The sequence below is a fragment of the Hyalella azteca genome, unplaced genomic scaffold (assembly GCF_000764305.2).
Source record: "Hyalella azteca isolate HAZT.00-mixed unplaced genomic scaffold, Hazt_2.0.2 contig7452, whole genome shotgun sequence".
In the NCBI taxonomy this organism is placed as follows: domain Eukaryota; kingdom Metazoa; phylum Arthropoda; class Malacostraca; order Amphipoda; family Hyalellidae; genus Hyalella; species Hyalella azteca.
In genome coordinates, this window is record NW_025937577.1 from 52,080 (window position 1) to 196,258 (window position 144,179).

Consider the following 144,179-nt stretch of genomic DNA (forward strand, 5'->3'; position numbering starts at 1 on the left):
TTGTTTATGCGTCTATTTATTAATTTAAAAAACGTAATCAAAGCAGGTTGATCAGAATATTCATTTAGACAGAAATTTGAGTTGTATATTGTATTAAAAATTTATTTATAGACATTTTTACTCATGATTTTAGCACAGCTCGCGCATTTTGCGATCGGATATCGTCATTTTTTATGGACTCTGCCGCGTTCGCTGACGCTAACCTCGGCGGACATCACAAGGAAAACGTACGACCTGAAAAATAACTAGAAAATATCGCCAGAATATATTATATTCCTTTTATAAACAATTTTTGAACACCTTAAGAGAATGCAAACATTTTATAAAAACGCTCGGGGTTTTGCTGAACTATTAAGCTTGAACTGCCCATACATACAGTCTCTTCATTCAGCAGAAGACCTTTTTAGGAATCATTTTAACGCTCAGTATGTCAATGAATTTATCCAGAATGATTACTAATTGATGAGAGTTTTGAACATTTTGCACAAGATCTTGAACAAAATTAATTCGTGGATGAAATAAGTACATCTGATGGAAATTTCACACTTAAGTTCATGAAAAATCAATTGATCACGATAAATTTTATGCATGAATAAGGTAACGGAAATGATACCTAATTTGACTAGTTGTTTCGAAGTTATTTATAATCATAGTATCATTTTTTATGAATAAAGATTCACAAGATTATTCTCAAATCCATATGGATGTTGATCAAACTTTGACAATTCGTAAGGTTTTCCGTTCAAACAATTTTGTATATAAAGTAATCAGGACGGCATCATTTTATCTTCCGACATTTAGTAGCCTCAGTTGTGCGTTCAGATACAACCGCGCAAAAAATGTAAAACGAAGTCAACCAAGTGTTAATTTCGAATTAAAATTCAAAAGTTCGCTCTGCCGAAATGTTCATATATAATACAATTAATAATTTCATCACTCTAATTCGAGTGCTGCACGTGAACAAACCCTACCCTAGAGAAAACCAAATAATTATGCAATAGCCTGACGACCCCCTAACTCAAAGTCATGATGAACTGTAATTTCTTGGCCAATTGCACATATTTCTCTCATAAAGTAATCACCAAATGTCCTAAGCAGACATTCATGCTACAAAACAGGCTGTACACCAGTACTTTCCTCATTTATTATCCTTATTTTTACAGAAAAAATACCAAGCCTGGACAAATGAAAGCGATGTTGCGAACGCCCCTCTGTCTTATTAGGAAGAACTCGTCCCTATGGAGCCCTAACTGACCTAAACATGGAGTTGTGAACGGCGGCGGCGAGGGCGCAATGCCGACGTGAGCTTCGGCCCTGGCGGGGACTCTTGGTCTATGGCACAATTTAAATCAGACAAACTGGACACCAACTTCAGCCACAAGGAAGTAAATGGCCTTTTTGGCCGTGTTGTAATAAAAGCCGTGATGGATATTTGGGGTGAAGTTTCTAAAAAAGGGGAATATTCGCATCGTGGTCAGAATAGTACAGACTCTATGTTACGAGAAGCTGCAGAATTTTGTAAGTAAAAATTACTTTTTCTACGTTCATGCTAGAAATTATTTAGTTTCGAAATTCTAGCACAATTTCAAGGGTAAAATTACGGGAGAATAATTGTCCCGGTTATTGGATACATAATATTAACTGTTTTGATTTCCCTATTTGGGACAGGTTTTAAATAATTTCAAGTATTACAGATGACTAGCATCACATTCGCTCTATCGAACCTCAAGGCACATGGAATTAAAAATGATAGAAAATTAGTTTGTCTGAAATATAATTCTTATTTGAAATTAATTTCCTCAGATAAATAAAGTGTTTACTAAATACACAAATAAACAGTGATAATATACATTAAGATCGTTAGGATCGTTATACGTTGAAAGTTCAATTGCAAAGTCGACTCCTTTTATTAAGCAAACTTAGCAACAATGTTTGCAAAGTTTAATCAGAAATTAAATTTAAATTACAGGTTAATTCTGAAGTGGAAAAAACTCGTAAAATTAGTGATTCCAGGCGTTAACAAGCAGCGTGGTCATGATCAGGCAGGTACTACTGAAGAGCATTTAGCTTTAGTGGCAGCAATCAAGTCGTTTATTGTGCGCACTGTGGAGCCTGCACTTGAGTTGGGAGCAGCGTTTACGATCGACCTAAAAGGTGCCGGCTATTGTTTGGTCAACTCGCTCGAGTTTCAAATGACCTCATCTGATTAAAATGGGAGGTAAAATGTTAAGCGCGGAGCACTTGTGGGTTCTTGCTGGCTTTACAAGGCAAATAGTATCATGCTGATTACACGAGAGATCCAAAACTTATATATGAGAGTTAAAAAAAGCAGACGAAATGCTTGAATATTAGGAAACTCTTTTCGAATAATCTATTGACAATAATTGTCATTCTATAATCTATCTGACCAATTAATAATATGCGTTTAAAAAGTAATTTTTAAAGACCACACTTCTAAAGAGGCCGCTGTTTCCGATGTTACGCGCGTACAATGAATTTCTTATTTTATTTTTAAATATTTAAGAATTTTTTTACATATGTTAATGTTATTTTTTTTATTTGTAAAATTATATATTCTGTCAATAGCTTTATGCATAGTCTCCGACTTTACGCAAGTGTGCAAAATTCCAGATCGATTGGAGAGGTACAAGTGTGTTGAATATCGATTGTAAGATTTTAAGCAGACAGACACACGCGCAAGAAGTGAAGTTAAAGAGAAGTGTGGTAATAAAAACTGCACACGTTTATTCAGAGCCGAGGAAGTTTGTGTTAAAATATTTTCCGGAGGGTAAAAATAAGCGCATAGAATACTTATTTTCTCAAATAAGCTGCATCAAATCAACGAATCAACCAATAATATATTTTAACAAATGATGCCACTGTGAAAAACCGTGTATAGTTATAAAAATTTGTACAACAGATGTTAAGATTCTCATAGATTTGAGGTTGTGAGGCACACGTCTCGCTCGTCATCGTGGAGGCCTTGTCTACATTAACTCGGACTCGGTGGGTCGCCAACTGTTCTTTGATAAGAGGATACACGAACTTCCAAGGAAAGTTTGTTTTGCAACTTCTGCTATGAGCTTTCAATGATAAATCGCATTAGCTGGCAGCTCTTCAGCAAGGGACGTCGAGCGTCGCAACCAAAATAAGACGGCGCACGAGTCTTATTTTGGCGTGCGGTCGGCACCGAGATCGATGGAAGGAAGCGTGAACGACAAAACTTTGATCGTTTCGGAACACAAACTTTGAATCATTCCTCGATAAATTTGCTGGTACGAAGAAACAACACGACAGATACCCAGTAAAGGGTGGAGTAATCGAGGTGTTCTTATTCCGACTCGAATTAATCGCTACTAGGAACTTAATTAATTAAGTGTCCTGTCATTGTTTGATGCTTAATTAATGAAGCAGGTGCGGTTTAGGAATGTTTATCTTACAATTTTGATTATTTAGACGATTTTAAGAATTTTTTTAGATTAATATGATCTTTTATCCACCATTGATTTCCTAAATGAGTAAAATAATCATTGATCATCGTTCCATTAAATTCTTTTTAATGATAAACGTGAAAAGTGACCAATTATTATATTATTAAGTTTGAATGAAAAAAGATAAACTGTTTGCATGGGGGTTTTGTTAGATAAATTTTATCTCCTAGCTTATATGCTTGGGAATTTTTCTTACCAGCCTATATGAACGTTGTCCTTAATTTTTATACTTGCACGGCGAGGCCGCCGGACTTGAGGGCAATGAGGCGTCGACAGCCGCCGGCCAGCCATGCAAAGCTGAGGCAAGAAGAGGGCTACAGCGCCACGCCTGCCCTCGTATCAGTCAAGGATGTCCCCACGGCACCAGTCGTAAAACCTTAACAAGCCTGCTCAGCCTAGCCTCAGCATTATTCCTGGCCCTTTTCGCAGCTAACGTCCAACTTCATCCAGAGTTTTAGGCGCTATGTCCTTCTCTGGCGGACGGTATCTAACCCCTCCATGCTGTTACGGATGAAGAAGCGCTTTATTGCTCTGCTGCACCCTTCTTCCGCAGCCCGAGGCGCTCTTCGGCCGTTGTTGAATAACTTTCCAACTCATACAAACATTATTTTTGGTTTAGAAACGACATAGTTAAATCAATAAATTCTGTACTTTTGAACAGTTGAGTCGGAAAGCTTAATAGCACGAATGAAAGTGGAGAGGTTGAAAAATTCGAGAAAAATTTATCATGCGTTGAAAAATTGTTGACGTTGACGGCAAAATTTTGAAGTTTTGTTCTGTCAATGTTAAAACTATTAGACTGATGCTCTCAAAGACCGATTAAACACTCATCTACTAGAAGTTATTTTTTTTATAGTCGCTTCTACGTTCTTATTTCAATGACTTCGATTATTTGCCTCGATTATTTGATAAATTTAGTTTACTGTAAACTTTTAATATTGTTCCACATTTTTTAAAGCAGTTTGCAGTTTTTCTAGGTCAAGGTCAAAGTACGAAGTCAAGCTCAGAATTTGAGGAAAAATGTGGATAGGTTTTTATTAATATATTCGACATTTGCCATACCTTAGCGCCTCGGAATACAGATCAGTGCCAAGTGGCAGCCGTCTGCATGAAGCAATTTCAGCCTGATTTTCCGCTACCAAAGTTAGAAGTTTCAAGTATTTTATAGATATAAAGTATTTGAAGACCAAGTTCATGTGCATTTAGATTCATAACTAAACGTTGGAATTTGAGTCAGTTATTAGTAACTCATCATTATTACCAACAATCAAATTAAGTTAGATTAATTAATTAATTCTTTATTCATTTTAATAATTATATCCTGATTATCTTCCGATTAAAACTCTGAATATTAAACAAAATTATTGAAATTCGAATTTTACAACGTTACCCACATGAGTATTCTAAGTTGGTGTCAAGTTGACACACAAGTTGACAGTCAATGAAGTTTGTATCATCACTGTATTACCATATAAACTCATGGTGATTTCCAAAGATGTTTGTGTCATCACTGTATTACCATACATGCTCATGGTGATGTTCAAAGATGTGTATGACGTCATCGCATTATTATACACATTCATGGTGATGTACAAAGATATTTGTGTCATCACCAAAGGCTTGGGCTGACAATTTCTCCTATGGCGAATCGTGTTCCGGAAGTATTCGGTAATAATTCACTCTAGCTGTGGCATCATTAAACGAAATTGTCATAATACTTCGCTATCTTCGCCCATACATTAACATCAACAACAATAAAATTCCTATAACAATTTACATACCGTATTCTCGTGTCACGATCAGCGCAATGCAGGTCCCATAATAATCACTCATTCACTTGACTCATAACCCGACGCTCGGCCTATACTTATGGGACATGAGCTGCGTCTCTAACGCTCTCATTAAAAAACCCTATGAATAATAGCAGCAGCAAATGCCAACACGGAGGAGCACATGCGACCTACAGGCCAAATATTTGCGCTGCCTCGAATATGAGACTTCTTGTGATGGCAAGCGAGAGATGTTGCCTCGCGTCACGGTGCACCAACTCGAAGAGTGACGGATATTAGAATTCAGGATACAGGAGGACATGCAGCTTTACAAGTGCCGATTCTAGTGATTTAAATTTCAAAAGAAATTGAATTTATGTTAATTGTAACATTTTCTCACGAATTAAGTCGGTGATGATTAATAAAAATAAGAATTAAATTTTTATTGATTAAGGTAATATGTTTATTTTATTTTTTCATTGTTTTTTTTTTTCTGTGGATTACTAATGCTTATTTAGTACTTTTTAGCTTAAACGGTAATTCATTAAATGATAATTTCGATGGCCGAGTTACTACGTCAATGTACTTTGCAGCTATAATAAAATGCCCGATACGATGCAGTACCTTTAGTGAGAAAATGGCCTTAACAAGCCAAGGACTGAAACCGCCTAGTGTCTAGTAAGAATCTTTTCCTAAATAGAGCCTCCAAGGGTCACCTAAATAAACGAGCAAGATATTTTTCAAAAGCTAAATACTACCCAGAGAATCATCCCGCGTATACAACTGGTGCTCATATTTACATTTTAATGGAGAACGCATTAGAATATTCAGTTTAGAATGAACGTCGGGCCATTGTCTCAGGATCTTCCAGCATCTTCCATGAAAAGAAATGTTAATCTCTTCTGTGTTTGTTGAAACCGAGGTTATAAAGCGCATAATTTAGGTCGTGGCAAGGGAGCTCAGGGCGAAGAAGGGCGTGTTGTTTTTATTGAGCGTCTAGATGACATTAATACTTTTGTGGGAAAAAAGTGTAAGCTCAAAAAATAATATTCAAATTTCTTTGCAGAGGAAGTGTTATGAAAAAGGTAATTTCATTCCCGCAACGGAATATTCATTAACAGTATAAAGCTATATCAATATACTTTAGATATCTCGTTTGTCTCAAGCGAAAACCTATTACGAGGCTAATATTTTTTGGCTAAGTATAATCCACGCACACATATACCGTATCTCATCCCTGTCAAAAATAACTATCTATAACATATAATTACAGTTTATGTTTTTAATGGAGCCTTGTTCCGGGCGTTGCACCCTAAAACAATTCCCTAATGTTTGGCTGGAGCTTGTCATGACGCTAATATATATAAGACGGGAGAGCGAGGCCGTGTCATCGCAGCTGGGCGCTCACAGTAGGCCGTATATAAGCTATGCACAGGCCTAAAAATACGGGAGCAGCTGGGCTCCTGCAGGCAATTATGAGGTTGCCTTATAGTGAGGCATGGGTCACACGCGTCACACGCACTTCTTTCGTCCCGTGCGTTACTCATGCATGGGTCACACGCGTCGCACGCANTCATGCATAGTTTCCATGCGTCATGCGTTCTCACATCGTCCCATGCGTTACTCATGCATAGTTTCCATGCGTCATACGTTCTCACATCGTCTCATGCGTTGTGCATACTTGCATCGTCTCATGCGTCGCACGTACTCACATCGTCCATGCGTCTCACGCACCTTTTTTCGTCTCACACTGCTTCCATGCACCATTAAAACTCACATCGTCCCATGCGTAATGCACACTCATATCGACTCGTCACGCATACTCGTTTCGTATGTTATCCCACACGTCACGCATTCCCGTTTCATTTTTTATTTCTCAAGCCACGCGTACCCGTTCCGTATTTTACCCCCACGCGTTACGCATATCCATTCCGTATTTTATCCCAAACGTCACGCATACTCGTCTCGTATTTATCCCACACGTCACGCATAGCCGTTGCGTATTTATCCCACACGTTACGTATACCCGTTTCGTATAATGTGGCACACGTCACGCATGCACACTTGTCGCATGCATCAGCACCCCGAACCATTCATTTGAACCATCCGGTACCATTGACATTGTTCGTGAGGTCATAATTGTTGAGTATGTATTTAATTACTGACATCATTTTGGCTTCACTATAAATTTATTACGCAGCTTGCTGAGTATGGCAAGATTGAAAATTTTTTTATCATCGTCATCATAATACTGGCATTGAAATAATCGTCTTGCTATGTAACAATGACAACGTAAACAAATAGTACGTACGTAGAGAATGAACACAGCTAAGAAGAAAAACAGGGAAAAAAGATGCAATATACGGTATGTATTTTATACGGTATGTATAAAATGTATGGTATTTATCATGAGCTTTTCTTACCTCTGTTGCATGATCTATAAAGTCTGGTCTGCTATAAAATAAAAGTTTGACTGGGTTGAGATTGAAGGTTAAATTCACAACTTCTCGTCTTTCAAATAAAACTCAAATATTGATAAATAAATTCAAGTATTAAAAATAAATAAATTTTCAAATTAGATTAAAGTCACTGGGTATTGGATTGAAATAAATGGGGCTTTGTCGAGCAAGTATTAACACCCGATCGTGGCAACTACAAATATAAGAATACAAGATATCGATCGACATGTGTGCTCACAAATAAGAATTTCTTAATTACCCGAAATGAATAGATTTAAAATAGTTACTTCATATAATGTGTTCCATTGGAAATTTTTGGCATGTCGATAATTTTTTTGTGATATCTTCTGGAACATAAGTTATTGAATCACAAAGCGCTTAACTTTTACAAATTATGAGCGAAATACGAAAGAAAAGCCTGAAAAACGTAGTTAAATTTCCTTGAAATTTGAAAATATGTTGAATTTTGTCAATTTATACATTTTAATGATTTAAATTTCATCACTGCATCTGCAGACTAATATGAAAAGTTGACACGAAATAGGATTTGCGAATGAGGCTCTGGTATGGCAATTTTATTGAGATATGCATTTAACCTCGCAACAGGTAAGATAACCTACAACACATAATAATCATCAATGTAATTTTTTGCATCGTAAATCATGAGTTCGAGAGCCGTATATACTGTCAAAACTCGCTTCGAGCACACGTTTCGGCCTCTGTACACATTGCTGCTGATTTCTCATCTGTGATTGGCGGGTTTAGCGTTCATATCAACCAGTGATAGTCAGATAAAGTTTCAAACTCGTAACTATTCGTGATAGTGGCGCCCTAGGACGCGTGGCACTCCGCGTGTAATGGGCAGCATGAGGCAGGCGATGGCTGGGAAAGCGGATGGCATACGGCGTACGGGAGGGAGGAGCGGAATCCGGACGTGGACCTGGGCTGCCCATCCCGTTCTCTGTAGTTGGTGTCGAGACGTGGTCGTGTTGGGTGTGCGTACTGCGCTGTCCTGCTCACCAACTGACAGGAACTTGTTCCGCTGCAGCAATTCCCTCCACATGTAAAACACTTTGGTGTTCGCGAACCACATCGTCAGACGATTCTTATACGTGAAATTTACAAACTCGTGACGGTGAAGTGTACAAGCGTGGGTTCATGCGCATTTAATAAGAGTTTATATCCAGAAAATAGATTAAAAACATCGTTCACCAATAAAAAGAACATGAGGATCTCCGGCTGCATTCTCACATTTCTGTTAATTACAGGTCAGTTGTTCCTACGCGTACAATTCGCGTCCTATGGCATGTTCCTCTAGCACGCGATTGCTTTATTGCCTGATTCTCTTCGTAAAAAGTAAATCTGGGTAGCACTTCTGTATTTTTATTTCATTACCTACCGCCGAATTTGTTATCGTGCCCAGCATGCAGGGCCAGCGGAAATTATACAGGAAGTGACCTGCCTTGACGTGTATCATTAAGAGTCATGACATGTCATGCTCACATGTGGGTAGGAATAAATACATTAGCACAAATTCATATGAATTTTCCCTTCCAACATAATTGTTTTAGTTTTAATAATTCAGAAAGCATTTAATATAAATTCTTGTAAGCGGATTTCATATCTCTCAATTAATGGTGAGTAAAACTTATATTCTTGAACATCTCACACGATCTAAAGTATTAAAAAAATTTGTAGTTGAAAAATTGAATTGAACAATTCAATTGAATTGAAATTGAAAATGAATTGAATTGAATGAGTTGAATTGAAATTGAAAATGGCATATTTGAACAATTCGAACAACGATCAAACTAAACAACCAATCTAAAACCCCATTCTATTTTCGTTAATAAATGTATAACATATATATTTTTGTTGAATCCAGATTGTAACTGATTGCTTTTCGACGTATGAATGTATGTACTTTTTTGCTGAATAGCATGTTCTGTCATTTCAATTTCTCGAAATTCGGTATTTCAGACCGCATTGTGAAAAGAAACGCATTTCAGGCTAGTCAAAATTATTAGAGCACCTCTTTAGTGTCACATTTATAATTAGACGTTTATTTCACTCCGTGTGAAATATTTTTGAAACATGCTTGCGATTTAATTGCCCCTAACATGAACGAAATGTATTATAATTAGGCAGCATTCTAGAAAATCGGGCAGAAGCCACCTATGGATGACATGAAAACGCCCGTGCGTGCAGGAAATTTCACCAATTTTTATGGACCTCGCCAAATTTAAAAATACGAAAAACGGCACATTTCCCCCGGCATTTGCCAATAAAACAACAATTTTTTCTCACGATTTGCGGAAAATGTTGCCCGATATTCCACGTCGTTTTAGCCAGAAAAGGCACACGACACGATTGATGCGGATTAAATAGCTTCTATCATTTCAGTGACATTTCCTCATTTCTCCTGAAGTTTATTTATACATATACGGTTATTTTTATAGAAGCATCAGAGTTTTCTATAAATATGTTCAGTTTAATATGCCGTTGAGTTCATTGTATTTTCCTATTGCTGCACGTCTAGTACTGTATTAACATTTTTTATGTGTTTTAGGTTTATGATCTAGTGGTATCCTCTTGTACAATACTGTCTTCTTCATATAATTGCGTGTTTTTTTTAGCCAAGAGAGCTTGTTAATATTTTTGGATGTTTATGCCTAACTCATATACGTTCGTTCAGTGCACGATGTTCATTAGGAAAATTCGCAATTTTTGTCACTGATTTTTGTTGTAAACGAGATATGGACAATAATTGGAAGTTAGGTCATTCACCCTAGAATGGTAACAATAAATTAAGTGAAGATGAACGGCTGAGAAATAATAATAATGAATGATCAAAGAGCTTTGGCTTGGGCAATAATAGCAATAAAAAATGTTATATTTTCCGTCAGAGATCCTTTCGGTAAAACAAGCAACGTTCTTTCTTAGCGGAACAAAGTTTTCTTTGGAAGATATTTTTTAATTTAAGCGATTAAAAGTTGCATCATTAAAAAATAATTCCTCCCGTGTAATTTTCAAATTTACTTTTGTGCTGAAGATGTTTGTCCTGCTTCATTTTTTCTCCTAGATTGAATTTTTGGTAAATTTTCTCATATCGTTGAAAAAACATTGTGTTCAGAATTGTTTGATTTTTCTTTTCGAAAATTTTTTGTCGAGCATGTTCCTTCAATTGACCAGACAATTTTTCTATAAACCAAAACACCAGTTACACCTAGCTATAAAATTGTCGTAACGTAAACGCATTGGCATTGAATATCCGATACGGCCACTGACATCGCAGGCTTTCTCCGAAAAGCCCAAAATCCTAGAAGGCGACCTCGCAAGCAAAATAGTTTTTTTTTACATTTCGTTGGGGAGTGACCGACGCGTCATGTCCATGCTCTTGGCCTCGTGACTTGGCATCATAGGCGAGTGTCACGCAACTCCACGCAAGCCTTCATTAGCCCCAAATGATTTTCTGGACCACAAAGAAACAACCCTGGCGCTTATTCCTTTCGAGTGCCGAGAACGGGTCTCGGCGTGCCAATATATTCAAGGTGAACCAAATTTTTGCAGACAAAATTGAAAATTTTTTGAACGGCACGGGTGAGTCCACTTCTTGTTATGTTTTCGGAAAGCAATCGTAAAATGTGATTTATGAGCAGGATAAAAAAACTCTATGGTGCACATGCCCTTGCAGCAATTAGATTATAATCTCAAACAATTTTGTTAGTGATGAAAATTCATATAATATTTTCCTTTCGAAATAAGTCTATTAACAACCGACACATAACGTCATCCTTTATGACCATAATTGTTCTGTTAAATGTAAACGTTGTTTCTTAAAAACCTTCGACCACATTCAGAAGACACAGTTCGTTGCGGGCAGTTTTTCTGCGGGCTTCAAGCCCCGCAATCAAAGGCTTCGCAGTGACACGCGTAAACATACACTGTCACCATCACGGCCACGGCCCGGGGATTCATGAATCTTGTCTGTTATTATTTAGGATTAGAGGACGCCAGAGTTCGTGGTGGTCGATACTGTGCAACTCATCACAAGGGTTTTGGTCACTGCAAAGCGAGCTTGAATACTCATGCTTCTCGCGTCGTATGTGTTCTGTTACACCTATGGCAGTTTCAACCTTGTGTGTACAGTAGTAATTTTTCCTTCACTCTACTGTGAAAATGAAAATCGTGATGGTCCTTAAATAGGGTAAATAGCTCATCGATATTTAGATAAAGGTACAAAGCCGCTATTTATTCTATGAATTCTTATGAATTAAGTATATAATTTGGACAAAAAATGACTACCAGGAAGTAACTGTACAAGGCGTCGCAAATTAGATTATTTGCAAGGGGCTCCCGGCAGCTCTCTAGCGCAAGGATAACAATGAAGTTTGCACAGGCACAACAATTCTTTGATTTCTGCTGGACGAGCGATGCCACTCTCAGAACCCGGCGCCATCATATGATCTAATGACGGCCGCTGCCCTACAAATTACACGGTCACGATGCGCGGACTGGAGGACTCAGCATCAGGAACACGAAGCTCACATTCAATAAAAACTTCCTATGTCATGTTGCATCCGAAAAACTTCCAATGTCATGTTGTATCCAGAAATCTTCCTATGTCATGTTGTATCAAAAAAAAAACTTCCTATGTCATGTTGTATCATAAAAACTTCCTATGTCATGTTGTATCAGAAAAATAAAACTTCCAGCGGTGTCTTGAACGTTGTTGTCCGGATATTGTTTGATATCATCTTTGTTGACATTGATAGATATATCATCCTCATTTGTATACAACATCGCGTTGTATACAAAATCTTCTGAAAACGCCTTGACTACGCAACGTGTTGTCAAAAATTCTTATCATATCTTGAGTGCACGTCGTGTTGTATTCTAAAAACTTTTTATCATGCCATGAATGCCCATCGTTTTATTATTACAACACTTCTCCTTAAGGGGATCGACCTAGCATTTTGAAAACTTCTACAGTTATTATCCGATTGTCATGAAACTTCACATACATACGTAAAATGTAAAAAGAAAAACATTTTGCTCCTATGTATTTTTCGAAAAAATTAATAGAAAACGTGAAATTCATAGAAAACGGCTAAAAAGGGGTACTTCAGAAAATCTATCTCCTCCCACAAATATCATCCTACAACATCGAGACACGTATCATTCGATTCGTAAAGACCATATCTATCGAGTAACTCATCCCTTTTTTTCATTTTCCACCTAGTTTTTTTTATGACGTTTTTTTCCCATTTTTTACATTTTTCACCCCTCCCCCCCCTTCTTCCCCATATAAAAAACGAACCAGACCGAAATTCAAAAAAAGGGATGAGTTACTCGATAGGACTGGTCTTTACGAATCGAACGGTATATGTCTCATTGCTGTAGCTTGAAAACTGTAGGAGGAGATAGGTTTGCCGTGCGACCAATCGGAGGTTTTCAGGACGCCCAAAAAACTGCCGCGCGGCACGTAAAATGACGTAAAAGAGTCGTAACGTAGCCAACATACCGAAACTAAGCCTTAATCCACTCAAGGATGCTAGCAGCAACTTGTAGAGCACCTCTCCGTACGAAGTTAGGAGGGTGACTGAGCCCAGATGCCAGATACACCAAGATATGTGGTCTTGGCGAGTGAATTAGCTCCTATTTAAATAGTGAAGGAACTCCACCCCCCGCCCCCAAATAAAGGCGGGCCATCTGCGTCAATATTGCCGTACATAGATGGCAGTAGTATCGTTGGAAAGCTCAGAATGTCAGCTTTAAGATGAGACTAAGCATGTAACTGCAGCACAACTCAAGTAGAAACTATATTCAAAGATTTCAGCAGCTAATTACTTTATATCCAATTAGTTAAAGAACTCTCTCACCCGCTTCCCTTTAAAGAGACGTCATGAACGTAAATATTCACGTAGAGAGATGGCAGTGGTACCATTGGAAAGAGCAGAATTCCAGCTTTCAGATGAGCCCAAAAACCGAAAAACGCCATAATTGAAAATTTTAGCTAGGTCGATCCCCTATTCTTCACTTCTTGTTTGCTTGTTTGTTTGTCAGTCTGCTACAAATCTTCTGATCGACATTAAACACATTACTACCTCTCCAATCGTTCTGAAATTTTGCACACTCGCGTTAATTCGGAGACAATGCATGAATCAATTGACAGAATAAATAAGTTAGAAAAAATAAAAAAGAAAATAAATTTTTAAAAAGAAAATTTAAAAATTATTTTTTTTTAATATTTGATAACAAAATTAGAAATACATTGTACACGTGCAACATCGGAGACACTGGATTCTTTAGAAGTGTTGTCTTTAAAAAGTAATTTTTAAACGCATGTTATATCCTAGGAACTTCCTTATGGGCCTTGACTACACATTTCATTGAATCCGAAAATCTTCCTTGTGTGCTGTGAATATACATCGTGGTGCATTCCTAAAATCTGAAACTGTAAAATAAATAACTTGAACTCACCATTAATCACGGCTGTAATAAGTCCTGAATGAATAATAATAGGCCTATATGACAATCGAGCATTAAATTTTTGCACCATCTTGACTGAATTTCCTCAATTCTAACATTAAAATTACTTCAGCACATCATGTGTTGGATCTGTATCATAATGCATGTCCAAATTTATTCTTTCTACATTTTCCTTAACCTGAACGATTTGCCTTCAGTTTTATTTTAATGCAGCGTGTTTGATTGCATTATTTTTAAATTGAATATTAACATCATTCCATAATATCGCCCCTGCATTGTATCAACTATAAATATAAATATTTCACACGTACATTTTTTGATGAGTTTGACTATTAAGTCAATTCAGGCCGAAGGACATATTATGCAATATTCATTTATGTAATTGAATGTTGAGTTCAGCGTTCCTTCATGCTTGAACTGAATTCTTTGCCCATGTTGGTTCTTCACCACCAACATCATGCGTTCATTCACAGGAATGTTTTGAAATTTTTTGTATTCAATTGATGTTATTTCGTCGATACTAGAGAGCGTTTGTGCACGTTGTTTCCATTTGCGTGATATTTTTTTGTCTGAGACTCGCCAAAATGGTATCGCGGAATTTCAAAACGCTCCTCATATTAGAGTAAATTACAAAGGTTTGCTTTTACAACCTAAATTTATACGATGATATTTAAGCAATAACAATAAGAATACAACAAAAATGATCACATTCTATGTATTAAGTTTTATGAAACATTTATTAGCACATTTTCTCATTTATGGAAAAAATGCACTATTGTGCTCGCCATGTCCGTCTGTCGGTCTGTCTGTCTGTCTGTCCGTCCGTCTGTCCGTCCGTCCGTGACCTCTATTTTTCGTCGACGAGAAAATGCGCTCTCTGTCACTCACTGCAGTGAGTACTGAGTTATGTTTTATGTAAGTTTGGGTCGTCAATTTTACGTATAAAGTTGACATAACAATAAAATATATGCACAGTTTATTTTTACTTGATGGTGACATTTAGGTAACAAATTAAAGTAATACGTTTGACGGACTGCTAAGCAGTACTCTGCATGGCTTTGCATGCTCTTAAAATCATTTGATAAAACTTCGTTCACGTTTTATGGACCGTAAATTTCTGTAGCTTGGAGCTACACGCAGTCGTCAAGTGAGGTAAATAGTCGATTAAGCGACCCACGAAGCCGTTCTCTCTTTCTCTCGACCATGCAACCTTTTTATTAAATTTCGGGAGCATATTTTTGCTACTCTATTAGGCTTGCGTAATTCGCGTCCTTTCGAAATATCCTCGCGTAAAAAATACCCTTGTTTTTCCTTGTTTACGGTTAGGCAAGCTCCGTGTGTTGGAATATATGGGCAGAACCGGGCATGCGTTTTAGAATTAAAATATGTAGTTGAAATGTACCGTAACATTGCATAGTCCAAAAATACTCAATTCGTAGATACCATGTATAATCCTATTAAGGAAACTCGATCTTGACTACACAACAATTAGGACTAAACTCAAAATGCAAAAATTACATTTTGCCGAGTTATTTTAAGTTTAGCCTTTCGAAATGTCTCAATTCCTTTTAAACGAAAACTGCTACTTTTTTATTTAAGATATTTCTCTTCACTTTATATACCAGCCAGTTGTCATCTCATAACACTGAATTAAAATATATTTTGTTCGCATCGGCAATGTTTATGAATTCACGTGTAAACAAAAGCTGTATAATTTCACGCTCGCCACAATTCACCTCACATCTCGGCATCTCTGGCAACAGGCAAGGTCGCAATTGGGACAGAGAAATGGCCTATTCGGAAATGTCAACAAGGATGATATCTATCAATATCCGGACGACAACGTTCAATAAAGAGAGGTTATGAGGCCAGCCCTCACAAAGCGTTCCATTTATCGTTGCCAAATCATTACCCCTAATTAGAAAATGATGGTGAGCTCGCTCGAAAACAGCTTCAGGCTAAGGACTGCCCTCGGAAAGGAAAGAAATTTTACTTTATTGACAAAAAACAAGCAAGAGATTCCAGAAATGATAGAATTTCAGAACTGTTCATTATTGATTGTAAAAAATTTTGTAAAATCCTCAGTGCAGTTACTAATGAATGATTGAGATAATGGATGTTGTGGAATTGTAGATACTTGCCAGTAACTGCACACTGGCAAGTAATCAAGATTTAATTGAGCTTACAAATTAAGTGTGCGAATATTTTAGTTGTTTTAAATACAAATTTTGCAGAAGAAATAAAATAGGATCTGATTTCTTGCGTACATTACGGAACAGGTAAATGTTATTATCATCAAGTACTTAACATCCAGCACCCTGAGTTGTTATGGTGAAATCTCATTTCACACAAATTAGAATCAACTATTCACCATAACTGATCCACACCAATGGAATATATCAAGATATTCTGTAAGTTTCATGTGGAAAATTTTTTAATCATTCCAGAAGTCTATTGCTGTTCTGGTATTATTCAAACGTTTGATTTAACAATTTCAAACTTGTGAAACGTCGCACAAAAAATAGTATAAAACTAGTTAAACTACACCTGGCGTACCTGTAAAATTCAAACTTTTTCCGGCCGCTGTGTCTGTGCAAAGTAGTGAGGAATGTATTAGCTGAATAATGCTACAGTGCAACGGAAGTTCCGGCGAATTTTTGAATGATACCGTCGAATGGAAGGCTCAATTCATGAATAATATCTTCCTCCAACTGAGCTAAGCGATTAATCCACCAAAAGCCTTCAGTCGTCAGAGTAAATAGAGTTGTTGCGAGCGTCGCTCATGCTCATGAATACTCAATTGATCGGCACGCGCGATGCTGCTTTCTTCCACTTCGAAATTAGCGCCATTATCGGAATACTGCGAGCCGAAGCGTCGTTCGTCAAGGAGGACTGAAGAGAAAAATTATTAAAGTTCTGTCGTGCGACCCACGATGAGGGTTTGGATGGCTGAATAATTACGCGATCGTAGCGTGGCAAAGTTGGATAGAAAATATTCAAATAGAGTGGTTACACATATGGCCATTTGTGACATTTGATATTGTTGGAACCTAGTAACCTAATTATTATTATTCAATTTGAATATCTTAGAGGATCGGATATACATTATTATTTGTTATGTAATTTGTAATTCGAAATAACTAACAGCCATCAAAAGAGCATTATAAATTTATCCATTCAGTTATTTTTTGTTTATGCATCAATTTTTTATAAATCAATCACATCTGCTCAAATTTAAATACATTATGGAAAATTTTATTTTCTTTTCTAGACTAAAAGTTTCTGTAACAAAAACTTTCTGTAACAAAAAGTGCAAATCATCAGTAAAAATAAAAAATACCTTGAAGATTCCATGGTCTACTAATAGAAGACCAGATGGTCAAAAAAACCCACCCATTTTTCCTCGTTTGAAAAATCTGGGCTCGATGTAATCTGCTCGGTCGGTTCCTTTAAAACATATAAACACGGCTATTGTCCTACCGTATACGAAAGGAATTGAAAAATGATCTATTGAGCCTCCGGCCTGTGCATGGGCAGCTTCCTCTGAATGAATGCCTAGCAGCTGCCATGCTCTCGATGTCTCAAGAAGCGTACCGATGATTGGCAGTTTTGCTTCGTTTGCAGACGTGGCGCATCAGAAGAGATCGGACGAACATCTCCTTTGTACTCGATCAGGGTGGAGAAAAGTGCGAGACTCAAATTCCTGAGAAAATCCAACAAAATGCAGCGATTTAATGGATTTGCAGTGCAATTCATTGTATAAAATGACGAGAGCAAACGAAAAATTGTTATTGAAACTGTGTTACTTTGAGAATATTTAACCACCAGCAACAATTGGAAATGTGTACATTTATCTTTACGCGGTATATATTACTTATCTATACGTAAAATTTCGTGAATTTTTTTCGGCCAATCGCTTTATCGATTAACCGCTATATATGAATTGTCCCTTTAGCTCGTAAATGAACGAACTCTTTACGCAATGTAATTAAAGAGTTTGCAGAAAACTAGCTCTAGCAGAGCGTCCTTCATAGTTCACGGAGTAGGAACAGACCTCTCCCTCCATCCTCTTCCGTTTCATGAGCACATTAAAAATTGAGTGTGTGGTTATAATCCTGCTCACTACAAAGGTCCAATTTAAAGGGAGTGTAATTTTATACCTCCTTTTATATAAGTTTGATCCTATTTGCGAGTCAAATCGCCATGAGAGCCGTAAAATGGTCCAATGTATCGGCCTTTTGTCGAGACGAATGGCGCTCCTGAGCCGCAGCCGATTTTGAGGCACTCGTTGTTTGTTTTGGTGGGACCCTCGCCGGGGTTTGTTTGACCGCGAGACGCAAGTCAACAAGAGGTGTATTGTACTATTCATAACCGTCCGGCGTCCATCAAACCCATGTTTGTCAGCATAAATTGCCTGTATTCGATAGAATTCCTTCCCATGGGCGAATGTTCAGTATAATCTTCCATGCCACTCCGCATTCTTGGCTCATCGGAACGGTTTCAGTTTCGGCACGAAAAAATCATGGTTTCTTTGTCTCAATATTTGGAGATGGTTGATGCTTGAACGGGATATCTGAATGACTTAATTTTTTTGCCTGTTTGCAGCTCCGGGAAATATTTCTTAGAACTTAACTTTCATCACAAATGTGACGCTGGTAATTTGACTGCTCTACATCAATTAGTGTTGAATACTAATATATTTCGTCGAAATAACGTTTAATCAATGGTATTTCAACGCTGGATGCCTAGCGGGTGGCAATGTTCTAGCAACCTCGCTAAAATCAAGAACACGATGCAAAGGCGACTACAATTTAAAAACTCGTCAATTGCCTCGCGAAGTTTCACCGCGGTGCATTTTTGCGGTGGGACTAATTTTGCCGCACAAAGCAGGCATGAAAATAACATCCATGTCGTAACTCAGGGCCTGTGAAGACGGAAATTAACTTATGTCTCTTATGTCAACTTGACTCTCGCTGTTTACACTTCAACTCAAAGCCAGCCACGAATAGAAAAAGGAAGCGCCTTCTTTACCGCCTGCCTTTGTGAAGACGACTGAGATGGAGAAGATAGAGCCATTTTTCTGACAAGTCCCAGGGACGCAATTGACGTTTGGATCCTCTTCTTGGCTGACTCTTTTGTTCCACTAACTGGGAGCCCGCTGAGCCAAAGCCTTGGAAAACTGAGGTGCTCTTATAAGGCACGAATATATCTTTTTCTTATCTTCCCAGGCTACTCTCGCTGCTATTGAATCGTCTCGTTTAATCAGGCCTTCATGAACGGAGGTATAACGAATCGCTCCGATTCGTGGAATTTGATTCTGTATTAATAAAAGAATGGTTGAAGAACAGCAATTGAACGTGACGAAATGCTTTTTTTAAATGCTGCTAAACAGACGGAAACATAACATAATTTTCCAAAAATTGTTGATTTTAGATCGGAACTAATCGTCAATAGTTTCTTACTGTTCCTTCTTCTTGCAAATCACATCTTCGAATATAATTGCACAATAATTTTATATTCCATTTCCGCTTCAAGAAAGATTAGTCAACTTTGCTTTTGTTCTGAAATCCTTGAACGCAAAAATGCACTGGGATTCGCTGACACGACTCTGGGGATAAAAAATTAGGGATTAACACGCATTAGTCTCCCATCTTTATTGCAATTTTAATGAATTTATGAACACTGTAAACACGGTCGAAATTCGCGGGTTGACACCAAATAGAGAATAAAATATTGTAGATTCTGGTTTTATAAGTAACAAATGATGACCATGAAGTGCGTTGTTCCGCCTGCAAAATGAGAAGAGAAAACTGTAAGAGATTATGAGTCTATTTGATCGGATTGATATTTTCGGTAAATTTTTTTTACAAGATTACCCCTTAAACGATCTGAATGAATAAGTTCTAAGAATGAACAAGATAATGACTTGTTGAATGTATAATTTATACCCATTTCTAGTTATTGAAAAATCGGCAGGTGTTCCTTCGATCTGTAATAAACGCAAGGCATTTAATAACCATAAAGATTTTGTGTTATAAAGAAAGAAATATATACATCATTAAATCAAATATAATTAGATATTGTAAAATAATATATTACTTCGTTCCTCAATTGGAATTCTCTACTAATTTTTTGCATCCATTGCGAGAATTTTACCCGTCACAACAATAGGGAAACAAATCTTATTTTCTTCCCTTGTTTTATATAAGACGGACTCTAGAGGGCCTTATTATATACTCCGGGTATTTTTGTGTCTAATGTCAGTTCTTGGGAAGGATTTAGCCGAGTGCAGGAATGGGTTTGGATATTGTCCAGTCCCGCTGGCGTGACAGTAAGCGCTGAGCCCGTCAGACGCTGTGGCTTTGCATGCGCTTCTTAACAATGGACTTTCTCGTGGGGAGCTTGGAGGCAAGCGCAAAGCTGCTCAACGAAAAAGAACCAGCTTGGAAATTCTTTCCAGATTTTTTACAATGGCTGCTTCAGAATTCTGAGGTTAGGAATACCTGGAAAGATTGCCTGAAGTATTCTTGGAGACATGCTGGTCGGATGACAGCTGTTTCTTGCATGCCCGTCCAAAACACAAAGGCATTTATATGCAAAACATAAAAAACTAAAAAATTGGTTGGTGCTTTGAGTTCTTTATTGCAACCGTTTTTTATTTGCATACCTGTTGCAAGATCACATCGGCACCCACAGCACCGGCCGAGTTCTTGTCTGAAATTCCATTCTTTTTGCATTATTCGTTCGGTTAATTTTTACACCACGAAAAAAGGTTTGAAGTGCGCACTCACTAGAACCATATAATTATTATTTCAATTACTTAAGGCTACTGTTTTTCCTTCCTTCATGTAAAAACGTTAAATTCAGTGCAAATTTAAGCTCATAAGTGGCCAAGTTTACAAGACGAGCATATTGTTGTGTTGGCCGAATACAGGGCAGCGCGGGAAAGAGAGCGCCTACATTTTATTTTTCGCAGCATTAAAGTCACTTTAAGTGGTTGCTTATCATTTAGGCCGCGTTAACAAGGCCCTTGAGTCTCAGCGCAAGATCTGGCGATCTTTCAAGTCCGGACACCGCAAGTCTCCTCTTGCGCGGAAAATAAATCTCGAGCTCTGAGTTTATACCGTCCAAAATTCTGTGCTGAAATACCGCGCGTTTTGGATGCTGCCCAATAAATTTAGCTAAAGTGTATAAATTGTGAGCCTTGGTCAACATTTGCTTTCTTATCATTTATTTTTAAATAAATTTTTGATGAAGTTTGGGCTAAATTCCTGTGGAAATTTTGTACGTACACTAGTGCAGCGATAAAATATATACATATTTTTCCGATTTTTTGCAAAATCTGCGTATTAAAATCTTTAGTGCAGCAGGGATCGCAATCGGAGTGCATCTAGTTAAGAAAAATATGGGCATCTTGATAATAATCACTCATTATTTTCCGAAAAGTCTGAAACAAAATTAAAATTAATTACTTGTTTAATTAAAAAGTCATTTCGAAATGTCGCTGCAAAACAACTCCCGAATTCTTTATTGTTCACAACACGTACAAATTAAAGCTTGGCCTGAGCGATACCCACTAGAAGTCCTTTAAGCTGTTACCCTCGCGCGGCATGGCGGCTTTTGTCTCGTGCCCACCCGAGGTTTCTTTCAGCAATGTTATTTCTTTCAGCAATGTTATCAATGGGGCGATCAACTGAAGTGGCCCGCAGATGGTTTCGAACAACCATTATCCCATTGGGAGTCAATGCGATGTAAACGCAGCTGCGACACTCCATCTCATTCCACTTGGTCTCGGTTACACCTTGGCAGCCGAACTTTTGGTTTGCTCCAAATTCCCGTTAGTGTTTAGATCAATTCGAGGCTTCGGAAATACAGTCGCGTGTTTTTTATGAGGTGTGTTTTCTTCATTCAAGGGTTTATTATGCATTTGTTACTGTGAATTTTACTATCACGATTTTCGACCACAATTTGTATTGCATATTCCTCCAGAAAGTGATCGACTTCCGGGTATAATTATAATGGGCGATCGAGCAGTGGCGACGGCCTGACGCGTTGCATCTCCTCTAATATTAAAGCGAGTGAATTACCCATGAGTTGCTAAATTATTTGTGAAAACATACCTAACATCTATCTAATACAAGGCTGATCGAAATAATTGCCATTATTGATATTTTAAAAGTAGCTTATAATTATCTTGCGTTTGATGTTTCTCTCTGACTGCAGGATGAGAGAAATTTGTACAATATGGACTCAACTGTAAAAAAATAATTGGGCTCTGTTGCCAAGGATCTGCATAACTATAGTGTTATTGAAGAAACTTTAACTTGTATCGTATATAAAGTTAAAATATTATACGACTCTATTCGAGAATCGTTTTGAAAGATACGAATTGATAAGTTTTCAGTTTGCTTGCCTCAATCGTGACTAAATTTTAAATTAAATTACTTAAGCGTGAATCAGGGCTTAAAATAACAAAACTTTCAGGTGGGTTTAACTTTTATTTGCATATATCATGCATCATCACTCACGGAGCTTGCACAAACCGTGAGTCATCATTGCAACTGAAAATTTGCTGCTAATCACTTGAATATTTCAATATCCTTGTTAATGCAATCCAACTACATCGTTTTCGTCACCACTGCGTTAGACTTTAACGTGTACTGTGAATCATTCATGTTAATTCCTCACGCGTGTTGGCATGACGCAGTGCTAAGTTTTATGACGGCTCTTTGTAGCTACAGTTGGATATTCAGAGCAGCTCTAAATGACGGATAGCCGTGACAGCCGCGGGGTATAAATGTAAGCGCAGTGTACGAACGGCGAACTGACACGCGTTCATCAAACTTAACTACTGCCTGCTGAAATGCGTCTTCATGTGATACGCATAACTAATAGGTACATGCATGCATATATAGAGATATACAACGCGGTCGCTAGGTAATTCTGTACATCAGTGCGTCGAACGCTAATTAATGCAAAGTAGTGGAGAAAATGTTTATTTCTGATTTGTATTAATTTTCGAAAGGTTTTTAACGCTCATTGTGCGATTTTTCATACTTAGTGTAACTGGTTACTCATTATGCTGAACCTTTGGCGTATATATAAACACAGGAAAATTCTTCGAGATGCCAATTTTTTTTCCAACGTTGAGGTTTCTCGAGTTCTCGGTGAAAAAATCGTTTGTTCAAACTTTATGAGCTAGAGTGATTCACTAAATCAACTTTGCAAATCAAATAAGGAATACCAGAAGTTCTTTGTGAATAGAAATTAAAAAAACACTCATACGCCGCATATTTTATGGAAAACTCCGTGAGAATTTCACAAATAATGTTCAACGCATTTTCTATATACTGTATTTCAAATAAATTTCTTCGTCAAACGCATTATATCAGAATAAAACTCCAGGCAATACATGGCGCTGCTGCAGTTTGCTATACGGTATGAATACGTTGTGTTCATCATATAAAAAATTCTCTATTTACAGAAGGCAAACACGAGAAAATTTTATTCCCAGCCGTAGGAATTATTTACATTACATCCATCGACGTGGGCGATCCCACCTGGGAAATTTCTCGAGCTATTCTTGAATTCTCTTGGTAGATTTTTTTCTGATTCTATTGCCTTGCATGCCACGCGCGATTTAACTCATTAATTTTAAAATTCAATTCATCTTTCAATTGTTGGTATATGAGTATACAATGATTAGGTAAAAAATAATTGGAAAATTGTCAAATAGTATAAATTATAATATAATACTCATCGATTATCAAATTATTTTATTACATTCTCTTTTCCCATTATATACGGAATCCGGAAATAATCGATGTGCTCAGCTTATCGCATGTTAATCTGTTCACTCTGTGGTTTTATGAGTAATAATAACATTAAAACTTTCAGTAATCATTTCATAAAGCCCAGCCCTACAATTTTAATAAAGTTCAGTTTTTTGGCGACAAAATTAGTCGCTAAAAATAACAGAGAACTTATTTCTCATTGAGCGTGGCAATGAGTGAGCCATAATTGGATGTCTTTTTAAAATGTGAGTCAATTAGGCCTGTGTTGCGGCTAATAGGATCGTAATCATGCATGCAGTTAGGCTGGCGAATATACACGTTAGTGTCTGAATATTGCACATCGTTTCCTGTGTGTTGTGTATGAAATGGAATAGACTTTAAGGTGGTGAATGAGCGAGCTCAGCATTACAGTGAAATGAATGGTCGGCGTGTTTTCTCACTATGTTTATTAATATAACGTTAATAATATTATCTAATTTCCCCAAAAAAAAAACATTTATTCAACGAATTTTGTTTTACCTTGTTTACAACGCAGTGCGTTGCAACAATAAAAAAATTTTCACTCGTAAAATTGTACAGGGACAATATAACATGAAAGTTCTTTACGGGTGTTATATTGTACAGAGGTCTGATAAAATGAAAATTGTTATGCCTATGGTTAAATTAAATGAGGCTTGTTTAAAAAACCATTGAATCGTTCGTAAAACCTCAATATTTTCATCATTGCTTACTTGAAATTTCTCATTCACTTGCCGACTTATTTACATAAAGTTATTCCAAAATGCTTCACGATAACAATTCTTTTAATAAGCAAATTCAAGATTTATGTTTTCATTTGATTGATAATATCTTTATTTTAGCAATATTTTATGTATGAAGCCCTGCAGCAGTTGCTCGGCCCTCCATCAGTTATACGAGGCAGAGTCTGGCAGTTACCACAAAAGAACATTGATTTACTAACGTCAAGTCTGAGTAGCTGGAAAATCTGAGCTACGCGCCGCCCTAGGCTGCGTGCTCGCTCTATGCACCTCGCGTGGGTTGATATGTTCTGTGCACATCGCGTGGGTTGATGATGTTCTATGCACCTGTCTCTTATACACATCTAGATGTGTATAAGAGACAGGGTGTGTGATGTGATGAGGTGTGTGATGTGATGAGGTGTGTGATGTGATGAGATGTGTGATGTGATAAGGTGTGTGATGTGATGAAGTGCGTGATGTGATGAGGTGTGTGATGTGATGAGGTGTGTGATGTGATGAGATGTGCGATGTGATGATTTGTGTGATGTGATGATGTGCTTCAACTGGGGCATAATAATAGCTTTTTATTCAATCCATTAATTAGAAGGAATCAATTCATCTGCAATTCTTTACGTTTTTCATCTGTTCGCATATAATATGCTATAGCGCTGAATTTATGAACGTTGTTTTTTACATTTTATTTACCTTCCTACTAATTTGCCTACAAAAATTGCTCTGCTAACAATTTTGTAACGTAATAATTTTAAAGCATACCATATTAGCTGTGAGGTCATCATGTTGAATAGATAATTTCAGTGAATCATTGCTGCACAAAACAATTTCGACCCACCGCACCCGATATCAAGTAAATATATTTACTGAAAATCATGAGCGTGTTATTTCACTCATTTTGTGCTAGCTTGGAGCATGTAATTGTGTAAAATCTCGAACACGTGAAACCAATTGAATTTTTTATTGCAAAAATGTAATCTCAACACAAACAAGGAGAGATTTAAAAAAGATTTATCCCATATTTTATCCCTCCGTTGAAAGACAATTAGGTTATTCCTCGTTATAATAATTAGTTAGTGACCTTCTAAGACTTTATTCATCTCTCTTTATCGTCGCCATACGAACGTTTTGGAGTTATTCCTCGTTATAACCATTAGTTAGTGACCTTCTAAGACTTTATTCATCTCTCTTTATCGTCGCCATACGAACACTTCAGAGTTCCGTCGATTATTTGAGCTACGTCAATGAGCAAAGTTTTAGTGAGTTTCCGAATTCTTTGGTCCATTAAAAGTAACGGGCGAGAATCGCACTCAATTATGCTGGCAAAGCTCCTCCCATTTTCAGAACGAGCTGTTGTAATCCGTCATCAATTAAATGATTATTTCTCTAGTTTCAAATAAGGATATTCCGGCAGCGTCAATTAAGTCAACGAAATTCATGATCTAAGATCTTTTACGGAATTTTTTCTTACATTATAATGTTTGTCTATAAATTCAAGTGCTTTGCTAAATATTTCAACCACTTAAAAGATTGGAGTGTCATTGTTGTGTATAAATAACAGTCACTTTAAATTCTCAATGCAGTTGATATCTACCCTCCAGTTTCCAAGTATAGCATTAAGTCGGTAACAAGACAAATCTGAGAGTGACTGAGAAATGAAGCAGCTCTTAGAAATACTTGGTCATTGTCTGGCGCTCTACTGCAGCCTAATTCTGTAAGTCTGCATGCGCTGCTGGCAGCGGTATAAATTCATTATCTTGAGTGCTTTGCCGTACGTAGAGCGCACTCCAAGGCCAGATGCTCTTTAATGCCCTTTGTAATTGAAAAACTTTTCCGCCCGGAGGTAAGATTTTATGGACTTTGCTATAGTAATAACTCCATATTTAGGCCTAGAATTGCCCGAATTAGCATTTGCTAATTGAAGAGTAAAGAGAGTAGCCCGCACGGTACTCATTTTTCTGTATGGCTTGCCATCGTGGTGAATATCTGAGAACTTCTATAACTGAGTTAATGGGAATATAGTGACACTATAATGCTGCCAATGTGTAAAATATAAATTAATCAAACATAACAGTAATATCCTCTCTTATGTCTGCTCATCAAAAAAATTTCCATTAATGTCAAGTGCGTAATTCATTATGAAAGGATAACAGTAAAATTAAGAACTAAGCTATCAAGCACCATAAGTGGGGTGTAAGAAATACGGCTTATTAATTACCTTTGATCTTATATTTTTCGCAATGAAGACATACAAAGAGGCAGTCTACCGGACCAATATAATCTCCCGCTTTTGCTGAGGCTCTCGTCAGGCGCAGCTATAAATACATTCGATAAGCTTTTCGGTTAACTGATGTTTTCCCTCTCGAAGCTCACCAATTTCCTGTGGCCATTTGCTTTCAGCGCAGAGCATTTAATTAGATGTCTCCCCTTACTCTAACCATTAGGGCCGCTCCCTCACGCTTCAACGCACCCTTGACTTACTGGTCTCTTGCGACGCGAGCAACCGGGAATGATTCTCTACGTGTTTTTTCTTATTATTAAAATCGGACTCGACCTCTAAATATTTTTGGAACGGTTGCTAAAATGTTGGAAATATTTTCTTCAATATGCACCACACTTCACCTTTTCCATTTACCAATAGTTATCTTTTAAATAATCATTGTGTCCTAATTCACTTTGAAGGATTCCATTGATCGACTTGATTGCACGAAAACTATTGACTGTTGTTTAGCAAGCGATCGATTCATTTTTTTTTTCAAAATATAAGTGCTCAAAATATGCAAATCTACAATTGGAAAACTGCACATTGTTTATTTTTTTGCATTGAGAATGTGCCATATTTGTAATAAGATCCTATAGTTATAATTTGGATTAAGATCTTATAGTTATAACTGAGATTTTATAGTTATAACTTGACCTGAATCGAAAAGTATTGCGATTGTGTTCATAGATTCAACTACTCGATTACTTTTAACCTGCTTGAGGATCTCGAACAAGAGCTCACGTCCAGTCTACACACCTTAATATTAATTACATATTGTAATCAGAGCGGATTATTTCCGGCAGCAATTTTGCTATCTTGCTGAGGTCATGCCGCCCGTCTAGCGCTGGTCACGCGCTATACTTCTTACCGACGGCTGTTTTTAACCGTATGTTCGTTTCAAACCGGTCGTTGTTTTTAGGCGGCTGTTCATTCTAATCAGCGGTTTGTTTCAAATCGCCACTTCTTTCCAACAGGCCTTTCATTTAGAACCGGTCGCTTTAATTTTTAACTGATGGTTCTATTTAACCGGACTTTCGTTGTTTTTAACGGGCGATTCTTTTTCAAGCACTTAAGAGGTTGCAAGCCTGGCAGCTCTGCTCGATGGAGCGCGCATTACAGCCAAGTTATCACATAATGAGCTTCCTGATGCAACTACGACCATCATAACTCTTATGCAATGCATGTCACGGTCATTTAAACACGCCTCTTAAATACGTCCCTTCACGCAGAACTGCCACGCATGTATTCAGTCTTCTAAAAGATAAGCAGTCTTCTAGTAATTTACGTCAGTTTAAGCTGCATTTCGGCGCCATGCAGTTGTTTTGTTCAGAGTTTGCAAAGTTTGTCGTAGAATTCACGCACACCGTTCAATGAATATTGTTTTATTTAATCCTGAATTTTTGAAAGAAAAATAATGCTGAATTTTTTATAGAGAAATGAAAACCTTCATTATTTTTAATTCCGACAACGGCGGCGCGTGCTCCTATTTGGAAGCCGCAATTATTATCGAATTAAGTGACAACAAATAGGATGTTTGTTCATTGATCGAAGACCGAAAGAACACTTCTGTGTGTTGCATCTTGAAACTCAACACTAAAATAAAATAATTCAAACAAAACTATCAGGTGTTATTGATATAATGATATGAATTTTCGAAATTAGTTGAAAATAAGGTAAAATCCGAGAATAATTTTCTGCAACAGAATTGAATGTTTTGATAATATTCCCCACAATTGTGGTATCGACATAATCAACCGAGAAAATGCAAAAAAAGACGTTTATGTTTATGTCTCGTGTGCAGTACCAGGAACCATTTGATTTTCTGACAATGTCGGCGGCAACTAAATAATTTTCGTAATGAAACATTCAAAGCACTGACATGTACCTTTGTTAAGAATCATGGAGGGTTAAGGATATTTGATTTGATCATGAATTAGCAAAAAAATAAATGCATTTCTGGATTTGTATCTCAATCGCTAATAAGGAGGCATTTCATTTTAAAAATGTCTCCGATATTAAGATTAAATTTGAATATCTCACAACCACCGACAGCAGAGTTTAATTGCCTTCTGCTCACAACCTCACGGAGTGAAGAAAATGAAATTGTCTTCCTCATTTACCGATTAATGGATTTGACTTAAATTCAGAGCTGAAAGTTCTTGTCAGTTCTTGGACCCACTACAAGAAATAAATTCATGGAAAACTCATCCCAGTTCTTGGGCCATGTACTCGATTTAAATTCAGGAAAAATCATTGCCAGTTCTTGGGCTGGGTACTGGAATTAAATTCAGAAAAACTCTTACCATTTCTTGGGCCGGGTACTCGAATTAAATTCAGGAAAAACTCTTGTCTGTTCTTGGGCCGGGTTCTGGAATTAAATTCAGGAAAAAATCTTACCAATTCTTGGGCCGGGTACGAATTAAATTTAGGAAAAACTCTTGCCAGTTCTTGGGCCGGGTACTCGAATTAAATCCAGGAAAAACTCTTGCCAGTTCTTGGGCCGGTTTCTCGAATTAAATTTAGGAAAAACTCTTGCCAGTTCTTGGGCCGGGTACTAGAATTAAATTCAGGAATAACTCTTACAAATTCTTGGGCCAGGTACTCAAATCAAATTAAGGGAAAAATCTTGCCAGTTCTTGAGCCTGGTACTAGAATTAAACTTAAGAAAACTCCTGCTAGTTCTTGGACCGAGTCCGTGCGTGCGCAAGTCTCATCAGCGGCTCACAAATAATTACTTTAATCGGTAGCGATGCAATTACGCGCCCTCACGCCAGGAATAACCGCTCCTCAGGAGTGTTATTCTCTGATTTTTGTTGGTACTTGAATGCCATTGCGGACCTCGACGCTGTTAATTCCTGGGATATGAACTGCGTTTGAATTGAATTCTTGTGGAGTCGGAATCGAGTGCGTGATAATTCGAGACAAAATTGTATTATTGAATGGAAAAAGAAGTTCAATGAAAAGAGAAATTCAAGAAAAAGAAAGATTCAATGAGAAGAGAAATTCAATGAAAAGATAAATTCAATGAAAAAAGAAATGGTAATTGAAGTTGATTCAAATAATTTAGATGGGAATTACTTGCAATGAGTTAATAGGAGTAACAATTTGTTTATTTTTATCCTAGAAATGATTTTTTTCTTGCCGTTGACGAAAATAGCTGCACGTGTCTTGGTAAAGTTGAATATAATATTATAGGAATGATATTATATAATTATATAGGGGAATTATAAGACATTGGCACTTCATTTTGACCGAGTAAATCGATAGCTGAAATCTGGCAGGCTCGGGGCAATTATCGAAACAGTTATGTGGCTGTAGGTAGAATGCGACGTAATGGTTTAATGAGAACAAGAGTCAACGAGTTCTTCAGGAACAGAAGTCAACGAGGTCAACAGGAACAGAAGTCAACGAGGTCAACAGGAACAGAAGTCAACGAGGTCATCACGAAAAGGTATCAACGAAGTCAACACAAATGCGCATGTCCTTGGCCATCTTCCCGAATTAGTCTCGAAATAAATGAACAGACGCTCTAATATTTTCAACAACTGGTACACATCATCGAATGGTGAACATTATTTCCCATAAAAATAACGATTATTATAATTATTATTCCCCATCTTTTTTGAAATTCATGCAGGTATTTTATCGGTTTTCCTAAGTTATTGTTGCTATAATTTCTGCTGCATAAGCATTCCAATCCCTGGACGTTGATTGTAGTAAGCGTAGCGCAATTAATCATCAGAGGTCGCTGGATCACCGCATGCAAGTTCTTTGGCCGAGCCCCAATCTCCTGCACTAAAACACCCCAAACTAGGTCCCAAATTAAATCACCATAGTAAAGTTTGTGAAATATGTCCCTAGAGGGACTCAAAAACTTTCATTAATTCTTTGAAAGGGTCATAGGGAAAAGGACTGACGTTGCTCTTCATCATTTCCACGTCACTTAAAAAGTTTGTGATCGCCGTAAAAAGGCAGGGAATCTCCGTATTTAAAATGAATTCAAAGAAACCTTGGCTTGTGGCACCTCCCCTAAGGATTCATTGAGCGAAATTGTTAAAGGTACGCAGACCGTAAAGATTCTAATCTGGAAAAAATCTTTGTCTTGCGTCAATTCGTGCTGATTGTTGGCAATTGATTTCAGCTATTTTTCTTTGTTGACAACGCAACTCACAATGAAAAATACTAGTATTGCATGATGCGATTTTCATCATACTTTATTTTACAGATCCACGCTCGATTCTAAGATACTATTTGATTATTTTCCATTAGTAAGAAAGTGTTCTCTGTGGTTTTTACCGCACTGTATGAGAGTTGCATCTCAATTCTTGCTAAAAGACGAATAAAATTTTCAGTCGCATACATGTTTATTCCATAAATATCTCAAGAGAATACGTCCTCTTGAGTCCTGCTATAACAGTAGCCGTCCGTACCAGTGATCGATAGCTATCAACTTTTCAACGACGTAAATGCCACTCGAGGTTGCTCAAGGCTTACGTATCCATCCATATGCTCGCATGAATTGCATTGCCGGAGACTCTTCTCGAGTTCACAAGTCAATGGAGTCGAGAAATTCGTAGGATATCTACTAGGACTGTCTTTCTGAACCTGATCCGCCCCTCAAGTATCGAGTTGGGAAGCTCTCAAGCCCGAATATAGAATGCAAAGCAGGAGGATGGTACAAAGTTAGCATCGGTAATGCGGCCCTAATGTGTAACATTAAGCTAGTGTCCAGACAATGTGCCATACCGACGTGGATATTGGATTAGGATGTTAGGTTCCAAACGCGAACTTCTTTCAAGAAACACACCGCGCAAAGACTTCTTCATACACCGGCCAAAGTCTTGCGTGTTTTCTCAGGAATTTTCATGGTGACCAGGCGACAAGGCACTCAAGCCTCTTAAGGGACTCTATTTGAATTTTTTATAGCGAGCCTTTTTGTTATAGACACTCTCCCTTTGATGTATCCTTAGAGATGATCTCACAGTGCCTTACCTCAAATGCAAAATTTTACAAAACTCCTTCCTAAGGCTTCAGAGTCGCTTGCATTTCCGGAAAACTTTTCCTTTTTCAAATCAAAGTTGAAAATATTTTTTAGGTTGTGTAGGAAAGTATTTGAATAATAATAAAGTTACCTGTAAAGCTCAGGTAATGAGAAGCATTAAAATGAACTTAAAGAACTTAAAAATGATTAAGAAGCATTAAAATGAACTTAGAGAACTTATAAATGATCAAACAGATTGGAAGAGTCCTTAATTGTTCAAATATTGAACTCCATAACATTAGTATACAATATTGTGTTGTTTAAATTTATAAATGAAATTAGAATTTTTTTGACACAGTGTATGCTGAATTCAGTTAGTGTACCAAATTAATAATAGGCGTTGTATTTATGTTAATTTACATTATGTTTTATTAATGTTAAAATAGCAATATTTCTACATTTGAAAAATGATTGCTGAAATTTTAAATCCATTCCTCGTCCCACGAAGGAATGAACAGAAAAGTCTTCGCTTAAGATTAGTGAAGACAGCACCACGTCTGAAAGCCAGAGCGGCAAGCCACCCATTAAAGAAATAGGCTACAATTTGTCGAGCCTAGAACACACTAGAGGGCGTGGCTCATCTAGTGTGTTATATTTGCTTTGTTTTGTGCTAGTGCGTGAGATACCTACTTGAATTTAGGGACTAAATTTCGCTGAAATTTTGTATTCGTTGGTGAGTGCTTTTTAAGTCGCAGCCTGAAAAAATGAGATCGGTACTCACTGCAGTGAGTGACAGAGAGCGCATTTTCTCGAACGAAAACGTGAAATGACGAAAACGTGAAGTCACGGACGGACGGACGGACATGACGAGCACAATAACGCCTTTTTTCCATAAATGAGAAAATACGCTAAAAACGACATTTATTTAATTTCCTTAGCAGTGACTTATAGGATTTTTTTTAGTTGTGTTGCTCTTCAGTTGTTGCTAGAATGACGAGTCGACTTGTGCAGAAACATACAAAGAATTTTAACACAAATGACCAAATTATTTTTTCTTGAATGTTATTTCGAATTTAAACCAAAATTATGACAACAAATATTTTCTCGTAGATTTAAATTTACACGAAAAACGAGAACGACACCTGCTCGCTCAAAAACACGTGTTACAAGCAAGATGTTTATTATATTATTGCTCAATCAATACATGTATTCTTAAAAACGCTCCGTGCCATATGCATTTTTTCACAAATGTTTGTTTGTCCTGAGCCATACGTGGAGAAAACAATCAGTTTTACACTAACAATTCTAATTACAGGCCTCAAAGACAGGATAGGTCGAGCTGCAACAACAACTTTGATCTGAAAGGCAGGCGTGAGCTCGGAATTCTTTGATGGGATGCAGTTTGCTGGAAGGAATTTCAGGAAAAAGCTTCTCAGTTTTTCCTTTCCAAGTTCCTGTACGGGAGTTAAGAGAATTCTGTTGTCACCTGAACTTTCAAAATAATATTGTAAGAAAAAAGAGGATAATAGTTCAAAATTCTTGCAAAAACAAGCAATGAGCGCGGCATTCATTTTACATTTATTTGAAGCGTAAACTGTTTACGAGAGTGAATACTTATTTCGTCTCTGACATTAAACGATATTTTTTCCATTATACTTAAAATGAGAAAAAATTTTTTAATTCAGGCATATTATGTTAATATTTATCGAGAATCTTTTCAAAAATCGCTACATTATGCTGCCATGTTCTATTTTGGCTGGGTCCTTAGTTATGTATTCCTTGACAACTCATATCTTGGTTGTCATTCTGCAAGATAAATTGTTACACTCAATCAAAGCACAAATGCATACCTTACAATCAGACTCTACAGAACACAAATTTTAACAAACAAACAAGAACAAAAGTTCTAGCAAGCTAGACTATTTTATTCTAAAACTTGCGTCAGATAGTGTGGTTCTGGCTTGTGATATTATTCCATTGCGAGACTTTTTTGCTGAACTCTCGACGTTTTGAAGCCGCTGGAGCGCAGTTATCGAGAAAAGTTTCCGTAAAAAATATTTCACGCACACGTACGTCTTGATATGTAGTACAGAGCCACAACATGTTGTTACAAATGGTTTAATGAATGTGTAGCTTCAACGCTCATCTCCGATTTTGTCAATGTCATGCAAAACGAAAAATGAAGTTTAGTTTTGGTAGGCTTCTATTGGGCAACACCTAAAAAAAATGGTGGAAATTTAAATAAATTTGGTGCTCACTTGCCACTCATTCATACTTGTCATGCATTTTTAACCCATGGAATTTTTACAATTTAAACCGCCATGCCAGTAATAATTCAATTGTTAAATGGAATACTAGAATCACGCAGATATTTTTTTTCAATATAGAGGCACGTGTGAAAATTGTGTTTTAATTTCCCATATTTGCAAGTAAAGAGCCGCAAAGCCATGGGTATGACTCATTCAGTGCTTCATTACTGCTAGTTTATTGCGCTTCCGGAGTTAAAATGACACAGGAAAACAATCTAAAGCGACGCATCAACACATAAAAAGTTTTTATTTCTAGATTAATCGTTTACTTACCTTTGATGTGTTGACCCTTCAGGGTGTGACTGCCGCCACTGATGGAAAACATAAAAAATTAGTTTTTTCTTACGTGATTAGGTCTGCATGGTGCAAAATAATTTCGTGTTTGGTATGGGTCGAGTTGAAAAGTTTCGTGGAGGTTCCACTTGCAAGGTCATCGGCCTAAGGATATTTAAGACAATTCTTTAGAACTGCACTCATGGTCCTGTTAATGGCAGTCCAGGGGCAAGCTATTCACGCCGCAGGAATTCTTCGCTTGAAGTTGAGGTGAAAAAATTTTTCTTTGAAGCCTTTGCCCATAGCTATGCTAATGCTCGCAATTTCCCCTGAAAAGTTCTGCTACGGCAATATATATTGCCCCTGGTGCCACTGGGATTTTATGTTTGGCTCATATGTTATTTTAAAATAAAATAAAATATGTTATTTCATGTTATTTGTTTTGGCAGCTGCTTATAATGACACGAGCTGCACTCTTGAAATGACGAATCCATGACCAAGTGGAAGTCATTTGCTATTTGAAGTACGATGGATATTTTGTCGTTGTAATTTTATGTATTTTTACACCAATTAGCAATTTTTAAGCAACATGTTAAATCATCGGAACTTGATATACGTTACAAGAATATCATGGTACGTCCCAGTAATGTGGTCTATTTATTCTGCATCGTGTTCGCCTGACCTATCGGTAAATTTGTTCTCTTCCGATGTTTCGCTCGTCTACTATAAGTATTAAAAGTCCTATTACTCGTCTAATGTACGTATTGCAAGGCATACTGTACGTCTACTGGACTTATTACAGGGCATGTTGCACTTCTATATATTGGACATATTACAAGATATATTGCGCGTATACTGGACATATTGCAAGGCATATTTCACGTCTACTGGACATATTACAAGGCATATTGCTCGTTTACTGGACATATTACAAGGCATATTGCACGTCTACTGGACATATTACAAGACATATTGCACGTCTACTGGACATATTACAAGACATATTGCACGTCTACTGGACATATTACAAGACATATTGCTCGTCTACTGGACATATTAGGCCAGGGCATCAGCAAGCTACGTTATGGAGGCTGCGGCCAATCAGACTTCGGCAGGAATGTGATTTACGTTTGATTGCTGAAGGATATGGAGATGCATGTGCGTTGAATTTGGTCGTAGTGCAATTCCATCATGAATATTTATTATTGAAATGTGCCTAATCGATTTATATTCGGCTCCAATCTGCAATGCGAGCTGAAAAATTAAAATTGAAAAGCTTTTTTAAATCAAATAAAATAAAAAGGAGTCGTAACCGCCCCTGCACAAATGCATTTCAATTTACAAAAAATTATTTTGGGGTGTGAAGAAAAATTAGATTTAATAACAATAAATTCTGCAGACACACAGGATGTTTTCAAAGTAACGACACAATGATAATTGACTACCTGAACGAAAGTATATATTACCCCACATAATGAAATTTCGCGATGAAATTTCTATTGCTAATAAATTTTACCTGAATTTACGTTTTTTAATTTTTACTATAGACCATGGATTTTCTATGCTTAAACTCTTATTGTTTTAGTATAGTTTTACAGAAAAACACTTGTAAGTCAGAGTGTAAGATGAAGGTCTCAAAAACTGTTTTCTGAATCCAGTCAATCGATATACTGAAATGCAACGCCACAAAAAAAATAAATAATGAAAAAAGTGGTCCTCTATCGTCGAATATTATTAATTACAATGACTTGTCAATACACCACAGCACGATCTGGTACAACGACCATCTATGCCACCAAAGCTACCAAACATCAACTTATGTATGCCCAAGTAATGCGTCAACTTTACCATAAAGGTAATTCAAACGCCACAAAGTCCGGTCGTGCAACACTCGCCTCTACATTTTAACGACGTGCAGGTTCTTTTCCCCGGTCTCAAGTCTTTGTTTATCCGGTCTTTTGTCCGCAAATTTGTTCTCCGCGGATCACTCATTAATATTTTTAGGACAAACAGCGAGTCATTCCTAAAATAAAGGCTCGCCTTCTGTTGACGGAGCACAATTCTGTCTTGAAAAATGACGCGAGGGTAAACTGACGCTTACCATTAGCGACATCATTCACCCGGCCGCTGAACACACCATAATTTAGCTTTACATTTTCTGTGGCCACGTTTTATCCCATGAAATTTTTGGTATGAACAGAAGGTTTTTATTGGATCTGTTCTTTATTGAAATGACTTCTATTGAAATTAGAGGTGGGCAATTCCTGCCTATATTACTTACCTACATAACAACGTTTTGTATTATATAAACTATGCTCGCTAGGGCATTAGAAGTTGCAGTTCGATCGGTCGATATTCGAGGCTTTGGATTTTTGCAACCGATTTTTAACGTTGTTAGCTTTTTTAGATACCGTCATCGAGATTTCAATACCATTGAATAAAACATAAAATCTAATTTTATTATATAATGTTTTGGAAAATAATTTTTCTCAGAGTTCATTTTTTCAGTGAAAGTTAAAATTCATTCGCTTAAGTAAAACTCACTACACACCCTTTTGTAGTTTTTATTCAGAAAGTGTAAATTTCTCTTATTTTCTCAACTGAAGTGCAAATTTTTTCTGTATTCTTGTACACTTGTCCCCTCAGTGTATTCACTCTATTGAGTGGCATTGTTTACAACTATAATCAAACCAAAGCAACTTCTGAGGCTTCGGAGTGGAAATGAATTATTGTATCAATTAAGTGCCCTGAGGTTCATCTAACTTCCGCAGTTCTAAAAAAAAGGACAAAAAATTCCCTATAAAAGTCTTTCCGCTTCAATGCCTGATCACAGTTCCTGGTCTGGCTTCTGGCCATCTCTGTCGCTTGATTAGGCAAAGCAAGTTTAAAAACTAAACATATTTTGCTGCTCCATTTCAATTTCGCGCTCTCCCTTAACCCAATTACGATGAACAATGCTGGACCGAGCGACGCGGACTGTCCAGTGTAGCGCTGTTCGTATGCATTATCGTCTTGTTTTGTTCACTAATTCGTCAAGTCATGTGCGTCTAGTTCACTAATTCGTCAGGTATTGTCTTGTTCACTAATTCGCCAAGTCATGTCATGTGCACTAATACGTTGTCTTGTCACACGCGCTAATTCGTGTAGCTAGAGGAACCAGCATTGTGAGCTGTAGCTGTTAAGAACAGATGAGAATCCACGTTCTATATTACCGCATTTACTCTGACATGCCAGGGATAATGATGATCGTCCGTCAAGCTGAAATTAAATCTTTGAAATACAATCATATTAGCTAATCATTGAGATAATCCCTAAAAGCATTCATATGATTTCAATAAATTCATGGTATGCAATTTAACTTATTTAGATTGAGTGTTGCTGATGTTTACTTTGAAAGGAATAATTTTTACTCTTGGCTAAGAGCTCCAAAAAAGTTAATAAAAGGTTTCTAAATTGAAAAATGCCAGCGAAAGGTAAAGAATAAGTGTTTCCCCCCTCGAAGCTCACACAATTAATGAGTTCCTGTATAGTCTCGTCTGTGTGGATGTTATCTTGGTCATGCGGCAGTGCGCTCTGCGACTGCACATTCGTCATATGCAAAAAAAAATATGCGCAACATTTGACAGAGTCTGCCATTCACTTGCTGACGATGTGCTCTGGCATTCACTGGCTGACGATGTGCTCTGTCATTCACTTGCTGACGATGTGCCCTGTCATTCACTGGCTGACGATGTGCTCTGTCATTCACTTGCTGACGATGTAATTTGTTGTATTGCAGCTGCCGCTATACGCAGCGTCTCATTATCTGGGTTGTGATGAATGCTTGTGTCACTGAAAATTAAATGCCACATCTCACGGGAACGAATAGTGATGACAAAATGTGTCAACGGTAACGAGAAATGTCTTGTGTTTTGTTGATGATATGCGTTGTGCCGTACATTTAGTTTTATGTTATCAATAAAGGTACTGCGAAAGATCTTCATATTGATTAACATTGGTCGAAAATACCCATGAGTAAAATCTTATATGTTACGTTTTTGCATATAGTTAAGACAAAGTTTACCGCTCTCGGGCCATATTCCATCTTATGATCAATAAAAAAAATGTTTGGAAATTTTGCAACGAATAGTGAACATTGTATAGTAATAGGTAGCGAATATTGTATAATAATATAATTAAGGCAGTTTGCAACTAATGACGTTTGCAGCTCAGTAATCATAAAAAAATTATTATAATTTCAGGTCCACAAAGCCGTGAAAAGTCGAGGCCGTAGCAACTATATACGGCCTATCCCAGTTAAAATTTTGAGCCGAGACCGGCGCCGGGTTTAGCCGGGCTGGTCGCGCTTTAGCAGGATGGAGCCGTGAAACTATAACCGGCCATCTATCCCTAAAACTGCGCTGCGCCATGGCTGATACAGAGACAAAATTCTAGCAGCGCGGCAGAGACGGAACTCTGCGCTGAGCCCCACGATCGCCCCAAGCTCGACGAGTAATTTCACAAGATTCCATTTCGGCGCTTATTTCGCTACGGCAACCGGAACCTAATGCGGACATAGAGCTTCTAATTTACCCGGCCATAAGAACTTGGGGCGTCCGTGTGCCAGCGGCTGACAGGTCTTCGAATTTCGATAGGGGTACTCACAAGTGAATAAAAAAAATCTTCAGAGGTTTTAATGTTTATATTCCTTTACGCAGGATCGTCGTTCGTTACTAATTATAATATACTGAAAATTTCAAGCCATACCACAAATACAAGTAACGCTCACGTTTTTACTTTTTAATTGTACTTTTAATATAAAACAGGCAAATCATCTTGCACCGAAGCAACCAAATTAAAAAAGAGATTAAAAATTTTTAATTAAAACTAAGAATCATCACAGTGTAAGAAATTATCTTTCTGCTAGATTTGCTTTGCACCTCAATCATTCAAATTTGGCACCGCCTGACGCTCAACATGAACATTTTCCGGTTTGAATTATTCTCCTGGCAATCGCTAATGATTGAAGAAATAATGCGACTCAATTATGTTGATACCTAACATCGCGAAATATTGAAATGAGATGCTCTTCTTGTTTCTATTAATTCATATTTTCTCCTTGCATATGGGATCGAATTTTAAAGATTAAGCCGCACCTGGCAAATGCCGGAGCACTTGCAGCGTCCGCAGATCAATGATATCTAACTGAGAAGATTAGAGCGCAGTTGCAATGGGCACTATTCTCTGCAACACCAATGACTTCTCTGGCAAATTAGTAAGCAAATTGCCTCTTTAGTGACCCTCATTTGGGATAATGGCTACGATCATGGCTGATCGGAAGTGCTTCTTGGTATCAGTTTTCGTAAAGACGAACTGAAGCCCTCAAAGTTTGAGCACTTGCCTTCCCTCAGCTCACGGCACTCTCGGGAACCATTGACTGCACTTGATAAATTGCCCCCAAACAACCAACGCTTCAGCCTGAATTCAAATGTTAGCACGCCGAGGGCGTTGGCTAGGACTTATGACTCGTGTTATTGTTCGCCTGCGCGGAAGGAACGGAAAAATATTTTTGATTAAACTCGATTATATGAGGGGGTTTCATATATATTGAGTTTATTGAAGTAAAATGAATATTTTTGACACTCTTTCTGTGTGTATTCGAACTAACGTTAAAAAACAATTGCAAAATATTTTTTTCAATAGAATATTTTATTTCTGGTACGACCAAGCATTAATCTTATATTTTTACATCAGGTGGCCGCATTACAATTATATTCATAATAAAACTTATAGGAATTTTTGGCCCAGATTATTAATTTAACCACTTAATTTTAATTAAAACATATAATTGTAGCTCCTGCAGCTTACATTATGTAGCAGCTTCAAGTAAATACCTCGCAAGTCATCTCGAAGAAGTAAACTTCTGTGCTGCAAGTTAGAATCAAACGTGGTGCCGTGTAAATGTAATGTTGTTTCCAAGTTCAGAACTTAAACCATCAGGCTTCTCGCTTCCAAAGTTCTATGAGAAAATATGTTACTGCGATTGCTGTCGGCGAGGCATTCTGAGCCGTCACAATTAAGGAAGAAAACTTGCTCAGCTCGTCTTCATTGCTGCGCTGGGCTCTCGCACTCAATGAAGTCACTGTGATGAGCTTATGAATTGGTCTGGTCGACCTAAAGACATTACTGCGTGTAAGTAGGGTACAACTCCGTGTAAGTAGGGCACTACTGCGTGTAAGGACTAGTGTAAGTAGGACACCACTGCGTGTAAGGACTAGTGTAAGTAGGACGTCCAACGTTACATCCGACGACGACTCGGAGACGGAGGACGACGAAGGCGGCGCATCAGCGTGACCTTGGACTACGACGTCCTAAACTCATCATAAGGTCATAAGGTAAGGACACCACTGCGTGTAAGGACCAGTGTAAGTAGGACACCACTGCGTGTAAGGACCAGTGTAAGTAGGACACCACTGCGTGTAAGGACCAGTGTAAGTAGGACACCACTGCGTGTAAGGACTCGTTTATGAGTTTGTTTGATCGACGTGTATGAGCGGATGAGATGGCGTGCTACGCTGGAGCGGCAGAGTTTATAACATTTTCATATAATATTTTTATTTAGCGTTTAAAATAATGAAGTATGGTCCTACTGGGCGATATAAAATAAATAATAAAAGTTGTAAATCTTTTCAAGCTAATACTGAGGTCTTCTATTTCGACAGCGGATATTCCCTCAGTTGTTTGGGCTCCAGAAAGACGCTATTTTTCAGGGGCAGCATTCCTTGCTTCCTCGTACAGAGTTCGCCATATTTGCTTCTCTATTCTAAGAGCAGTAAACACTCATGGCTGCCTAAATTAAAATCTCGACCCTGAGAATTCTCAACCTCCTCCGCATTGTGTCGTCCCCTTCTGCTTTGCTCACTGTCGAAAGGGAGCCCATCGCTGCGCAAGACATTTCCATTCTTCACATATGAAAGTTTTGATAAAAACAAACTTGAATATATTCAAGGAAATTAATTTTAGTACTTCAGTTGTTTTTGCAACTCGAATCTATATGTTTAAACTGTATTTATTATTTTAGTGCGTAAAATATCTTCAGGCATTTCTGGTTGTGAACATTCGGTTCTATTTCAAAGCTTGTGGCTCAAACTGAATATAATTTTTCTTCGATCTCTCTTGCATAAACATCACAATAACAATTATGTATTTCTTTATTCATCGAATATAAATTTAATCTATCATGCCTATAAAATTATTTAACTCTGTTTATATTATAATTTTAATTATTTTAACCGTTGTCAAACTTCGAGAACTTAGATTTCATCAAAATAACACATGAATAATTGTGGTTACTTATTTACATAATTAAAATTATTTCTATATGATAAATATTCACTATGCTAGCTGCTCTAATTATTCAGTCATTATCAGTGGAAGCCACAATTCTTGCCACGTCGTGCAAGTGCTCGGGTAGTCTTGCTGTCGCTGTGCAGTATTCAACAAATCTCTGGGATCGTATACGTTGACACTACAAATTTACAGAGACTAGCCTGCTCAGATTAGCGGCGCCTTCAGCACAACAGAGCAAGACAATGTTCCATGCATTCAAAAGCCCATTTAGTATGGAATCATTGTAGCTTTGTAGGTGGCCGATCTTAGGTTTGTCTGCGACCGTCCTTAACCCGGCCAATAAATATAATGTTACATATTTACATTTGGTCGTGGTTCTACACATACGCCTGGACGCATGCACTTCTGCTACAGGGTTCTTAACGAAGGTCGTACACATGCAAGAGATTGTGCAGTTTCATATTAATTCTATCGTTTGATGAAGAACTCTGTAGCAGGTGCTCCATGGATTTATGACTGCCACAGTGGCTGCTGCAGCCATCGTTGCCAGCACAATTGCCTGGCATATATGCAGTGTCGAGATCCTGGGCGTATGGAGCAGATGTTGCAGAAGGTCCGTGTTTACAATGCGTATATGTTTATATATAATCTTGTGTACATGGGCTTATGGCCTATTCTGCATGAATGAAAACGGTCATTTATCTAAAGTTGTATCACTGGGAACAAATTTAATAATTTCTGGCTTGAAATAGGATGATGATTTGTTATTATACAAATCGGAACTCCATGAGAATTTTTTCCTAACCATACTCATTTGAGATCAGAACGAGATTAATTTCATGGAGTCCCGAACCATATTTTATTTAATTAAGCTCTTGGTGAGGAAATTGTGAGTAATCAGAGCGTCTTCCTATAAATTTCCTGTTTCAAGAAGGGAAATATTACAGTTCCACTAACCCGCAGTTCAAATAATGAGAATAGAACCTGAATAAAATTATAATTTATATTTTTTTAATGACATTTCGTAACGTTAATAATAATAAGATAAACGTTTCAAAGTTGGAAATCAGTTATATCACAGTTCAAATACTATCGAGTTCCCACAACTCGTGCCTTCATGTGCTGGATTTAATCGTAAATCAGCCCGACTTTTGTGAAGAAAAACTGGCAGGAAGTGGCCGCTGTTTCATTGGATGTCATAAAGCTGGTTTCCCGATATCTTATTGGTTTGCAAGTGCCGCGGTCTGATATATGAAACATATTTAGCCCGGCGCTGCGGCCTTGATGTCAGAGACGCCTGGCTTCTTGTCCGAAAATGAGGGCTATGAAAAATATTGGGTTTTACTAACAGATATGGTAATTTAAACACTGGAATTTATCTACGAAAAAATGTATAAAATTTACCAATAAATAATATTTCATCTCTTATGTAAATGTATTATTATCGGATTATTCATTGCTGAATTCTGTCATTTTACAGTGATTACTATCCGTGTTAGCTGATAAAACTATTTGAAACCACGATTATATTTCTCCAAACGATGCCTCCAAAGAACACTTGTTTTTAACTATAGCCTTGGGCTTTTGAGTTACATGGCCTGGATAATCAATTGTGAGTTTATGTTATCCGGCTCTATTTACTTCATTTCAACAGCATAAATTAGGCTAATAGACAGCCGACGGGCGGATCCATTATTCAGGCATCAGACAAATAATTTTCCTCGCTCCTGCCCATGTTAATTTCTTCAATAATTTTCTGGGTAGCTCACATTTCGCGATCCGCTTCAATTAGAAAAGAATTTATTACAGATAAGAAATATTTTAATCTAATTTCTATGCACAAGTGTTATTATGTTCTCTAAGTGATTCATTCAATGTCATTAACACTAGTCATTCATATCCTACAATTTCAAATCCATTATTCACGCATCTAATATACATTAAAGGAACAAAATTTTAATCAATTTTCCAAAATATCTTACAAAGTGTCGCGCCAATGTAATAAAGCGTCTTGTGATAATTCCTATAGGCTGTCAGGGTTTAGGGAAAGAAAGACGCTTTTCTTGCAACGATGTTTTGTATCCAGGAATTTAACCTTGTTTTAAGTCATACATACCTGATAAAAGTATAAATAAATGCGCAAAGTACACGTACAAACCTTCGAATTAATTCCAGTTATTGATCAATCTCATAATAGCAACTGTAATAATTAAGTTGGTACTTACTGTAATAAGAGCTTCTGACGAAATGAATCTAAATACTCAAAGTTGGAACGAAGTAAAGTAACGTCATGTTCAAAGGTGACGTTCAACTTGGTACATCAATTGTATTGTTACATTCTTTCTAATTTTAATTATTATGCGTAATTAACTAACATTAAACCTAACCGCAACAGTACTACTGGAAAGACAACATAATCTGTTAGGAAAAGAATATATTAAAAGATGGCAAGACTAACGTTGTGTACGGCGACTTAGTAGCATAACTTTCCGTGGCCCGCGATGTATGAACGGCAGCAAATCTCCTTTCCTTTTGACATGCAGGACTCTGCTTTGCATATGTCATCACTAATGAGTGCAAGAGCCTGCATGAATCATACATATAACTAATTGGTAAATATACTGTAACGATTTATATCCTCAAAAATAGTGTTGTATGCCTGCCGGAAATGGATAGCGGTTGGGAAAGAACTTCTTGTTTCCTTGCAGTGGGTTTGGGATGAAAAACATCTTAATTGGGAAAAAATTACTTGGTAGAGAATCCAGCAAATTAATGACTATAGGGATATAGGAATCCAGGAATAAACTACAATATTGTTGTTACTACGGATAAAATATTTTAGAATGGTCACTAAGTTGTCATGCACATTGAACACAATTCAAGTGAAAGTGTTGACAAGTTGAAAGTGTTCAGTGTCGGGCTAATTATTGTTATTTAATATAACTTGTTGTGACATATTATTAAACAATTTCCTATTACATTAAAAATTGATTTTTTTGTTGAAAATGTTAAAATTAAAATCAATATTAAAACACGCAAGCAAAAATCTGAGTTATTACAATTATTTTTATTCGCGGATAGACATAAAAATTAAGTTTAGGAATTTTAGAACTAATATAATAAAAGTTGTTGTCCGCAAAAATTCTGCATATAATTTGCAATAGCTCATCTGAATTCCGGCAACTAGCAAACTAGCAATAGCGCTCTATGAATTGCATATTTAAATATAATGGAAGTTCTTCGTGAAAGTGAAGTGGTTGCCAAAATTGTATTTCTATTTCATTATTGTGGTTCACTCATTTGTGAAATTATTTTGGCCATCGTCCAAATAACAATGCATTTTTCTCCCTTTTATAGGTGGGTCATCCTGGTCCAGTTTGGATCAGCGAAAGGGCGCATCAGTTCTGTGTGGTAGTATTTCTTCATTTGGACAATATTACACATTATTTTTGAGTGTATGAGTGAGTTTCGTCGTGACAGCTGCACCAGAACTTAAGCACTTGCGCTCGAACGATGCTACCGAGCGCCATTGCTACTAAGTTTTCTGGTGTCGACAGTCGACAAGCTCCTCGAACTTCACTAGCGAAAGACTCTCCAATGAATAAGCAATGCAGATCTTGTTTCCTGTTTATTCGACTGGATAAATTGTATTCAGAAAGTTTGTTTGCTTGAGGGTAGATGAAATTCATTTAATTTCTGGCATTTAACATAACATAACATAGTGATGTCGGCTCTGAAGTGTAGGCCTGATGTGGCCTGTCGCCGACCTGGACACGTAATCGATTTGACCTGGACACGTAACACAGCAATGAGATTGTGCTCTAACATTAACATTTCATTCTTCATTAACTTCCTCGTTATTATTGTGCAAATTATGCAATCAATTTGCGTGGTCGGCAAGAGGAAAAACACAAAAGTTGCTGCGAAGAATGAGAAGTATTTTCAAGTATGTTTTTCGCCAAGTGCTTAAGTTATTCTGAAGATTTAAAATAAGTTTTTTTTGCTTGCATCATGCGGTCTGCTCCCTCAACCCGAAGCTCTTCGGCCGCGCCAATTAAAAAGTTTGAATTAGAAAATTCTCGGTAGGCGCTGAAATTTGCGTGCTATCTGGAAACTGAATCCTCTCCGTTGAACGTAAGTAAACTAGCAGACTTGGCAGTGCCTCGAGACCGCCTCTATAATGGAATTATATGTTTAAACTCCGTGGTCTGTAAATAATCAGAATATAATTCCGGGTGCAAAAAAAAATTTAATGGGAGAGAGTCAGTACTCAGAGGGAGAATTTAATGGGAGAGAGAGTCAGTCAATACTCAGCTTTTGAAACTTTATTCCCTCGGGTAACTAATGCGATGAATGCAACTCGATTACAGTGAAATATTTTTAACTGAATTCATATGGGAAATTCAAAGCAAACATAATCATCAGTAAAGAACCAGGTTTTGTTTGTTCTTCAACTGCAAGTTTTTTTACATTAACAAACTGATGTAGTTCGAATGGTGTGTGAGAGTTAATGGAGTAATTATAGTTGAAATAGGTTATAGTTAACTGTTTTTTTTGAATACTGTTCAAACGTCTTTTAAATTTTACGTGAATGTTGCTATGATAAGTATATTGAAACAACTTTCAGAAAGATCTCACATAAAATTATTTCATTTTTTTCCTCAAGAAACAACGTTATTCAATTCCACCTAACACAGTTTGTAGATCAAATTCTATTTCGTTATTTTAAAGCGTCAGTATTTCACATGGTCTTTCAATTTACTCATCCGAAGTCGAACTTCTGTCGCGTTTGTCGCGCAAACTGCAACAATTATTGTCAAGAAATAGTAAAGTTGAGCGTCTAATTGCCTGCCTAAGACTGCGCACACCAGTTCATTTGTCAGAGCCTTGGCTATAGTTGGACAAAGTCATCACGAATGAAAATCACCGCCGAATTAAGGGTGGCCGTCGGCTGGCCATGGCCGATGTTCTTCCAACTCCTGGATGGTATCCCCCAGCAATGATCCTAGCAGTTGTAACTTTCGTCATTTGGCGATAGCGTCCAGTCGTCAACTTGAGAATGCTTTGGCTTACCGATTCTCGTCCGAAAAAATTCCCGGTGAATTGCGAAAGCCTCGAACAAAGCAATGTTCCACACGTGTGCAAAATACAATATGGCTGAGTTATATATCATTATTGATTGTACGAAAACGCATCAACAAAATCGCTGAGAAATACCAAGGAGGATGCAATTTTCATCATCGTTTTCCGTGTTAAAATCAAAATATTGTAAAACATAGCCAGTTAAATCGTATCAAAAATACATTCAAGTTTGTGGTCGCGCGGGAGGAAACGTGAGCAAATTCTAAGGTGCTCAATTCGGAAATACTTTCTATATATTTTGCTGAACAAGTCGAATAACATGTAAGTTCTTCGAAAACAAGTCGCGAATTATTTTAGGATGAACGAAGTTTCCAATTAATATCAGTCGTTATTGTTGACAGCCCCTTTTCTGCTGCTGCAAAAAATTTTTTTGAAGGCATGCCAACTAAATGCTGATTCCAAAAGCCACATTCATCCAAATATCTTGCCAATGTGAAATCTTCTTCTCCAATTTTATACAAAAAAGTAAAATTCTCACTGCTGAGGAGACCACTTGATGGTAAAAGAAACTCTTGTCAACTTCGATGTTTAAATCCATCGCCATCAGTGGTGCTGATGGCATTTGGCACGGAAGCGTTTCTGGCCGAATTCATAGCCTATTTTTCTCACGCATTTCATTTACATCACTTTAGTCAAACAATAGACGGTGAAAATGTAGCCTTGCGCTTGACAGTTCGTTATCGGTGGTCGAACAGCCACCGCGCTTGATAGCGTTCGCTAGCGCCTGGTTTTCCGCCGTCGCCGGTAGCAACAGTTTCGCGCGCGTGTGTACTGGGCCATTCCAGGGGAGACCATGACTACGAATGACTGCAATTCCCCTTGATATTGCTTATAAAATTGAGGCAATTCCTTGTTTGCCTCCGAGAAATGAGGAGTCGGCATTCCTTTGCGTTGTTCCAACAAACTGATGGATTTAAATTGCTTGGAATTATATTAGAGCATGAAATTTAACAATATAAATTTAATTCAAGTCACGTCAATTCCCGGAGGGAAAGATCACCCAAAAAGTTCTGTCTTATATTCAAGAGTGAACTGATAAAGGTTGATTCGCTAACATGAAAATGTGTTTGTCGAACAAATATGCTTCTCAAAATTTATCTTCTGTAATCAAATTTAATTTACATATACTCGGATCCAACATAATATTTTCGAAATTTTTTATCGGTTTGAAGCGAGCTTACATAGCATAAACAAATATGGATGAATTCTTGGTTAAAATAATTGCGATGTTAGCCCACGCTTTTTACAGAGTTTCCTACGCAATTAATAACTGGCAACTCACGCGAAGTTTTCAAACAATAATTCTAGCAAGGACATTGTTTTCAAGTTTTTCCTTGGCTCCTGTAATTCACTAATTGATACGATAGTATTTTCATTATTTATTTTAGGCGTCATTTTGGTATGTAATTAAAAGAGTACCAAAAGTACGAGTACGTTTTGTCCCTCGTGCGCTATTTCATAAATACTTTTTCATTTTCTATTAATAGTTTTGTTAGGAAAATTGAAATTACGAACGTAAATTTCATTTCACGTCCACAATTTCATAGATGGTCTCTTCTCTTCACTTACAGTGTCGATTAGGAATATAAACACAACGGAATAATGTTTCGTGACATTTGCCAAATATTTAAATATCTAAAAAACTTTTTCAATTCCTCAAATACAAGGTAATCTTTTTGAGTTTGCATCTTGCTTTGAGGTTTATGAAGATCGAAAATTAGGGAGTATCTCAGCGGTAGCTCGGTTGTTCCGCGACTTGAGACTAACAGGGTAAAAGTTCGGGCAGCGGCGCCGGCCTATTGCAACTTTTGGAGGCTAACTTCAGGAATATTTCTTGATAATCCGACTTGTTCTTGAAAATAACTTGCGGGTTATCGCTCAGAATTTTCCCAGGGGCCAATGTTCACGGTTTTGTTTTCGAACGTTCAAAAACTGAGGTGGGGCATTTATCTAACACGTTCAAGGTAACTTGCATGAATAAGTTCTTAGCTGAATAGGCTACCTATTCATGATACTAAAATAGGACTCGTTTTAGGTCCTGCAAGAACAATATGCTTGTTTAAGGTCAAACAAAATCTTTTGTTTGTTTGTCTTGTTGGAAATTAAATTTGTAAAATCCTGTAGAATTTTAATGCAACTAGCTTCGTTATAAATCACAGTTAGTTAATTAATGAAGGAAGAATTCATAAATATCGAGTGTGAACAAGAAAAAATTCAATTGTTTGAATTTATTGAGTTTTTATATAAATGAATTTGTATATAAAGATTATAGATTTAAAATAATAAGAAGGAACACACTCCTACAGCACAAATTATTTTTAATATATCTGCATAATTTAAATCAGAGGTCACCAACTGAAAAGGCACTAAATTGTTCAGCCATTTCCCCGATATTCATCAGAATTCTTTACCAATTAGCCGTCGCAAAGTGTCATTCAAGTCTGTATTATTTAATACCTGCCAGTCAAAATGAATGGAAATGCCTGCCTTGAACCAAATTTACGTGATTCATTCAAAACACTGGGACACGCTCCTCTGTTTTTTATTTTATATTCCGGAAGTTGATCTGCGATCGACAACCGCGGCCGTGATTAGAGTTCCAATAAACAATTTATCTCAGTGAAGGTTCGAATCAGAGCACGCAGTGGAATTGTTTTATATTGTTATAGCGCCTGTGAAAAATGTGTGGATGGCTCTGCAGTCATAATTACTGAAATCCCCGCTGATGAACGTGCTTTCGATTCGAGTATTAGTGATTCATTACGGGAAATTGCCCTGGGTTTATATCAACATATATTTATTTGAAGCATTATCGAGCATAAATGGTAAAGATGACCTCTACAATAGCAGTTGTTTATTCGCCGCTTTTCATATTTGATTACGCCACTGATGAAATAACTCGTCGCAGGATGTAAGATACTTCTCGAATTTTGTCATTTATTGAACATACCGCAAACGGTTTCTGTAAACAAATTAACATGCAAATGAACCAAAGTAAACTATAATAGATTGGTGATATAATCGTGAATAACTCATCAATATTTCTACAGAAATATTCAAAGATGAAAATAGTAATAAATATCCAAGGATAAATAAATAGATACTTTCCTGATCAACAGTGCGGGCACCGTGCTGTAGCACCAGTCGCAACCCGTGACTTGTGACATACATTTCTATCCAGCTAGGACTTGCCTACTTCTACGTAGGTAAATTTTCAGTAATTAGTACTGAACATGACATATCGGAATCTGCGGCTGCGAATGGATTTATGAGCAATTAACTGCGTTTATTCACTATAGGAATCTTAAAATTTCAGAAGCCTTATTTCACGGTATTTATGCAATGGAATGTACAGGCTCATAGCCAGGCAATAATAGGCATTGTACTATTTTTAATAATATAATCTACATAAAATTAACTCAATCGCAAATCGGTTTCGTCAATGAGCTTCGTTTCCTATTGAATCAATTGATATTTAGGTAATTATAAATCGATTGATAATAAATCGGTTGCCCCAATCAAGGTCCTCGTGAAGCTCTCAAGAAAACACTAGAGTCTGGCTAATAATTCTATCCTGGAAAGATTTAAATGAAAGTTAAAGAAACTCACTGCAATGCATTTGAAAATGGCAGCTTACATAGCAGCCTCTCACGCTGATCGTTTCTCGAATTTACGTATCTAAGAGTTTGAGCAATTTCTTCAATCATTATATTAATTGTTAATAGTATATTACCGACACATTGGCAGATCTAAGAATCGGTCCAACACCTTTCATCTGCACATTGGTTGATCACAATGTCTATACAACATCATCCATCTCAATACTGGTTGATCACGACGTACGTCTAACCAACATATTCCATCTTTATATTGTTTGAGCACATTGTCGAGTACACATCTTCCTTATTATTTCTACCTTCCTTATTGAATGATCGCAATGTCCGTACAATATCTTTTACGCTATATTGTTTGGTTACAATGCTGAGTCACAATCTCCCATCTCTGTATTGATAGATCGCAATGTTTAGCCAACATCTTCCATCTCTGTATTGGTAGATCGCAATGTTCAGTCAACATCTTCCATCTCTGTATTGGTAGATCGCAATGTTTAGTCAACATCTTCCATCTCTGTATTGGTAGATCGCAATGTTCAGCCAACATCTTCCATCTCTGTATTGGTAGATCGCAATGTTCAGCCAACATCTCCCATCTCTGTATTGGTAGATCGCAATGTTCAGCCAACATCTCCCATCTCTGTATTGGTAGATCGCAATGTTCAGCCAACATCTCCCATCTCTATATAGGTAGATCGCAATGTTCAGCCAACATCGTTATGCTGTAACGATCTATAAGGCATTACTGGCTGCGAGCAAGAGTCAGGTAGCTGCACAGGGGGACCGATGGCAATGATGGGACGATCTTTCCGAGAGCAGCCAACCCAATTGCCTTTGTTTACTAGACAGCCGTACAATGATCCTAGGCAATATCTTGTTGACCTAACCGGACACCAAGTAAACGATCGCTGGGGCGATCCCTTGGTTGGGCGTATCATGCAAGCGCCTACAGCGACGATCAAGAACTAATTTAAGGAAAATTTGGCCGTTACTATTCAAAGACAGTTTGCTGGACACTGTGAAAATATTTGAAAATTTAAATTTTGATTCATCTGGAAACGGTTTGAGATGTTCACTTATTTTAATAAAACGACGTAACTGAATGATTGACATTCACAGTTAACACACGCTATTCGATTACTACAGACTTTTTTAGCATGCTTTCTTTTAACATGAATTTATTTAATTCGTGAGGCCAATTCGAGAACCAGCAAAGAATACAAAAGCTCAGAGTAAGAATTTCCAAAACGGCCTGTCATTTATCAAGAATTCGGCATCTCTCTATACGTCGTGTGTAATTTTCAAGGAGGAATTTATGAGGACTTCTATAAGATCAGAATTCCGATTTTATCGCAGTTATTCTCACAAGATGCAGTACCGTCCACTGAAAAAGCGTCAGTCGGCACATAACCAGTAGCAGCCTGTCATTACGTCCGTCGCATCAGTACAGTTCAACATAAAACCGTAATTTTTTGCCAGTTTTCAGCTCGTATATGGCGGTTCTTACCTCCGCCCTCTCTAACCCTACAATTACCATATAGGCAACGAGCTCTATAGAGAACTGAGTACAAATAGAGCATCCAGCGTTATTCACAGCAGAAAAACTTAGAAAAACTGACATGAACAAAAATTGGTGTGAACTGGTCGAGCTTACGTACTCTCAATAGTCATTGTTTTCTCGCTGAGGCTGTTTTGGTGTAGGGAGGAGACAATAGCATCTGACACGTTAGTTCTTTATCGCCTCAGCTCCAAGTGCTGGAGAGAGCAGCCCGCAATGAGGCTTATTGTGCTCCAATCGGGCTTGATAAACTGCATGGGTGTCGGCAGCGTCCACTCAGAAAAATGTTTGTGTGAGTAGAAATTGTGATGCATTCATTTCCCTTATGTGGATCTTCCTGGCATTATTTTGCCCGCCTAAAGGGCGTATCAGTGTTACGTCCGCTCTTTAATGTTGCTGTGGGTAAGAAAGTTTGGCATTATTTGGACAACATGACCAATGCATTTCTGTGAGTGTCAGTGGGTCTTAATTACACTCTGCGTAGTCTTGTTTTTTGCTAACTCGAGGGTGTGAATTGTGTGTCTCAGTGTGATGGCTTTATAGCGCCTGCGCGTCTCCAGCCTCCATACTTTGCGCTACTATAAAGAAGAGCTTGGCGACTCCAAAAGAGCTTTACTAATTTATAAACTTGCTGCAAATTGTATTCAATATGTAAACCTAATCGCATGGTTATCCTAAAAATTATCAATATATCTTTCAATATTTTGTGTATATGAAATACTATGGACTGATAGCAACATTTAAGTTTATCATTCGACACAGTTTTTAACGATAACTAATCCACATGTGATATACACTAGACTTTTTTTGGGTTTATACGCTAGACTTTACTAGGCACCCAAATATGTATTTCAGCAACTGGAAACTTTATTCATTTTGTTTGAATAAAACCAGATGACTAATGGATTCATTCATGTTGAAATTCACAGAGTTGATTACGTGTTCACCATGGATGAATTCACCGTGTTTCACTTATTGGAATTTAATGCAATGAATGCTCAGAGTCACGGTGTCTTGTAGCTATCTGAGTCACGGTGTCTTGCAGCTATCAGAGTCACGGTGTCGTGTAGCTATCAGAGTCACGGTGTCGTGTAGCTATCAGAGTCACGGTATTGTCCAGCTATCAGAGTCACGGTGTCGTGTAGTTATTTAGCTCTCATTGACACGCGTCATTGTTCTCGACAACGATCTCGTGAAGAATGTCGTGCATTTGAATAATTTATCGATACGTCAGCATGCACAGCTCTATTGTTAGAGCGCTCACACGGTTCATGGCATTCCTGTTTAAAAATAATTCCTTCATGAATGAAGATGCTACATCGAACAGAATCAATTACAATATTAATGCAACATCGAACAGAATAAATTAATTGGAAAATTTGAGCCAGGCCTGTAATCCTCCGACACAAAGATTTCTTATGGTCAGAGAATTTTGAAATCTATATTAAGGAAAATTGCTGCAGAAAATCCCTTTTGCAGTGAGTTAATTTTGTACTGTAATTCAATCTTCTTACAATCAACTTTTGTTTTATATTTATTGATTTATGTATTACAAACATTTATTATGTTTGAATTCAATAATATCGCACTTTGAAAGAGAAACTCATATTTTTTCTTGCAAAGGTTATTAATGAGTCGATTTTGTGGCGAGGTTACTCTCAACAGGCTAATGAGACTGTACAAGAAAACATTCGCGTGCCACGTCACTAGGCGCAGAAAAACAAACAACAGCAGAAGTCAAATTTGCCTGACTTACGCCCGGGCGATTTGGCTGCGTTCTGACGGCACCGAAAGTCTCCGCGGATCCAAGACCGCCGTGTTGATTGGTACGAGCAGCACCATTTGTTGACGTCTTGTTACTGCCAAGACCAGATTCATTACGTGCAGATTAATGGACAGCGAAGAGGACACCGCCATAAAACCTCGACTTACGGTCAGGTTCCCTTCAGGAAGCGAACTCTAGCTGCGATGTTGTCTATATTGTCGAACATGACTTTTCATTTCAGACCAGATGACGAATTTTTAAACTTTATTCAGACAGTAGAATAATTTACTTTTATCTTGGATTCTATTTCTGGGAACTTTCACTTAATGGCCACACAAGTTTTATTGGTATTGGCTGCTACGTTTCATCATAATAACAACATATTCCTTAAAGCTCGGTGAATCAACTTAAGTATTTTTTCCTTTTTGAATTATTCAATTGAAATTAACTCTTCTGTGTAACTTTAAGTATCGATGAATGCGCTCAACAAAAAATAAGCAGGAGTTTGTCTTTGAAACGAAATATATAATTTTCTAAGACCTTACCGCGTTTAGTCGAGAACGACAGTTATTGTTGGACGCAAACATGTTTACGACATTTTGCTCGCATGTTCACATTACCATAAAGACACGGACGATAGACTTGCTTGATAGAAGCCTCATTTTGCAGCGTAATGCTCTGTTTTCTCGAGCTTGTATGATGGCTAATGATATCCACAGCGTCCTGCCCCCTGATAATGCTGATGCTGCTCTAACTCGTGAAATTACGATGCCATAAACCTTAGAGCAGTAAAACTCGTTGCTGTGGCCGTGTCACACAATGGCGGCCACTACGGCTTGACAACGGCCTCGTTAACGCAGCCGCTAACGGATATACCAACGCGTATAGAGTGTCAACAGATTTACAGCAACGGTCGATACACTACGCATGCTTGTTGTGCAAATGTGGTGTGAAAAAACAGATTTACAGCAACGGTTGATAGACCATGCATGCTTGTTGTGCAAATGTGGTGTGAAAAACAGATCTAGAACAACGGTCGATAACACCACGCATGCTTGTTGTGCAAATGTGTCAATGTCAATAGACCATGCATGCTTGTTGTGCAAATGCGGGGTAAAAATCCACGGTTGATCAATTAACCATGTTTGTTGTGCAATCACAGTTCGAAAAGCGTGTGTTTCTTCGCTACAAAATTATGCCTGGAAGATATGTGCTGAATGTACTCAAGTATGTTGCGCCTTGAGATGTTAACAAACATGTTGAATTGAACACTTGCTCATGTAGTATTTAATATTATGTATTGGTTTATTACTTACTTGTTCATAGCTGGATCACATAACATTTAAATTATTCCACCTTTAAAAACTGCATCCTCCAGCAGAGATTGTGGATTACAAACCGCCAAAGGTCTCTTGGAGCTGCTATAAGTACGTGATACTCCCAAATCTCTGCCCCTCCAAAGCTCGTCCTCTCAAAGTTGATGATGATGGCAGCGGCTAGTGAAAGAGTGCAAGGATAATGACCCACAAACTCCGGCAACTTGGCTACCCTGAAATTTGCATCACCTCGCCGGCGTCACTTGGGTTTTTGTTCCTTCTCTCCCTGGAGGTAGTAGATGGAATCTCTCCTCTTGGTTGCTTATAAGGAGATTGTATGTGCAGGCTAATTACCTCTATTTTGATCAAAGCGGCAGGACTACATTGTTGATACGCTGACTTTGTTGATATGGGCATGAGCACAATCCAAACGCTAATGCTCTATTTTTTTCTTTCATATGTGTTTTCATGGTAGAGCGTAGTTAGGTAACAAGATAGAAGAAAAACTAGAAATTTCAAATCTATTTATGTGTGCGCGAATATTTTTGAAATTTGCCTTATGTCTGACTTTAATTTTAGGAGATATAAAAATATCTACCAACTTTTAAGCAATTCATCATATACACACATTAAATAACCTAAATCGACGACAAAAAATATTTTCGCTTAGCTGATAGTATCACGAGCACGACAAGCAATCTCTTGATCTGGCAACTGATTGATTTAGATATTCTTGCCATACCGATTCGAGAGCAGGCGCCGGAAGCGCGTTTGGCCCGAATAAGTTCAGTGATGCATTCCGAGGGAAGCAATTTAGAGGGCTGGTGTCCAAAGCGGGATTGATTTAATGGTCCTGTAGGAAATCCACACCTCGACTGTAGCAAGGAACTTAATCGCCCGGGATTGAAAGAGCTCACGACGTAGATCATTTTATTGATGATGTGCAGCGTTAAACTATACGAAGACAATGTGGCATTTACTAGGAAATGTTAATTATCCAAAATTAAACAGTCATAAATAATTTTTGTTCATATTTAGTGGAGATAAAATCATTACTTCAAATTCCAAAAGACGTACATTCCAAATCTGTAACAGTGTAAACGAATTATTTCCAGAGAGTTGAGTTGACTCTGCAAGTTAACTTAACAGAATGAATGAACCCGTTTTCGACCCATACGATCAATGAAGTCTGGACACAAGCCAAACATACCATCCACTATTAATGAGGCACAAAAATAATTTATTTCATGCAGCTTTTTCGATACGAAAATCTGGACCATCGATTGACCATCGTGCAGATAGTGGAATCCATGATCCTTCCCATGGTTTGCATTATGTGTATAAGTTAACATTTAGCAGACGGGACAAATAACACGTTTTAAAATGTATTCTATCAACTGTGAGTATTTCAATGGAATGAGTTTCGTAGCAGGACTAGAAGCTTGAGCCCGCGCCGCAACTCAACCTTGGAGCCGCAAGAAACCTCGTGAAGCTCGGCTTTGTCTTCCATTTCCTTGTTAAGATAAAGAACTTTCCCAGCAGCATCCTGAGTCCGACATTCTGCTCTAAAAGAAAGGCTTGTAGCTGCCATGTACGACTAAAATTGCACTTGATCCTTCGTCTGCCAACCAGTCTTCAAAGCTGGTTTCTGGTGCACGCATATTTCCGGATCATCTCGAAGGATGAGAAAATGTCAGGGTTAAGAAAACTAATTTAATTACGTTTTATGCCTTGTAGCAGGCTTTTGGAATCATACTATTTTTCTTTAGAGACACGATTATACTCGTTTCCTTTGGATAATTACAACCAGAATAAAATTGAATTGAAAGTTTTTCCACAAAACCTCCATTATAGCTCTGGTGAAAAAAATTAAAATTCTACACATAAGTGTCAAGTGTATCACCACATTAATATTGCAGGTGGATAAACTGCCGGTTTATAATTCAAGTCTTATTTCCATCTCAGAAATACGGAGGAAATCAGTGAGATATTTGCTAAGATTTTGATCGCGTGTCGATCTCGACGCTCATAATAATCGCGTATACAGAGGCAGGATGGTCCACGTCTCACAGTCATGCACTCGTCATCAGCTCTGAGCGTTCAGACGAGGATCTGGACCACATCTTCTGATAAATGTACGTGGTTTCTGTCTAGGATCAGCAAGGGGATCAAGCAGGATTCTAGAGCCTCCATTACCTCGATAGCTGCTGTTGTCGGACGTTCACTTACGTCTGCAACGCCCGCCCAGCTCAATCATCACAGCTGCTCGAATATCTGCTTTCGTTGCACGAACAACGGGAACGTAAACTCTGTGGAATTAATATAGGTGTAAATTTTTTTCAATGCCACAATTTTTCGTATATTGTTTCACATTTTATTATGATATGGTTTCGTCTGCTACATTTAATGACTTTCTAAGCAACTTCTAATGATTATGCCTCTTGTAGGCTTGATTTAATCCCCGAATTTCATGTTAATTAAAATTTTCCCAAGAAAATCGAATTAAAGTATTTTCATTTTCGAATATGTGTCATTGATGGACTTTCACCAATGTAAATTTTAGCACATCGGGCTACACTATCTAAATTTTTATTAATAATCCATTTTCTCTGAAGTTATATATAAATAAGCATTCAGCAGAGAGAAAAATGCAATATTTCATTATTGCGAACTCAATGGCAAGAGAAACCCGGAATCATTTCGAGAATTGTGCCTCGGGTTTTTGGTTTTGTGATTTTTTAGTACTCCGTTCTGTAGAATTACTGAATATGAATTAAACGTTTGTTGACCACCGATGCTGCTTTGTTGTTTTGGAATGCATTTAACTACAGTGGCCGTATGAACTGAAAATGTATCCTAATTTTAGACCAAAGAGAACTGAGAAGCCCTCCGCTTGATCTGGGCTGAATGCGGCCATCTGTCGGTGCTCAATGTCCAGGCGAGGGAGATGTCAGCGGGCGAGACAAATGTCAGCTCTGGTGAAGATCCATACATGCAGGGATCATTCAGCCTGACAGCTGACGTAAGGGTATTTGTTAGCAAGGATCATTGGTTAGCAGATTGACAACTTACGCATGGATATTGGTCAGCAAGGATCATTGGTCAGCAGCCTGACAGCCGACACGAATGTTGGATAGCAAGAAACAATGGTCAGCAACCACCTGACAACTGACATGAATGTTTGTCAGCAAGGATCATTGGTTTGCAAACTGACAGCTGACATTAAAGTTGATCAGCAAGAATCATTAATCAGCAGCCAGCCAGATATGGATGTTAGTCAGAAAGGGTCAATGTGATGGCAATATGATATGGATATCAGCAGCAAGGACATTACTTCTTGCAGTGATCATTCAGCCTAGCATGCGCATTAGTCTGAATTTACTGATAAATTTTTACTGCATTCAATTTTAGTGAAATTGTTGCCGCAAAATAGCACAGAGGAGACAGGCATGAAGCAATGAAGCCGATTGGATAGCAGCTGAAATGAGCACCATGGAAACAAAGTTGGAATACTCTTCCTGTTGCCTGGTCCTATGACGCTCGTTTTGAATACCTCACTTGATTTGATGTTTAAAATTGCAGCTAAAATATTATAACTAGGAAATGTTTGTATATCATTAAATGAGCTCGTCCAAATTGCGCAGTTGGGCCATAATAGATTAATGAAATCATTAACGTATATAATGTACATGCGAAATTGCCACTTTGTCGTAAACGGAAAATGGTTTCACGACACTCCATTTCAAATAGTGTAGTAACTTTAATTAGTGATATTTGTTTGATTTAGCATTGAACTTCGTAAATATATCACTCGACATTTAATTTTTGATAGTAATACCCTAAGATTTCGAGAATTTTTCTTTTATTTCCCAGCTATAAAAATTTGATATTTGTATTTGAAAATATATGAGTGCATATTTCTAAAAACATAACTGTATGTACAATAATCTTTGGTAGGCGTAAAACATTTGTAAATCACTCTCGAAATATGTTATCTGCGTGTGCTCTAATCTCTTACTAATGGGATACAAGATGTACACGAGGAGACATCAAGCGTCTTAATCATTCTCTCTAAAAACCATCAATTGTGTAACCAAAGATAGTGGTATATTTTACATCCTGCACTACGATCATGTTCTCTGAAAACCGACAATTTATTACCATAATGTCTGCTATTCACGTTCGTGACGTATTCATGCATGGCTGATTTCATTACACCCCACGCACAAGCTAATGATTCTATTGTGCGCAAAATCTGACTAGTTTAGGCAGAGTCGAATAGGACGCAATTTGCGAGCGATGCCATAACTCTCAACTGAGCCTCGTAAAAACTGAGTTCAGAAGTGAATGCCACATCACGAGCCAGACATGCAGAGAGTATAGAGATAAGGCGTATGGAAATTAGATGAACTACAAGATAGCGAAACTTCATAACTCTCTTACTCATTGGAATGTCACATTCCATGGGTCTGGTGCATGGCTCTTTTGAATTAAGCTGATTCTCCGTGCGACATGAAAGTTGTAACGCTAACATATGGTTAAACAAGCTGCCCAGTTAGAGAGAAGCGATGTAATAGAGTTATTCAATGGAATACTGTCGTGAGAAAAACTATAACATAGCAGTATTCATAAACATGTCTATCGTCAGGTATTAAACATAAACTCTTGGAGTTTCACAATAATACTCGTCACGTTCGTTTTCAAACGCACAAGGAACTAATAATATCTTCATACAATTGGCTGCAAATTTATGGAAAATATTTCAACATCAAAATCAAAGCGGTTTCTTTCTCAGAGAGATGAAATGTCATCGGCTGCACTGGTCTTAATATGGCGATTCAGCATCTCAATTCATCGGTCAAAACTCTACCATTTTCTATGAAACTAATCAGAAGATCTTCGCTTGGACTAAAAATCTGTGAGCGAATGACACTGACGAATGATTCCATGCCAGGGCGATTACCCTTGACTGAACGATCTGCTCAGCGTCTCAGTAATGATCAGAGCTGAACGCAACTGCACTGTGGCGCGCTCTATTGACTGAACGATCTGCTCAGCGTCTCAGTAGTGATCAGAGCTAAACGCAGCTGCACTGTGGCGCGCTCTATTGACTGAACGATCTGCTCAGCGTCTCAGTAATGATCAGAGCTAAACGCAGCTGCACTGTGGCGCGCTCTATTGACTGAACGATCTGCTCAGCGTCTCAGTAATGATCAGAGCTGAACGCAACTGCACTGTATATCCTATTTGTACACCATGCCTGTACAGCGGAGCAGAAATCGAAATAAAATACGATATAATTAGGTAGCAACATAAATAAATGGAGAAAACGATATGTAATAAATTCGCAGGAGGATCAAATTTCTTGTTTGGACTACTGTGAGGCTAGGCGATTTTAGTTTCAAGAGTCTGACCTGAGTACAAGTGTAGCAGTTTATGTTGCGATGACAAAATGGTTAAAGACTAAAAATGGTTACCAAAAGTGGCACTAAAAAATGCCTACAAGAAGTTATACTAAAAACTGGTTACATAAAGTGTTACTGAAAAATGGTTACATTAAGTGGCACAGCAAAATAGTTACAAAAATTGGTACTACAAAATGATACAAAAAGTGGTACTACAAATGGTTGCCGGATGCATTACCACTGTCGTTGTCAGTTGACCGGCTTTCTCATTATTTGATGAATCCATCATTAAACTACGCATCAAGAGCGTCATTTCTCATTTACCTTGAACTTATTAATCAATTTCACATCAAAAAAGCCAACAATTCTGCTGAAAATTTCAATAAAAAATCCATCGCTATCACTTTGAATTTCAATGACACAATCGACACGAAACCAATTAGTATTTTTCATTATTACCATTAAAGCGCGCAATGTATATAACATCTATAATAGTAATCAAATGCTTTTACTGCATCTGCTTTTTGAGTAACATTTCCAATCGTTACGTTGCTGCGACACTGAACAGATTTCATATAATTAATTCCAACGGTCGCCTTCACAGCACCTGCTGTAGGACGCCTAAGTAATTCACGGGGCATTAATTCGAAACAGCGATCGAAGACATTCTCTTGCATTATCGAAGTTGGTTGAAGCATTGATCCTGCGATCGAGCCTGCTATGTATCCTACGACAACATTACGTAAATGGACTTGCCGACTCATTATGAGTCGCACCAAACACGTCATTTCTATCGCAGGTATATTGCTCGCAGCAACTTTTCTAATTCTGCCGCACTGCATTGTTCTCGTGTAAGCTATACGCAAAATGGTTATGCTTGTAGTTTGACAATAAAAAAGGCCATATGACGGAGAGCGTATGAGCAAGGCACGACAAAACTCTCATAACGTAAGGTGCTTGCCGCAAGTCGGGTTCTAGCGAGCAATTTACATCCGCATCGTAAGACCGACCTTGGCATGGAGTTGCTGCTGCTGCTGAATCTAAGCGGCTTGGTAAGTCGACATTCGTTTTGATTTTTAGAGGAAGCGATGTGGGAATGATTATTTATGCTTGCAAGTTTTTTAAAGAGAAACAGAGGATTGTTAGCAAATTTTTAGTTGCATTATTCATTGCGCGTGCGATAATTATTTAGTTCGGAGTAGCTTAGATTTGATTTAAACTTAATTCGATGTTTTACTTATTATTTAATACTAATTTTATGCCACACGACATATATTATTTTAGAATTTTGTTGGAATTGATCAGTATTCACCAAATACCCCGCAAGGCTCGATCTTCTTAAATAAATAAGTAGATTTTGAATTCTATTAGATTCTAATGGTGCCCAGGAACATTTAAGATTTTTGCTGAATCGTTCCATGTTACATGAAACGGTCGTATGAAGTACGGTTGTTGTGTTATAGTTCAGATTTTTATAGAACGAGTTCTAGTGGCCAAGAAATACAGCATTTAATCGAACAACATTTGTAATCCTAAACAAAACATCCTCATGCACGCAACCGCAAGCTGTATAGGCTTGAGTTCTTTTTGTGATTTCTGCCTTCCAAGCGCACTTGCCGCTGCCTATCACGCTCACCCCCCATTTTACCTTCGTCGCTGTTATTTTGGGTGTATTATAAATCAGAGGCCGTGCATTATACCTGAAGGAAATGCTCGACAGCGGGTGTTTCAAAGCCCGTAACGCTCCACGAGGCGCTTCTTGCATGCGAAAATCTGAAGCGACGCGATCGCGATAAACCCTTGCTTTCGGGCACTGAAGCGAGGCATAGGTAGCAAATATTGATCACTGAATTGATTTAATTTAAACTTCATAGGGGAATTATGTCTGTTTGACAGCAAGAATGAACATTACATGTGATTAATTGTATAAATATAATTTAACACAGCTTCTTGTTCTTTTTTGTAATTGAAGCTGTCGTTTGGTATATAAAAAATATTGATTAATTTTCATTATTAAAAAGTAACTGAAATATGCTTGCTTATAATTTCGATACTCTCTTTGGTTGGTATTATCTCAGATGAAATTCCAGTAACTTTGTCTTTTGCGCTGGTAAATGATGTCTAGCCAGGCAATCGCACAGAAAAAGAAGACATCAAGCAGACACATGGGCCAACATCCGCTAATTTGTTCTTGTTCGACACTGATTAATTTAGCGATAAAATGTGCAGGCTAGAAGATTATTAAACAGTAGTGCTTGAATGTTTTCTTAAGTCTAAACATGGTGCGTTTATAGTTTCCTGTTGCACTTGAAGTAGTATGACATCTTAATTAGGAAAGCATCAAGGATTTTAAATCTTGATTCAAATCCTTCAGAGCAAAATTGCCGTTTCGTAATACCTGCTCCAGAAAAGGGCGGAAAAAGTTCGAATCTAACTTCCATGGCAAGTATTAATTTCCGGCACCTGTGAAATGATTTTATTTTTACGGAATTGGAAACAATTTTCATCCAGAAATTTGTGCTGCAGCATAAGATGTCAATAAATTCTTCAGTGCAAATATTTTTCGACAGCCGTTCTAAGAACACAGAAAGTTGTATGTGCTAATTTTATACGCAATTAATAAAATCGTTTTTCCGAATGCACCAGTTGAGGATTTTTGTTTCAGTTTTGTCCTGTAAGCCGACTGACGGGTGACATTTTCTAGTTAAAAAATATGATCCTCATGAAGTTTTTAATGCACTTCATTACACTTCATGCAAAGCTCGATGCCGGATAAAGCTGTGGTAAGATGTCCTGAGCATTGCTTTATGTCAGTCGATGTAGCGGAGTTATTATTTTACTTTACTTTTCATATTTTTAAAAAAGCTTCCGTCTTCGTCTGATATATAAACTACATTTTCAGAGCCTCGATCCTCATTTGTAATTATTTTCTGGTCTTCCGGTTACGTTGTCGGTGTCATTAGCAGATGTTATCTTATGTAGACAATAAACAAAAAAATTATATTCATTTTCTCAAGCTCGATCAGTGATAAAGTTTGATTGATTGATTATTATTAAATTTGAAAGTTATTGAGTTAATAAAAGTCAGATAATGTTTTTTATGAAATTCATTGAAATTGAAATGAAATTCACTTAATTTAATTATAATTTTTCGATTTCCGTCTTATGAACGACATCTCATTTATTAAAACGTGCAACAAACTTTACTCCTGCTGACCGTTGTTTATTTGATGTTATATACCGTTCCTATATACCGTACCGTTTATACCGTACTTGCTTGCTCCTCTCCCGCTCCATGCAAGAATGACTTATTGAGTATCTTCCGTTGCAGTCTTTCACTGCTCATTAATTCTGAATGAAATCTCCTAGTTTTGTTTCCTCGTAAACGTGCCTTGAAGCTTAATTATTGATCGTTTCTCCCAAGGCTGGCTTCCAGTTCTCATTGTTTTTTTTTTTTGTGTTTTGGTTTTAGGGTCGCGTCAAAAACACCGACACAAAGGAAACCCTTATGATGCATGTAGTTCCCATCGACTTCTCGTGTCGATATCGCCTGCCGAGATCTTTTCCGTTGATTTTGTTCTCGGATTGTGACTCCTATTTACGCATTTCTGTTAGCGGATCCTACGACCGATTCTATGGAAATCGATGCATGCTACGAATTTACGCATAGTATTTATTCCCAGCTATCCTCAAGCCCTTAAAAAATGTAGGAGCTAAAAATTCATGGAAAGTGACATAAAAAATATTCCCGATTATTTAGGGAATATGGTTTTCTGTGGGATATTTTTACGCTCCCATTACTTTATATTTCATCGATCAAATCTTAGCATTTGCGTATGACCGTCCGTTACTTTTCAAAGAATTATTTTCCATTTTGTTCTAATGTGGTAAATTAGGGAAATGCAAACATTATTGTTTGTCGAATTACTCTGAATTACTGGAGTAATAAATTGGTTGTTGATTCATTTGAATTGCTATGCAAAATGTCCTCAATCGTTGGCATCGAGTCTATCTATTTATTTTAGCGATCTAATATGAATTGAGCCGTGAAATAACGAACAAAATTTGCGTACAGATAAAGTACTAAGCCGCCTAATTGGCACCACGTAGCGAGCCAGACATGCGGGCTGCCGGACGAACTCGTCTTTATCTCAGATCAAATGAACGCGCCGCTGCATGTAACTTACGCTAGTACACTTACAAAAATTAATGGGTCTCATTGTCCTAATAGTGACACGCTTTATAACCCACAGTATGAGCAGAAAAATTACACAATTCTTTAGCCTGGCCAAACTTGTCAGGGTGGCCCAAACAAAGCAAAAAGTGGATTGCTAATTGAATAAAATCTCACTCACTTATCTGGGATCGGGGACAAATAATTAGGTTCAATAAATGAGGTTTGTTCAGTCGTCATTATACCTAAAGTGAATTCAAAGCTTGACTTAATTAAATATGATCTATTATTGAGAAATTTGTTATTAATTTATTGACGTTAAAAAACTTGCTTAAAGCAATTGTTTGGATCACTGCTCTTTTGCGTATTTTATTTTGCCGCTAAACGTACCCTCAGGTTGCTTAATTGCTTTTTTACCATATTTAATTTGGTAGAAATTTCTTTTAAAATATTTATTTGCGAGGAATCATCCCATAATTTACTAACCGTTTATGTTGCTGAAGAAGACTTGCTATCAGCTGAGAATTTTCTAGTCACGAATTTTCAACATTTATATTCATAGGTAGATCATTCAGTTCAAACTGTTTGCACATTTAAAAAAAAGATAACAGATACACAGATAGTGATATTGAGCAAATTTGTTGATTGTTAATTTCTGAAAGTACAAGTTCTTTCTTAGCAAGAACTCAAAGTCAAAGTAGCACTTCATTTCTCGCGCACAAGAACAATCGCTCCTCGCCAGAGCAGCGGCGCTCGACGAATTTTAGAGCCCATTTCTGTCATGGCGCCAAGTTGGCTCAAAGTTTCTTTATTCTCGTGAAGTTCGAAGACGACACGAGCAAATGTAGACAGCTCCTGCAACATCTGGCTGCGCAAGATGTTAGGTGGATGAAAACCTGCATGTCGGCGGAGTACCATATCATGTAAATTGGATACGCAAGTGGCAGGCTGCACAAAATACTTTGCTTTAACCGTAAGGTTGGAGACATATAAATACTGAGTTCGACTGCAGGATAGATAAATAAACAATGAATAAAACAATGAATAAATTCATGACATAAATTCTGAATCGAAGTATGTGACTTTATGAGAGGAAAATATTAATTTCATTGCTGATAATTTTTGATGGGCTAACTAAACTAATAGAGTACGTGGCAATAGCGAAGCATGACACAAGAGCAGAGAATAACTTATTTTACTATTGATTTGAAATAAAGTATACTTCATAGGGTGAAAAATTTGGAATAGGGTATCCTTCATTGGGTAAAAAATTTGGAATAGGGTATCCTTCATTGGGTAAAAAATTTGGAATAGGGTATCCTGCTTGCAATATTACAATGTCTTGTTAACGCGACGGGGAGGAAGCCTGTCATTAGTGAGGATGTTGTGCAATCTTTCACAAGTTTGTGCGGCATAAAGCATATATTATGAGACACTGCACCGACATCGCTGGTGTGAAGAGCGCCCTTCTTGAAGAATCTTATCCGCTCTTCAAGCCGCTCCCAAACTTGTTAGTCTCGCTACGTCCTCCGAGGACGGCTTGCATTTAACGAGGTACATCTTTTGCTAAGGGATAATCTAGGTCGCTTATGCAGCGTATGAGCCCCTGTTTCGTGTCGTCATGAGCTTCATCGTGCGTGCAGTGGAGCAGAAATCAGGCGCTATAACAACACAAATCTGGACAAAAATATAAAGTTGGACGTTAATCGTAGGCTTTGCGATAATCGTAGGCTCAACAATAATCGCTGGCTCTACGATAATCGTTGGCTCTACGATAATCGCTGGCTCTACGATAATCGCACGCTCAACAATAATCGCTGGCTCTACGATAATCGCAGGCTCAACGATGATCGTAGGCTCGACGATAATCGTGGCTCAATGATAATCGTAGCCTCAACGAAGATTGCAAGCTCAACGATAATTGCGGACTCAATGATGATCATAAGATCAACGATGATTAAAATATGATTATCGCAAGCCCGATGAATTTTATAAAGTTGGGCTTGCATGGCAGCTATGATATGTTTCAGTTAAACTTCATAAGATTGTTTTTTATACTTCATTTCCGGAATCAAAATTTGTTGAAAAAAACCTGACAATCTTGACAGCACAAAATGACCAGGATATTTCTTGATTGAAAAGCCTGGCAACTTCCTATCACAAGAACTTCTAGGCCATTAATAGCAATTCGGAATAATTAAAAAAAATTATATTCATTGCCAATGTTCATTTTTATCCTTTGGTTGTAAGGGCAGATTCCGTCTTCACTCAACCATTACTCGCCGGGGCATAAAATTTATCCGAATTCTAAAATTAATGCAAAAATTGAAATGAACGTGAAAGGTTTCCCATGTATCGATTGTAATATACCTCATATTTTTGAGGTGAATAAAGCTGGTTAGGTTAAAATTGCCAATAATTTATCACTATTCTTACATTTCTCCAATTTTTTCCCAAGTATGCAATTCAAATGATTCAAAATTATGATAAGAATAATATTAACATATTTTTATTAACCGAGAAGGTTCTAGCTTTTTAAAGCAAATGATCCAATTAGCTTAATTAGGACGCGCGCAAAAAAAATGAATAAATTAATGATGGTCCTCTTGACACGAGAGGTCGTCCCTTATTTTAAATAATATCTTTTTTGCTTAAGAGAAGTTACACCAAGCTTCATTTACTCCGAAAATTTCCATTATTATTATTAATTGTTGTAGATAATTGATTCATGTTTAAGTCATAATTTTGAAGAAAATGTTTACAAATAATGTTACTGAAATTAGCCGAAATTTGAAGGTTTCGCTTATTGACTTCGAACAAAAACAACATAAAAAAATAGCATTAAAAAATTTATCAGCTCCTCGAAAAATTTGATTTTTCCGCCTGAACCCTCGTGAGATTACGCCCAACTTTGCCAGTTTATTTAGAATGCATTCGCCCTCATGACTAAAAGCTTTTAAGTAAAGACATTGTTTTTTCCGTGTAGTTTACTGAGAGTTTTATTTTTTATCCATCACTATCCATTAAATGTTCAATTGAATGTGGTTAATTGAAATACTAGTTCTTCGCGTCCACCAAATTTATTGACCAAGCTCTTATCTGATGACCTCCTTATAGTTGAGTGCAAGAATTATTGAATAAATAAATAAAACTCCCGTAAGCGATGTAAGTGATAACGCCGAACGCTCATACACGCTTACTTAATTAAAGTCGTCGTGTACAACTTCATTCCCGATAACATGACTTTAATCGTGTCGGGCGTTCTATATTAACCAAGTGAACGTTCACGCGGCCATGTCGCTAGGTCATTTAAAGGCATAACCTAGGGTCGATGCTGTGTATTTACATGCATACATTCATGACGGCGCGTGATAGAAGCACAGATAAGGACTGATACATCAGCTGCTTTATGGGCGCAACAAGGGGGGCTTTCAGACCCTCGTCCTACACGGGCTGGTCGAGAATACGGTCATCCGAGATTATATTTGTGTTTTACTGTGTTTCAGCAGCAGGGATAATGCGTAGGTATATGATAAGTATACACTCTAGTTGTATCTTGAAGCTGCTAACGCGAATTTATATAAATTAAATATTATTCTAGGTTACTGCAGAGGTGAATCTCACCACTGTTTGCAATGTTACTTTTCTATTCAAATCACAATAGTAAAAATGCTACTCTTCCCGGCCCCCCCCCAAAAAAATATAGTTTAAACATATGCAGTTTGGAAAATTTTGTTTCATGGATAAAACTGATTCCAAGTAACAATGTTTCCAAGATCATTTAGTTTTGGTCGCTAATCGCTGTTTCATTTTTTCTCGTTTAATCTCGGAGATATTAATAATGTAATGTCATTTCTTTTATGTGGTTGCGTTCAAAATAGAATGTTTGAACTGCGAAGCAATTAACATTTGCGTTTTGCAATATATATTTGAACCATATTAATAAATTGACTTTTATTCCATGCAATGTGGATTGACTGAATTAATGGAAAATCTACATTCAATAGAAATCACGCGAAGTTCAAGCCATCTCGACTACAAGAGAGAACTTCAATGAAGTCTTGACGTATGAGTGGTTTTAGCTCTAAGAACTGGCCTGTGACATTCTTAGTGGTTTGCATAGTCCTAAAAAATAGAGAAAATGCAGAACAGCTCCGGCATAAAAAAATACATGCAGGTCAGGCTAGCTTCATTTTAGTAGTTAATTGTTTATATTCATTGGTTTTGTAATAGGAGTGTATCATTACTCATTATGGACTTCGAGTTAATTAAGATTATTCTTTTTTCCTGATACATGAAAAAATGTTTTTTTGTCGATATTTTTTTTTGTCGATATTTTTATCATTGAATGATAAAAAAATCGCTAGTCAAATTAGCTGGTGAAAGGTCGACGTCTTGAAATTAGATGACCTTGTTCTATATTTGTGGTTCCACCACTAAACTCACATACTTTTTTGCCAGCGACAAATAATTTTTTATCCGCTTTTCTTGCTAGGTCTACACACTTCTATGGCTTGGAGAGCAACCCTTCAAATTAGCGGAGAAATTTTTTTAATCGAGCAGTTGCTCGCGTCTTTTAGAGGGCTTTTTACGGTCATCGTCGTTTGAACTCCTGATCAAATATGAAAACTCTCAGAGACTTTATGAAAGTTCCATTAAACTTTTTGGTTCTTGCATCTCATTGAAGCTCAATTTTTCAACTTTGACACGCAGAATTTTTTCAGGAATGAATCATAAGTTCGAAGAAGGAACAGTTAAATAAAAAAACTAAACGACGAGAACTCGTGAGCGTTGTTCCAAGTCATGAGGTGTTTCATTTGGCCATGCAACTATTGATAACATTTCTCCTTCATAATATGCGTAAATGTTGATAGGAATTACGCTGAGGTTAATCAGAAAACAAAAACATTGACTTCAAATAATCAAATTTCAATCCCTGACGAGCTCCATTTTTTATTAAGCACACAACATTTGTCAACATTTTTCATGAATACGAGTATATCATATATACAGAGAAAGGCATCAAAATAATGTATTTTTCAACATTTTACTGCTTAAATTCAATAACAGTGTAAATCAACGGCTTGATTTTCCCTCTGCGAGCAATCACGCGCGAGCGCAAATTTCCCATTCTTTTATGAAGTCATAACTTTTTCCTTTAGGAAGTGGCTTATTTTTGGTGGTCTAGATTGCAGCAGAGCAGCTTTGATCGTGCAAACAAGTGTTGCATTTAGATCGCAATTTCCGCACAATTTCGCTCTTTTCTTTAATGGATCACTGGTGGCCAATTTTCTCCAGGCTAGAAATTAATTGGTTAAATGCAAATTGTTCTGTCGAACTTCCCGAAATCATTACCAACTTTCTGAATTTATAATTCAGATTTTGTTATGGAAAATAACTGCCTTTGATGAAAGAAGCTTGAAATTAATTCAGAAGAAGATTAAGGCTTCTTTTCTGATTTTTCATAGTTTGTTTTGATACAATTATTAGGCATGCATTTACATTAGTTATCAAAATAAGCATTTATAAAAATTCTTTGTAAATTCAGCAATCGCTGAGAAATCTCAAAATGACTGAATGTTAACATAACAAAGTGAAACCCCAGATCGATTTCAAAAATTTAATTCGCTTAAAATATTATTTTCAGTACACGCTATTTGTTGTTTATATTAACATAAGAAATAATATTGGTTTATGAGGCAGCGTAGTGAGGGGAACGTAGTTCGATTCTTATCATCAAAGAGAAACATGCAAGTCTTTGCATGATTCAAGCTTGCTTCGGTCGTCCGTCTTGCACCCAATACTGCACCGTGAGAAGCATGATTACCACACTGGATTTCACAGTCTGAGTAATCCTCTCCCCCGTGAAGTATGACGTTCCTTCCTATAAGAATTTCAAGCTAAATACAAGAGAGTTGAGTTATTATTTGAGCCTTTTCCTTATTCTTCCAGCGTACAATATACCAGAATATAGGGCCGGAATAATCCCAGTTTGTGCCCCAAGAGCGGCTCCATATTTCATGTATTGCGGCAAGGCAACTCATCATATGCCTCCTGCTTGGCGGCGGCTCAGAACCATAACTGTGTCGCCATTGATTTCTCCTCATATTTATGGCACTTCTTTATTTCTCATCCTCGACGTAAACTAGTCTTGAGTTTTGGCCATTAAATTAGGGCATTCCTATAGCAACATTCATTTAAACCGTTTGAACATTAACTATTAACTTTAGTTCATGTTTTGGGTTACAAAACGTAAACGTTGCAAACTAAAATTTGATCGCATTGAAATACAATTTCGTATGGCAGAGATTTTTACAATTTGGCAGAGATTCAGAACTAAATTCTTCAACTCCATACTCCGTAAGTTGTATGATATTTATCAATATGTATACATATATGCAAAAAATATGTGCTAAATTCAATTGCGTTAACATGTGTTCATTCTTGCAGTAAACAACACAGTATTTGAATTTCTTATGGGTTATATTTCTGACTACAAATCCTCAACATGATTGGATTCTGACGACATTCATGTTTATTCGAGTCACTTTTAAATTGAGTAGCTTTTTGTCTTAGCTTGTGTGTTTTAAAGATTTCTGCGTGCCGTGCAATTCATTTATATACTAGAGCCAGCTTCATTCTAGTTATTTGCATAATAAAAAAAGATTTATGTATGAAATGAATCGCAAAGCTTTAATCGTATTTGCTTTCGTCTCTAGAAACTATGTGGAAAAATATTAGTACCTGCTAGAGATCAGGTGCATGCCACATCCTCCTAATTGGTATTGTATTGCATGGTAGTCCAAGCTGGATAAATGCGATGAATTTATCAAACATGATTCATAGACTAATATGCCACTAACATTCACCATTGCCTTAGATTGCAGTAATGTTGCAGGCTCCATAAATTCCAACATTTTCTGGATTTCGGGGAGAAGCCGGCATGCAAAATGCGTTGATCAGAAACTTATGCTAGTTTTCAGCGCTGAAATAATTTCCATAACTTTTTTGCTTGGGATACCAGTAGGCTGCAGGAGCTGTAAATCATAAGTTAGCTACAACTCGGCACTTTTGGCTCTTCCTGATGTACATGATATTCCTCTGGTCCATGGCTCGACTGTAATCTACTGCGAACCTCTTAAGTGCTCTTTTTTACACTCAGTGACTTAGAAGTTATGCTCCAAGTTCGCAGCTACAGAGACCACTTAGGATATCTTTACTAAGTCTTCCTCGATCCACGTGGAGTCTGGGCCAAGCTAGAGAGAAATATTCCCTGGCCAGTTAGACAAGATCAACGATGCTGGCTTACTTTCCGTTTGATGTGTCCATCAGAATCAGAATTATTGGTTTAAAAATTTTTAATAAGAATTTTTATAAATAATTATTAACTGATTTAAAAATGATTAATAAGAAAGAATTGTTATTGATAATTATTAACTTATTTAAAATTATTAATAAGAATTGTTATTGATAATTAATAACTGATTTAAAAAGTACTAATAATAATTGTTATTGATAATTATTTTCTGATAATTCATATGATTTACTTTAAATAATTATTTATCCTACATTTACTATAAATGTTCATATCACGAGACGGATAATAAATGGAAAAATATTGGAATTTGTCTGAATTCTTCCACGTTTGTCTGGCGTGGCGATGAATTATCCCGCTGACTATTGTTGTTACTAAATGTTTTTTTCTGTAATCATCGTGCTATTGGCGTCGACATAAAGCAAATTAGTCAGCCCATTTGACATAGAGCAACTCGAATACAAAATTGCACCCATTATATGGACGCTCACTGACTTACGTAAAAAATATATAACAATAATATTTATATTTTTATAATATTATTAATATATATTTTATAATGCTTGGTATATTTATTTTAAACCCGTAAAATCCAAAAAAATGGTTACAAGGAGTCTTCAGTTAAATCTTCGGAACAGTAACTTAACATTTTTATTTGATGTGCCTGCAAGTCTTCAGTACAATCTTCGGAGCAAAAATTTTGTTTGGTATGCCTTCAAGTAATTCATTTTTATGTGTAGCTTTGCAAAATGTGGTTAAATTTCGCATGGCTTACAATTGCCGGCACGATGCTAGTCCTTCACTAAGTATCTCACTAAGATGAAGGTCCTTCTTTGTTGTCCAAAGTTACGGCAAGGCTTGCGGCCTGCGCCCCGCCCCACCGGTGAACTCGCGAGAGGGATCGTAGTTCCCAAACAAACTTTGTCAATGGGGGAATGAACTGATGATGGAGCGCACTGGCCACTCTTATAGCTCATTGTGAACTTCTGATTCACGATTACAGCTTTGAAATTTCTGGCCATCCAAAAGTTGGAGAGCCAACAAACTCGAATAAGTGACTTAACCACTAACGGTATCATCTCTTATTTTACCTTTGTACCTTTCGCGTAACGCTGTAAAAATTTGGCATCGGAAAAGGAATACTGCTATTTGACGCCTAATGATTATTGATTTCTACTATCACGATTTGTTCAAATTTAATGTAGTCCATAATTTATTTATTTATTCATAGTATTGATGGAGTCTAATTATTTAGTCTTTGACTAAAATTTAGATTAAAATAATTTCAAGTACTGCAGGGAAGCTTGACAACTTTACTCAAAGCGTTTTAATTTTGGACAAGTTTCTGGTAATATTTTCTTCGTGTTTCTTTCAACTCTAGAAATTTAGAATAAAATTCAACGAAGATTATTTCGATCGCTGATGGGTATCTATTAAGACAAATATAAAAAATAGAGAATAAAACCACGAATATTTTGAATTTCTTTCACGCACGAAGGCACGAGCAGCACTAGCCGCTGCCCTGAGTGGTCGCATTTATTACCCAATCCTTGCGGGAGACTCAAGCAATATCTCCTCATGTCGAGCGTCTGTGCAACTTTTAAATGGTTTCGTTACGTGAGCAGCATTCGGCGGCGACGTTCCGACTTGCGGTGATACGAGAAACCACCAAGACTTTTAGCCTGGTCCTGATGGCGAGGTAATATACCTGATCTGTGGTTTAGGAGCGACGTGTAACTTGGAATTAACAGTTTGAAATACTTTTTAAAAAGTTGCTAAACCACTGACAGATAAAAAATTGTAAGTTCTAAAGACTTTGTGAACAGTTAACACACAACTCACAGTCGAAAAATTGTCAGTGGAATATACCTGTTAAATTTTGTACAAAATATGACGAAAGAAAAAATTTTTGAAATTAATTTTGCTCGTAAAAAGACATGATTAATTATTTGTCTCATAAAAAACATTTCCGATCAAAATTAAATCGTAGATGTTTTATGACGTTGATTATTTTTAAGCTTTGCATCATCGAAATATCACTGCTTCTATAAAAATCCTCACTTCGTTTCATGGAGCTGGGATTTTAAATGTCAAGAAGTTATTTCATATTTTATTTCAGAACTTGAATTCTGTTGTACCATCTCCCCGGCACAGCGGGTCGTCCTGCCACACTTACGTCATTTGTATTGCATTCGAGGACAGTCACGAGATCCTGAATAATGGCAATGGTATGATAGGCACGACAGTTTGTCAGGACAGCTGACACTCGTCATCCTACCAGAACCCGTTGGCTTTGTTGAATATTCCATGTCAATTTTTATAGAGTGATTGCTCCCTCTCTTGAGCGTTCAATATCAATGCACGAAGACTTGCTTACGAGTGCGTGCCAGAATGAATTGCAACATTAATAGTTGCATATACGCTTGTGCCTGGATTCCAACTTATGTGTGGGTGTAAAATAACTCGTTTTAAATTTAAACTAATAAAATGGAAATAAAATATGCATTGGTGCTTTATGTTGTCTGCTTATTCATTTCAAAACCTGGAATTAATATTACTGCCTCATTACCAATAAGGCGTTTTAATTAAAGATACCGTATGTAATAGAAAACTCTCATAATGTATAATATATAATTAATCAGAATGAATATAAAATAATTGAGCCAAGCTTCTGACAGTGCACACACGTTCTTACCAATCGGGTTATTTTCGAAATTGAGAACCGGCCATCAGCTGCAACGGAATCCATTAACCTGTTAATTACGCGTTGATCTGGCCATGGGCTTCAAGCGCCTGACACTGATATGACGACGAGCCTTATAGCCTTCGACGGCATATGAAACTGTTGCCTTGCCTACAGGAAGGATGATGCCATTCCTTCCTTACAGGATGGTTGATGTTTGCCTTTCCTAAAGGATGGTTGATGCCATGCCTTTCCTTCAGGATGTTTGATGCCCTGCCCTCTTTACAGGTTGGTTGATGCCATGCATTTCCTTCAGGATGACCGATGGCCTGCATTGCTTACTGGATGGTCGATGAACTGAATTCCTAATAGAATGGTTGATGTTTGCATTCCCTACAGGATATAAGTGATGCCCTACATTGCTTACAGGATAGTTGATGCCCTTCCTTCTTTACAGGATGGTTGATGCCCTGCGTTCCTTACTGGATGGTTGATGCCCTGCCTTCCACACAGGATGGCTGAAGCCCATCCAGCGAGTATAGGATGCCAGTTTGAACAGACTTGTGTAGATCATGCATGTGAAGCCTTAAATTACCTGGCCGGTTATCGAAGATATGAAGATCGACTGATTGAAGTTTCATTTGCTGGCTTGAGGGGAAACGATATCGGGATATTGTCGAGCAGTTCGGCAGATAAACTGTTCTTTGTTGCGTTGAATTCTGTTGAACGTCTCTCTGTCGGCTCTATATGTTGTATCCCGTGGCTTGAATAACATTTTGAATCAACATTTTGGTTGACAGTGGAGGCCAAGTATGGCCTAAAGATCCTCTGGATTTGTGGTGCACGCATTCCCTAAGCAATAGATGGTATAGTTTGCACAGGGAGACAACAGTGGGAGATTTTCAGAAGAATCTGGACGAAAATGTTGCCCAGCAATTGTGTACCAGAAGACCAAGGAAACACAGGCCACAACATCGCCATGAACAACTTCTTCCTCTGTCACGTTTGCCCAAAGAATAGAGATAAAAATTTCGCTGATGCATGTGAGAAATTCTATTTACTTGTGTGCAAATATCAAATCCAGAAAAAGATAGGTTGTCTGAACTGCGTGCAACGATAATAGAAGAGAACCAAAGAGGGAAAAGAGAAGACCTGAAATGACTAAACAGTTACAGACATACGCACAATGGATGTTAGCAATGGACATATTAATATTCCTGTTCTGGATAATTTTCTTTTTCAAAGACAAGTGAATAATAAGAATAGCTCAAACATGAAATTATTCTTGTGTAGTCTTAATATAATACTAAATTCTACTACAGTCAGTGTTATTAACAGAAATGCGAAATTAGCATAAAACGTATTGATTTTAATATGGATAATTTTAGACCCCCTTATACAAGAGTGTAGGGTTCAGTCACTCGTGTATCTATAAGAGATAAAACATGTTTAAATATACCTTTAGGTTAACATTTGATTTAATTATCGTGTTATTAGTAATTTAAAGGGAGAGAACAATCCTTCCAGGTGCCCGAAGAGGATAAAAAGTTTCTGTTCTTTTTTTTCAGTCAATCTGTGAATGCATTCAATATTTTATACAGAACTCGTATCTCTTATAATCCCGGTTCTCCCTCAGCTCTCGTTACTCATGCCATCGACTGAATATTTCACACGGACTTCTTCCAAAGGAAGAAATCCGTGTATTTTTCAATAACATTTTCCAGCAGTCTGTAGGGTATAAATATAAGGGTGGGATATATAAGGTTGGGATATGAAAGGGGGGAAAATATAAGCTTTATATATTAAATAATAATAAGATTCCGAACAGGGCTATCACATGATCGATCTGCATAAAAATTTTAAGTGTGAAAAATTTGGCAGCAATGCCCTGCGGTATATGCCAGATTAATTTGAAAAATGAAAACAACTCAGATTTGAACCAATCCTACATTTTTTTGTTTTCGTAGTAGCAAACCTCCCCTAATCAATCTTCCAATAACACAAAATTGTTTTAAAATTCAATATCAGCTTTGATTCATGTTTCAGAAAAATTCCTAATAATTTTATACCATCAAATGTAATTTGCTTTCTACACAAAGTAAATAATCTTGTTCAAGGAACATAACAAAATTTACTAGACTTCACGAATGACATCGACTTCACTTCATCCCGTTGACGTAGTTCCTTGGTGATCGATGAAGTTGTATTGGAGATGCAGTAGCGTGGCACAAAAGGCCTGCGAGGCAGCTAGGATAAGACACAACTTGAGAGAAGCATTGCATGAATCGCTTCATCCAATCAGACTTGTAGCGTGACGGTCCAGTCACCTAGTGTCAGGTTAGCCAATTTACTGCTACGGTCTTGTGAGCAACGCTGCCGAGGCCTCGCCAATTTAAGTTTCGATCTTAACCCGATACTTCGAATTCCGTCTAAGATTTCGCACTCTCTGCTAGCGTTAAATTGACTTCCATAGTCGGGGCTTGCTGCTTACAGGATAGAGTTCTGGAACAAGCAGTTCCAGGTCATGTGTCGGCAATTTCTGTTGAAAACGTAACCAGACCCTGAGTGTGTTACAGTTTCCTAAATGTTCGGTATGTGTTGTGACTTTCGTTCTGTTGAGTCCGTGAGGAATTTGTAAATACATCCAATAAAACTTCCTTTTTCTCCATTTTCGGTAATCATTTCAATTTAATGCCTAAGCATGAACAATAATATTTGTATTCATATCTTGGTATTCATATCTCTTCACTGATTCAGCTGTTATAATCAACTGATAGCTGCTATGATTACATCACGGAAATCAGTCGCATTTAATTTGAAGTTGATCGACGGTTACGGCGTCTCCTTAGATTCGATGTATGAAATATCATAAAAATATATATAAAAAAATCATTCATGTGTGGACTAATAGAATGCAAGAAGCTCCACTTCTACGCGTTCTCCATCTTACCCTCGCTTACCCTCGACCTTTTTTCGTTCGTCTGCATGCGACGTATTTTGTAAAGCTCCTATTTTTCTCAGTTGTCCCTCAGCCACGGCTGTAGTTGTCTTCAATAACAATTTGTTGCTTGACAGGCAAGACCAACGTCAAGAAAACAGGGCACCTCTTGACGTTGTTTCCTTCAAAGTGACGGCTCAAGAAAGACCCAAAGGAAACTAGGCCCGGCAAATTCAGGCCTAGTTTGATTTGGAAAAAGTGGCTTGATTTTATGCGGATGCAAATTTCAAAGCAAACGGAAAACTCGAACTCTGCTGAAACTTTTACTGGTTCAGGCTTACAGAAATTTCTCTGGATTTGACTCGTGTTGCAAAACTTTTACTTTCGCATTACTTGTTTCTTTGAATATCCGGTAAAAAGATGTCAGCGATGGCTTCATTGAAGAAATTCTGTTGACCTCGTAAAGTATATGGATTTTTTTAACGGGACATAATTTTTTGGCTTGTAATGTAAAGTTATATTAAACAGAAGTGCTGTTTTAAAAGTGCTGGGTTTCAATAATAGAAAAAAATATAATGATAAAAGTTATTTCATACTCACTCGATTTTTTGATATCCGTTTAAAGTGTTGCTGATTTTTAAAGCAAAGAAGCTTCTCATTATTTCCCTAAATGTTTTTTTTTTCAATTGTTTCCTGCCCTATTTGCTATCCGATTGCTTCCAATCAAATGGTGAATATTGAAAATGATATAAAATTTATATAAAAATACATTTCTAGTTAAAAATCCGGCGGTTTAATTATATTTTCATCACATGAAATTTCATGCCATCAAGCTATTTTAAATCTTCAAACGTTTTTAATCACTTTCATTTGAAAAAAATCTCCCATTCCATTCAGGGGTTACCTGATGTCGGGGGAAAAATTATTATTTAAAACATAGTGCGATTGCTTCCCATTAATGAAAAGGCCCATCCTATTTCAACCGGCATAAATAAATTTCCGGCTATATTTTGTCCCCTGCACATGTTTGTGTAGAGGCGGGACACCTCACCAACTTTTAATTAATATCACAAGTCAATTAAAACTTTAAATTAGCTTCCACTTTTCCGTGATTCCCTGGATAATCAGTAAAACTATAAATTTGCTTTGCGCCCGCTCATAAAACAAATTTGACAATTTTTAAAAATGTAATTGAGTTGGAATTTAATTATGAGAACGATTTATTTCAAATATAAATAACTGCACTTGAAAATACCGTGAATTTAACGCGACTCAATGAATTTCTCAAACGTTAAATACCGATGGGTGTTATATTTTACCAACGATCTTTTCCCCTGTCAAGTATCATGACACGAGGGCTGAAAAATGACGCTAGCTTTGATGTACAGTGTACACTATACGAAGGGCGTGGAAAGTGAAAGCTGTTGCAGGGATTCCCGCGACCAGTGTTTCCATTTTCCGCCAAATATAGCGCGCATTCAGTAATGGGAAAACCAACCAGCGTGTAAGAACTGCGATGTTCCCGCTAAGAAATCGCGGCTTTTTTGATGCGCGCCGATGAGTTTATGACGAGGAAGAGTAGGCTGCTGAAGATGAGGGAAGTGGCTGCTGAAGATGAGGGAAGTGGCTGCTGAAGATGAGGGAAGTGGATGCTGAAGATGAGGAAAGTTACTGCTGAAGATGGGGGAAGTGGCTGCTAAAGATGATGAAAGTGGCTGCTGAAGATGAGGGAAGTGGTTGCTGAAGATGAGGGGAATGACTGCTGAAGATGAGGAAAGTGGCTGCTTAAAATGAGGGAGGTGGCTGCTGAAGATGAGGAAAGTCGCTGCTGCTGAAGATGAGTGTAATAGCTTCTGAATGTGATTGGATTCATTCACTTTTCCTTCCTCTGAAAATTCAGGGTTGAAGGTAGCTACAATGAAAATGTGGTATGTATAGCATTTTCCCTTATTTCCATCCCCCTTGCTTTTTAGGACTAATGTTTGAGCAGGTGTTGGAATACTTGAGTCGTAATAAGATCATCATCGTAATATCATCGTAATAAGATCATCGGTGGATGGTGTATATCACGTTAAATTTTCCGGCAAACTTTTTCCATGTGTTCTCGCATTTCTCCTTCAATACTCCCTGCTTTTTATGGAGTTCCTGCAACTAAACTTCTATTTAGGGGGAGTCAACTTACGCAGATTTTGTGTCGTCCTAATCTTGCAATCGCGTGCCGGCGCCTTGCATTATCTCTCACTTAAGGAAACGTAAAAATTCAAACCTAATGCGATGGAACATTGAACTTCCTCTCGCCGAGGAGGCGGAGCGAAGCAAAACGCTGAAGTTGCATGCTTCTATTGAGGCAACTTGGTCTCCGTCCACTATGATAAAAATATTCATTTTAGAACAAAATTACGCCATAAAATACTCAACAGGAGCGTTATTTATCGGAGTATTTTAGGGACGATTTGTTCGCGGAGGAAAATTTATATCTCTTCCTCATTTTTTGCGCGTTTTTGGACAACCGTTTTGTGGTCCCTAAATCTTAGGTTTCAGCCTCGTAAAAAACGTTTATGAATTGAAGAAATTCACCTTGCACCAATGAACACGATGGAACGAACATAATTCTACGACGCAGATTGTGGGACGGGATATTTCCGCTAAGATATTGAATACTGTTAGCTTTTACTGATAATGATAACTACTATTAAAGGGAATAATGTATTGGGTTTTCAGGCATGGTTGTTAGAATTTTTTAAGTAAAATGTTGAATGCTCCATATTCGGTGCTGCTGTAGGGGTGATTGTTGCGCTGATCGTTCTCTCTGAGAAGTGAAGGGAATGACTGTTTAGGAGTGAGGGAATGAAAGCTGCCCATCCTCAGGAGTGACAAAGAGCCCTCTGTTGGTAGGTGTAGAGAGGGCATGCGGCTAACGCCACCACTTGGGTCATTAGCAGCGTATTCCCCGAGCTGTGTTAGATAAACCTCTTTCTGAGGCCCTCAATGGCTGCTCTAGAGTCTGCCAGGCCTCGAGTGAAGAATAAATTCCTATAAAAGCCTCGGGAAATTATGATAGCATGCAAATTAAGAGTTTAGCATAATCAGGTTATGCTCGCTTTAATTTTTATTGCAATGAGCTTCTGGGCGAGCGATTCATCCAGCCGCGTCGGCTAATTTGACGCGCGTCGCTAAATCTTAGGAGCGTGTCACTTTTTACGATTCATTTTCTTTTTCTGAGAAACAAAATTTCATTTATGCTTGTCGGATTCGAAAGAACTCTTCGGCCAAAAAGCGAGCGTGCTTTTTATATTTTGATTTGAAAAGGAATCATGGTTGCATTTGAAAGTAATTGAACAGGTGAATGACATTCTTATGAATCAAGTTTGCTTAATACGAATAATATTTACCGCCGAAGCAAAAGTATTGAATACTTTATTACTCAGAAACTCAACAGTTTAATATCGAATATGTTTGTTCTACCATGATAATACAAAATTAATTAATTTTGACTGATTATGTAAATGAAAAATAATAATAAAATGAAAAATATAAAATATTTTTACATTTATAAAATAAAAATTAGCAAAATTATTAAATGGTTTTACTCTTAATTTTTTTCACAGTGGCGGTAGCTCTAAAGTCTATGAGGCTTTAAAACCCACAAAAGACAAAATTTTTTATTACTTTTACCTCTTTTATCCCATAACGGCGAGAGCTCAGATAGAAGACGAGATGTCGAGAATGAAGATTATGCTGCTCTGAAGTAAACCTTGAATTTTCTTAAAACATAGATTAACATTTTTCCTCTGACCGATTTATTTAATTTTCGTGATTTGTTCAAATGAGATCTAAAAACAGGTCCTTTGACGGGATCTTTTCAAAACTGACGATAGTTTCAAATAGCTACTAGACTTCAACCAGGCCCCTATAGGGTGCTAGGCATTTTAAGTTTGAACATACCACTCTGCATAGCATTGTTTAGTCTGTTCTTGAACGCTTTCATACTCAGAGCGTCAACAATATCATCAGGGAGGCTGTTCCACATGTCGGTGACTCGAAGCGAGAAGAAATGTTGTCGCGTGGATGAGTTGCAACGCAATTTTTTTTGGTTTTCTGCCGTGGCCCCTGGTGTTGGTTTTTTATATTCGAGTAATCCATCTGGGACCTTGTATAAATCACGATTATTCAAGTATCCTTCAATGAGGTCACCACGCAGACGTCATTTAATTGGTTTATTTGTTATTATATCCGCAGTGGCGGGAGCTCAAAAAGAAGAAATAGCAGACTACGTAGCAATATTTTAATAAAATAATTATGTAAAACGCAAAATCTTAATTGATTTTTCTTCTTTCTTCCCGCAGCGGCGGGAGCTCGAAAAGATGAAAACGCAGACTACGCAGCATTATTTTAACAAAATAATTATGTAAAACCCCAAATCTTAATTGGTTTTGTCTTCATTCTTCCCGCAGCGGCGGGAGCTCAAAAAGATGAAAATGCAGACTGCTTGGCATTATTTTAATGAAACAATTATGTAAAATCTAAAATCTTAATTGATTTTTTCTTCATTGTTCCCGCAGCGGCGGGAGCTCAAAAAGATGAAAATGCAGACTGCTTGGCATTATTTTATTGAAACAATTATGTAAAATCCAAAATATTAATTGATTTTTTCTTCATTGTTCCAGCAGCGGCGGCAGCTCAGAAGGACGACGAGTATGAAGACTACGCAGCTGACCTCTCCGACACTGAGCCTCCTCAGTTCCTGTCTGTGCCTGAGGAGTTCAGCGTCGAGGTCGGGGGTGAGATCACCTTCCCATGCCACGTCCAGCACCTCGGTCAGTGTACCCAATTTTTATATTAAAAAACCTGATTTAAATTATTACTAAAACTGTGATAAAATTAAGCCAAATTGCAGTGATTTTTACAAAAAATATCTCAAAGGTTAAAGGCATATTGACATTTTTTTATATTCCATATGTACGTTGTATGCCGTTCCCAATTATTTTAACTGTTGGTACACCCCGTATTGTCTCTTTAATCAATTCTTTTTGTCGCGCACGTATTGCGTGCAAGCTAAATTGTGCTTCCATCATTAATGATAGACCATTAACCACAGGCACGTGCCTTATCAATTATATATAATGTATAGGCTCGTTAATTGATTAGAGGGTAACTGATGGTTGTACTACAAGGCAGTTCAGGTATGTATCAGCAATACATCTCGGTGACGATTTGCTACATATGGTATACACTACGGGCTTGAAAATTGAAATAACAATAAAACCATTCCGATCAAGACAATTTTTCAACTTTTTGTGCAAAGATTCTACTGGAATTATCTCAAAATGAAATTAAAACAAAGTATTTTCTATTTATTTCATTATTCAACCTAATATGACCATTAATGGTATAGAACATCCGTATAAACACATCAAAACTCATAGGTTATTATTTTGAGGCAACGCATCGGATGAAGTATCAAGTCGAATATTTTTTATACGAATGGTCCATTATCGGTACCAAACTCCATTCTATTTCGTTGTGTTTTTTCAGCACGGTACTGCATTTATCCTTTGCTTTCCTTGAATTCTTTTGATTTTATAAATGGTTGGTCATGTATTTCTCTGAGTGCCGTACAATCAGAACTCCTTAAATAAATTGGTAAAATAAATCATGCTTTGATCACAAATTGGCAAGTTGTCACCAGTTCAATGGAATATTGGCAAAAATTATTGCCCATAATTCACCTCTACCAGACGTCATTGATCGACAATGAAGTCATTTCGTTAACGTTACTCATATTTTTTGTTCACATCGATGATCCACAAAATTGGCCAAAGGAATATATATCTATATTTTTGGACAATACCAGCTCGAGCATGAGCAATTATATAGTTGAATGTATTCAAAGAAGTGTAAAGGTATCCAAGAATACAATGAGCGAACAAAAGATTTGGCAAGTCTGAGTAAATGTAAAACCCATATACTGAAGTCCATTCTAGTTTAGTTGAAAATAGTAATAACTACAAGAAATTTACTAAATATTTTATGATCTATTTCGTAACAATTCCTGAAAATCGTCCGTTTGTCTCTGATTCTGGGTTTAATTGTTTTATATTTACTGCCCAGTTACAGTATTTGTTCATTTTTACGCAGGTAATTGAAAAGTCTTTTAAATACAACATTTCAACGCTCATTCACACATTCGAATCTCATAAAAAATTATTTCTATTTCAACCCGAATATAATTCACTAGCATATTATTGCGCCGTCTCCAGATCTTGATGCTATGCCAAGCATTTTGGAGTTGCCTTTACGGCAAATGGCATCGAAACTCAAGGCGATCTAGAGGCTTAGTTTACCTTATGAAATTCCAGGCATTCTTGATGAACTGCCAAGAACTTTGGACCGGTGACCTTTTGCCTGAGGCTCTTGGAGCATTTGACAATGAGAGCCTTGATGATGACTCAATGATGATGAGTATTCATGATGATGGGCCTGAGCATTTCGAGAAAATGTTGAAGCTCTGTGGCATCTCTCAAATCGGACATTAGATGCAAGTGTGGCATTAAGCAAAACTATAAAATGATTGCATAGCACAGTGCGGCGTAGGTTTTTGAGCTTAAAATGATTTATAGTGCTTGAGTTTATAATGGCTCTTGAATATACAGGGCCTGTGTGCGAGTGACATTTGCCACAATATGCCAAAAGTATACATAAGTGAGGCTTGGAGCAAAATGATGATGTTTTACGGTATGGCTTAATGCATTATGATGATGTAGCAGGGTGTGGCTTGGACAAAATGATGACTATGTTGGTGAGGGCTTTAGCAAATAACGAAGACCACAGTAAGTATAGCTTACCTTATTATCTTTACATGTAAGTGAGATTTACCATCAACGGACTGACTAGGTGGAAGTGCGGATGCTCTCATCAGGTACAAAATGAAAAGTGAAATGTTTCACAAAAATGGTGAAAATGTGCGGCCAGCCACTAGCATAATGATGACGATGACATCAGGGGAATTTTTTTTTGTCATTTCTATGCATTATTTTGATTAAAGGTTACTGGGTGCTATGCCTTGGTTGCTGTTATCATGATGATCAGAAAAATGATGTTTACAACGATGATTGATGAGAATGATGATGAGAACGATTTTGGTGGCGTATCCAGCAAAGACTTACATGAAAGTGAATGTCGAGAATATAACGTGAATTATCTAAAAATAATAAGGGCGTTTGAGAAATTAAATATTAAAAGCATTAAATTTTGACTCCGAAGAACAAATGCGGGAAAAGAGTTTTCTGGAGAAGACAAAAATTTATTTGTCAGAGATGTTATAAAATTTCCAAAATTAAAGAACGAAATTTAAAAACACTAAATTTATAGGCAGCTGTTCAAAGCGAGACGCTCAATTTAAGCATACGATTTTTTTAACTCGAATACTTAAGCAGTTCCAAATTAACCGTGCAGTCAGATGATCATATCGCAATATCCCAACAGATTTGCAAGGACGATTTTAATCACTCTTACGTAGTGCTGCGAAGCCTGATCTCATTACGTTCTTAGAAATCGAATTAACCCGAAGCCAGCATTCCTGAGTTCTCTTCGACACATAAGAACTGTTTTCGCTCGACGTCAAACGCGCATAATGCTTCGGATTGAATTAATTACACGATGAAGCTTGGATCACGAGGCACAATTTATCCGGAAATATTTTATGGTCGCCTTAATTGGTAGCGATTCCATAATTACTGTTCTTAAATACTTTATGATCAACGTTCTACTTCGTAATTACAGTCTATTTGATTTATGTATTGTGTAATTGTGATGGTTTGCATACTGTGGGTTGACTACGCATAACGCATTCATATGATATAAAGCGATACAATTATTTCCGTTTTGCAGATTGGCTTTCATCAACGGGGGTTTTCATCTTGGAAATATTGGCTGAATTAGGAGGGTTCTTTACCTGAACTTCGTTAATTGAACAATAAATTTCAATAACTTGAGTTATTTTTATTTCATTCGAAATAGTAATTTGTCAACATTAATGAATTTTTCGTCTTCTCAAAGTATATGAACTTGATTGTCGTACTATTACTTTGGTGGTATGAATCTATATGTTGCAATAATAACTATTCAGATCTGCTCTACGCCGATGACATTCACATTAATCTTTTGCCAATGCATGCTCATGTATTGAATGACTATGTTGTTCTTTTAGTTTTATGGATACATTATTGATGTATTGAACATTATTTCTTTATACCACGTATATTAAATTATATTGCGTATTGTATATTACATTAATTACTGCGTATTGAAAGCTCACTACCCTATTTACAATAAGCCATTTACATAACCCACTCACAATTGCAGCGGCATGCGAAGAACTCCATGTTTATTTGTTCGGCATTGCCAATACTTGATCAACGAAGCTGTTCGAGCTCCTGCTAGGCCGTGTCTCGTGTGTGGTGATAATTTATTTTGGCAATCACCTTGTTGTTGTGCTTTTGTTTGCATCTCGTCTACGTTTGCTTCATCAATCCGGAAGAAAGCGCGCTTCAAAGGAGCGAACCTGGGATATTTTTGCGTATATTGTGATACCGAAGCATTTGCTGCTTACACCGCGCCTGCGATGAACATCATTTGAAGGCTCGAGCCTGTAATGTTTCTTTCATCATCAAGCGTTCGATGCATCGATAGAGGCTCAGGGTTGGCACATTAAGAGAAATTTTTTCAGTCAAGACGTTCAATAGAAATATTATGACCTGTAATGATATTATTTAAATCGAAAGCGAGCGATGATTGCATTTTTAATTGCATCGACAAATTTCCAATAGCAAACAGTTTGTGTCCTTAAACTGAATTTGAATTACAAATGTAATTACGAATTTGTATGCTCTAGTGCAAATAAGCAAGGTTTTTATGGCAATATCTTGTATCTTATTCCAGTTCAAAATAAAATAGGCTTGCTCGTTTTGATTGTTACTATTTTTCTTTTCCAATAGGAATACCTTTCGTCCTAACAAATTCCAATTTTTTCCCAACCCAGGCAAGAGGCAAATGGTGTTCCAATTTAATTCCTTCACGGCCCCGAGCAAAGAGAAGCTTTACTTCGCCGGCACCAGTCGCGTGAGTGCTCGCTATTTTCATAACATTGACACTTAAGAAGGATGCATTAACACATTAATTCTTCATCCTACTCAATATTCAGTGCATCAGTGATTGTTCACAGGCTGAATATGCACTATCACACTAGCAATTTTGCAATGAGTTCTGATTCATTTCGATAATTGTTATACAATTTCTTTGGTGTAATTACTTGCATTGCATCTCTATTCAGTCTTGTGCATTGTCCTTGCAAAACAATTTTACAAATAATGGTAACAAACATCTATCTATGTGTGCCAATCGATCTATGTCAAATCAACTGAATTGAACTGTCAAATCATTGTTAACTTGTACACAGTTTTTTAGTAACGACATCGCGTTACTATTTTTATATTTAGTTTAATTCAGCAGAGGAATTCAATACAATCCACACCTATATAAACCTAAAGCTAGTCCACTATCAATGAAGCCAGTTCGTTTCTAGATGAAGTAATTCATTATGCGTTCAATGACAACCTGCATCTAACGCAGGTTGCATCTAAACTAAAGAAAAAAAAATATTTACAAACCTAAAAGATCGATAAATCCTCAATTAGTATTGAGTACGAGTTTGAGGATCCCTTCACAAATCACGAAAGTATCAATGAGGACTGATACTTTGTCATTTAGGTGATGGTGAGGCGATGGTGTTGAAAAATTCCCCTCAGTACCTCAATTTTTAGCGCATTTTCTCATTTATGGAAAAAATGCACTATTGTGCTCGCCATGTCCGTCCGTCCATCTGTCTGTCTGTCCGTCTGTCCGTCCGTCTGTCCGTGACCTCAAGTTTTCGTCGACGAGAAAATGCGCTCTCTGTCACTCACTGCAGTGAGTACTGAGTTATATTTTTTTACGCTTCTTTCACAGATCAGCGCAAATCGGCGTCTGCGTAAAGACGAGCACAGCTTCACGCTGACGAACATCAAGCGGTCGGACGCCGGCCAGTACGCCTGTAAGCTCTACGACCCGCCCTTGCAAGTGGTGCATGTGCTACGCGTACAATACCCTGCCATGGTGATGATAATTTTATTAATTAATGATAATTATTATTTTAGTCCATTTAATTATTTTAATTATATGCCATGGTTATGATTTTAATTAATTCATGGTAATGATGATTTTATTTCATTTAATTATTTTAATTAATTGCTATTGTTATGATGATTTAATGAATTCGTGTAATGATCGTTTTAATTCATTTAATTATTTTAATTAATTGCCATGTTATTGATTATTTAACTAATTCGTGTTAATGATTATTTTAATTCACTTAATTATTTTATTTAATTGCCATGGCAATGATTATTTTAATTCATCTAATTCTTTTAATTAATGGTTATGGTAATGATTACTTACGTACAATAAATTCAGTATAAATGACTTTCGTGAGCTGCTGATAATGAGGGTATATTATTATTCGTCATATTATTAGAAGCGTGAAGTAAATACTACGACTTTGATTGAATTTAGTGATGTTTTAGGTGATTAATTTTTGCGGTAGTTCGTGCAAAAATATAGGTTTTGGGTGATGAATTTATATAATTCAACAAATTATATCTATTATAAATAGGTACGTGAGAGTTAATTTACATATGGTTGAAGCCCGACACTGGCAGATGGTGAATTTATATGACCTATTAATCCATTGCACCTGTGAATAGATCATCTTCAATGAACATTACTATATCACTAATTAATGGCAACATTATTTCCGAATATAATCAAATGAAATGCTCTATATTATCTGACTCATAATTTAAAATATCTGGTATTTCTTGGTTGTCTAGTTTCTCGTTTATGAAATTAATTTCAAATTGAAAAAAATTACATTTAAAATTGTTATCTGCATTCTGGATGAACTCAGTGATATGATTCACACTATGTCTTGTGATTTAAAACATCCGGTAGTTGTTGCAAAGTTAATTAAATAATAAAATTCACATTATACGTCCTATGATTTAAAACATCTGGTGGTTGTTTCAAAGTTAATTAAATAATAAAATTTCCCATTATATGTCCTATGATTTAAAACATCCGGTAGTTGTTCCAAAGTTAATTAGATATTAAAATTTACACTATATGTCCAATGATTAGAGACATCCGGTAGTTATTACAAAGTTAATTAAAGCATAAAATTCACAATATATGTCATATGATTCAGAATATACAGTAGTTGTTGCAAAGTTAATTAAATAATAAAATTCACACTATATGTCCTATGATTTGAAACATCCGGTAGTAAATGCAAAGGTAACTTAAGTAATAAAATTAACCAAGTTTGTCGTTATAACCGCAAAATCCGATTAATCTCGAAATGATTACCTGGTTTCTAAATGAACACAAGTTAAATTATTCACAATATAGATCTTATGATTTAAAACATCCGGTAGTTGTTCCAAAGTAAATTAAATATTAAAATTAACAATATATGTCATATGATTCAGAATATGCAGTAGTTGTTACAAAGTTAATTAAATAATAAAATTCACACTATATGTCATATGATTCAGAATATACAGTAGTTGTTGCAAAGTTAATTAAACAATAAAATTAACCAAGTTTGTTGTTCTAACCGCCAGATCCGGCGCATCAGTCCCGACAAGCAGCACGCGGTCAAGGGTGAGTCTGTGACGCTGCAGTGCGAGGCTGAGGGCAACCCTGAGCCTGCCATCCACTGGAGCAGACGCGGGGGTCGACTGCCGTCGGGATCTCACTCTGAAGAGGTGAGTGTGCTATATAAAGACGCTGTTTTTGATTAATATTAATTCAGAATTTTCTTCAGTTCCTCAAATTTTTTTACTATTATTGTACAAATTCTTCCAAATTTCCCGATTATGAAATTAATTTTTTCTAAAGATATCAATTGTTATCTAATATTAAGCCACCGATCGTTTTTGTTCACATTGTACTAATGAGAATTTAGAAAGAGAACCTCAAATGCCGATTTATAAAATAGAGTATATTTTTATAGATATATATTGTTTATTAAAATATTTATGAATTGGTGATAATATTTGCGCAGGGCTTGAGCATCACGCTGGAGAAGATTGACAGGCGGGAGGCTGGCACCTACGTGTGCACGGCATCCAACGGCATCGGCGAGCCTTCGTCTGCCGAGATGCGCATCGAAGTCGAGTACAGACCGGAGATTACGACCGAAGAGGTGAGTACGAGTACAGACCGGAGATTACGACCGAAGAGGTGAGTACGAGTACAGACCGGAGATTACGACCGAAGAGGTGAGTACGAGTACAGACCGGAGATTACGACCGAAGAGGTTAGTACGAGTACAGACCGGAGATTACGACCGAAGAGGTGAGTAGCTCGCACGAATACAGACCAGAGATTACGACCGGAACATTTTCCGTAATTTTTTTAATATAATACATGATAAACCTTACTCAACTTATACGGATTTATCGAAAATTCTAGGAAAAAATAATCCATAACTTTTTTCATCACTTAATTTTTCAATCAATACTCTGACAAGAAAAACCTGTATTTAATGATTGAAATACAAAAATCATCATTTGTATATTTTTAATTATTTATATTATTCATATATTGCAGTCTATCCTGCACACCGGTAACGGCGACGAAGCCAAGCTCGTCTGCATCGTCCATGGCCACCCTGCACCGACGGTGCACTGGAGACGAGGTGACCACCTCGTCGCCTCAGACAAGCATCTCATGACTCATGACGGCGAGCACAGACACAGCCTCATCATCCGGGACGTGCAAGACGATGACTTCGGCGACTACACTTGCAGTGCAAAGAACCGTCAGGGCGTCACTGAGCAAACTGTTGTTCTTACTGGTCAGTAATTGCCGTATGCTTTTAGTTTTAGTAATAAAGAACTGTTTTTTATAAAGATCAGCAACTACCTGAGGCATTTAATTTAAATATAAGCAAGCTTTCGTTCCTCCTGGTCAGCAATTGCCGTATGATTTATTTTGAATAATAACAAACTGTCGTCCTTACTGGTCAGTAACTGCCTGATGAATTAATTCAAGTGATAAAAAACTTTTGTTCTTACGGGTTAGTAATTGCCGCATGCTTTTAATTTTAGTAATAACAGACTATTCTTTTAATGGTCAGTAACTGCCGGATGCTTCTAATTTAAATAATATCAAACTATTATTCTTAGTGGTCAATTGCTGCACAGCTAATGATCTTAATTCTGCTGTTGAATGTATCGATGCTGCGAGCGCTGGATTTAGTGAGAATATATCATAGTTTTGAAATAGCTCGCTTACAAAATTGGTTTTTGGTAAAATATATTTTAATGACGCTCTCAACCCCTAACGTGTAACTGAAAATATCTTTGGACTCACTGACAATATACTTTGGATAATAATATTATTAATAATAATAATGATACTCAATCAATAATATTGGCAAGGAAAATTCACAGATTATTTTGCGAGGTTGCAATTTGCAGGTTAGTAATCTCGTTTCAAATGAGTAAATGAAGAATAGATTAATAATTACTAAAACGCAAAAATAATCATTTAAGGAATAAATTCAAGGGATAGAAATTGATTTAGAGTTTCAAAATAATTTTTATTTTGTTTCCCAAAAGTAGAAACGTGAGTTTAAAAATCCTGTTTCTTGTAACTTTGACCTTGTTAAAGACACTTCCTATTCCTTCCCGCCAGGACTCCCGAAAGTTCCAAAAATGACGAGCAGCCCCGCTGGTGGGGAGAAGGAAACATACACCCTCACCTGGGAGACTGAAAGCTTCTCCCCCATCGTCCAGTACAGGGTCCAGTTCCGTAAAGTTGGGGTGAGTAATGCTGATGTTGTCCACCATCGTCCAGTACAGGGTCCAGTTCCGTAAAGTGGGGGTGTGTAATGCTAATGTTGTCCACCATCGTCCAGTACAGGGTCCAGTTCCGTAAAGTTGGGGTTAATTAATGCTAATGTTGTCCACCATCGTCCAGTACAGGGTCCAGTTCCGTAAAGTGGGGGTGAGTAATGCTAATGTTGTCCACCATCGTCCAGTACAGGGTCCAGTTCCGTAAAGTGGGGGTGAGTAATGTTAATGTTGTCCACCATCGTCCAGTACAGGGTCCAGTTCCGTAAAGTGGGGGTGAGTAATGCTAATGTTGTCCACCATCGTCCAGTACAGGGTCCAGTTCCTTAAACTGGGGGTGAGTAATGCTAATGTTGTCCACCATCGTCCAGTACAGGGTCCAGTTCCTTAAACTGGGGGTGAGTAATGCTGATGTGGTCCACCATCGTCCAGTACAGGGTCCAGTTCCGTAAAGTGGGGGTGAGTAATGCTAATGTTGTCAACTATCGTCCAGTACAGGGTCCAGTTCCGTAAAGTGGGGGTGAGTAATGCTGATGTTGTCCACCGTCGTCCAGTACAGGGTCCAGTTCCGTAAAGTGGGAGTGAGTAATGCTTAGGTTGTCCCCCATCGTCCAGTACAGTGTCCAGTTCTGTAAACTCTGGGGGGGAGAGTTTCTTCCAATATCGATGCACTCTTTCCTCCTGTGTGGGGCATGAGACCCAGTTTGGACATAGTTATGCTACGTCCATAGCTATGCTACGGCATAGCTATGCTATGTCCGCACCTACTGAGGGTAGTCAAACAATTCTGTCACTATTTGAACAGTTTGGACTAGCGGCGCGGACACCGGCAACGCAAACAATGAAGTTTTAAATAATACTGATCACGCCACGCCCTACTTGTAACTTCCAATTTCTTCTTCTTATTTCATGATTATGAAACGAAGTTTGTATACAAAAAAAATCGAATTATAATTATCAATAATGAATAATAATAATAATAATGAATAATAATATTAATAATAATATTAATAATAATAATAATAATATAATTATTTTCAAATTATTATTCTTGAATAATAATAATTTCTGATACATGATCTGATACTCAAATAAAAATATAGTTTTTTAAACAGAGAATAGCCAAAATTTAGGTGTAAGCGATGATCAATTGGTTGAACAGTGTGACAATTGGTTGAACGTAAGCCTTCCTTAATAAAAAAAACTTATGTTCATGAAACATTTCATTACGTATAATGCGAGACTTTACGCCTCTTAAAATGGCGTCCCGTCATTGCACCCGGATAAAAAATTTTCGATTTTTGCTCTTCGTCGACGTTTTTATCTTCTTTGAGACCTTCACTCGTATGGCTTCGGTGAATGTCTGCAAAGAATGAACCAGAAACTAAAAAGAACTTAAGAGAATCGTTGCTTGATTTTAATTGGTGATTAGACATGAAGTTGTCTCTCTATCTTGACGTCGGTAATCTTTGCATAGCGTTACTGCGAGAACAGCATTGTATGGAACCAACGTAAATGTAAAAACGGAGTTCTTTGCCCGTTTAAAGACTTCTTGCAAAATCAATGGCCTTTTTTGCGACTTGTTTTTACTGGTGTGTTAGTGACAATATTTTATTATTATATCCATATGATAATGATATCATACAATTTGATTCATGACATGAAGTTTGGGAAAACCTGAGTAATTTGACGTGTATATCTGGATGATTGTGTTTTTTTGAGCATATTTGTGTTGCACTAGTTGCCGTTAAAGCAGCGAAAAAGTTTTAAAAATTGAACACCGAAAGAAAAATATTATTATTAAATAAACAACGTCATTCTGTCTTATTAGCCACTAGCATAATTTCGTCCTGGTCGAGAGATGGCTTCATGATGGTGCTGGCAAATAGATTTATATAGATGACACGTTTTACTTGGTATAACTCAAACCTTCTTCAAGCTAATTCGGTTTTTTGTAGAAGTTTGGTCTCAAAAACACTATTATCCTAAATTATATCAGATTTATCATTAATAATAAACATTGTCAGTAGAACAGTTGACAAGGGCGATTCCCAAAGACATGAAAAGTCGTAAATATCAACAAAAAATCCACGGACGTGATTGATTTTTTACGTATGTCCTGTTTGTTTAATATGCAACACGACGATTCTATGCTCATGTTATTACCATTCACTGTGTGGTAACTCATTACCACTGTTACGGTGTGGCAACTGATTACCACTGTTACGGTGTGGTAACTGATTATCACTGTTACGGTGTGGTAACTGCATGGGAACCACTGTTATCACACTGTAACTATTTGGATGTTAATTAGTTGCATTCATGCAGTCATCAATGCTTGGATTCTATGCGAACCTTTCAAAAATTGGTGCCGTGCCGCGAATTTTATTGTTTAGTAATAAATTAAAAATTTCTTTGGAGCAAATTTTCTTCGCAAATGACAGCGAATTGACTAGCCTCTGAAATAGCTCATAGAATCACCCATTCCCGTAGCAGTTTATAGCAGCTATTATTTACAATGAAATATCATTAAAATAATATTATTTTTCCTGAACTAGCGAGGAGAATCACGCAACAAGAGTGCATGGAAAGACTCGTTGTACACCGCGAAGCCCCAGCGACCTCGCCACAACCAGCCGCGCTCCAGCAACCGGGTCCAGGTCATGGGTCACGCCATCCCCAACCTGGACCCTGCCACCGACTACCAGGCCACCGTGGCGGTCGAGAACAAGTTCGGCTGGTCCCCGCCCTCGCCAGTTTTCCAGTTCCATACTCGTAAAGGTATTGGATTTCTAGTGGAATTTTAAGTATTATTGAAGGGGTTAAAAATTACATTCGTCAACATGAATTTGCATTGCAATTTTGAACTCATAACCTGGCACTAGGTGGATGTTTGTGTTGAAGTTACGCATTATCAGTGGAAAACATGTGTGTCTTTCGTTATTTTTAACCCGGCATGTGGGACACTTATTGAACTGATCTAATTATTCATTGAAATCAATCATCAGCTTGAAATAATTTTAAAATTACAACCAAGAAATGAATATTTTTCTACACATCCGCCGCTTATTATTTGGATGAAGTAATGAATTAATACAAACTCTTTTTCCTAATGCACAGAAGTAGCGGATGGACAGTCAGCGAGCACAGCGTCAACTATGCAGTCATTGCGGACAGTTTGCGTGACAGTTCTGAGTGCAGTTATCATCTCAGCCTTCGTCTGAAATGGACTGCGCTCTCAAGTGTAAACAATAGTGAACTGAAGAACTGACCCACTAGGCAAATAACTTTGCAACAACATTTGATGAACGTTGATTGAAGCGAAAAAACGTTTAACTTCACGATAGATGCCTGTCTGTTGGGAGTGGCGTCGCATTCGCATTGTACTCAGAGGTGGGCAGTAGCGCGCTACATGTAGCGGCCGCTACTAGCGGCCGCTACATTTTCAGTAGCGGTAGCGGTAGCGGCTCTACATTTAAGGTAATGTAGCGGTAGCGGTAGCGCCCGCTACATATTTAAGTAGCGATACGAGGTTTTGCCGCTACAGCGCTACCGCTACATTTATAGATAAAGCCTTTAGATTTTACTTAAGGGTACCGGCTACCCTAGCCATCCATGTAGGGAAGGTAAAACATAAAAATAACTGTAACTTCTATTTACTGTATCTAATCCTGGGGTAACCCATAGTCCATACTAGTTCGGTTAGGTTAATTGCAATAAAGTTGCATTGATATCATAATGATATGTTATAAAAATGTTTATTATCGTTAAATGTTAATGAGTAAATCCCAATAGCAGATCAATAAATATTTAGAGATTTCCAATAATTTTTGCCATTGTAGCGGCTAATGTAGCGCGCTACATTTTACTGTAGCGGTAGCGGTAGCGCCCGTTACAATCTGGTGGATGTAGCGGTAGCGGTAGCGCCCGCTACATTTAGAGCATGTAGCGGTAGCGGTAGCGCCGCTACATTTCCAAGTAGCGCTGCCCAGCTCTGATTGTACTTTAGTTTAGGATGTCTTCAAATGTGCATGGATTTTTAACGTCTTACCATTGGCGTCGATTGCTATGTTGCAGGAATCTCTGCCTGTCCTCAGGGTTGATGTAACTGAGTTGGAAGTTCATAAACTGGTAAGTGGTTTAAAGGATGCGTTCCAGTTTAATTGTTGTTGGAACGTTATAAAAGGTAAACATTATGAAGGTCAATTTATTTTTGTCGCAAAAGCATATGATTTGGGAAGAACAATCACAAGTCTCTTCTTCTAAGCCTCATCGGAAATCATTTCCAAATTTTCCGTATGATTGCATTTAGTAATAGCCTCCTCGTCGTTTTGTCATGTCAGTTTTAAACAACAAATATATTTAGTTTATTTACAATTCCTATACATATATATTTTTATTACACTTAGTTTGTAGACGCTATCTTATTTATTATGATATAGCATAGACGGCTCACTTTATAGCATATTATTGTCAAAAAAATTTTAAATATCTTCTATTAAAATGAATAGTTTAGAAAAGGAATTAAAATTCGTTTGGAGCTCAGTTTTTATTCTAAAATTTTTAAAAAACCTGACACCTAAGGGATATAAGATCTTCATTTACGATTCAAAAACAGGAAGCCTGGATTCTTATATTTTGAGTTTGGCAGCCAGCTGGAAAAGTTTTGATACAACATCCGCTCCTATACAAGTTTTTCTGTAAACAATTTATCTATAGTTTCAACTTTACAATTACTTATTTCAGCGGTGATAGGTGGGTGTGTAAATAAATGTGTGAATATTAAGAAATTAATTTGGCATAATTGATGAAGAAATAACTTAAGTGTACATTACTCCGTGTTTTATCGTCACTCAAATGCATTCTCTTCTATTGAAACAAATCGTCGGCTCCTGAATCCGCTCATCGCTAGGTTTGCGGAAATGGAGTCGCGATTCTTGAGCAGGTTTGCTTGGTAGCGCTGTAGTTTGATCGCGTACATGGCTTAGAAGCACGAACAGTTTAGCATATCATGATTTACAAATATGAATGCGTTAAAGACTTTTAAAGTGTGCTAGTTATTATTTTTGTTACCGTAGCGGATATATTATTGAATTTATTTTAGTTTCAGAATACCCAACTTTGCATTGCGCATGGGATAGCTTCTATCATATGTATAGGAATGAAAAAAATGATCCAATATTCCTTTATAAATTATCTCTGTAAGGGATCGTTCCCACTTTAGTGTTTTCCATCTCATCAGGTAAAGTACTATTTTTATCAAGCCATTTTTTATAAATCTACTATAGATAATAAGATACCGTAGCCTGAGAGAAATGCTATATGCCTTTATCATGTCACAATAATGGTCGAATATTCTGGTGCGCTTACGAGTACTTCTGAGGTGAGAAATGTCTGGCACTTTACTTCGATCGAAGATTTCAAGTTTCATGTACGTTAAATGCTTTATTATGTGGGTGTGCTCTTGTAATATGATTCTATGTATATTAATAAGCAAACGTTATTTATTTATCGATTTGCTTCAGGTTTCTTAGACGTGCATCATACACGTAGAATTATTAATCTGAATTGAGAAAAGAATCCAAAAGAACGTTATATATTGCAATGAATGACATTTTTTTGGCAGATCACAAGTTGACAAAAACAAAAGTGCAAAAACTTTAATTTCTGTTCAAAAACTTTGTAAATTCGAAAATGTTACGGATCAATTTCATTTAATTTTATGATAGTGAAAGGATTGACAATTTTTTGCAACAGATATTTCGCCGAATTTTCTATTCCAAATCCAAATGTTTTATATTTTGTCAATGAATTCCAGAGGCAATGACATTCATACAATAAACATTGAATTCTAAATGGAAGTAAAGTCGAAGGTCCATTTCGGAAAATAATTTATAATCGACATGAGATAGTGAGTGCTATTTTCGATCCAAAAATTTAATTTTTGTGATTTACGTTACAAAATGAATCTCTTTCTTGCGTATGTCCTTCCATGTCGCGCATTATGTCGAGGCTGCGTGCCCTCCATGATGCCAAGGCTGCATGATGGCTGCATTATTTCGATGATGCCGAAGCTGCATGATGTCGAGGCTGCATCACGGCCACGATGCCTTAGCTACATGATGTCGAGGCTGCATCACGGCCATGATGCTGAAGCTGCATGATGTCGAGGCTGCATCACTGCCACGATGCCTTAGCTACATGATGTCGAGGCTGCATGATGTCGAGGCTGCATCACGGCCATGATGCTGAAGCTGCATGATGTCGAGGCTGCATCACGGCCATGATGCTGAAGCTGCATGATGTCGAGGCTGCATCACGGCCATGATGCTGAAGCTGCATGATGCCGAGGCTGCATAATGCCGAGGCTTCTTAGTTAACGAGGGTAACTTGCCCAACAACTCTGCGAGAGCTACTTGTCGTGGCAAGCGGTCGACATGGCAACTTTGCACACTACTTAGCACTGGGCGCTCTAACTCTCAAACTTGACACTAAATGAGCTTTTCGATGACCCAAAATGCATGAAGAAAGGTCATTCAAATTCGGAAATGTTCTTTTTTGCATTGATAGGGCTCGTCTTGAAGCACGAGCTCCTTTGAAGTTTAATACTTAGTGTCAATTTTCAAGTCAACAAAACCATCAGTATTTCTGCACGAATTTCAAGTCGTTTGGTCCTAGGCCAGAAACGCATCACGGCATTTATCTTTTAATGTAAGAAATATGTGAATTAATTAGAAGAAATTCATATGTATCGAAAATTTCATTCGTTGGTTCTTCTAAGCAGTCAGGATATATGTTCGAGAAAATATTTTTGATCATTGAAACTTTTGAGCCCGCAACTCTTATGATATTTGTTGGTAAGTATAGTTTATTTAAGTGTAAGTGTTGTTAATAACTAAAGAAAATAAATTTTTGTTTTCTTTGATTTGAGAATAATTACTATGCATCAATGTTCACATTTATTGCGTCATTTTGGAAAAAACTTACATTTTCTGCGTGGATAATTAAAATTTGAAAAAATTTTCATGGATAAACACCGATAAATTAAAAACAAGAATGAAGATTTCAAAAATCAGTAATCGAGATATTACGACAATTAAAACTATCATCTTGTCAGGCGTTGCTAAGTAGAAAATTTAGTCGTGATAGTTTTTCTCGCCTTTTAATTTTAATATTTTTAGTCCATTGACACAAAACAAAATTTAAATTGCCACAAATCAAGAGTCAGTTTCACCTTCCGAGTGAAAGCCATGTAAATTCAAAGAATTATTTCCATTGTATGTTGTCACTAAACTCCAAGTTTTCGGGACATAACATTCGTATATAACATTCCAAGACTCAATTGAACAAAATATTTTTCATCCGAGAAATTTTCATGATCTATTCTAATTTACAAATCTGACATTGACTTATTAATAGAGCAGGGATATTATCAACATTATTTATATGTAGTAATTTCTCTCTTTACAGGAACCATACGCGTTTTATTTTTTAAATTTTGTCGTAATGTTAGTACTGAAAGCTAGGAAATTTAAAGATGTCTCTTGAACTTATAACCGGAATTTCATGGAATTAAGGATAGCAGCATGAAGCTCTGAATCACACACGCGCCTCTGGTGATAAGCAAAGGTCTTCTATTCCTCTACTTGTAGCATTAGGATGACATCGAGCCCGAACCCAATTCTGCTCTTATTAATGGAAGTATTAATAATTTTAATTAATTTTACTGCCTCATCCTCTCGTAGAATTCTCCCTAAATGGTTACCAATGAGTGCTAACGATTACAAATTTCCTCTCATTAAAACGGATGACTATCGTGGAAAATTAAACAAAATAATACGTAAAAATTATCTTTTTAAATGTTAGGTGAGAATTTTCTTCGTCCATTAGTTTAATAAACTGGGTTAGCTGATGATCTGTGTACGGATTTGACAGCAGTGAAGCGCAAGCGCTTGCCTTTGTACATTGAGAGAAATGAATGTAATTTGTCCAAATAACGACGCACTTCTGTCTCCTGTGTGAGTCCTCCTGACCCAGTTTGGCCCGGCAAATGAACGTATTGGTGCTACGCGCAAAAAAGTGTATCAATATATGGACAATATTACCCATTTGTTCAGCTGAGTGCAGTTTTCGGCAGCTAACAGTTATGAAATAAATTACAGAACTCGCAGGATTTGGTACGGGCTCGTCGACATTTGTACTAATTTGTATTAATAAATTAACTTAAATAATAAGAACTCCGTCATGGACTGAGTATTCCACAGATAAGGATGTTGTTGTGTGACTTTGTGCGAGGATTAACCGATTATCTTATCCGATTAAGCGCTTCACTGAGCACAGCAACACTGATGGTAGTATATTATTGTCTATAGATTATAAGATCAATGATACTTCTCTCTATAACTTTTGTAATTGATGGAAGTTGTGTTTTCTTTGACGTATGAAATAATGAATTCTCATGGAGTTAATGAGAATAATGTTTACTTTAATACGAAATTTCTTTGATTTTGCTAAAATGAAGTTCCCGGTGAAATAATAAATTCAAAACCTATTTTTAATCATTAGTATTAATATTAATTCCAACAAACCTGATCGAATAGTTCACAAATTATTCATACGCATATTATCGACGGTTCATCAGTCTTCTTTATCTGCCCAATTTAATTCTCAAAAAAATTTAGAAATAGGTATATGAATAACTTTTTAGCCATCTTTTCAGTTATCGAATTCAGTTTGATATTTTGTATGTATTTATTCTATATTGGAATAAGATGAATGTACATTAGATTTTTTTATTACAAGTTATATTTTCCTACGGCCTGGATTAGTTCTTTGTACGCTTGAAAAAAAATGATTGGATTTTAGGATGGAGAATTATACATTACAGTGGAAAATTCCAGAAAAAAAATTTACCCACTGTAGAAAATAATAATTAGATAAATAATATCGAATTTTAGTCGATCCAAATAAGCAATTTTGATTTAATTTTAGTTGCTTTTGTCGAAACGTAACTGTCTAACAGCCTTAATGCTGAGTTATCTCAAGTTTTGTTTCAAATTATTATCAATGTAAATTTTCAAGTCGTAGCATATTCATTGTGTTGAATCATATAGTTAAGTTTAGCGTATTTTCATTCATTCGATGAAGATATATTTTTTTTGCCACAGGGTAGCAAAATTTTTAGCGCACTTTTCCATCTGGAGAAGATCTGCACTAATGGAATTAGCTTCCTTCACATCCTGTTATGCCTCCTTTTCTTGTCAGTAATTAAGAAAAATGTGTACTAAATGGTAACTCTTTTAATAAAGTCATCTCGGAATTTCATTTGTTTCAGTAACATCCTCGTGATTTTAGAGTCAATATTTTCCCACGTCCAAGTTTTTTCTCACGAAAGACTCTATACAGAAGTTTAACAATCCGGATTTTTTTTTTGCCTTTGTTTTTCATTTCCATTGCCAAATTTCCTAGAAACATCACAGAAATAGTACATGTGAGCATCCCTTTGTGTCGTTCTTGGCATACCCTGGATTTTTACGAATGTTTTTAATGCATTCCAGAATATGATGAGCTGCCAGTGCAATTGTTGGTCAGCTGTTATTTGCCACAGTAAAAACATTTCATCAGAAGCACGCTTTCTAAGATAGAAAAAAATCTCACGTATAAAAAATAAATAATTGACAAAAACAGTCCATTTGGAGCACGCATGTTAAGGTGGAAATGACACAATAAAAAATCACATACAAGATCACAAAATGTGGAATTAAGTTTGATTTTGTTAACGCTACATTGTGTCTTACTGCTTTCCCCTTTACCTTCAAGAAACTGCTTTGAAGCTTTAAGCTCAGCGAAGTGTGAAAAGTCGACATCACACTCGCTGGCCTAGAAACTTTTTTCTCTCCAGTTTAGCTCATGTCGTTGCTGATATACAAGGTTTGTGAAAATTTATTTAATTTTATTAAATTCAAGTTTACAAGTTTCTTCATCATGATTATTCGTATATGATACGCACTATGTATATGTGTTATTTAGTTACAGCGATTTTTCTTCACTCAAAACGCATTAGAATTGATTTTCGTGTGTAAAATGTAAGCTAAATGAAAAATTATTAATTATAATTTGCAACGAAAAGTTAGCGATTTTGCATCCTCATGCCATTTTAATATAGTCCCACTTTTAATTGCCCATGTTTGAGTATAATATAAAGATGTAATCATTCTGTAGACTGAGTACTTGAGCCTGTAAGGTGTCGGCTCATGGCTGGATCAACGCGAATTCTACCAGGGTAATTATTAGAAAGGCTTTATTAACTTAAGGTGACAGCATTAATGCCACTCTCCAAATTTAGGTTTAGCATGATTTTTCAACATGGGTTATCCGTGAACTTTAGCTAAAGAGCACTAATCTTTGCTATCAATCACTAAACCTATTCGATGGCTAAGAATGCATGTATTCATAATTATTACAGTAAATCACCACTACCGATTTTCACCTCAGCTTAACTAAAGTTGACTTATTATAATTATATCCAAAGCATTACTACCTCAAAATGATGCTAGAATTTTACTCTCTCGAATTACCGTAATGCAGTTAGTTATAGAACAACACTATTTAACGAAGCCTAAGACAGTTATATTGATGACTCTCTGAATTTGTAACTTTAATTCCATTTTACTCGGATTTTTTCTCTGCGAACCCTAAGCAGTGATATCGATCTCTTTATGATTTTATTTCGGAGTTTATGACATATTTTTAATGTTGGTTCTTCCACTGATTGACTGTCCAAAAATACAATAGATTATTCGTCCACTTAGATTATGAAAAATGTACACAAATATTATTGGTCCACCCCTTAAGATGACATTACAGTTTCATCATATTTTTCGAAAAACATCCCCAATTCTTAGAAACCTTCACTCTTCTCATTAAATTATTACATTCATACAAATTCTCATAAAAAATTCCAAAAATTAATTTTCATGTTAAATACATTCTTCCAAGATATTCACTAAGCTAATAACAGACGGACCATATCCCGTAATAATACTTTTGTAACATTAATTATCTCTGAGGTTAAATTCTTTTATATGTGCTTAATTTAAAATTAAAGAGACCGCAGTTGCAACAGAATATTTTGCAGATATTATATCGTAATTTTGTTTCACAAATGTTTTGATGAATGTTTGGAAATTTATTGTTTATAAATGTAACAACAGGAGCAAATAAAATTTACAAGAGAAAATTCATTTCAGGAAATTTAAAAAAATTACAAGTTGCAAATGAATAGAATTGTTTAAAATACGATGAAAGGTAATGTAAATTAAACTTTTGTCAAATATTTCAATTAAATCAAACCATTACGTTTCCTTCTCCTTGCGAAAGAACGAGATATCACTGGAATTACAATTCTTTTAATTATGGAACACTTCCACATTAAAAAAAATGAAGCTCGAACTTATGAATTTCTTGCGTAACTCCTGCAATTGACGACAACTTTGGCACTTTTATTCCACCCTGGGAAATATGCGCTGCCCCTGGCGATAGCGGAAATCCCTTTAAATACTGAATACGTCCAAAAAAGCTTACGGCGGCAGCGAGGGTATAGCGGTGAGAACCTCGAGCTTGCCTCGCTCAGGGTGGAATCCATGGTTAAATTGGCTACCATCAACGACAAATTGCCTCTTCTCAGACGCTAAAATGCGCCTTTGGCTGGGATAAATGCACCTAAAATATTATGCAGTCCTTCGTGAATGAAATTCATCTAGGGGAGCATTCGAAAATTGGTGAAATTTTGGGGCATCATTCTCAGTTTTTGGTGGTGAAATATGTTCCATTCGATGACCAGCTGAATTAAAAATATGCTCATGCACGCTAATGAGAAGTACAATTATAATCGTTAATAAATTGTATTTTCGATTGAAGGCACTAAAAATATTTTGACTGTCGTTTATGTAGAAATTAATTAACCAGCTAATTAATCATTTCACTAAATTATCATCCGCTTCTCTGTATGGCACCATCTTGGATAAAAAGTATCAGAAAAATTAAATTCAACAGGCACAAATTAGTTTCACTTTTCTCTTTTTGAGCATTAGAGAAAATGTACGTGTTTTGGCTTTCTTAGCTATACCAGTAGGCTTTCTTAGCATCAACTTATTGTGTGCTCATAATAAGCAGTTTGACTAATAGTACGTGGGAAAGAAACTAGAGGCACAGGTTACGACAGCAAAAGCCATAATCGGGCATAATTTTCTATTAAATCTGACGACTGGGAGCTTTCAACGTGGCCAATGGAGCCCTAAAATGAAAGCACTAGATCTTCGTTTGGTGTAACCTCGAGGCAGCGATTCGGGCAGATGATAAATTCTGCCGCCATACATCGGCTTGCCAACATGGCAGCATTTCGCTACACTCAAGCGATCATATTTCATTGGCTCTATCGCTGCTCCCTTTCCGTTCCTAGACCCTTTTTGCCATCAAATTTTTTCCGTCGCAGAAAAATGGGAAAAATTCTAAACCAAGCAGACTTCAAAGACCTCTCATGGCTGCTCAAGTAGCTCCTCGGCTTGTGTGTTTGTTTTGGCAAAATTCGTTCATTTGTTTTAAGGGAACCCGCATTTTGAGTCGCCGTAGCAGTCACTGTCTTCCGTGTGTGGCTCCTGAGAAATTTCGTAGGCAATTTTGCAAAGTTCTTTGTCCTAGATAAGTATTTTTTGTCTTTTCATTATAGTGGGATTTCTCTGGCAGTGCCTCCGCTAAACGGATCCATCTTGGAAGGAAACTTGGCAAGCCTCATTTCGGTTAAAGAGTCTTTTATTGTTTATCGAAAACATACTCGCTTAGGGTAAGTAAGGAATGCTCAGATTCAACGTGCAACGGAATTTTTTTATAATTTCTTTTATATATAACGTACGCTCTATTCTATTTCTGTAACTTTATTAAGAAACAGATCATTAATTAAATGCATGGGGTTCCGTGAAATTAGGAACGAGCAATATTCCGTTTGCTTACACATCATCTCTATTATAGATCATAAACGTTATTATTGATTGCGATCTGTCAAAGGTTCAAAATTTTGGTTTAGTCTTACTAAAATTCCGAAAATTGTATGGGTCATATTGTCCTTATAGTGACACTCTTTTAGCGCATTTTCTCATTTATGGAAAAAAGGCGCTATCGTGCTCGTCATGTCCGTCCGTCCGTCTGTCTGTCTGTCCGTCCGTGACTTCACGTTTTCGTCGACGAGAAATGCGCTCTCTGTCACTCACTGCAGTGAGTACTGAGTTATATTTTTTATCCACAGCACGAGCAGAGAGCGGTCGCATCAGTGATTTGTCCTTTTGAAGGGCCAAACTGGATCAGGATGACTCACACAAAGGCCAAAATTGCATCGGTAATTGGAGAAAGTTTTATCCATAACTCTGAATGTTAAATAACGAGATCTATAGTACATACAATTATTTAAAATTTATCTATTCATACTGACATGTCTTATTTGTAGCTCGGCTATTGAACGAGCCTCAAATATACGCCTAACTCTACGTGCTATAATTTTTTAGATGAAAAATATATATTCTGCGGAGAAATATAATAATGAATGACAGTTCTAAGCAAAATAACATTTGAAGGTTCTTACAATTCCTACAATGAATTATCTCAGTAGATGTAGACACCTCACAAGTTTCTCCGCTGAGGTGTCATTTTTTAAGATAATATAGCTAAATTTTTTATGTGTAAAAATTTATGGTTCACATAATCTAATAAAAATATGATCATTCAACAATATTGTCCTGAAACTGCACCCAGACGCATCCTATAAAAAATCAATCAGCTTCCAAGCCACCGGGCCTGAATCCTACGACCTTTCGCTTCGAATTTCTGGACCATTTCTTTCTCCTTTGTAGTCAATTTTGGTTCGATAATGGCATAGAGAGCCATGAAAGCGTTGTCACTAAAGCCATTCTCGTTACCGCGGTCGTTAGAATCATGGCAGGCGTTGAGCGTAAATAAAGGGATTGTTGCATAAATGCTTAGATCCCGCTCATTCATCCACTTCCAAGACTGATCCTGCTTCTGATCCCACGATCATTTTCAATGAAATAAAAGAGCTCGTTTCAATTTAAAATGAACTGGGAGAAACGTATATCTGGCTGCTGCATCAGCCAAAAAGTGTCGTCCTCGGCAGCTTATTGCAAAAGTTCCACGCTGAGAATTGCGTGCGTAACATACAGCGCCAGCTCTGGCTTCAACTTATTGTCTTGTTACAAGTGTCATAAAATATCATTCTTAATATTATATTGTCAAATATTTTTGGGAATAATAATAATCATTTTCATTTTAGATGCTATCAAAAATATTTTATATCGTATAGTCAAATATATATATTCATATTCGCTTATTGGACATTTGTTTTTGTACATGTTCACACACTTGTAAACTCTGTTCAAATCTAGGAATAATAGTCATCAATCTTGCTCCAAGTGTCATGAAATATCATTCTGAATATAACATTATCAATTATTTTTGGGAATGATAATAATCATAATCATTTTCATTGTGGATGTTATCAAAAATATTTGATATCGTATAGTGAATTGTATCGATGAATAATAGTCATTAAATATGGTTATCGATATTTTAATATATAATATTTTCATTAATGATGGTTTGTCCCGGCACCAGGAGACGTAATAATGGGACGATATTTTCTGCAGAGGAAATCAATTTGAATATTTCATGAAAAATCGGCTGAATGAGCTCCGAGGGTATAAATGTTATTTTTTATCATGATCACTCAGTCCGTTACTTCTTCTAACTCCAATTCCGGTTTCGAAAAGATGTTAATTTTTTTTTTCAAGGAGATAAGAAATGCAAAGTAATTTTATTTTTGTCAGTGTGTCGGAAAAAAATTAGAAGTAAATGCTTAAAACACATTAATTATTGATCCTGATCATTAAAATTACACTAATGATGACTGATGAATCCGCAATGCTGCATAAGACCGTCAATGGAGTTTAAAAGCCTCAGTCCCGCAACGTTGAAACGAAGACGGGCTAATTAAAAATATCCTAATAAAAACGAAGTTATTTATAATTATTATAAGTCATTTATTCTCAGCATGATTAGAGTGAATTCAGAAGAATGTATCTAAATAAATACACATTCGTCTTTTCCGATGAAATTTACTCTTGTGTTCGGATTCTGTATCAACAAAATGTCAAGCGTTTCTACTGATATAACGTTACGTTTGATGTGCAGCAAAAAGTTTATCAAAATCAATTATTTTTGGCGTTGCAGGTCCAATGCTCATTATGGCCATTGAAAGGCACAACTTCCAGAAATTTTCGAGCAGTTCTATCATTTTTCTTAGTGGAAGAAACCAAATTAGGATGCAGAAATAACAAGTTTTTTTTGCAAGCCGATGAAAACGAGGAAATCAATTCTGTCCAGCGCAGAGAATTTTTATATCTGCAATATTGAGGATACACTCTTTCCATTTGAGTTGAATGGAAAAAATACAGAAACAGTGAATAAGTTCGATCGCATTCAAATGAAAGGGAATTTAGCTCATGCTATTTAATTGATTGTGGAAGAATCTGCTCGTTCCGGTTAAACTGAAAGAACCATGTATTTGCATAGCTTCATTCTTATAATAATTATAACAACATTTCCTCGGGCTGGCCAGCAATGAATATCATGTTTACAAACGCCTTCAAACTCGAATATTAATTTTATACTCATATTACGGTGATAAACATAATTTTTCTGCCGTGTTTATTGTTCACACCTCCCAGTAAAATACCTGCCGTGCTTGTTAATACGCAAGATCGGCATCCTCTAAAGCGTTTAGTGGAATTCAAAGGCGAAAAAATAACCTCAGTTTTAAACATTAGAACTTTTTCTCCCCTCTCTTCCCTCATTTGCTTGTTTTTAAGTTGCACGAAATTTGAGGGACGGTGACGCCGACGCCTCAAGAATAATACTTGTGACCGACTCTGTCAAAATTGAACTTTAATCGCAGCGGGCGTCTGCCTTTATTTGCATTTTACTTCGCTTAAACCCAACTCATTCCCGAGTCTCGAGCTTAATTACTTTTGAACCTTCTCGCGCGGCGACTTTTCGTCGCCGAAATGTCCTCGGAAATTCATTACTATCGAGGTTGGTGGGGAATGCTCGCAGACTTTGTTAAATCATCGCAAGTGTTTGTGTTTCGGGTGACGCGAACGCAGAGCTTCTGACAAATCAGTAATGAACCAAACTCTATGCAAATGATGTGTCGCTTAAATGTTTAATTACATACAACCGGGTATGCATGAGCGGATATAATTCATGTTAATGGATGAACAGGAATGTTATTGGGGAAGCGATGGCCTGATGCGAAGGAGCAAAGGAAGAGTGGACGGAAAGGAGATGCGGGACGGAAATGCAATTGTAGTTAAACTGGATGCGAAAATTGGCTTCAAGTCTTTAGTCTCGGCTTAGTTTATGGTAGTCATTTGTAATTGAAAGTATATATGCTAAGAATAAATTTATCTACCTAACTTGAATGGAATAATAAATCGAAAAGGTCACTTTCAATATAGGCCCTTCTAAAAAATGTTCAGAATTTGTTAGTAGGTGGTGTTATGTAGTTCCTTAGATTCTTTGTCCTTGCATTGAGATTTTAATTCCATTGCACAGTTTAATCAAGCCTGTAAAACGATAAGAGTCCAAATGGATTGAAATTCGTTTGAAAATTTAACTCGTTTCCTGAACCTCAACCTAAATTTTAGCATCTCAACATAGCTTAGCATTGCATCTTAGATTTTGGATTTACTGTTTTATTCGTGAAAAAAATTCATTATGTGTGATTATCGTATTACAAATTTTACAAAATGTTTCACTTTTATTAATTGGAAATTATTACGCATTCTTTTATTCTTTTTCTATTCCGATGTAATAACCGAGAATAAATATATATTACTTGTATAATTAATCAATTGATGTATACAAATTCCAGTAATTGGTTCTGCGTATGGATCACGAAGCGCTGTTGCTGAGCACAACACGGAGAGTTTGCACGCTCAGGTCCATCTGTCTGAAGCGAGTGTCGGCTAATCTTTAGGCTATAGAGTAGGCCTGTCGATCCCCTTCCGTCTGCCAGTTGCTGATAATGCTCAGCCTTCTGCGAGTTGCGTGCATTTGCTTAATTGCCAAGTTCAGCGGCCGTCCAAAGACTGCCTATCATCACAGCCAGGGTCCTCAACTCGAAACGATGAATTGCCGCCCCCGTTGTCTTTGTAACTTCGCTTCGTATGCTAATACTGGATCAACTTTACGCCAGATATACTGAGTGATCATGCGTGCAGTTTCAATACTTGGATTACCAAGGGCAAGGTGATCACAACGTGCTCTAAAATTGAAGTTCTAAAGGATACAATTTTATAACTTTTGTAATTATTTTTTGTATCAATAATACTTCCAAAACTGGAAATAAAAATTACAGAAAATAAATCCGATTGAGTATAAAAAACACAGTTAGGGCCTTCTGATAGTTTTCTGTGCATCCAGCATTTATGAAACTATCTTTTGCCCGAGGTACGCTTCGAGGTTGCATTTTATCAATATATTAACATAGATTGAAACACTAATACTTTCCATGACTATACGGGGTTATTCTAAATGATGAACCCAATTTAACAAATTCATTCATATTTAAGTATAAATCCAAAATGAATAATTTATACACCAACGGAAAGAAAACGATTCAAGTTCTTTTTCATATTACTGAATGTTCAATATTTCCCCTTTGTGCTGCGCGGCAAACATCTAAACGGCAGCCAAGCTCGTCCCACACACGAGAAAGCATATCTTCTGTTACTGAGTGCACCGTAGCAGTGATACGGTTCTTCAGATCAATCAGAGTTGCTGGTAGAAACTTGACGTAAACAAAGTTGCTGGTATAAAGACGGGACGTAATCAGAGTTGCTGGTAGAGGTGGGACGTAAACAGAGTTGCTGGTATAGAGGCGGGACGTAAACAGAGTTGCTGGTAGAGGCGGGACGTAAACAGAGTTGCTGGTAGAGGCGGGACGTAAGCAGTGTTGCTGGTAGAGGCGGGACGTAAACAGCTTCCTTGACGTAACCCCATAAGAAATAGTCACATGGGGTGAGATCAGGTGATGTCGGTGGCCAGAAGTGTAGAGCCAGATCTTCATCTCCTATGCGTCCTGCCCAACGCTCAAGAAGTGACTCATTCAAACAGTTTCGGACATAAAGATGCCAATGGGTCATCACAATTTCGCGTTTAAATAGGTTAAGAAAACTGAATCTTTCTCTTTCCATGGGTGTATAAATTATTCATTTTGAATTTATACATGGATAAATAAGAATTTATTAAAATGGGAACATTATTTAGAATAACCCTGTTTAAAAAAAGATATAATCGCTACATTTCACTGATACCTAAAAATAGTCGCGCTCTACACAGCCATTGATTACAGCTCCAATCAACACTCCCACTGTTTTTTTAGGGTTTGCCGTCACGATGACATTTTTGTAAACATTTAGGAAATGTTTCCATTGTTTATGCATGTGATCGATGTCACCATGCACTTTGACTCGACAGCCCCTCTGCCATGGCGGCAAATAAACACGAAATATTGAGGCATCGACTGATATTGAGGGCCTACGCGTGCCTTTGTTCATGTTATTTTTTTACGTAGTACCACAACATCGGAACTCTAATTTATTCATATAAATCTATAACTGTGATGGTAGTAGTGACATTACAGCATTAATCTTAGTTAACGAACGCGATGATAATATAGGGAACACAGTAGAAATCTTAATCATCGACTGCAGCTATAATACTGTCGCAAAAATATTAATCATGTGAGCAACTGTGATGAAAATTCTGATATTGGAGTATCAAACTTGTCAAATACTGAGATAAAAATAGACATTTCTGAGTTAATTTTGTCAACTACTATGATGATAATAATGACATGATAATACTGATATCAACGACCGTGCTGATAATGATGGTATTACAGCATAATAATTCTTTGTGAATAACGGGAATGATAATAATGGCATTCAAATATTTTTATGAATAGTGCGAGATAAAAATTAAGGATATCAATGTGTGGTTGCATAGTTGATTATTTTTTCTCATCTATTGTTTGAATTTGCTGCTCCTGTATTGGTGAATTTATATTTTTAGAAAAATTCAAACAAGTTGCTGATGAGCAGATAATAGGCTTCTGATAACAAAATGAATGGTAATTTTTTATGGGATTAGGATGAGATCGAGAGCATTAGCTACCATATATTAATAACATCACATTTGAATTGAGTGTTTCAAGTAAAAATAATGAGAATAACTTACAATCATATTGTTGTTCTTCGTGCGATCAGAATTTGCTTGAGTTTTCAAATAAAATAACAGTTATCAATTAATTAAAGCCAGAATCTTCGCATTTTCCGTGAGGTCTTTCTATTATCTGTAATAAAAACAATAAATATCATTGCATGATTAAAATAAGTACAAATAAGCTGTAACATCATTTCATGGATGGGGTCTATATCCTCCACAACATCAACTCGTTTTCGTAGCCCCATTTGAACGTCCTTCATCAGCGAAATCATCGCCGTGGACTGACAGCCATCGGACAATATAACGCAGCAGTCCACGGAACTTCGTTGCAGGGAACACAGAGAATTTCATCAAGGGAACAGTCACGTCTTCGTCGTATCGGGTTAGCAGAAAGTCTAGTGGATCGGGTCGAGCCACAACCCGAGGTCGTGTATATAAGGTTGTGCACTGTTATAGGGTTTACTCGTCACTTATAAGGAGAACTACTGATTGGTGCAGACATTTTTGGCGCTACGGCTGGACGCTGGAAAACTGTGAGACTTGGAAATTAAAACCGCGACACTGCCCGCGTTCATTATATTAATTACTGATCTATTTATCTTCGATCTAATAAGGCATTGGTGACTGAGTAAAGCAGGTTATTTGAAATTATAATACCATTAATACCACACACTTTATGCCACACATTAATACCACACATAATACCATTATACCACACACTTTATGCCACACATTAATACCACACATAATACCATTATACCACACACTTTATGATAATTTCTGAATTCCTCCTTACCAATACAGCAGCAGCTTAAATTTACACTTTGATTATAAATTCGTTTTCAATCACCGAAGAGCTAGCAAAATGTCAGACTAAAATCAGCAGCTCTCGAAGTTAATCATCCATGACTCATTAACACACGAATAATGGCATTGTTAACACAGTTGCAATAGTCAGAATCCAAAATGCTCTTCCTGAATTGGATACAGAACTTTTTCGTGGTTTTTCCATGGATGGTTGTCGATCTCTGATGCAAAATTGAGGATCTTAGGCTCGTAATTAACCTGTTATTGAAGTTGCAACTATTTTAGAGAGAGGGAGAGCTGGCAATTGTCTTTGCGGGATTCTTAATTAGAGGTGAAGTCCAACTAGGCATTCAGTGGCTGACTGGCCACTTCGACTTGAATAAATGAGCGACGTGTAGTTGATATTCTGCTTCGAATGTAACGCAACAACGAGTTATGAATCTGACATTACTTTCCCGAAAGCATAAAGAAATTTTTTTCTGATGGTATTATTTATTTTTGGAAGCCTTTTTTCTTACAGCTTGAGAAGGTCTGTTTTTATAATATCTTGAAATGAATCGAGAATAAAATGTGCATAAAAATAAATTAGCTAAATATTTCAAATACTGCACAGAAAATCAACTCTACGATAATTAATTGCATATTTTGACTAGCCTAAGATAGACGTGAACTAAATATATTCTTTACGCTGCAGAGTAGTGCCGTATGTCAAATTGTGGGAAAAACGTTATTTAAACTAAACTTAATATATTCAAATACTTATCAGCGTCTTAGCCTTATTTTTTTCACAAGAAGCCTTAGCTTCATTAACCGAATAAGTATTTAAACAATCCCTGCATAAACATAATGCTTTATTATATAGCCTCTAACTCCATACAATTCATGCCATTCATGTCCGCGTTTCCGCCTTGTCTCCAGCAAGACAAGCTGTTGGAAGAAGCTGGTTCATAGATGCTCGTCGCAATAATTATTGCCTGATGGCAATATAGGCTGCCATAGTAGAGATTGCTCAGGGCCCATCAGTCTTTGGAAAGGCAAACACTCCCGTAGAGATGAGGCAATTGGCGAGAGCCCTTGATCTGCTCTTTGTATAAGTTAGTGTGGCCCCAAGAGCGAGCCTTAGCCACCCTAGAGTTATTACGAAATCAAACTTTGTAAATCAGGCGTGTGCTGAAAGAGAGATCAAATCTTTGGGTGCTACTCACTGCTTCAAGTAATTTGTGTACATGGATTACGCCTTATAATTGAGCCATAATAATTAATGTAAAATATAATTTCGCCGTGACATTGAGATATATGCAGATCAACCTACATGTATTGCCCTATAAGTATATGCGTCGATAAAAGCGCTGGTCGACAAGATTTTAATGACTCCAGCGATGTTCCAAAAATTAAAGTTCTATTAATTTTTCTTCGGTATTCTGATCTTTAAAATGCGAACAAAGTGCAAAATTGATTCAACTAGGACAAACAATGGCAAGCCAGTAAAAGATTAAAGAACTGTTAGAATTGTTTTGAAAATAATTGAGTTCGCAAGAAAAATCATCAGATCAACTTTTTGTTGCAATAATAAAACCATGAAAATCAACTTGCACAACGTGTAATAAAATAAAAGCGTTCATAATTTTCATTCTACAATTGAATACGATCGCGAGCGATCCGATTCGCTACTCGACATACAAAATAAGACTAAAACTTTAAAACATAAATAAAATAATATTCAATACAATAAAACATAAAACATTCAAGAGATAATAGGTGTTTTTAGCTCCAATGTTTACAAAGAATAACAAACACAATTTTGTTTAAAAAATCGCATTTACTTTACTTATCACTTCTAACTAGAAATTAAGTTGCCGTTAAATGCTGACTATAGTTGCTCTTCTACCTTAATGCTTACGTGCGCTTCATTTGCTCGTAATAAAGCGCAGAATTTACCGCATAATTTTGCAAAATTTTCATATGATTCTATTCAATTAGCGAATTTTTTATTTCATATTCTTTTGAAGAAACTAATAATAAAACAGCTCGCTTCAGCAATTTTGCATACATTTGCTCCTGAAGCACAACTTATTATGGCGTCGTTCGTTCCACATGCTTAGTTTCAGAAGATTAGCAATAATATTATCATCAGGTTGAAGTGATCCAAGAAGGGAAATAAATAGTAACTGGTGTTAAAATAATTTATCGATGAAAAAATACAGTAAATATTTATCACATTCGCTGCTGTATTTTATGGTATTGAACAAGCGGGTAACCTCTTCCCTGTCTTGGGCTGTTTTCTGTACATCTCCTAAACCAAAGAATTTCCTACAATGCGACTCTACACCAATTAGGTTGTAAGGCATCAAATCGCTTCGTCAGAACCTGACGCTCCAGGTTCAATGAAACTGAAAATTGATAAGCTACCTCAAATAGGTCTAACACTCACGATGCATTTCAGAAACTATCCTAAAATATTCAAAGACGTCACGAAAGCGAAAAATATGCGATAAAACGCACGAAAAATGAGAAAGGTTGCCGATAGGAGAATCATTTCCTGTCGATGTTTCTGTGATGGAACTCGTAAAGCTTTGTAGAATATAAGAACAGGACGGAGCCTAATGGAAAAGTTCAGTCTTTTCAGCACATGAAGCAGCGCCATCTATCCGCCGTCACTGGAAGACAGCTGGACACAGGGTGCCGCCAGATCGCTTGGAATTTATATGGAGAAATGAAAAACGTTTTAGGAAAGTTACTCGTCAATAAAAATTTGTTGGGGAAACGATATGAAAAATAACGGTTTTAAAGTAAATAGTGACATGAATCGTACATTATTTACTTGGTTAATAGAATATGCGATAAGCTGATATTTTTCTATCCTGTGTTTGTGCTGACGTCTGTTGAAAAATTACGTGGAAGTTATATCTGAACTTGGTTAAAAATTACGTAAAACGATTACGTTGCACTAGCAAAATAACGATTTCATTCGTAAATGATGAATAGAGCAGTTTGGCTAAATTCACAAAGCATTTGACAATAAAAACAATGAAGATAAACAACAATGAAGTTGAAAAAATGAACATTCTAATGAATTAAAAGTTTACAGAAGATTTTACAGAAGAATAGGAGAGAGAAAAAATAGAACTCAGTACTGACTGCAGTGAGTGACAGAGAGCGCATTGTCTCGTCGACGAATACGTGAAGTCACGGACAGACAGACGGACAAACGGACGGACATGACGAGGACAATAGGGCATTTTTTCCATAAATGAAAAAATTCGCTAAAAATGTAGTGCACCAGGTCTCTGTCAAGGGCAGAGGAAGAGACCGTCCGTTCAGTAGGAAGATGGCAGCGCCTTGATGCCCACGCTGTCGAATATAATAGTGAAATAATGCCCACGGTCACTTTCCTATAAGAGTATTTATGGTGAAGTCCAGTCTGTTTTAGAGAGATAAATGAAGTCAGCCAGAAATCTAGCCGACCCTGAGAGTGAACCGTCGCGTTGAATACTCGTAAGAGATGATTCAGAGCAAAGTAGCTCTTTTGCTCGCCTTATAAATTGAGTTTAGCACGCATTCCAGTCTGGGCAAGCAGAGCCGCGCAAATTGAAATTTTGTGTTCCTGATAGAGTATGGAATTGTGTTTGTTCCTACTTGGGTAGAAATAATGAGACGTTGGTGTCCCTGATGGAGTAAGAAATGGTGTTTGTTCCTACTTGGGTAGAAATAATGAGACGTTGGTGTCCCTGATGGAGTAAGGAATGGTGTTTGTTCCTACTTGGGTAGAAACATTGAGACGTTGGTGTCTCTGATGGAGTAAGGAATGGCGTTTGTTCCTACTTGGGTTGAAACTATAAGACGTTGGTGTTTCAGGTGGAGTATGGGACGGTATTTATTCTTACTTCTTACTTATCTCATAAAATTTACATGATAAACTTTCCAAGAAGCTGTTCAAGTAATTCCCCGGCATTTACGTATTGATCATTTAAATTGAGATTCTTATCTAAAATGAGTTTATTAAACTCAGGATTTAGTTTCATCCTACTGCAATGTTTGTTCAAAAACAATTAATCATTTTGGATACGTGGTTAAAGAAAACAGTAATCGAATAATTTCTACAGCTCAAAATAGTGTTTAGTCTGCAAAATTTTACTGAGATATATTTCTCACTAAGATATATCGTAGCGAGAGATTTGTTGACAGGAAATACGTCTCAACTTAAATCAAAAACAAAATCCCAGAAATGATCAGCAAAATCTTTGAAATTTTAGACAAATGGAAATTCCCGATCAAGGCTATGAAGAAATCGAGTCCACGGTCTCCTAGGAGATCCCTTCAAAAGGACAGTTTCAAAAGGCTTCTTTCAGCCCTCACTCGAGGCGTTAAAATAGAGCAGACGACACCCTCGGTTATATTACTGGTAGGTGAAGAAAGTTTGTCATGCATGCATGAGAACCGAGGGGAGGAGGCCTGGTTTTTATCGTATAACATTTTTTGAAGCCATGTACAGATGTGCACAACGTAAATTTGCGCGGTGCGTAATCCCGTTGGAATGGGAGCCTCGTATCACACAGTGATCTAGAATTGTCTGGAAGGCGAGGAGACAATTTGCTTCTATCCAGCCATTTGGCTCCCTCGCTTCCAGCAACGACGGCTCATATCCCCCTCACATCTCTGAGCTACAGCGTCACGGCCAAACCAACTCCAACACTCAGGAAAATTTCTGGGTCATGTCGTCCAAATAGTGATTTACTTTTTGCACGAAACACGCTCTTTTGTCGGGAAAAATTGGTAAGGATGACCCACATTAGGCCAAGAGATGCATCTCTATTTGGACGAAGTTTTGTTCATTTTTCTAAGCCTGCTGCACGCTCCAGCCAAACTCGGCCTATAAAAAGGCGCAAGCATGGCCCTGAATTTTGGAGCCCTTGCCCGCTAACCGAACCCTTGCTACAAATTAGTGCCATGATTGCGCCATGAATGTTGGCAACGCAGGATTTTGTTAAACGAGCCGAGTCGTAGAGTAACTCGAATAACTTGTGAAGAGAAACATGACCTTGAATATTTGTCCATCACAGACAGCGTTGTAAGATGAAAAAATTATTATGATGACTCAATAAATTTAGCAGGATTATTTGTTTATCATTCAGTGACGCAATCGAATTTGCTTGCTTTTATATAATAAATCATAACAAACAATATATTTAACTCAGTGCCTGCCAAATTACCATTAAATTCAGAAATTTTTCTATTTCCCATCAGCCCGCATAATTCTGAGTCTGTCCTTCACGGTTTAAATTATATTTGGCGCATCAACATTTCTTATTCACGGGTCAAATAGTATTCCGGGAATCTTGTACAATCATAATTAATTGAACGCACAAAAATTTATATAGATGAAAATTTTCAGTACATGTAGATACATGAGTTTAGGATGACGCATTCATTCACGTAAATTAATTATTAAAAATTATTTATATTATTCTCAGATAATATTAGCGATATTAAAGCTTTGAATATAACTCTCTCGTTTGAGTCAGCCCTCGTGCGTGTGATGGGGAATGAAATGATGAAAATATTGCAACACATTAACGGTGATAATTAATTGAAATTGTATTCTTAATTTATATATCAGTTAACTCAGCCTCCATGGACTATAGATTCATATTCCTTTACTTGAACTCTATTAAACAAGGAAAAAATTAATAAACTACTGCCTTAACATATACAACTTTTAATTCAGTTGTCGTAGACTAGATTCGTATTCCGTTGCATGAGTAGGTACTTCTAAAGACGATCTGAGATTGCAATAATGGAGCTACGCGGTGGACATTCCTGAACAAATTAGTTGTTAAGGCACCGCTATACCATCGGCATGCCAGAAGTTTTCCAATTAAAGACAATGTATCTTGATTATTGAATGACTTGAGGGGAGAAAAATTGTTAAAATATTTTTTTTGTATCATGTTGCCCTTAACTTATAATACCCGTTATTTTTTTCGTTTGACACATAAGCTTTTTCTAGTTCTAAGTAGTACATAATACTTTTCAAGTTGCTTTATGCACTAATCGCCTAGTTGGAAATTTTGTAGCAACACCATAAAGTGATTTGATGAGGTTGAAAATTCTTAGCCCTCTAAAACGGAATCAAGGAACGCAAACAAACTTGGATGTCAGGTTCAACTTTGCTTCCTTCCGAGCGCGGATGAAATTCTCCATCCAGTCCATAATGTCTGGGACGATTTTTGTGCATCAAAATGTCGCTGGTCTAATGCATCCAATTTAATCCCATGGCAATCTCGCGCTTGGTGACAGAAATGCCGCCCCCCTGCACCTGCGAATCAAAATGCATGTGCCGGCGCTCCAAGAAGCGCCGTCTATCTGATGTTAATGGTTCCTTAGACCAAGGGGAGCGCGAGTTATTAGGTGCCTTCACTGAGGGGAACCCCACTTTGAAACAATAAAAACCTTCGTAATTAATATATGGAGACAGCCAATATTGAGCATTGAAAGGCACAAGCAGCGATGACGTCGGTAACGCACAGCTGCGTCCTCGCGCTTTAGCTGTCACGCATTTTAGCGTTGACTTACTGTACCCTTGAAAGTCTTTAAATATCACGTGAGACACATGTTTATTATCAGAAAATTAGTCTTCCGTTAAGTGAAATTGCGATGAGATACAAAAAAATGCTTAATTAATTTTTCCTAAGGTTTACTGGTAGTAGGCAAGTTTTATTTTAGGATATTTAGGAGGAAAAAAACGACATTAATTATTTTAAGAGGGAAAAACTAGATCTGATGATGCAGTTCCTTGGTGACCCGAAAACAACGATTTTTTATCGCTCACCGGTCTGAGGCTGCGGTACCGGATATTGCATCCTGAGTTGTTTGCGACACCGATAGAAATTTTAGGTCTTGGAATGAGCAAAACTCAGCGTTAAGAGAAAACTACAGAAATTTGCACAGTTTCACGGTAGTTTCAAATCTAGTTTAGTGAAGCTTGAGTTCAATGGAAAATGTTTTTATCATTTTGCATTGAGAAAAATTTTTGCGAGTTAGAAATTCGGGAAATTACATGGAGTTTAAATACAGATGAATTGAATTTCCCAGCTGGTTACAAAAAAATGGAAAGAAGAAAGAAAAATGACACTTTATTATTATCAAAACGTTAATTCGTACTTTCAAAAATGATCAAAGTACATGATTCTTTGCGTGACTCACGGTAAAAAACATTGCAGTTTCCTTGATGTGTTATGGGAGTAAGTACTCGTTTCGTATTCTGTCCCGAAATTTTTGTTTGCAGAATATACTTAAAAAATGGCCAACGTCCAAGAAAGGCATTTTAGCTAGCTGTACTTTCTGATGCTGGCCAAATCGTCGGAACGCTGGTGTGTTGCACTGCAATATTGGGCGCTGGTGCGTGCATCAGCTGATCCCTTAAGCCCAAAATCTCGTCCTGGGATCCTAAACGTGGTCTCCAAAGAACCGCACGACCAACCTCAGTGTAGGGCTTTTAATTACCGTGGCGGTCGGTGTAATTTGGATCCCCCTGTGGTGTCTGGCGCCATTGTAAATGGTTTATGCACGGTATTTCGTATTCATTTCACACACGTCTTGTCTCTGCAATCACTCCTCTAAAGCCAGGACACCAAATTTAACTCTAGGAAAGTTTGTTAAACTCAGGGCCATTCCGTCAACGTTGAGTTATATTAAAAATAATGCGCTAATGAAGCTGAGGCGTGAAATGGATGTTCATGGTGTTGTCCCATGAAATGCAACTAGATCATCATCACCTCTATGTTGAGAGAAAAATTTTGATTTCTAGACCGAATAAGTACGGATCTAAAATTTCGAATTTGGCTTGCCAAAAAAAAAAAGACTTTAAATTAAAGACAGATAAATCACAACGTCATTCAACAGTGCTACCAAGATTCAATTATGCAGCATCTATCAAATTTTATGTCCTCCAATCTCCAAGTTTTAATACGACACGGCTCTAAAATTTTCACTGAAATCATTGCGTTAGCTCAATCATCTTGTACATAACAAATAAAAGCTAATTGCAAATGCCATCACTGATTTTATTTTTGTTTTTGTTATATTGAGCGGCAGAAGATTTTGTTGCAGATATAATCTTACGTGCGCAACCATCTTCAGGAAGACCACTGAGCTTTGTCCTTCTCAGAATCTCTCGAAAGTCTGTGCAATTTTCGCTGGTTACTGCCCACTTTTATAGCCTCGGCTTGAGTGGCTCTCGAACAGCGTCTGTGTAAATCCAGTGCCGCTGGAAGCCGGTAGGATTTTATTTTTCCCTGTTGTATTACGAAGTATTAGCGAAAACTTGGAGCGAATCCTGTCAGAACTTGACTCGACTCGATAACCATGAGCAAAACTAATAACAGTTGCCTTACAACATGTATAATTTTAAGGACTAAAAAATAATAGTCAGAAACTGACATGTACATAATATTTCATTTGTATATTTGAATATAGAATAAGACGAGCACGGTGATGGGATTGAATAGTGAATCTATGGAAATCATGTCCCATAATGCAGTGAAATTTATTAAAATCATGTACTGAAGTATTTTGCAAATCAAATAATCTAAGAACAGATCTCAGTTAGTTATAATTGAGAATAAAATTATCCACTTAAGACTGAAAGCGCAATTCGATAAAACTGAATCTGATGTACAAAAAAATATAGAAAAACATTTTTCGTACGAACAATCTATATGTATATAGGGTGTATGTTGCAGCATATTAATGAAATTCTGGCAAAATTCCGGCATAATCAAGATATTTCAAGACCACTGTGTACTTAAGTGACATCGTTGCGTTATGCGTAGAAAATTCTACCCTATGCACGAGCTATTCTTATGATATTTTTTATCAGAAACTTTCAAATTGGCCGCTGGAGGCAAGAAAAAAGTTGTCGAGTGAAAGAGTCTAACCTCAAACTTGGAGAACTGCCGTCTGCAGAATGGCGGCGCTCAGCATGGGTTTAGATTAGAATGTTTGTTAGAAAAGTTGCCTGAGCACGCGTCTTCTTGCCGAGCATTATTAGTCCCTCTAAGTGTTATGCATAATCATACCTGTTTTACATCCCGCCCTGAAATTCAGGGTATTTTTAAATTTTTGTTGAACAAACGCTGATTAGTTTCATCATGTTAAGTAAATAAAATTTTTGTTATTTGCATCTCCGAGCTAATTTTCGTATTAACTTATAAACATTTAATCGTAATCATTTAAACATGTTTATAAACATTTATAAAATTTCCTTCAACACTGCATGTTAGTAGCGTCTATTATTGCCTTGTATTATTCATAAGGCTTAGAATTCTTCGTCTAATGGCGTTCCTATCCACGTAGTGCATCACTCGGCCTGGGCTCTGATGAAGACAAATTATTGGCCGCGCAAATTGATTGCATCTCCCGTATGCACCCGCGCCATACTTTAGAACACGTCGAGCTAACCCCAAATTGCAGCCACTGTATTAAGGGCCTGCGAGGTGAGCAAAATATATGATGCCTCCAATGTAGTGCAAGACACAGGTGAGCATGCGAGCAGCGATGCTCAAATATTGTTATGCTACAGCATTTTTCGTGGATACATAGAAGTGTTTATTAGAGCTACGTGAATAATTGGTATTCCATTACATGCTACCCTGAAAAATATTTTCGATATATTATGTCCTTTGTATGAATGGTTTCCGTGCGTATTAATGGACCTAAAACTTCTCGGGGCTCTTATATAGGTGCTGCATTATGGAAAATAATGAATGCTTTTCCAGACGCAAGGAATTTACCTCGACGTTTCCATTGATGTTTTATATTGCGGCGCGCAAAATTTTATAGTGTGACGTGTTTATTGTGGGCATTTTAATGATGACAGGATAAATATCAGGGATATCAGTATACAGAATGTAACAGTGTGGTAAAAATGGTTGCCATGGTTATATGAAATTATAGGCTCGAATTATTGTTTAACGGCTAAGGAATAAAACAGATGCGCTGTATCGATTATATCCAAATGAAGGTCGCGCAATCAAATGATTTCTTTAAACGATCGAAAAAATCGCATTCGCTGGCATCTTACACATGATTTTCACACTTTTTGATACCTTAAATAAGTTTAAAAGTCTTAATGCGCATAAACACGTCAGATTTCTTTCCATATCATAAATTTTATCCAAGTACCGCATTGCTTAAAATAAAGAAATGTATAATGATAACAAAAATTAGACAAAGGGGGTGAAGAGAAGCAACGCATATTTTGTGTGGAAATATGCCAAGGAATTTTTTCAGTCTGTTTACCTTCTTCAAGTCTGTTAGATGAGCGTAAAATTACAGGTCGCGTTGTTGTGGCAGGACAAGGAGGGGAGACAGCACGCAAAAATGTCGGCAGCTTTTACGGACTCAGGCTGAGTGCCTACGTACGACTCCTGCTTCGTGGTACATGCCGGGGAAACTACATTTTTTCAATGCCTTTGAGATATTTAAGGATGAATGATCTCTCTATGCCTTTGTTTTTCGTTAAACATGTATACATACTATGCGGCTTAAGAAAAATTTGTCCTTTTTGACACAATAAGATATCTTTTGTTATTACTGGGTACCAAATTTACATAAATCAACCATTTTTTTTCCCGAAAAAGCAATTTATAAGTTAGAAACGAGCAATAAGAGTTTTCTTTCTGATCATCGTCGACGTACGTTTGACTGGCCGAATAAAAAAATACTGTTGAATTAAATCCTGTCGAATGAAAAATTCCTGTTCCCATCATTCAATTCCTGGAGGCTCTGGTTGCATCAAGAGTTAAGTTCTATTTTCTGGTTGAATGTGCGCGCATTGAGAGCAGAACCCGAGAGGCTGCAGGTGCATTCCAGGCACTCTCGAGGCGCTGCTGGAAGTGACACTAGGCTCCTCCGGTGGCTCCTGCGTGGCCGGCGGCAAAACTCGCTCCAAAACACGGCTTCTTACCAAAAAAAATACATCATTTAAAATTCCGAAAGACCTTTTATTATGTTATAAATATTTTATTTAAAGTTTGAGTTAGACGAAATTTGTATTTTATATATTATTTGTCTGGGAATTCGTCTAGGTGAACCAAAACCAAAGAACCAAAGGAGATACTAATTATGCTCCCCAGGCTAAAATGGTTCATACAAAATGAAAAATTAACCATTCAATACCCAAGTCAATTACAAAAGCTCATTTTATTTAACAATGTTTTTATTGTTCGCTCCACAAGTGTAACTGAGAAATCAGGATTGACGAAGATTAACTGAATATTTTTCACATTTGCAATAAAGCATCTTCGGCATTTTACACTTCAATTGAGGCCCATAATAGGGACGCGGAAGCGATAAAATGAAACCAAAAAGGGGTATAAACAATTGTAAGTTATTTTAATTAAATAATTACTGGTAATGGCTCAGATAAAAATTCGGATCGAGAAATAAAAGAATTAGGATAGTCAAAATCTAATTGTGATATTCTTTAATAATGAAATTTCTACGGCTTAACTATAAACTATGCTTTAAATTAATAATAATTCTAAATTTTATTCCAAGATATTCAACGAAATATATCTGAGAAACCATTTAAAACTAAACAATTCAAGACGGAAATTCCTCCAAAAATTAATTAATTGATTCGGAGATTTGGCTGAAGTTTATAAAGCGGCCGCTGAAGCTCCCCTAAGCTATTTTAAGTTGAGTGCTCGGGTCGAGTTCTGCGAGCGACAGCGGCGCGTCGATCGACAAGGCGAATTTCAGGCGCACTTCCTTGATTAGCGCCTCAGCTCCTCGCCAGACGCAGCTAACCCGATACCGCAATCCCTGAAAAAACCACTGCAATCCCTGAAAAAAACAATCACAGCAGATAAATTGCGTTCAGTAGAAATAAAAACGACTGAATGTCGATTTTCATTGCGCACGGAAGCATCCCGATGCCGCAATCCCTGAAAAAACAACTGCAATCCTTGAAAAAAAAGATCACCGCAGATAAATTGCGTTTAACAGAAATAAAAACGACTGAATGTAGATTTTCATTGCGCACGAAAGCAACCCGATGGATGCTGCAATCCCTGAAAAAAACAACTGCAATCCCTGAAAAAACAATCACCGAAGATAAATTGCGTTTAACAGAAATAAAAACGACCAAATGTGGATTTTCATTGCGCACGAAAGCAATCCGTTGCCGCAATCCCTGCAAAAACAATCACTGAATATAAATTGCATTTAACAGAAATAAAAACGACTGACGGTCGATTGTCGTTGCGCACGAAAACAACCCGATAATGCAATCCCCGAAAAAACAGTCACCGAAGATAAATTGCGTTTAGTTGAAATAAAAACGACTGAATGTCGATTTTCATTGCGCACGAAAGCAACGCGATGCCGCAGTCCCCGAAAGAACAATCACTGCAGATAAATTGCATTTTACGAAAGTAAATGCTTCTCAATTTCCACTGGCATCGCGCACGAAAGCATTCCAACACCACAATCTTTGCAAAAACAATCATCGAAAAAGAACTACGTTCAACAGAAAGAATTCATCAAACGTAGAATGTCAACACTAAAATAGTCTCCTCTATTTTTAGCGCATTTTCTCATTTATGGAAAAAAGGCGCTATTGTGCTCGCCATGTCCGTCCGTCCGTCCGTCTGTCCGTCTGTCTGTCTGTCCGTCCGTGACTTCACGTTTTCGTCGACGAGAAAATGCGCTCTGTCACTCACTGCAGTGAGTCCTGAGTTATATATTTTTTTACCTTGACCAATGTAATAACCATTAGTCAAATTTTTCGTTAATAAAATCATTGAGCAGTATTCATTCAAAATAATTCTACCTTCAACAGGTTACGAAGTCTACAGTTTCCAGCGTAACGAGTTGAATCGTTAACACAAATTTATTTAACTCTTCATTTGTATGAATAGATTCTTAGTTTTGCAAAAATTGCTTTCATTATTTATTAGTGGCCCTAAAATCTGTGCAGTAATTTGTAATTTTCACTTATACTACTTGATCATTAAAACAAGATCATGAGTAGCATTTCTTTATAGTTCATTCAATGCCTCCTCGATTCTGTTTGCACAATTTTACTTTGAAACACAAGCTTTGTATACAATGTTGTTTTGCGCTGATGCCGCGTGTCTGAACTGAAGTTCATTACCTTAGCCAAAGGGTTACCGCAATTCTCATTTTTCCCCGTCACGATGATGACCTTTACGTTCACACGCCATGTTATGAGTCACGCATATGCCAGGGATATCATTACATTTTTCCTGGAATGTTGATTTTTTCACAATCTGGTGTAGGAACAAGAATATTGCGATTATAAGCTATGAATTTATACAGAGAAAATACGGATTGTCGTCAGGCCGTAAAGTGTTACACGTGTGAAATTTTAAATCATATGCACAGTTATTACGCAAAAGACATGGTTGTATATAAGCATACATTTGACGTAATTTCCCTTATTGAATACTTGCCGATGGAAGAGGACCCTAATTTCCATATTTAAATCACAAGATTTTCTATAAATTATTTTGTATTTTAATTTGCCTGAACTAATGTACCGTGCATGGCATGAAGAAGCTACTTGAAAGGAGCGAACGCAAAGATATGATCTAAGCTATGGATGGTGATTCACGCATTGCGTGATCGAGCGTTGGGTTCTTTTACAATATAAATTTAAGCTCCATAACCAACATATAGGCAACGTATAAAAGTTCTGATTATCAAAACCGTACATAACACTGCAGCGTTAAACGTGACATGAAAAGTGATGAAATCTGTGGAAATCGGCTGAAAACCGACACGGTTTTTAGCCATAATTTCAGTTAGATTTTCAAAATATAATTAATTCAGCAATTCAACTTTAGCGTAGACATTTTTATCATATTTTATAGATAAAAGAAAGTATTGGTTCATGAACACAAAATGATTTTGATTAGATAATAGAGGAATGAAGAGCCGGCTGAGATGTAATAAAAATTAACTTTGTTGAGCAGATTCATTGTTGCACACATAGGTATTTCTTGCATATCAATTTGGACATATTTTTACTATGTACTTCTTGTAATTTCAAGTCATATCCACATGATAGCCAACGTTTGAAATCATGAAATATATCAGTGATATAAGATATACAACTAATATTCATCTTCACTTGTTTTTTCTTAAAGGTACATCCATTTTTACCCAAGAAAAATCACTGAATAAATATTGACTTCCATTTCTTACACGAGTTGGTGCACAACACTGGCAACTTCGTGAGGAAGGTTGGAAGAGTCACAATCTGATCAGTCATACATTACCCTATTTATCTTAATCTTCATTCTGATTAGAATTGAGAAATATATAAATTTTGGTTCAACGTGAAACTTACGGGTTGTTACAATTACGTTCGATTCGAGCAGGTAATGGTGCTTGTGTATGCAAGACAATATGCTTTAAATCGTTTCGTGTAAATATACTACGTTCTTTATACCACATTATTATTTGGGTATAGGATAATCATGTTAAAATGCTGCCCGAGTCGTGAAAAAGGACTTTTGAGGCCTGAAATCTTCTCGTGCAAAATTTATTACTATAGAAAATAAAAAAATGTTTATTCAAAGTTTTACCAGTATTTTTTACGTGATTGAGAAGCCCCCACCAATAACATTATCTGCCTATGCTGTCGTCCCTTTTCGGTACTGAACTCCGAAGTACGGAATTCTTTCGATCGTAACGAAATCGAACGACGTAAAGTTTGAAACTCGCTTCGGTGAATGTGTTTGGCTTGGCGACACGAGACGCAGTGCGATGGAAGCACAGTTCCTCTTTTCAATCATATATATAGATATCTTCCTCGTCAAGTGCAAGAAAAAATTCGCTGCTCGTATTTGCGTATGTGTTGATGGGGAATATTCAATAAATAAACAAATTAAACTTTCGATGACCCCAGACATATGAGCAGTGATGTAACAGTGTAAGTGTACTCGGGTGTTTCTCATTGTTGTTTCAGGCTTCAGAATAAACTTTAGGTGCATAGTTTTCAGCATTTTTCAATTTCACTTTAAATGATTAAATCAGTTATTTCATACATAATCGCTTAATTTATAGTATGACACCGTGAGCTCATTACGTTCAACGATTCATTTCATCCCAAGAAGTATGACTGTACGATTAATTTATCAATATATGGGTACATTAATGTTTTTTGTTGTGACAATGCTTTAATAATGATAATGGTATGCATGGCAGTACTGTTAAAATCTACGGCATTTAATATTAATATTTTATTTACATTAGATATGTCATTGTTGGAATGAGATTTATTCACAATTGACAAGAATTATTTTTGCAAATTTTTTCGCCAGAACAATTAGGTATTGATTTAAATGATAAGTTGAAACATTGAGCGTAGTTTAGTAGAAGACATTATAATATATTTTGTAATCACTAAATAAATTATAGTAATCAGTGTGGAGACTTGAAGCGACTCACGATGAATCAAATGAAGTGTTCCGGTACACTTGTAAGGGAGATGTTAGGAATGATTTTAATCCAGAAATGCGGTATAAAGAAATATATATGAAACCGTAAAATAAGGCAGTCAGCCAGCTAACGCACGTCTGAAAAAAGAGAGCAAAAGACTTTGTACGAAAAAAAAACCTTTGGATGATTAAAATCAAATTATGTGCTATGGCAACGAGTGATTAAACAAATCTTAAATCTCGTATAAGGATACCGTGAAAAATGATCCCAATCGGCGGTTATTTATAATAACCTTTCTGAAATGTAACAGATGTAATCGAATGATGCGATGATAAGAGGAACCCTTCACGCAACATGCCACAAAACTTTGATTTAAAAAAGGGTGAACAGTCTTAGATATCTTCAATTAACCAGCAACCAGAGAATAACATGACCGGTAAGCAGCACTACCGCTGTACATTTTTGTACAGTTCTTCAAAGTACAACAAAACATTCTGTTTGCCGTCTAATCCTTGTACTCAAATTGCCGAAAAAACACTCGTTTGGCTTTATTTTTATGTAAATAACAATATTGTCCTAACCACGCACACAGACACATTTGTCCCACCCTCCCGAAGTAACATGCCCCGGTAACTGCTTGCTTTTCGCAAGAAGGCGTTGAAGGAAAGAAGAATGTAGGATTGGTGTCCCCGTGGTCATTTCCTAGGTTCATGCATCACCGGGGCTCTGTAGGCCCAATAACCCAATAACTGCATAAGTAACGGCCCTGAGAAGCTATCGCGTCTCCATAAAGGACGCGCCGGCAGTGATTGAATGCAAATGCGGCCAAGCTCGACCGCCACCGACTGCCTGGGATAACGTCTCTATTGGCGGTCACGACAAACAGCCTCTGCAATACCGCTCCAATCTCTCCTTCATGGCACAACTGCAATTTTGTCCTCCGCGCCAATCACAGTTCAGCGGTGGGCTCTGGGGTACTTAGGATTGAGGAAGCGAAATTGCAATTATGGCAATTGATTTTCTTGGCATGAAATGTAATGTTTGACATAATTTACAAATTCATAAATTTAAAAAAATAATAACTTATGAAGTAAAAATGTTTAAGCATTGATTAATAAGACAACTTCCGTTGAATCGTAACCCACAAATCTTCAAACAATTTTTTTCTGGATTAAAAAGCCACCGAAGAAGATTTTCCAATTAAATGAGGTAAATTAATTAATAAATTCTATTTTATTAGCTTTTTATTGCAAAAATAGTAGCGGGGAGCGAGAAAGCTCGAGTCTGGTCAGCACCAAGGGCTGTGATCAAAGAACCCTCGCGCCACGGAAACCATACGCGCGTATTGCTCTGGGGAAATCAATATTGACCTGAGAATATGAAGACTTTCAGCGCCGGCGACTGGTAGAACGCGCCTACTGTGACCACTGAGCACCCTCTGAGATCCACTGAGATGATCCCCCGCTGCTTTTGGGAGCACCGCGCCCACTGTAGCCACTGAAAACCCACTGAGCACCCACTGAGTATCACTGAGATGATCCCCCGCTGCTTTTGGGAACACCGCACCCACTGTAGCCACTGAAACCCCACTGAGCAACTCTGAAGGTCTGTTCCTAGATGGTTATTTAGATTGTTTACTAAGCAGCGTTCATTCGGCATCAGCGCTTGTGACGCTTGCCGCGGAAGCATCGTGAAGAAACGAAAATTTTAGTACAGATGAAACCAATTGAAGATATTGCAATGGCTATATTATTTTGACAGAAATTTGGACTGTAATTAAATTTTACGAAAAATTTAATGCTATGTGTTTGTGAAGCAAATTAAAAATTAATGAATTACAATGTTAACGGCAGAAATTGCCATGCTTTATTTTGCTGCCGATGGAAACCCTGCAGAGATTCGGCGCGCTGTCTCATGCAGGTCACGTGCTCGGCCCCTATAGTCATCACGATGACGGTACCTTTTACGTTGTAAGAGGGCACATAATTGGCAGTCCCTTTCAATTATCTCGACGTTGTTAATAGAATTAATTAGAAAATCAATCCGTGCGAGGTTTGCAGGGACTACACAACAAGCGAGTAAGGCTGATTGCGTGCAGGTGTCATCTACGTCTTGGTGCGGCGAGAATAACCAAGCCACATCAAAGGCAGCGTTCGTTCTTTGCTATTCCTGATAACTTTAGTGAGTGTTCCTTTGTTTGTATTGTTGTCCTTGCTCGTCCAAGCGCTTCCAGTTGGTTCTCGTCCTCACGTGTTTCATTCAATATTAAAAGTTATGAGGGATGAAAAATGTAGTGATCTGGAAAGTCAGACCCATTTAAATACTGATGATTTGCTAAACATTTTTGAGATTCGAATGGGGTTCCTATAGTTCAAAAACAAGGAAACTCTAGCACTTTTAGAAAAATGTTGCCTTTTCAGTATGCAAATAATTTATTTAGAATAATTATATGCATGTTCCGAAAGTTTCAAAGCGATGTTGCATGCCAACGTATTTGGTATTTTAATTAACAGTTCTTGCATATGCTTATAAATAAGAATAGTGTTATGTAAGTTTATACTCATAAATTGTACATTATAATCTCAAATCATGTGAAGGCCAAATTCTAGTTGAGAGATTTTAAAAATAATATTACCATCAGAGATTGAATACAGTGAGTAAGGCACTTAAAACAAAAATATCAAAGAAAAATACATTCCTGCACGTTGTGTTCGAATGATTTTAAACAAATCAAGTAAATTGAAAAAATATGGAAGTTTTTCGTATAAAAAAAGCATTGAACCCCTATATTTATGACAAATTTCTCTTAAAATTGTTCAACTTCTAAGTTCCGTTTCACAGAAAAATATATAAACTGTCGGAAAATGAATCTCTACAAAGTGATAAACACTTTAATTTCGGCACAACACGTCTCCAAATGGATTGCTTCCTGCGCCTTACAAACAACTTTCGATTTAAAGGCGACTGGAGCATAGAAAATCCGTCAGCGGCAAATGAGAAGCAATTGAGAAGAGGAATCCGGTGAATAGGAATGGCAATGTTATTTGGCGCGGAATTGCTTCATGTTAAGCTGCTGTTTGGTTCAACATGAAAAACTTGAAGAGATTGACTTTTAGTTTAGAGAACGTGTGCGCGGGGAGGTATTACGGAAGTTGAAGCACGTTAAAATGTGCTTTATTTTCATTATTCAGTCATTTTATACATTATGAAATCTCAGACAATATTTTGTGTTAATCGACAGAATAGGCTCTTAGCCAAGTTTTTAAATGACGCTGTATGAATATTTTTGTACATTTAAACGATTGAAATGAAATCCTAAACAAAAATAACGATATTAAATTTAAGTTATTAATTAAATATAGCACACCTAATGAAACGGCGGTTAATGCAACTATCGATGCCGCAAAATATCTTTTATCTGACACAACATTTTAACTCTATAAATTACCCTTCCATAATTATAACAATATAGCATGGATAATATCTATATCTTATCAAAGAGTTTATTTACAAATAATTAAAAAATTTGAAGAATAAAATCCGTTAATTTTGCAGCAGAAAAACAGGTCGGCAGGCTATCGTTAGCGTCCTGGACGGCTGGCCCATCAAGTAAAGAGGTTTTTCCTTCTTCCGAGGCAGCAATGGCATCGAAGAATAATGAATTTTCGAAAACCCTGATCAAAAAGTTCAAAAAGTTGTTTCTATTGTAATGGACTGAGAGAAGGACGCTTATATTATTTGAACATAAACGGTTCTGGCGATTGAAAAGAAAGATTATAATTAAACCTTTTTGAGGTGAAAGGATAATTATGACGCAACACGCTAATATCAATCATAACTCTTATGCAAATAGCTAGACTCTAAATACATTTCCACTTCAATCGCAATTATCAACTGAAGAGATAATTTAAGATAGAGCGCAATACATGTTTTCAAATTATACTTCTCAAAAGATTCTAAATTTTTATTGAGAGTTCCTAGACTTAAGGCTTTGAGTTAATCGTTTAATGAGGTCTATCACTTCACCTCTCTTGGCAGCATAAGAATATTAGTCCTTCTGCTCTACTGGTGATGAACTTCATTAATTTCTGATAATTTTTCACTAGGCACTAGGTCAATTTTACCATCAAGATTATTGAAGCACGCTAACGGAAATTATTTTCTTCGCTCAATTAACTGCCCCTCAACTCCCCTCAAAAATCCCCTCGAAGTTCCTATCACAACATTTTTGCAAGAAATTGATTTTGAGGTAAAGTCCGCCCCTGATTGCCAATTCCACCATGCAAATTTTTGGCTCAGGAAAACCCTAAAAAAACTTATCGCCCCATCATCGCTTATTTTCGCAGATTTTTCAATAAAGGGAAAACGTTGATCCCTCAGACGAATACTTAGTCTTTGCACTAAAATTCATCTTGACATCACGCTAAATTCATTGTGATTTAGTTTAACGGAAGACTTTCTTATTATTATTTAAAGATGTAAACTCAATAAAACATCAACAGTTTCAAAAATAATTCGATACCGGAGAACACTGAAAACTTTGTTCGTTAAATTTTCTACAATTTATTACCATGTTACCAGTTTTTCATATCAGACAAAATGGCAACGCTTTGTGTGTGATTTCATAATACGGACCGCGGTCTAACATACAACTTATGATCTAGGCTCAGCAGAGAAATTCCCCCTGACTCATATAACTTCATCTAAATCACTGATGTTCATCAATCAGCGTGGGTGAGCCAAAGCCAGTAATTCCATAAGCGGAGGGAGCAAAGTCATTACAATAGTTATCGTAATCCGCAGATCAAAAGCGATCTTTCGGTCCCTATCGCCCCTACCAACGATCATCGTCCGACGAATCAGAGCTAAACTGAACGGATGACTGCATCGTCCACGAAGATGTCGGCCATTGCATGCAGATCAGCCGGATGGAAAAATTTCTTTCTAATGAATTACGTTGAAATCCATAGGAATTTACGTAAAAATTGCAACCTGCTTTCAAAAAACAATCTTTCATTGTTGCATAGTAGGTATTCAAGGACAAACTGGAAACAATGTACATGTCATGTGTTAATAAACATATATACACGATAAATAATATAATAATACATACAATAATATGAAAAAAATAAAGTCAATAAAGCTTAGACTGCCACCTAGTTTGTGGCAAGCCCCGTGGTTCATCGAATCTGTGAATTGCTCATTAACAAAACAAAAAATCATTCGGAATTTAGCCCAGTTTCAAAAAATTTGTAGGAAAGCTGATCAGGCAAAATTTATCTTTTGAAAGACCCTGGAAAACAGGTCACTCAATTCTACAAGACTTTGTCTCGCTAACTAGAGAAAGAGATAAGATTTTTGCTAGCGCAAATAACAGCCAATCTCACTAAAAGACTTTTCTATCACAGCGCTGCAGTTGGCATGCATCTAAACAACATTGTTGTCCGAATGCATCATTTAACATAGTACTTTATTTCTCGTTAAACTAATAAGCAAATTATATTGGCGAACACACGGATCTCCGTTAAAGCTTTAATTTTGCCCAGAGACTGCACAGTCTCAGTAAGAGCTTTCTCAGCAAGCAGCGGCAAAATAGCGTGGCTGCAAAATAACAGAGAGCCCAGTAATAACTGCAGTAAAGCCAGAGAAGCAGCCCCATTACGACCACGTTGTGCCAACGCAAGTCCTGATAAACGTCCTTTCATTCGACTTAAAGTTACTGTAAAGGAATTATTTAAAGCGATGAATTTTGTTCAAGAAGTGGCCCAATTAATTAATTTAAATTTCCTGGAATAAATTTAATGCAGTTGAACCCAAACATAAAATATAAGTGTGATGCAAAATTCCCTAAATATGGCGATCAAACCACTCTTAAATCACATATCACACAAAATTTTTTTTTGGGGGAAAGTAGTTTTTATCCAAATCATTCATCATTTATGACGAAATCTTAGAAAATTTTATTCTACGAATCCTTTTCGTCTGAACTGTAACCCCTGTAAAATAAATACTAGATTTTTAGCTGTAATGACATTCCAACAATTTTTCGAAGTGCCGCGAGAAGACACTTTCTCGTTGCCTGACAAAAGCTTGGAGTCAAGCATGGTCTCCTTCTGACAAAAATGACAGCCTTGGTTTGTATGGAGCAACTCAGCGATGCTTCCATGTCTCTTTCCGACATTCCTCTCTTGAAGGCCCAAGAGTCTAGAAAAAGTCACCCTGTTACGAGTCTCTTGAGAAGAAGGAAGTATTTTCCGGGGAGTGCGTGACTGATATAAAAAGAAGTGCCACCCTTAGATGCAACGTAAATCCCAATGAGCGTTAGACGTTAATGATCCATTACTCAGAATCTAAGGTGCTTTTTAGGACGAGCTAAGAGGGTCATTAATGATAACCTCACACATGCTCACAGCTTCCTCTTTATGGACATTGTTGGTCTCTGTAATGAGCTCTTTATACAAAATTCGCTTCCAGGAAAGAGTCAGCGTTGCTTGAAATTTGCTCAGCTCTAAAAACAGCTGTAAAAAAATGAGAAATATGATAATTAATTACGCTAATTTTCATCTTTATCGATTCATTCGATTAAACATAAATTGACTTTGCCAAACATGTTGGTCACTGAAAACACAATAATTTCCTGAATTCGCTCGATTAATTTGAAACCACGAGTTTTGATTTATGAATATTTCCGTACCCGCGACGTACTCAGCATTACCGAGTGAACGACTGTTTTCGTATTTTCGTGCCACGGCTGCAGCAATTTCGGGGAGAGCGAACTTATTCATGAGCTTGAGTTCTCACTCCCTTAGTTATTTGGACGCGGGACAAACATTGATCCTTTGAGGCACCTTAAGGTTCTTTATAGGTGGATTGGTGTGGTCATAAATTGAGTAAGTGCGTATAATAGGAGTGAGGAGCGAGATGGCCGCCCCCTGTAGCGCTGAGAGCCTCGGGGAGCTTCTGTGGCTGCTTAATTAAACGAGGGACGCGACGAAGTAGCAAGGGAGGCTGTGACTGTCCGGGGACCGGGGGTCTGAGGGAGGCTGTGACTGTCCGGGGACCGGGAGTCTGAGGGAGGTGGTGACTTTAAGGGAGGTGGTGACTGTGAGGGAGGTGACGACTGTGAGGGAGGTGGTGACTCTGAGGGAGGTGGCGACTCTGAGAGAAGTGGTGACTCTGAGGGAGGTGGCGACTCTGAGGGAGGTGGCGACTCTGAGGGAGGTGGCGACTCTGAGAGAAGTGGTGACTCTGAGGGAGGTGGCGACTCTGAGAGAGTTGGCGAATTTGACAGAGGTGGCGACTCTCCATGAAGGAGGAGGCGAATTTGAGGGAGGACCATCGTTGGGACAGAGAAGCGAAGAAGAGCGAAGCTGCGACTCCTAGCTGGCGAAAGTAAGAAGGATTGCCATTACGAGTGTTGGTTTGTGTTACAATCAAGAAGTAGGGAAGGAGTTGACTATATGGAACATTAGTGAAAGATATGGCGACTATGTTGATGCCTCGAAGTACGATCGAAAAAGACAGCGTCAATGAAAAAGAAGTGACGAATGGACACCGTGTTTCTGAAGGGCTTTGGGAAACTCACGATAAAATCGAATATGACGCAATATATAGTGAAGATGAGATTGAGCTACTTACTCACCCCCAACGCAATTTCGAGGGTAAGGAAGGCAAATCATGGAGACTTGTTAGTGTCTCTGAAAATTATAATGGTATTTGGATCCCAAGAGAGAAATGTCGACGCAATTCGCAGCTAATTTTCAGGAGGAACCCCAAACTTTGCATGTTTCGTCAGCATTATTGTGAGCGCTAGATTTTATTACTTGGAACTTGGTTCCGCTGGGTCCTTGTTGTGAATCTGGTTCATTCGTCCGTCGGTTGAAGACTAAGTGACGAGTATGGATAAAATTTGGTTAGCTCCTGTACGGTCTCGATCACAAATTTGTTTTAATCTATTCACTGGTGCCGTGGTCTGATTTTCAGAATCGTCGCATATGTAAATATAGTTTAAAAAATAAAATGAGCATGTTGATGAGCTGAAAAATTGGAAGAGTATGTTAAAGGACTGGAATATTGTAACAGTACGTTTTGTTTGGAGGTAACATGGTGTTAGAAAAATTTGAAAAAATACGTCCTAGATGCCTTCGTATTCTGCAAATTCTGCCCTCGGCATAACTGGAGTTGTTTACATGAGCGTACAGTTAATAACAGACGTCACTACATGGCAGTGAAATTTCGGACATATTCTAAAAATTGTGCAGAGGAATTCTATTGTTAAACCAGTTTTCGAATTTACATTTTAGCAATTAATTTAGGTTGTGATATTGCATTAATGCAAAAAATATGTGGTTTAAGCAGACAGTAACCACTGGGGGTTGTAAATTGAAATTATGTATAACATGGTCAAAAACACACAAACCGAACGGTTTGAAAAATAATTTTGGTCGTCAAATAAATGGTGCTGATGGTTAGGGTATTGCACAAATATTCGAGAATACATTTTGTTACTCCTATGATTAAATTTTCAATAAACTAAGCTTTCAATTGTCAGCAACTGAAAATGCTGCCTGCGAGACATTAAGTGGCTTCTGAAAAACGTGAATATAATTGGGGTGAAAACGATTCCGGTTGCCTTCAATAAATTCGCAAAATGGTAATAACTGATGACACAATGAAGATCTATTTACATGTCCAGGAAGTAAACCATAATAGCTAGTTTACAAAATATCAGAACAATTTGGAAATTTAGAAAGATATAACTACGACACAAAAGAGATGAACAAAGATGACACAAAAGAAAGAAAAAGATGACTTTGGGATACGAATAACTGCGCTCGTGCAAATGCCGCGAACAAGCAAAATTTTCGCAGTGCATGGAGAGAAGCGCTGCTGGGCAACTGTTAGCGAAGCACCAAAAGTGGTAAGTTTTTCCAGCAGAACTGTACCAATGGCCAAATGAAAGGAAAGAATCTTGTGAAATAACGCGTAGTGCGAAAATTGCACGGGGCTGGAGATTGGATATTAAGTAAAAGGCTTCACACGAGTGTCATTCGGAGAATAGTTCGAGTGCAGTTTTGAATAGTGCGTAACTTGTGAAAAATCAAGAATGGTATTGGCAGCTTCTCGACAATTATATAAGTTGGATACACTCTCTGATATGTCTTTTAGCGCTAATTTTGATGAGCGTGATGCAGTGAATTCGACGACATTTAGTTGTAGCTCTAAATGATTTAAAATTACTCAGTGTATCAATACGCAACTTCAGCAACTACAAAGGAAATTTCAGTAAAAAATTACATAATCGTTGTATTACATATCCCAAATTATATTGCAAAATTGGCCCGTTAAAGCTTGCTACGGATGCCCGCTACATCACAAAGCAAAGCCTTAAAGCGTTTTTAATTCGAAGGCTTAGGGTCTTAATTGGCCGTGTTGCCTGGGCACATCTACCGGGTGCATGCAAATAGCAATATTACGTGCATGCAGTTATTCTGCGTGCAATTGGCGACCGACCATCCTCGGTATGCTCTGTGAGTCTCGTGTTCCAATAAGACGCATCACTCAATAAAGAAGAAGGACGAATGCCGACCATGAAAATTGAATTTATATTCATAGGAATCATAAAGTTTATTACAGAAAACATACCAAGTTTTTTGATGGTAGCCCAGCAAATTGAAAATTTGATCTGTAGTCAGGAGATAGAATTCAAGAGGCAAATATTTACATGCAAACGAGTGGGACACAGAGAGTTTTTCTAGAAAATATAAATTCCAATAATTCAGTCGGTATGGCGCCTCGCACTTAATTAAGTTGATATGTTTTACAGTAAGCTCGAACGAGGCAGCCCTTCAACAATAAATAGCTCATTTTAACTTTTTGTGCTGTTATTATCACATGTAACGGTAAGATCATATTTATATGTTCCCAGAATTTGATTCCATCACATTTAGATTTGGTATTATAGCGTGTTATTTTGTACATGTTGATCTAGGTAAGGGCTTATACCTATAGGTTATACGAAGTGGTGAATTATGGATATAGGCCGAACTTCGAGCATTTTATTACATGGCTTCCATAAAATTTCTCAACTCAGATTCGAATAAATATTTAGAAATTTGACTTTTGATATCCCAATTCTGGTAGTAACAACTTATGTCGGCGATGGAGGTGAAAAACCGGGTAAGAAGTTAACGATCGATGTACAGGAGTACCAGTGTAACGATTAGATCAATGCCTTTACTGCTAGAAAATGGTCAATTTAACCAATTTTCAAGCTTTTAGACAGGGAAATATTACTACCATATTCACGATATCGATTTTATTCATTCAAAATGTAGTTTTTTCATAACTCCATTTAAATCTTTTCTCTTCTTTAATTTCTGCTTACTCTCTTTGCTAGTAAATGAAGTGAAAGTGAGCTGTAAACAGATAAACTCGAGCTGCACGGAAAGAAAATTAAAGCTACAAGAGAGCGGCGAAAGGATTGCAGACGCAGAGGGTTATGCGTTTCTTCCTTCTGACCCAGAAAGAACATGGGTCAGAAACTTCTTTCTGACCCAGAAAGAAGTTTCTATGAACTCTTTATACGTATGCGCTTCGTATGAATGAGAGCTTGTTCGGATGGCTAGACTAGCTCCTGCTAAAGACTTAAATTCTAATGGCTCAACGGTTGTTCCCACGATAGGAGCTCGGGACTCCCTTAGTTGTGGTTCTATAACATCTTTCCTTATTTTAATAATTATATATAAGGTGCGCATTTGGGCAGAATCAAAGTGAGAAAATTAAATTTTCAGGTAGTTTAAGTAGTGTGCAAATGAAAATGAATGAATGCATGTTCAATAAGTAATAGGTGATAATAAAAAAAGATTTAGTTGAATCAAATAGATTACATTTGTGTTTGTTGAAATACAAGAAAAGTTCCGCGGACGAAAGGAAATTGAATGTGAATAAAGAATAGATAATTCTGACCTTAGTTTACATTTTGATAATAAGCATAGCTTATGGAAAGTTGCGAAGGAGTGCCGAGCGATGTTAGCAATTATAGGGGCATGATGTGACTTGACCGCAAATTAAGTTGGGGTAGAAAACCGTGCTAGCGAGTTTGTTAATAGTTCGGAATGGCCAAGTGTATCGGAAGGTCTGACCCTTGAGGAACTCGAAAATGTCGCGGCGTCTCTTGGTAGGCTTATGTGTGCGCGACGTCTGCCTATAAAAGCACCCTACAATTCGCTTGAAAGGGTTGTTCTACTGTGGTGACCGTCACGCCAGTACGGTCTGCAGTTATCTTCTCAGACGTAGGTGACGGCCCCGGCCGTCAGCCGGAGGAGTCACAAAAAACGGCCGTGCAGAAATTCGAGACGTTCTTACAACTACGACTCCGATATAATAACGTCAGAAATCTACGAGTAACTGCCGTGACTTCGTTTCTTTCTACGGTCAACATTCATTGCTACGGTTGTGACTTAGCCGTAAGACAGCGTGAGAGACAAGAATTTTTTTACGAATATAGTACCGGCAATCAGCACATTCAAGAGCAACACTGAGCAACAATTATATTTTCATCGGTACGGACATCTCACAATACGGTCACAGTCTTCGTCACTAGCGGCACAGTCACGTCACCAGCAGCAGAAGCACGGCAATGAGCTTGTACTAAAATCATCGACGAAGACAACACCACTATTTAGAAGTACAGTCGTCATAAAGAAAATAAAACTCAGTACTCACTGCAGTGAGTAACAGAGAGCGCATTTTCTCGTCGACGAAAACATGAAGTCACGGACGGACGGACATGACGATCACAATAGCGCCTTTTTCCATAAATGAGAAAATGCGCTAACAACCTACGGCCAGACTGACCGTGAGACATATATATCAGCGGGACACGACGGCTAAGGAGCATGAACGACCGCGGGCAGCGGGGATGCGCGGCTATGGCTGCGGTACGGCAGCTGGAAATACGGCCACAAACGTACGCGTGAGGTACAGTCGTTTACGACAGTCACACTACTCAACGAACTGCAACGAGTCAAAGTTTCTGCTAATTCGGAAGTTTGAGTGATTTAAAATGATAAATTTTCAACTTTGATTGTGTTCGGATTTTCTTTTTCCTGTACTAGAGATTTTTGTTTAAAATAGGACGTGAACTGGAATTCCCCAATGTAATATTAAATGTACCAGTGTTTCATTGCAACCTATTTCATATGAGAACTTATATGCACGAATACTTTGAGCGAGTAAAGCCTAAGACGCAGCGGTCGCAATCTGACTGAATTAAAGCAATTTTCGGTTAATAATAAAATAAAGCAATAAAAAAATCTTCAATCGCGTAAATTTCCCATAATGTAATCAAATGGGCGCCCTTATATTTATACATACATGGGAAATGAAGTGAAAGATAGGAAAATAAAAAACACAAAAAAAAACATTTTAAGTAAATGAAACTGCTAAAGGAAAATTTTCATAAATGAGAAGTTGAAGAATACATCAGACATTAAGCTGCACGGAAATTATCAACCAATATTATATATTATCGAGATTACACGGCATTATGCGAGGAGTCTGCGGGATGTCACGCAGCTGAACTCGAAGTGCAACCGTAGAAAAACTCGATATTGTTTAAATGATACGTCTTCAAATGGTGGTAATTGAATAATGCCATAATTTATTTCATCAATAAATGAAATGGTCTTCATTTGTTGATGTAGAACATACTAAAGAAATGAATAAGGTATTAAGCACACGAAAATAAAATGCATCATATAATTATTCATAATACTACACCATCTCGATTAATTTCAAACTAATTCTTCTCAAAATCATTCAAAATTCTTTCAGGTCCAACAACTCAGTTGAATTGTAATGAAAATTCGTCCCGTAATAAGTAAAGAAATTTACTCGGAGAGAACAGAGTCCTACAAATGTGACGCCATTTTCCGGAACGAGCTCATCTGTATCACTCGGCGAGAAGCGCTTAGTAGCGCGCGACTTGTTCCTTCTTCAATTACGGTCTGAAGGTGCAGCTGCCGGGCTTATTTGCTAGGTCGCTCCCTGCGAAACAGTTCTTCGTAATATAATTCTTATTTCATTAGAAATCCTAAGCATGAATTTCAATCTATATAATTAAATTTGTCATACTAATAATTTACGGGTATAAAATTTCCCAGTTGAAATTTTTTGAAATTCCCAGCGGCAATGAGAATATCCTCGTTATATTTTAGTCAATGCAAACTGTGTGGCGAATTTTCAATAAATATCGGCCTAGTCAGAAATATTAGGAATATTTCATGCGTGAGATCAATTCTGAGTTCCTTAATCGGTTATTTGATACATTTTTAATAATTTTCTATTGAGTCTTTAATATATTTTTTTTTAATCCAGTGTATTCAGTTAGTAACTTCATGTGTGGGGAACCTCGTCAAACTTTCCTCATTTTGACCTTTTGTTGCAAAAATGTGTGTAGATATAAATCACTACGCAGTATCTTAATTTTGAAAAATTTAGATCACGATTATAAACGGCTGATTTTCCGACCATTTGGTAAGAGCTAGGATAAATTTGGGCATAAATAAACCTTGAAAGAAGCGGGAATAAAACGAAAAGGTACGAATGTATTTTACACCAATAACTGATGCTCTTCTTTATAGATAGAAAACCATACATTAGAGACACGTGTATCACCCTTGAATTCATACAAAAAATTAGGCTTCAGTGTAAGTTGCATAGCAATCAACATGTTTTGGCCTCTGTGTCAATGGACAATCACCTTCCTGATCCTGGCCCCAACAAACAATGATTGGAGCAATGCTACACTCATTACAATGTATGTGTCATATTTTCCAAATAGTGGACCACTTTCTTTCTTGCCCACAGCACAAGCAGAAAGCGGAGAAAAAGCAGAAAAGTACATCGCCAGTCGATCAAATTCTCACTCATTCCTTCCAGTGTGAAATGAAATTTTGCAATAAAATTATCCGCGTATCACTTATACGAATATTTTTCGGGCCAAACTGGAAAAGAATGACCCACTCCAGGGACATTAATTAAATGAATCAATATGTCAACAATGTCTCACTAATTACTCTCAGTGTGCAAGCAAGAGAGTTTTTACACATTTTGTGTTCAATAATTAATTTCCATCTTACTATAACATACAAGGTCATTAAATGCTAAATATTTTGTGTAAAAATGACACTAAAACTTATTCAAACTGGGTAATGAAAAGATATAGTCATGGTGTGAATGACATGCGGAGGAAACACACCAGTATATTATATCAACAGTTCAACAGGATCTCCAATATATTATATCGAGAGTTCGCGTTGCCTCAGTCCTTGGAGAATAGCAAACCTTTTAGCTGACATCTGGTCAGCTTCTACTAGAAGAAACCTTGAATAAAAAATGAAGCTAGGAACGATCACAGGGACTTCCACTCAGAGAAATATGCGGGTATACGTCCAAATAGCGATGCTCTTTTTGCGTTTGTGTAGGTCATCCTGACCCAGTTTGGTACGGCAAGGACGTGTCAGTGCCAAAGGGGTAAAGTGTGTCACTATTTAGGCACTATGACCCATTCCTTTAATTGAGTATATAGGTGGTATCTCAGTCCCGCTAAAGCTGTCCCTTTACGTGCATCGTCACAGAAAGAACTTCTCAACGCCGTACTTTTCTGTAGTGTTTATAAGCTCTAGAGAATTGTATGCACCAGATGTTAAGCGGCTGAAGAAGTTATATTGTTCATTTATTATAAAAAATATTCGCGGAAATAATTTTTCTGTCGCGAAAAAAATCGCCATTTCGTTTGCATGAAAAATTTGAACGAAGTAAAACGTACAATTCTTTACTTAAGGAAATTTGGATTGACTCGATATGAATATATTTGAATTTTTATATTATCCGATGACAATATTTAAAAGGTTTTATGGTGAGTGTGACGTCAAGGTAATATTTTCTCACAATAAATACATATTAAATTACTAAATTTCACTCAAATGATTGACTGGCCAAGTACTTAAAGACTGCTTATTAATTTTACTGTTAAATTAGTAGTGTAAAATTTAACAATGCCTTCTTAACATTAGCATGGTATTAAAAATAAAGCTTATATGTTTCTATGGCATATTAAAATATGATAAAATAATATTTTGTTCAAATATTTACTACATAGTATTAAGGGGACCGGCTACCCTCCGGAAAAACTTCTAGTTATTATCCGATCATCATGAAACTTCACATACATACGTAAAATGTAAAAGCAATAACATTTTGCTCGTATAAATTTTTCGAAAAAATTTATAGAAAACGTGAAATTCATAGAAAACGGACTCCTACAAATACCATCCTACAACATCGAGACACGTATCATTCGATTCGTAAATACCATACCTATCGATTCAAACATGGGTTTTTTTCATTTTCCCCATAGTTTTTTTATGCGCGTTTTTCCCATTTTTCTCATTTTTCCCCCCACACCTCTCACCTTGCTGTCATGATGGGCACTGACTGCTTTGGCGGCAGCAGGCGGTATTTGTAGTTCTGCTCTCCAATTACGCCCATAGGAATTAGTGAAGGCCGCCCAATACCGCCCCCCGTTCCACGGCGTGTCGTGTACGTAAAAATGCAGGTAGAAAGATGGTTCTGGTACCGTTAGACGCGTCAGAAAGTAAGCTTTAAGATGAGTATAAGCACCGGATAATGCCATAATTGGCCGCTTTACGTTAGACATTCCTTTTTAGTGTGTCCAGCATTCGAATTAATCCCATAGACTTTACTGAAGGGCCCTCAAAACCGCCCCCCTTCAGGGAGCTGTCACGAAATCATTTTTAGACGTAGAGAGATGATTCTGGTACCGTTCGATGCGTCAGAAAGTAAGCTTTAAGATGAGCACAAAAACCGGAAAACGCAAAAATTGAAAATTTAGGGGTAGCCGGTCCCCTTAAAATATTAGGGAAGCTAAATATCATTACATTATATTATCGTAAAAATATTACGTAACATAATTATTGTTACAATATATTTTTGTTAAAATCTCATATAATATACATATTACGTATTCCGTATATAACAATATATACGTAATACGCATATAACAATGCGGGAGCCAACACTGGTCATAACGATATGGCCTAGAGCTCTCGCTGTACTTTCAACCCCTCCATATCAGAAGACCGGATTATTTAATTGGTCCAGATAATTACTGAGACCTATTGTTGATATCAATTACGTAGAGACTCCCAACCCATTTATGTTGGACTCTCAACCCCTCCATGATTCTAAACACCTCTATATGTTGGACACTCAACCCCTCCCTGACGTTCAACCCCTCCATGTTGGACTCTCGACCCCTCTATGTCAGGAGACCTAATTATATAATTTGTCCAGATAATGATATCAATTTATCCAGATAATGTCCTGTGGTTATCAATGACATAGAGAATGCAGCAGATAAGTGCGACCGGAAGAATTTAATTCAAGTTGGGATTACCCTGAGCTGAAATTTCGCACAAATACATGATAAATTTAATACGGAGTCTATGCAAAAACTGTTACTGACAAAGAAAAACTTTATTGGGAAGATTTGAAGGCATGTTAAATGAAACAATTTAAAAACATGTGAAATATCACAGTGACATTGAAATTCGGTTATACTCATGTGATACATGCTGCAAAAAGTAAATGTTAGAATCACGCTTAGTAAAGAATATGATTCAACGGGGCATCGTTGGTCGAAAAAATCATCTCGACGCTTCTGAATAAATGCATGAAGGTGTCC

General features: G+C 37.1%; 1 protein-coding gene across 2 annotated transcripts; it reads left to right on the top strand.

Moving 5' to 3' along the window:
* The first annotated feature begins 8,697 nt into the window (after window positions 1–8,697).
* Window positions 8,698–95,151, top strand: LOC108677601 (neural cell adhesion molecule 1-like). Of its 2 annotated transcripts, none has more exons than XM_047881265.1 (10): window positions 8,698–8,987; window positions 82,490–82,639; window positions 86,863–86,942; window positions 87,828–87,974; window positions 89,540–89,683; window positions 89,983–90,123; window positions 90,531–90,777; window positions 91,620–91,747; window positions 94,336–94,558; window positions 94,898–95,151. In XM_047881265.1, the coding sequence occupies exons 1-10, from the start codon at window positions 8,945–8,947 to the stop codon at window positions 94,999–95,001; spliced, it is 1,407 nt and encodes a 468-aa protein (XP_047737221.1). In that variant the 5' UTR covers window positions 8,698–8,944; the 3' UTR covers window positions 95,002–95,151. The 2 variants fall into 2 exon arrangements, with proteins under 2 accessions (XP_047737221.1, XP_018021341.2); XM_018165852.2 differs by having other exon boundaries at window positions 82,493–82,639.
* The last annotated feature ends 49,028 nt before the right edge of the window (window positions 95,152–144,179 follow it).

What these genes read in the sequence shown, in the direction of transcription:
- LOC108677601 (XM_047881265.1), top strand. Translation starts at nt 8,945, where the DNA reads ATGAGGATCTCCGGCTGCATTCTCACATTTCTGTTAATTACAG. An exon ending in CACATTTCTGTTAATTACAG is followed by an intron (nt 8,988 to 82,489) that starts GTCAGTTGTTCC and finishes TCATTGTTCCAG; the next exon opens with CAGCGGCGGCAGCTCAGAAG. An exon ending in CGGAGATTACGACCGAAGAG is followed by an intron (nt 90,124 to 90,530) that starts GTGAGTACGAGT and finishes CATATATTGCAG; the next exon opens with TCTATCCTGCACACCGGTAA.